This window comes from Notothenia rossii, assembly GCF_949606895.1.
Source record: "Notothenia rossii genome assembly, chromosome: 2".
Taxonomy (NCBI): domain Eukaryota; kingdom Metazoa; phylum Chordata; class Actinopteri; order Perciformes; family Nototheniidae; genus Notothenia; species Notothenia rossii.
Window position 1 is genome coordinate 20852873 of NC_136904.1, and position 142621 is coordinate 20995493.

Genomic DNA, 142621 nt, shown 5'->3' on the forward strand with positions numbered 1-142621 from the left:
TTGGTCTAACTTTTCACCCCACAGTCAAACATGTTTTGTTGTTTGCTGTCTCAGTTTTTATATGTTAAAAAGGATTTAGATTAGATTTAAATGGCAACCGAAGCCTAAGAATTGGTTGCCAATTTCTCAAAATGCCAATGGCAACCTGGCTTCTTTTAATGTCCAGCCCGCAGTGACTAACTTGTATGACAAACTAAGGAAGCCTGTGTCAACAACCATGTGCTGCTTCAGTCCCCATCACTGGTGGCAGATAAGATTCCCACAAAGTGAATATCAGAAATCATAATTTGCCACATACCATCAGTATGCATCCCGTTGTTGTTTTAATAGCTTGCAGATTACATTACTTGTGTAATCTGCAAGCTATTAAAATAACCACACTTTTGGTATTTTGCTACTGTGGTAAGTCTTTTCATTAATGTTTTGTTACATTAAGGTATGTCTGACTTTTTGAAGGCACTGTAGAAAGGAAATAGGGCCAATAATGAAGTCACCAAATAAATCTGAACAATCACACTCCCAAATGTAGAAAGACTTCAATATTACTGTTTCTTATTTCCTCGTAGAGTTCAGCAGAAAGCTGGGAAGGAGTGACAATCATGAAATGTGAAGTTCTCTGTCGACGTGTGTTACATACATGTATATGTGCTGCGTTGAAGGTCAGTGCTTCATAGATACTTCTTCTTTGCAATATTTGGCTGATCATAAAGGGGCTACCATTTGCAGAGTTGCCGTGCATGCAAAATTCCAGGTCACTACCACTGGGATCCAATAATGCCTTTGGCTAAGCAACAAGATGCAAATACATCTATTCAAATTTGCACCACTCCATATACATCCACGCTTACACAAACACTTGCACACAATCTCATCTCAGTGCACTATGCTGCAGGGTTAAAGTGCAGGGGCGATACTTGGTCCGTCAAAGGATTTGATTACATATGTTGTTGTTTATTTTGTTGTCCAATAAATGCAAATTATCATTGACATTCTCACCAATTGAAATACAAAAATGTGTGTTTACCTTCCCTGTTGCGTAGTTTGGCAGTCCAGTGTCAGGCCCAGATTACTGTCTCACCCAGGCCTTCATAAAGCTAATGGCCGACAGGCAGCATCTTCCTCTGCAAGCTGTCGAGCAGACACAGGTTAGTCAGAGTTAAGAGATCAATGCATTATATGTCCCGCCCAGAACTCCAGATTTCTCCCCTAAGGCACTAAAGACAGAGTTTACATAGTCACCTGGTGTTTAACTGGTAAAATATAGTCGAGATAAGAAGGATGGTACTGTGCGCAGTAAAGACAGATAAACCCTCAATATCACACCAGCACATCCTGTCCAATTTCAGCCTGCCAAGCCACTGGGGCATCCCAAATATCATTCATCCCGTCACTGTCCATCACACTATACATAGAAACGGGGAAATTAGCACAAATGCAGCACTCCCCATCAGTGTGAAGTATGGTGGCAGTAGGGGGATTATTTACGGGCAGCATTACTTTCTGAAGACCTGAGCTCTGAGTCACCAACCGAGCCTGATAATTAATTCCTCACTCCACAGAAATATTATGAAGCTCCATGACAGAATGACAGATGCACATTGTCAACAGGGTGACTGGATTAAGCTATTATGACTGGTTAATTATGTGACAATTATGTTTTTATGTAAATGAATGAAGACTTTAGGTAGCAGTTTATTTGTTTTTGTACCCTACAATGTGTTTGACTATGAAAGGGTGAACACAGGAGATATGAGGTACAATAGTTTGATGTACTGGTGTGTAATCAGTATTTTTTGTTTTTGTCTGCTCTTTGTTTGTCCCAGAGCTCAACTTCCTGTAGATACAAGAGGTGGGGGGGAGATACACTGGGATCTGACAGTAAGAGATAACCTGCCATCAGCGGCCTTCTATTTTTAACTGCAGGTACTAGTAACGCATGACGTGGGGCTCTTGTTATCAATATTTATGGAACAAAGATTAAGACAGAGTAATGATACACATAGCCACGGACTGGATCCATCCTCGCCTAATAGTTGTCATTACGGCGATGGGGAAGGAAAGTGCTGATAGACTAAAAAATGTCAGGCTGGCACTTTACAATTTAGTAATGATTCTAGAGACCAGACACGGCCCAAATGTAATTAGCAGATGTAAACAGGAAAGTATGATGACTGCTGTGTTGAAATGGCTTTAACAATGTTTTTTTGTAGTTGTTTTTTTGTTTTTTTGTTGGTGATTCATTTTGAACAGTTGTCATTTAAGCAGGTGGAGCTGGGATTCATTTGCAGGCTTTCATTGACAGATTGTTGTATTCAATCACTTGAGATCACACCTTAAAGGCGGATTGCTGCTTTGGAAGTAAATTCGTTTTCACAATACACAGAGCAATAACAACTGTTGGTAATGAGCCAACCACTAAAGAGCAAATATTCCTGCCATTATTCGTCCATCATACATCTTCCCTCGCTCTGCTTACAGTACCTAATGAATATCAATATCTATACCAATCTCAGTTTTTCTTTACGGACCACGGAGATCCATAATGCTGTATATTCATTTCCAAATTTATCCCACGGTGAAGCCCTTTGGCAACACATTTTAATAACACTCCATGTGCCAAAATATATTACACTCCAACACTTTAAAGTTCCAAGAGTAAGCTCAAAAGAGGTGAAGTATCTTGGCAGAGCATAGAGCAAAATGCCACGCAGTCATATGCAACCCAGGGGATGAAGTGATTGATCTGTGACCTCGGACTCCGCCATAAGATATTGTGGTGAAGAGTGCGGGGGAGGGCATGGATAGTGAAAAAGGGACAAGCATGAGTCAGTAACAGAGTCTGCGAAAAGCTGTGGGAGCAGAGTAAGTGTTAACAACATCGCAAGTAGGAGCAAGTCAAGTTACCACGTCAGGAGGCACAAAGAACTGGGAGTAGGATGATGGTAGGAGCCCAAAAGGTGATGGGACACATACATCCTGATCGTTTAATCATGTGAAGAGAATGAAGGGAATTGTTCATCCACAGCAGGCTGTCCACGGCAAGCTGATATGTGTTACCTCTCTCTTTACGTCACTCCCTTTTATTAGTAGCCTGTAATGAGTAGCCACCGTGTGAAGGAGTGAGTTCAAGGATAATAAGCGATGTGTGAATCTCAAGTCCAGCACTTGTTGCCTGTATATGGTACATTAAAATGTACATTGGCAAATAATATATTAATCTAATTTTGTCTGATTATGCCATCTTGTGTCTTTGAGACAGAAATGTATTGACACAAACTGCAAAGAAAATAACTTTTTTTTCTTGTGGCCACTGCCTCTACAAGCAAGATGACAGAGTACATGCGTAGTCAGACCAAATTAGAATCAACCCTGTTTGCCAAGAAAAGTATTTTCAATGTGTCAGAACTTTTGTGGTACAATATTGATAAGTGACACTGAAAACAGTAAAAAAATTGCATTTTTCTTTTCCTCTATAGTCATTAAGCCGCATATAAAACGATCAATCAGTGCATTTTTCAGCACATACAGTATATGAGGAAAACAGGATAGTGTCCCCCTCTTTAACCACCTGTGTGCCAGAGCAGTAGGTCTGAAAGGCTTCAAGTTACCTTAATCACTTTGTTGAACACCTTCTTTGTTTTGTCTTGTGAGAGAAGTCCAAGGATGTGTCAGTTTTGTGCTATTATCTGCTTTCAGACGCACGCCTACAGGTTCCAATAACACGCATCCCATGCGGCGTGATTTCCATAAACTATGACAAAAAAGTAATTTTTACCGCAATAATGACACGTTTCTTACAAACACTCTAGAGAAAGTTTGTGATGCTGGAAGAGAGTCAAGCAAATATCACCTATTACTCATGTTACTTAGTACATTTGGGGCTTCACTTGCAAGCACAGCGCTTCGTCACTGCATAACAATCAGATGGCTGAGTGATGGCAGTGCAACTGATGGAATTTTACTGAAAACAGATTTCGTCTTTGAACTTCCAGTTATTCCTGATCGAAAAGTATCATCCCTGGCTTTTAACGCTCTGGTCGCTTCTCTCAGCTTAATCACGCTTCCGGAGGACGTGGATTAACTTTTTTTCTCTTACATCTACCCGGGAAAAGAAGAAAAAAACGCAGTACTTTAACTGAATTTGACAATGTAAGTATTATGTGAGTGTTTGGTCCGGCAACAACAACAAAAAAAGCGCAGGGGGTGCAGCAGCAACAAGTTCCTCAACAACTTGACAGCAGGCACAGTGCCGCTAAAAATGTGATATTGTTTTGTTAAACTGAACTGGCTGTACATCCTCCGTGTTAGAAACATCTAAATGACCAGTTGTGCGTGCGTAACAGGCCTATATGGCCCTTCGCCAAATAGGGAGTTAACAGTCTATAACACAAACACGTGAATATGGATATGTGTCAGAAGTTTGTATGTGTCTATCGTTGTTTCTCGATGCGGATTTAAAGATATGAGGCAGTGAACGAGCGATCAGTCGGGAACTGGTATCCCCATAAACTTGGATTGCCGTCGCTTATTTCAATCACGTAAGACCCCTAATGGCGTTGTCCGGGCGAGGGTGTTACGTATATCTTTACAAGCTTTTCTGACAACCCAGGCTTGTTGATATTTGTCTTAACTGTAGAGCCACCAAGGTGTTGCCTAAGAGAGTTTAAGCACGCCGACATTGCAAAGGGTTATTAGATTCATAAGTCAGCGAAGTGGTGGGCGATCTACTGAGCACAGCAGAAGTTCTCATATGATGACTTCAAACAAGACACATTATCTACCAGCATCTGTTGGAGTGAGTGGATATTAAGACACTTCTATCTCCAGGACAGCGTAGGGGAAAATGGTAAGTAGCAATGGAAACACACAGCATATAAAGGATTATTACCAGTAAATAGTCGCGCTTGCTATTTAGTCTGGCAACGCATTGCTGGAAGGGTTGGACTCAGAGGCTACTTGAGAAACTCAGTATCGAGACCCATGTCTGATGAGGCTGATGTTGACAAAGCTTGTGTGAGAAAATTATTGTGTGGCATTTATTCGGCTCGGGATATGCCGGTACACTGAGAGAGGTAAGGAAATATTACATTGTGTCTGCGCGCAATGTGTGGATGTGATGTAGGCTGGAGATTAGTCTTGGAGGGTTGTGTGTTGGCAGTGCACTCTTAATATTTTATGCATGTAGTATGTTATTTTCTTGCGGTGCCCATGCTTAAAAGAAAGCAACATGTGCCACTTACCTGTGACACCTGCCATAAACATGACATTAAGAACAATCGGGCTCAGTATCAGCGTGGCCATTTGGCGTGAGAGTGGAGCCTTTTTTTTAAGGCATCTGTTCACTCAATTGAACCGGCGTTTGTGATATAGGTGCTGTTATCTGTAAGGAAATGTCCGACCAACATGTGATCAAATATTAACAGGACTGGTTTGGCAAGGGGGGGGGGATACACGTGACAAGACGCGGGGAAGCAGCAGAGTAAAAAAGCAGTTTAAAGTGGGCACTCAAACAAAAGTATATATATTTTTTCGTGGCCCCTCATAGTTACCCTGGCTGTGTTATGCTTTCAGCACGTTGGACAGAGGCACCGGAGTCGTGCATGGACTAAACCGCCGAGTGGACGCCAACTCTCTTTCTCTCTTTCCCCAGCCCCCCTTTGCCAAACCTGGGATTGTTTTTTCAACTTTTGGTAAGCTTATTCTGTGGGAGCCTGTGGTCTGTAAACGGAAAATAAACGGGATTCTAAAAGGAGGAAAAAAAGGATATTTATATATAATTTTAAAAAACAGGAAACAGAAAAAAAGCTTTTGCCACTAAAAGATCCTGTGCTATAGGATATGATTTTTGTAGAGCATTGTGAAAGTTGAAATGTTAGGTCGTCTGGTCTTTTGCACACCACATTCTCGGTACCTATAAGCCCCCCCACACTGCGTTAAACTTTGGGACATGCAAGTCTTGGTCGCGGAGATCTAACCACGCACATAGTGGTTGTCAGCCCTTGTAAAGGTAAGAGCAATCCATTGTTTTCATGTCACTCTTTTGTTCCTTTCGTCTTATCGGGCTTCTTCTGGCTTTTCTCAAATCAACTTCGGCTCTAAAACTACAGCATGCAGTCTTCGTCTTGGCAGTGTGTGAAATGTTGGCATCAGTGACCGAAATAACTCCGAATAGAAATGCGATCCAGGTGACCAATATCTCGTAGAACATTTTCCTTTATACAAGTACAATTTATAGAGGATTGTTGCGTGCACATTCATATGGACTTTGATTCATGTGTAGCGTTTAAATTGGGACTCGGTTTCGTGCTTCAAACAATGCTTTTTCAAGCGTTTTTCTTTTCTCTTTTTTCTTTTTTTGGAGTTTCCGAACACTGGCTGCTGCAACACAATTTGCGTAATCGTTGCGTTGTGCCTAATCATGCTCCCAATATGGGACTTAAGACGCTGCAGTGATCCTCGCCTGCACGAGTACAGATGCTGGTGCATATCATACAAATGTCAAGAAAAACCTCCACCACTTTATCTATCCATCCATCTAGCTATCTGTCTGTCTGTCTATCTATCTCTCCTTCTATCTATTTGTGTGCTTATTCTTTCTTGTTTGGTCTGCTGCATTCATGTTTTGTCTTGATGTCAAACCCTCTGGATTTTGTTATCGACCAAAAATAGCCCTACTCTTTACCCCTCCACCCCCCTCCCTCCATCGCCCCCCCCCCCTCCCGTCATCGCCATCAAATCACTTGTGTTTTTACTACGACCGCTCCACGGTTTCATTCATAAGGTGCTTTTCACTTCACCTGCTACCCTACCCCCCTCTTTTGTCCATACACGGCTCTGTGTCGACCTGTCAAACACTGGCTGCGAATGAATAAAAAAGATGAATCAATTCTTAATAGCTATGACTCGTGTAATTCGCCGGGTTCTGCCAAAGCGAGTCTCCTTTACAGTATACAAATTGTTCCATTATTTCCTGTGTAAAATTACAATAAATATGGGCGTGGTCAGAGTGCATCCACTGACAGATGTTATGGCTGAATGTGATGGAGAGAGATAAGATGGCTTGCAATTGCTCGGGAGGCATCGATTTGTATTTATCTTTCTTTTTTTATTCCAAATTAAGGCACGCGTAAAACCACATCACGTGAGGCTGTTAGATTTAGATGATCATCACACTAAACCGCTCTGGGATTTTATTTATCTGCTCTCCTGGATAATTTGTATCCTAAAAAATCGTCTCGCACCGATGCAGAAGCGGTGGATATTGTCTATTTCCTCCCTCTCCCTCTCCCTATCTCGTCTTCTTTTTTTTCCTCTGGTCAAAGATTTAAGATTTCTGATCCAAGACGAAGCAATTGCATGGCAAAACAACTGCAAGAGAAGAGAAAAGCCCCTACGCCCACTGGCAGTCCTGTTTTAATCACGGCTCTTCTTGCAGTCTGCATTTTAAATAAATAGCCTACTCCAAAACGAATGTAGCATATTCAGTAAATTCCTAATTGTATTCGAATTACGAGACTTCTCCGCTGCGTTTTCGGTAATTGTCACCCACGAATGTAATGCGCGCAGATCGGTTACTGCAAATTATAGCCTATTACTCCTCATTTTATATGACGGTGAAACCAAAATAGATCATATTACTTATTAGGCTGCCCGACATTCATAAAAACACTCCTTTTTAATAAAGGCTGTGTCGCAAAAAAAACAGCAACGTTTCCGGATCATCAATACCACAAACGTTTTTATTGCACAAATAATGATCAATCATGAATTAATCCAACGAAACGATACACATTTTAGTTTATATAACATCAGGGAAATGGTGATGCTTTAAATACATACTTGGCCTTTTATACACAAAAGCCACGAGAGAGTTGGATTATTGTTATTGCAGCAATATTTTTCGGGTGTATTTTGTTTATAAATATAATCTATTTTCTCGCAGAATTACTATTTTCTGGCCATGTAGCAGTATTTTTAATATTGTTATTTTTTTCTACTGAGACGTGGGATTATAGTGTGGGCGTGGGCGTGTTGGGTGGAGGAGGAGGGATGAGCGGAGGCGGGTTAGGAGGGGTCTGTGGGGTGGCACGACACACTTTGTATGTATGAAGGTTTTTTTATAGCACTTTTCTGCAATGTACGTCAGCGGATCAGTCCATAAATGGGGCTGCGTGTGTTTGTGTGCGGGCGTGCGCCTGCGTGCGCTCGCCACTGTGTGCGTGCGTCTCCGCGTGTGTTATCTTTACCGAGAATCTCCCCTCTCTCGCTCCCTCTCTCCGTCTCTCTGTCTCTCTCTCTGCACTCTCAGTTCTGCAGAGTTGGGGTGGGCGTCAATAACAAACCTGATGGTAGGTTTCATTGCAAAAATCAGATGGCATTCTTTCGGTAGGCCTATTTATTTAACGACGAATAAATAAATGCATTTAGCAGAAACAAGGATTAAAAGTAACGTTATACTAGATTGTCTCATAATGTGTTCTTTGCTTTTTCCTAATGTTAATGTTGGCCTTTGTGTGTCGTTTTTTGCGTGGCGATCAATTCGTGCCCTTTGGAAGTTAAAGGGATTTGGTTAAATCTGGTATTCAATATGTTTCAGTGTTCTTTTAATATTATTAATAGCAGTGTCCCTTTAATAAAACTCGTTTTTTTTATTGTGCTTGCCAGACCTTGCCACTACGTTTTCATTCATGAATTGTAACAACTTGTCCATTTATCTGAGCCGATGTCTGATATTAATTATAAATAGGCTATTGATTAATTCTGGCTATAGATGGCGGAAATCTCGACCCACGGCTAGGCGGGCGTCACGATATATTTAGAGCGAAAAAATTAATCATCTTAATCATTATGTAAATGTGGGCTACATCGCCCGCCGCCGCCGTCGCTGCTGCAATGCTTTAGTCACCACCATCATCTTCATCACTAACACTTTCATCCAATTAACAGGCGTGTTTAAACAAGTTATAGCACGAGCCTTTTATTCCGAACCTTTAATTATCAGTTATTCGTCACAGTGGTGTGATTGTTATTTTACAGCGATGGAGCCCACGACAAGTTATTAATACACAGTGGATGGTAGTTTCTCTAACTGTAAAATTCATTTTATATGCCGGACCACTGCGGGACTGCAAGGGTTCATGATGATGATGCGTGTGTGTGTGTGTGTGTGTGTGTGTGTGTGTGTGTGTGTGTGTGTGTGTGTGTGTGTGTGTGTGTGTGTGTGTGTGTGTGTGTGTGTGTGTGTGTGTGTGTGTGTGTGTGTGTGTATGTGTGTGTGTGTGTGTGTGTGTGTGAATGTTCGATCATGCCGGCAAACCATCCAAGTGTGTCTCTCAGCATGTGAACATGCAGCACATCACTGAATCCGAGCAACTTCTTGAAATAATAAAACAAAGGCTTTATATATTTGCATTTTCTGTATGTCAAATGGACTCAAATGAGGTTTGAAATAACTTAAAGGTGGATTATTAGCATGTTAATAAGGGACACATTTATGTTATGTCCATTAAGTACAAATAAGTATCTATTGTTGCATATGGTTAAAGCAATCAGAATGCATATTCAAGCCATTGCTTTAGTTATCTAACAGTCTCATTTGTGTAGCAAAATGCTTTATGAGTTCTTGGAGAGAATACTTTAGCATTTCCAAGTAATTTTGTCTCCTGATAAGTGTGTTTTCATTCAGCAGTGAACCATGCAAAGGTTATTGATGCTGTGGTGGTATTGGATTTGGGAGGTGGAGGGGAGGAAGAGCAGGGAGGGAGGAGGGAGGCATAAGCCAAGAAAAGAGACAGACAGAGACAGAGAGGAGCTTAATAGACTATGGAGTGATCTGCAGTCTGTGCCACTATAGAAATAATGTCTCAGCTGTATGAGGATGTGAGGAGAGGATGTGGAGCTTGGTCCTCTGTGTCTGCCTGATGATTACAATAAAGGTTATTGTCAACACAGGAGGGATGAGAATTAACTCCTCACGGCTGCATGTGATTATTAAAGGGCTGTATGGCTTTACCTGTTTACCAGTCTAGATTTTTCTCCACTGTTCTCCAGCTCACCCTCGCCTCGTTTGACGTCATCCAACCTCATACAAAATGTTTTTCTCAGTTGACGTGTTCACTCCAAAGGGGAATGCAATTTCACTTTGATCAAATACCCTCACCGTCTTCCTTTATCCCCGGTGAAAATGACATTTTACAAAATGTCATTTTGTCCGTGTTACACAGTTCCTCTCTTGCACAAGGAGGAATAATTCTACTTGTTAAGTGAAGCTTTCGGCAGTGCGGACCTGTCAGCATCATGCTGCATTTGGCAAGAGAAGCCTTGAAAGGTTATACAAGTGTGTCGTGTTGTCAGCTCCTGTGGTTGTTTCTTCTTTCTGCTGCACAAACAGGCGAAAGGTTCTGAGTGGGGAAGATGTGAGGGGAGACTGTTTCTGTGAATGTTGGGCCATGAATGGCGTAATTAAAACATAGAAATGTGTATTTTCCCAATGTGACAGATAGTTTCAATGATGTTCCTGCAGAGAAAACTTAAATCGTAAGAGAGCTTCTGCCTCAGCTCCAATGAAATAGTGGTTTAGCAGTTTTCAGAAGACTTCTTGTGGCCTTATACAGACCTTCTGCTGTCAATCTGCAGTTGGACCCTTAATCAGATGAGGCAAAAACATCCCTAACACTGCTCACAATGTATGTTTGCTCCCAACTATTAGACATGTTTTTCACTTCATTCAGAAATGCAGTCCTCTCATGTAAGCCAAAGCACTTCTCTTGATACGCCGGCTTCAGTTGTGTTGTATTAGCAGAAATGAGAGAGACCATGTTGTTGTTTTTGCTCTTCTAATGAGATGCCAAGTGATTTATTTATGAATTACTTGTTTGGAACAGCCCCCTTGTGCAGTGTACACTTTTTTTTATCCTCTTTGGAGTCATGTCGCTCAGTGATTGCTGATGCAACTCTTTGTCATCCAGAGTTTGCCCTCACCTCCTGTGAGCCTTCGGGGAGGGCTATATCTATCTTGGCATGTCCCCGGGTGTGTTGGAGGTGGGAGTGACTCATTAAGCAGGTGTGAGCATCCACTCCCATACTGCTACATGCCAAACAAGAGCTCTCCAGCTCATAAGCTCGTGCAGGGAAGAATCATGATGGCAATATAGCAAACGCATCACAATAAATCTTTACACTGGACCAGGGCCAAGTCACAAGGATAATGAGCTGCTATTTCCCCATTATGCTCACTCTTGTATTCATCAGAGGTGGAGTTTCCAAGCGTTCATCACCCATTGAAAGGTTGTGGCTCCACTGACATTTTTATTTGAGTTCTGCATTACAAAGGGAATTACTTGTTCCCATTTGTTCCAGATGAGTGGAAATAGTGTATCAAGCATTGAAGTTTAATTCTCTGAGCGAGCTCTATGTATACAATTTTAACGTGTTTGTTTAGCCCACATTTGGTAATAATAACCTGTGAAAGCTGGTTACTACACTGCAGAGCACTTGCAGGGGAGTCGTCCATCTGTTATGGAGATGGCTCAGAAAGCAAGGAGAAGCAGAATTGTTTTCAGTAAGTTCACATCTTTGTTAGCCTCCATTGCCATCCACATGTTTTAACACCTCTTACGTTTTACAGCATCACATTTATAAGCCTCCTCTAAGCTGATATTCAGGGATTTATATATAACAGAAATGAATCAGACTTTAGGCATATATTGAGCTTCTTTGGCTATAAACGGATGTAGGCTGCTTAAAATGGATTGGTGGACGTTCACAAGTAGGTTCCTTCTTTTTTAAGCATATATTCTACAGTATATTGCCTCCTCACGGTTCAGGAAATGTTTATTTTTAAATTCTCTGAATATCTAATTTTACACAAATAGGCCATCTGTAAATGGCACACAATGCATCACGACTTTGAGACGCGTTGTTACGCAAAACCTTCAAAAGCACGCCATCTCTCTGGCCTCAGTGAGCGAAATACGGAAGAGGAGAGTCTTCCCGCGTGTTTAATATATTGCCAGAGATTATATTGTGGATGCGAGCTGCATGGTATGCGGACAAACAAAAGCACATAATGCACGCTGAAAGCGCATTAATAGTTCCGCCTCGGGGCTGTTTAAGCAGGAGTTTGGCGGCGACCAGTCAGCCAGCGGCAGGTCACATGTTGCAGCGTCATTGTGTAGTAAAGTTACTGTAGTTGCAAAGAGGCTCCTCATTTCAGCTCCAGAGGTCTCTCATCCCGTGGTGCTGCTGCTGCTGCGGCTTTTCAGCATGCGACAACTTAACTTTCCGACCATCTCCAAAGGAGCCGTGCAGCCATGGGAGTGCATTACCTCATCCATGCAATTTCCACCATCAATAATTTAATCTATTTGCTCCAAAGCTGAAGAGATATCCTGAAGCTTGTCGGGAGAGTACAGAGAGGGAAAAATATCGCTAAAGTAAATTAGCCTACTTAGGGAGTTGTCCAACACATCCCAGATGACACTACTGTCCTGTTGAATGGTCTGTTTTACGACTGGGCAGTAAAAGGTATGTGTTTGTTTTTCGATAAGTTGTTTTAAGCACTTTGGCTTTGTTTGATGCTGCTTGAGAAAAAGACAGAGGTGTGTGTGTGTGTATGTGTGTGTGTGTGTGTGTGTGTGTGTGTGTGTGTGTGTGTGTGTGTGTGTGTGTGTGTGCGTGCGTGCGTGCGTGCGTGCGTGCGTGCGTGTGTGTGTGTGTGTGTGTGTGTGTGTGTGTGTGTGTGTGTGTGTGTGTGTGTGTGTGTGTGTGTGTGTGTGTGTGTTGGGGAGGTGGAGGTAGGAGATAGGGAGGGGTGGGGGGGTCTAAAAGTAGCTCGATCAAGTCCGGTTATCCTGCACAGACAGCGCCGCAGCCCGAGAGGGGATAGGTGTAACCTTATCTTCTCGTTCATTAATAAAAAACGGAGTTATTATGTTGATTGGGTTTCCAGTGGAGAGCACGAGCTCAGCAGATGTAATCTCGAGACGAAGAAAAACAACTGTGGTTTCATTATTGGAGTAGCCTGAGTAAATGTGGCGTGTTATTAGTATATCTCGTAAGAAGCTAAGTGGAAAGAGTCCAGGAGCGCGCCTATGTATGAAATCGGCCACGTTTGAAAATTTGACGGCAACTTTCTGCTCATAAATAACTCAATAAACTCTTTGTTCAGGGTGTTAGTCTGTATTATATTATCAGACCCTGCGCTGTGAACACGCACATAAAAAAAAAACTCCAGACAGTTTTTGTATAGTTGTTTTGGAAGGGGGGGAAAACTTTGATGAACTCATTAAGACTTTATAGGAAACCCGAGACCTGAACGCCCAGCGACGTCGGCCAACATACACGCTTGGATCTATTTCTTGGTGTTGTGTGCTCGCTTTGAATAACTTCAAATTACAAGGCAGAATGATAAAGTTCCATTTATAGAGTGGTGGAAAGCTGGCTCCTTCTTGACAGCTCCGTGTGAACATATCTGGAACATAGCACAACACACTGGCTGGTTATATGATGGTTAAATGGTCAATTAATGGCGTGTTATATATATTATATATATATTATGACAAAATGTCAGAGATGTGACTACATAGCACATAAGAGAGAAGTTTGTTTACTATTATGCACAACATAAGTTGAATACACTGTGATCTATCTATCTATCTATCTCGCATTTCACATGAGGGAGGGAGATACAGATGGGAGGAAGGTGGAGAAATGGAGAAAAAAGAAGGAGCTGTTATTATTACACGGTCTCATACGCCACCCAGTGTACAGAGTGTTGAATTGCAGCGTTGTGAATTTGAGCTACAAGTCTGTTGGTTATTTCAGTGGTTAAGTTTTAAAGTTGGTAATTAAAGGTTTAAGGGAATTGTTCTCGTTATAATTGTCATCCTTAAGTCATCCATTATGTAACTTCAATTAGGATTTTTAACATATTGTGTTGCTGCTGTAGTCCATCTATTGCCCACTGTCACATGCATTGTGGGAGGGAAGCAAAGACTCATTTGGATAGCCCAGATCACTCAGCAGCTATTTGAATGCCGGCTGTCTGTGGCAATGGCCGGGGTTGGCCAGGAGGCCAGGTATAATCCCTTAGTGATGCTCATCTATTACTAAACATGCTCTGAAACTGTGTCAGATTGAAAACAGATCTCAAGGAAGCAAGCTTGCACATGTGTCAGCCATTACTGCAGGCTACTCTAATTGCCTTTTCTTTAAGTGCTGCCTTGTGGCACACAAGGGGTCCTCTCCGATAGAAGTGTTGATATCACGTGCAATGTTTTTCTTCCGAACAATTTGGCATTGTGCACCGTACATGTTGAACATGACAAAACATGTTGCTAGGTAAATAGCTCCAACCCGACACGGTTCTTGAGGAATTGAACAAAGATGAATGCCCACAGGGGAGCCGCGGTAGCGGTGGAGAACAAATGTTGCTATAGGTCATACCTTTCCATTGGAATTGAGTTGGCACATGTTCCCTCTATCGTCACTGCTGTTAGATTGTTGATATTCCTTTATAACAGTTCCTTATATATCATTAAGGCTGTTGATAAAGATGAAGCCATAAAGTGTGCTGACATTTGCAGGGAGACAACATTACTGAATGTGTAATAACACTAGCTATTCTAGTTCTTTCATGCTTTAGAGCAACTTTTCAGCATCTGTCAAAGCAGGCATTTATCACTTTAATCCCCACCTGGCACAAAGAATAAAAGTGAGGGTAAGTTACATATCCACACCATACAGCCGCGCTCTCAAAGCAGATAAACAGGTGGTCATCAAGAGACGTCAAAGCCAACAGTAGACAGAGTCCACACACTCACCTGCTCCTATTGTTCTGGGTGTTTCATGCTCTAGGCGTGTTGTCTTGAATAAAGGCGTGTTTGCAGGCTTTATCTTTCCTCATCTTTACTGATCTACTTTTTAGTTTAGAAGAACTGTCATACTTGGGAAGCTATGACTCTTAATGTATTATGATACACAGCTGAATTAGTTGTATCAATCTACATTTCATTTTGAAAGATACAAGATAAAAGATCTCTTTGTCAGATGCTTTTTAACAATCAAACCAGTCGCTTAGCTGGTCTAGAGGCTTCTCTAAAAAGTACATTTTATTCCAAACATTCCTCAGTATGCGGTTCCTCCCTCGCTTTATTATTCATGCTCATTGTGTTAACTCGCAAGCCGCTTTTTCATTAACTGTGAAATCTAGCAGTGCACATAAAATGTTCCTTCACTAGATGTATAAAACAAGAGCGAACCAATCAGTTGTCAGATTTAGCCTCTAGTAGATATAAGCCAGAGATTCTCCGCCAGTCCCACAGCAATTAAATGATTCATTGCCTTTATCACATTTTAACAGGATGTTGATTGAGAGCATAAGCCATATTGATTGTCCTGATGGAAACAGGAAATCACAGAGATAGAAATAAAATCATTTGTTGTTCCCGGTGTGAGGATACCCGGGGGAACAGCATGCAATTGCACACTGTTGAGTGGCATTACCCCCAGCAACCTCCTCCCCTCCATTCTCTCCCCTATGGAGACCTGGAAAGGACGTCATCTGTGGTTGTTATGCTGCGAAATGACGCTGGCACTCTCTCCACCCCCTGCTACTGCAATATTACCCCTGTGGTCTGTTACGGAAGATGCAGCACTCTTCGTCTGCACCATTTCCAGCATGAAGTTTGACGCCTAACAGTAATCAGCCCTCTGCTTTCATTTCCGTCATGTGGAAGTGGAGCCATTTGAGCGTGATGCTGAGAATAATATCAGCCTAAATGCATCCTACACATAAAGCTCGTGACTGGCCTTGATCCCGTAAACCTACATCATTTTCTTTGCTGGGAAGCCTCACAGACAATTCTTGTTATTTGAACCAAAGCCATAACAATACTGAAGGGTTAATAAGCTTGATATTTAGACTTTTGTTGGCGGTATTTAATGAAATATAGGTAATTATCCCCTTATTCCTGGCTTTGTCCTCATTGTTGTTTTAATTGGTGAGAGGAAAAATACCCCCATCTCCCTGCAAACACATACAAGCCAGCCCCTCCCCATGCCCTCCCGCTAACATACACTCACACACTCTGGAGCTGCACGTCACTGAGCTCAGGGAATGAGTGGCTCATTAAGAAGAAGGATGTGATATTCTGAATCGAGACTGTGAGACTCCCAGCACATCTATTTATAGACGAGATATCTCTATGGCAGTCACAGTGCTGTTGGTTAATTGCAGCCACGGCCCCTGATACCAATTAAGAGTGAAACAAATGCTTTTAAGGTGGGGTTTCTGCTCCTCCCTCACTGTTCACGTCCTCGTGTCCGTCCTGAGTGTGTTTGCGCGCCGTGTTTTCCAGTATCAAGTTGGGACATGCAGAGTGCAGTCAAAGCCTCGGTCAGGCTATTTTTAAATGAGCCCCTGTGGAAAGCAAGATCTAGATTTTCTTTTCATTATGGTTGCTTTTATATCTCGGGCTGTTGGATGTCCACCAATTCATTGATTTGCTGTGAGTATTTCAGCTTCTCAAAGGTAAGGGATTTATATGCTCGAGCAATGTGTGTTCAGTATTTTCGTTACACCTGGCTCCTTGTGGCTCCTTTCCCCCCTCTTAGCAGTGATTTGCTTATCTTGTGAGTTGTTCGAGATCGGTACTTTGCAGTGCAGGGAGGATGAAACATCTTTCTGTCATGCAGTTTCCTCATGACATCCTGTTAGTTCATCCTGCAGTGCTCTCACCGTCCACCTGCAGAAAACAAACAGTGACCCTCAACAAACTCCTGATTCCCTTACGTGACTGTGAGGTTAAGTAACATATCTGTCTTACAGCACACAATTTCTAAAAGGAAAAATAATACTTCAACAGTGGTGTTTGTCATAGCTCACACAAACACAGCTTGTCCCTCTCAATCAGTCAGTAAGTGCTGCCTATGTTGGAAGTTCCCCTGAAGGTTGATAATAATGATTTTGTTACCGGGGTAATGTCATAGTCAGATAATAGAAGATAATGCATGAGCTCTTCAAACAAACAAAACAAACAAACGCATATCCTTATGTAAACACATGCAGAGCCTTTCGGAAATTAGTCCCAGTTTACAATTGACCATCACATGGTAGAAGGCAATCATGCATCCATTATTGGTAAATGTGAGGTTTACTTTATTAAACATTGAAACACCTGCTCTAATAAACATACAGTTTAAGAATATGCTGTTACGATATGTCCTTTTATAAAGTGTAAAAAATGTGGGTCTGAGCTTTCAAAACTGACAGTACAACACATCATCCAGGCAGTGAGGGATGAATGACAGATATAAAACGAGTCCATTATAAAACTACACCTCCTCGCACACTCTAGAAACACACTGCACAGTTTAACACACCAGTTAAAAACAGCTCATAAATAATAACAAGCCTGCAAGAATGTAGTGACATCTATTTGTGTGATCTTATCTTTTGTGTTTAGTAATATATTTGAAGCTCAGCACAGATTGTGTGACTGCCAACAAATACAGATCCAAGCCAGACCTCACATAGGAACAGAGAGATGTTAGTTTGCGAACAATTGGAAAACAGTGACAACACAGCGCTAATATTGGTTTTAATTTTGATTATTCAAAAATACTACTGGTTCTCTTTTTGGCTTTCAAAGAAACGGTAGAGGGTATAAATAAACATGGTGCATTATGGATCAAGAATAAGCTAGCTTCATTGAAAATGCTCTTTGAATAACAGTCTTGTTCTCTCTTCCCCTTCCTCCCCTCTTGTTTCTCTTTCTCACCCCTCCAGTTCAACCAGGTTAGAAGAGTGATGACCATCCTGTTCCTTACTATGGTTATTTCATACTTCAGTTGCATGAGAGCTGCGCCCCTGAGAGACGTCCCGGGCATGCGGGGCCATCGGACGGAGGGCTACTTGGGCGCTGCTGCGACGGCCGTACGAGGCCATGGGACTCCTCAGAGTGATGGGGGGCCGGGCCAGCGTGGGGAACTGCCCTCACTCACAGACACGTTTGAGCAGGTGATAGAGGAGCTGCTGGAAGTGGAGGGAGAGGCGGCAAAGCTGGCACAGGGGCCTGATAAGAGCCAGGGAGGAGGGGGCCCGTCCTCCATGGTCACCACAGAGACCAAGGATGTCGACCTGTACGACTCGCGGGTGATGATCAGCAACCAAGTGCCTTTGGAGCCGCCGTTGCTCTTTCTTCTGGAGGAATACAAAAACTATCTGGATGCCGCTAATATGTCCATGAGGGTGCGGCGACACTCCGATCCCTCACGGCGCGGAGAGCTCAGTGTATGTGACAGTATTAGCCAGTGGGTGACAGCTGTGGATAAAAAGACGGCAATAGACATGTCTGGGCAGACAGTTACCGTCATGGAAAAGGTCCCTGTCCCCAATGGCCAACTGAAGCAATACTTTTATGAGACCAAATGCAACCCCATGGGGTACACAAAGGAGGGATGCAGAGGAATAGACAAGCGGCATTATAATTCCCAATGCAGGACAACCCAGTCCTACGTGCGAGCGCTTACCATGGATAGCAAAAAGAAGATTGGCTGGCGGTTTATAAGGATAGACACTTCATGTGTATGCACATTGACCATTAAAAGAGGGAGATAGTGTATAAAATGTATAGATTTTATTGAAGAGTTTAAAAAAGAGAATAAAGAGAAAATATCTATTTGTATATATACATAACAGGGTAAATTATTCCGTCAAATGAAAATTTTATGGACTGCATGTAAAAAAAGATGAAGTTTATACAGTAAAAGTGATACTACAGTCTATTTATTGAACATATTCATGACCTTGTAAACAATTAAAAAAAATCTGATCAGTCATTTGCGCCCAGTTTAAATTACTATATCACATCCCTCAAGACATTGTGATTTGTTTACGTTGCCAAGAATTAGAAAATGAAGGAAAAAAACAGGCAAGGAATGAGAGAGGACAGTTCCATCTTCAAAAGCTTGCATGCTGCTTCAATTGTGAATTGACACTTACAAAAAAGGATATGATGCTGACCAAAAAACATTTTGTTTACATATTCAGCAGAAAACAATTTTCCTCTCAAGTAATTTATCTGTTTACTGTTCTAAACTTCTCAAGGTAATGTTGGAAATACATACTATGTCAAGGTGCTGTTGTCAAAGCTTTGCTGTTTATTTTTTTATCCCCACCAGAGGAAAAGATATATAAAAAAACTATTATATATATATATTTATATATACATATAAATATATATGTATGTATATATATATAAAATCTATTCATTGACATGTTTCTGGGTTAATATTATTCATTTTGTATGTTGTGAAGTTGTTTGCAATATTAAACTGAAATATTTGAAGAAATAAAAATGACTATAGGCAACTGAAAAACAAAATCAATGTCGATAAAGTTTCAACAGTGTATTTCCAGGCAGGATCAACTTCACTATGACAGGCAGGCAGGCGGGGAGGAAGGCCGGCACACACATACATGTGCACACACACTAACACCAAATGATTACCATTAATGACCAGGATACTAAATACTTATCAGAGGCTGCAAGAAAAAAAGTTGAGGAGTCAATGCATTGGGTAATATGTAGTGTTTTGGGTGGAAACACTGTATATTTTACAGTGGAAAAATCCTCCTGAGCCACTTCCTGCTCCCAAACCTGCACATTACAAACTTACATTGTGTCATTTAATACCTTGGTATTCATAAAGAGGGTTTAAGAGATTGACTCATCACGATATGTAATATTTCACAATTATAAGAACTTAGCATAACAAGTGTAGACTAGTACAATTAGGCTGAGTTTGACACTGATGCATTAACCCACACGTACATTTGTTTACACTAAAATATACACCCACCCAACATTTTCTCAGCAGAGCATGGTAATCCCATTTTAAATCTTCTACAAAAGAACAACAATCACAGATTGTATGCAGCTGTTCATTTACTGTGAGCAGGAGGAAAATCCTGGTTTCGTATCTGGGTTAAAAGATTACTGAAGCTTCATAACAGCCTTCCCTGCAGCGGATTATAATTCTTCATAGTGAGCATTAAAAAGTGACAACTCCTTGCTTGTCTCTTAACATAGTTAAGGGTTGCACTTTTGCATCTTAATATCATGAACCAATGCCACAATTGCCCATAATATGACATACTTCCGAAAGAGAAGACACTATAAAAAAGCAGATAAAAAGCTTTACCGATTATATTCGTGTCACATTTGATGCTCATTTCATTCCTATGTTGTCAACCTAAAGGTAAGTGTGACCTCGGAAGAGATCCAGATCTGTCATTTTGAGATTTGGAAAACAAATGGCTGAAAAGAGAAAGACTTTTTCTAAACCGAGAAAAAAGATGTGCTACTTCCTTCTGTATATGTCTTGGATCCTCCAGAGGAGGCTGATGAAGATACTGTGAGTAACTTTTCTTATCCTCCAGCTTAGAACAAGTAGAGAGTCTCAACACTGAGAAAGATGATAAGTATATACTTGTGTCCATTTTCATGAATCTCCCAATAAAATACATTTAGGTGTGTGTCATGGCCTCACAAACCAAGTCAATATAAACTAAGGTATTCTATTTGTCTACAGGAAGACAAGCAGTAGGCAGTTGTTTTTGGAGGTAATACACTTTGGAATAGAATTGCAATAATGTAATACAATTCAAACAACGTGTCTGAGCACAAACACATTCTCAGCATACAGGACAATAAATCAAACCTTTTGTTATGCAGTTTAGATAAGGCATTGTGAACTGCTCTCTATCATGAGTAGGAGCCTCGGGTTTAGAAAACTGCCATCCAATGATCACACAGTCATTAAAGTAATAAAGTGACTCTGAAAATGCCATTTGTTTTTGAGTCAGAATAAAGCCCATATTGTCTTTTGTGATCATAAATCATCCTTGTGAATATATCTTACATGTAAGATGTATTCGACCCAGAGCTGTGGTGAAAGCTTAGATAAAACAATAATTAGAAGAAAAATAACATAACAATAGGCCTTTTACATTTTTAAGTACAATGCATACTGATGATCCACTAAATGGGGGTCACTTTCAAGTGTGTTGTTTCTTTGGCCACACCCCGATCAGTGATGTCACATTAGGTGTATTTTATAAGATGTGTGTCATCACCAACCAGGGTGTGGTCAGAGGTGAATCATGCTTGCAGTTGTTTTACATGCTTATGTGCTGTAGTCTCAAGATGTGCTCCAGTAAACCAGCAGAGGGCAGCAGAGAGGACATTCCTCCCAAGTGTCAGCAAAAATCCAAAGAATCTTCCGGATGGTCCCTTGTCACCACAACACAGCACATTATGTAACAATCCCTTGAGATGTGAGCATGTAGAGGTGCAGCATAGCTGCTAAATGAATGATGCACTAAAATAAGGATGTTTGCTTATTGTATTTTTGTTAAATAGGGATAGGCTATGGGATCACAGTACGCACCTTTACTCCCTTTTTTTCTGAATGCTGGGCAATGAGACCAACAGCGGCCTTATGTTATGCAAGACGCCAGAGGACAACAACCATGCATGTCCTGTATCAAGAGTACACACAATTACACAAACCAAATAATACTTTTAATTTAAAACTGTCCCTCTATCCAGAGTAGGATTTAACTCAAGGCACTAAAGGTGTAAGGATAGAAATAACTCCCATTGTACATTTCACAAAGCCATGGGTGATATTGTAATATAACAAAAAGTATGACATATTAAACAGTGAAATGGGTACACAGAGTATTACATCAATACTTAATTACGATTGATGAATCGTTTAGTGCCAGCGAGTATCCATTAACTATGGAATACAACCATGGATCTAAAGAACACAAAGTAATGATTTCCGTCTGTTTACCAACTTTACGAGCATTACCTGAACGCACCATGACACTGGCAGCTAGCCTAGCCGGCTAACTTGGCTAATCTGATTTAGCGTCTCGGCTAAACGCACGTAACGTTAGCCAGGATTACCATATTTAGTTTTCCATATCTATCGTTTAACACAATATCTACCTGACATCAAAAACCACTAATCTGAAGATGGCATCGCTTGGGGAGCCCGTTCGGTTGGAAAGAGGTAAAATAAATTGGCTAGCTAGCGTTAGCTCAGAAATATTTGTTGTGATCTATGGAGGCATTAACCTAGCTTCGCTAGCATTAGCCGCACTGAGTTGGTGTTTGTTATTGACAGCAAACTCTCGTGTTTAGTTGGCTGACTTTGCGTTAAAAATGTATTGCTGATAGCCAATGCTTGTGAATTTGCCTCATTGTGTACATCCGATGCACTGAGCTGAACTAACCATCGTTTTAAGGCTACACTGTAAAACATGCTAGCTAGCTGTTATTAATGGTAACAGTGATAAGTAGCTTGTTTGATAAAAGCTCTACGTTTTTTAGCATCATTGAGGATTCATAAGCTATTTTGCACCAGTTTAATCATCATAAGCAGGATGAGCAGGAATACATATTTATTTTACATACTTCTTTCAACCATAGTTCTCCTTTTTTCTTTACTACATTAATTGTCTTAGTGATTTCGTTCAGTACATATTAACCACTACACTCACAAACAGACATAAATACACACTGTGCTTTTTCTGCACACTATGTACGGGTAAACTATAATACAATTAGGCTGCACGCCATACAAAAGGGAATTGAGATACAAGGTATTTGGAATGTTTATCCACCCTTACAAAAGGTATACAATGTTTTTAAGAATATTATTTGGTTTAAACCCTTCATCTTTAATAAGTACAATATGAGATGAGTTGGTACATTGTATGACATATACATCCCTCCATAGAAGTTGTGGGGGGTGGGTAGCAAAACAAAGAAAAAGGAAGTCTGATGGAGGCCTATGATCCTGTTATATCTTCTCTTTGTACTTGATATGTCTATGGGCCCCTTAGTCTTCCATTCATCTAAATGCTAATACAATGTGGTTTTTATTTCCACAAGCCCTCACACATGTAATGTTGATAAAGGCTGAAGTGTATATGCAATATAATATGTTGGAGGAAGCTGAATGGAGTCAAAATCAATTGGCAGTAGTGGCAGGAGAAAAATGACTTTGATTTAATATATTTTGAAATTATTTAGTTTTTCACATTGGAGACCGTATTTTTTTAACTGTTTCAACTTGTTTATACTTCCAAAGAAATCACAATTAATAAATAATTGCAACAACACCCCAAACATTTCTTCATGGGAAATTGCAAATGTAGTACTTTTATTTTTTACATTATTAGTTTAAGGGTTTAAAAGGAGAAATAATGTATAACAATAACCAACAACCAGCTTAACTGAGGATAATAATAACTCTTCCTTACATTGGCTATTTAAATAGGACAAGATAAACTATATATATAAACATTAAAACAGAGTAACGGAGGAAAAACAGCTCACACTTGTTTTTGTTCATGATGATGTCATTTCAACTGGTTGGTAATTTATTTTGAAAGAGCAGCTGATAATGTTTGCCCCCATGTGTGAGGTGGCAGATAAATACTCATTTGTAAAACATGATGTTAAAGATGTTCTGGCATTAAAATAGTGAAGGTACAGCATATAATTCGGTCTCATAGTTTCATTGATGGTAAATGAACAGTGGTGTAAGTTATTACAAACTCAATATCAGACTAATTTAAAACGGGTTATTTGACGGAAATGATTAAAACATTTTAGACATTAATTGATTTGTAAGAGAAAGCAATTTCTAAACTATTCATTGTTTCTTTTCTTCCACGATTCAATTGAACAGATTGAGTTTTGACATTTGCAGAGGAGTTAATCATCGTCTCCATTTGCAGATATTCCTGAAACCTTGATGGATGTGTGTGTGTTCTTGTTGACAGATATTAACCGTGCTGTTGAACTGCTGGATAAGCTCCAGAGGACCGGGGAGGTGCCGCCCCAGAAGCTGCAGGCGCTGCAGAGGGTCTTACAAAGTGAATTCTGTAACGCTGTCAGAGAAGTGAGATACTTTGTTTTTCTTATTTCTTAAACACTTAACTGTGAGATGGCCTTTGTTTACGTTTCAACTTCTGGAGTTAAGCATAAGTGTTTAAAAAAGAGGGTTTGGTTGGATCTGTTTCTCTTCACCTTTTGGAAATGTGGGTAGCTGTTGCTGGGATGTGACGAAATACTGTCCAACAATGTCTTCAGGTTTACGAACATGTGTATGAAACGGTGGACATCAACAGCAGTCCTGAGGTCAGGGCCAACGCCACTGCTAAGGTAGGCCCAAGTCAAATCTAATACACATCTTTTTATGTTGAAGGAAATGTATAAAGGAAGCATATTTAGACCGTATGAAGTTGACTTTTGATTGTGTTCTGGTTTTATGTTTCAGTATTTGTAAGCAACTGTGACTGAAAGAATATTGCTTTTATTTGACTTTTTAATGGTTATTTCATTAATTTTTTTTTTTTTTTTTTTAAGATGTTCTTCTCCCTGCTCCTTTTCACCATGCGCTATATAAAAAAAAAAAACAGTATAAGTGTACATGTTTTGTAAAGTGTACATGTTTTGTTTTAAAATAACTGCCATGTGTGGAATAAACAAACAAATAATAAATACATCTTCTGCTTATCTTAAATGAAGACATTTTGCTTCTTAAAGGGTGCTCTAGTTGCTTACTCAAAGGTTAAACAAAACCACTGTTTTTGTTTCTAGGCTACTGTGGCAGCCTTCGCAGCAAGTGAGGGGCACTCTCATCCACGTGTTGTGGAACTGCCCAAGACTGAAGAAGGCCTAGGATTCAATATAATGGGAGGAAAGGAGCAAAACTCACCAATATACATCTCACGGATCATCCCAGGAGGCATCGCTGACCGACACGGAGGCCTGAAGAGAGGCGACCAGCTTCTCTCTGTCAACGGGGTGGTACGTTCAATTCCCTGCATCTACTCTAGGAGGTTACATTTGAAGGTTAAGCCTGACACACTCTTCTGCAGATGTTTTATCAAACTCAGCTTGTTGTAGGCGAGGCATACTCAGTCCTGCCAATTATTTCTTTTCTTTTTTGGCTCATCCACTGATCACAGCTGATTGTTCTCAGAATTGAAGCCGTTAAGTGTAGCCATGTGTCAACAAAGCTAAGAGGAAAGATTGCTTGCAACCAAATATGGATATAAACAAAGTAGGTTTTCAAAATTCTTCAAATTGGCTTTTAAATGTTTTATGTGGAAGGAAAATACATTTAACGCAATTATAAGGCTTCAAGAATACAGGGAAGGTGTTTTGTTGTGAAAAAGTGAATGTATGTAACCTTAACAGCTCTTCCACAATAACCGCAGCATTCAGCAATTTTACTTCATTGAAAATACCAGGATCAGCCAAATATAATCATACAAGTAATTTTGTTTATTGCTCAGTTGGTTCTCTCCATTAACATTTCCAAATTACAAACTTTTATATGAGAGGTGGAACTGTGCTGCAGAAACCTTATGTTGGAATTATATTCCCTCAAATAACTATAAAGTACTGATGTTATTGTTTCTCCCAAAGGTTGACACACCTTGTAAAAAGCGCCCACAGTTTTTAGATTATAACCCCATAAAGCTGTAGACTTTACTGCAGTTTGTATGCCTCTCTGTCATAATACTAACACAGGGTTTCTGTGTCTCTTCCAGAGTGTGGAAGGGGAGCACCATGAGAAAGCTGTGGAGCTCCTCAAAGCCGCTCAGGGCACAGTGAAGCTGGTGGTAAGGTACACCCCCAAAGTCCTCGAGGAAATGGAGTCACGCTTTGAGAAAATGAGGTCGGCAAAGCGCCGGCAACAGAACAACTACCCCCAGTAGAATGTCTCCGTGTTGATGCCCAGCTCCCATGTCTCTCCTCATCGAGCTGTCTGGCCCTATGTTCTGCTCTCTTTATTATCTCCATGCCCCAAAAAGCATAACCATCACATCCCCACTTTGTTTTAGTTCCTACGTACACACATGGTATATTGTGCTTCTACCTTTTTCTGTAGCATTTTTAATATTCTCCATAGTTCCACTTGACACTACGACTCTAGACGAACACTAAAATGATTGTCAGTGTAGGGGTTCACTCACACGTGTGCATTATCTTTGAATGTCAATTTGAATGCCACTTTGAGTGCTTATACCAACTACACAAATCCTTTTCTGGAGAGGTAGTGTTTTTAATTATTTTATCAAAGCCACTACCAAGTGCCTCAGGGCAAACACATCTATCTTATGTACTGTGTTCACCGTTATATTCTTCTTCTTAGTGGTTTAAAGTCAAGTACTGCTAATTAAATGCTTGTGGCAGGAATTACTACATGCTTCACATCTGTTATTATCAAAGCTCATTTCATTTCAACACATGATAGCCATGTTTAAAACACTTTTAACTTTAAAATAAGGTGCAGTTTTATTTGTGTTGCTGCTTTGCAGGCATGTACTAAACTAAAGAGAGGCTGATAACGGTTTGAATGCGTTAGAAAGTGATAGTTGGATATCAAGGGGAACCACTGCAAGGAGACTTCTGAACAAAAAGGATGGATTATCTCTGGGCTTAGCTTTTTTTGTTTTCTAATATCATACCACATTATAAAAAGCTCTGCAGGTACTGTAAGTGATGTAATGGGGTCTCTGCAACTTTTGAACTCAATTCCTTCCGCCACAGAGACTCACATTTTTTATTTTATTAAAGTAATAACCTTCATAAGCAAACATCTTGCCGTCAGCATGATATGAGATGATTCATTTGCCTTCACAGAAATCAGGAATGTACTGTAAGTCATGTTTTCTTATTTGCCGGGTAGCACAGGAAGTCAGTCACTTCACATTGTTCTTTGATCTTTGTCGGGAAAAATAGTTATCATTCTAAATGATGAAAAATAGGATGTTTTTAATAATCAAGCAATCTTTCTGTCATAATAATGCTTAATGTGAGCTTTCATCATTCTGTTGATGAATGAAATGGCAGATGTGGATATTATGTCTGATAAATAGCTACTTCATATTCAGACTTTACACAGTTGTTAGGCGATAAAGCTGTAAACCTGATGCATCGGTATGTTTTTCAGTTATTGTCTTAAACAATCTCTAGCATGTGTGTGTCAAAGGTGTGTCATTTACTTCTGTTGGACTGTTTTTTTTATCCTGGTAGCCATTGACAACTTTAAAGGCTTTTGGCTTTATAGAGAAATATGACACCAGTGCTACGATAGGATCTATAGAAACCTGTTAATATTTAAATTACTTTACTTTAATGATCATGCATTCGATTCAATGACTAGAGTAGTCCCAGACATTTAAATACAGTTTTATTTATGAATATTTTCATTATTTTATCGGTTATCATAACTAACAATCATGCTCCATTAAAGCCAACTTGTTAGGGCCTCCCATGTACTCTATTTGTGAAATACAAACCAAACAAAATGCTGAATGAAGTTTGATAATGACAACACTTTGCTACTGAATACTGCCACACTGTCTGGTTTGTTCTAATATGTGGTTTTGAGCAGGGTAATGTCATCAAACCAGAATATACTGATGGAGGAATGCTTAGGTTTACAACACTTTGTTGTTGAAGTTTTAAAGTGTTTTTTCGCAATGCATGGTTAACTGTACAGATGTTCCTTCTCAAGATGTGGAATATGAACCCTTGTCTACATGCAATATGTCAATCAAACAAGTCTTCAGGTCATACTTGTATTTAAAAGATTGTATTATTCAAATAATGATGGTAAAGTAAATATAAATATCTGTTCAATTATCCATAGCATCCGAAATATCCCAATAATACCTTTTTATTTTGGTGATGTATTCACAAAACGTTTTTCCATGGTAGCTGCAGTTACATTTATATTGCATTATGTGAACTAAGCTTTGGCTGAAAAGGCTATGCTTCTGCCGAGTCATCATTGAGGCAGGAAGGTATTAATAGTGAATAGCAGACATTTGGTATCTAACTGATGTCCAGTTAGGTTGGATGGTGGATAAATCAACAAACACATTTTCCCTTCAGTGCAGCTTTAGGGATGTTGTGAACGGTGTTGTAACTGTCCTCTGAAGTTGAACCATTCTTCAGGAATCAATTCCCTTTAAATGCAATGCAGTGTAAAAATGAAGATCTGTTTGCTTCATGATCAACACATCTTATTGCCCCGCAGTTTTTAGATGACCGGTTGTCTGTGTAGCTGCTTTTGGTTTAAGGTTGCTTTTTTCATTTTGTGTTTTTGTTATTTTATCCACCATTTTATCCACCATCTCTTAACAAACAAAAATGTAGCAGCTCCGGCATAAATGACTCAATCAAATGATGAACAACTCATCAAGAGTGCTGCAGTCCTGGGTTCTCTTTTATATAGAATAGTCATATTGTTTTGCTTGAAGAATATGGTTTAAGTAAATTTAGATCAAACAAAGTGTTCTTTAGCTTCTCACTTTGTCCCAGTTTCTACATAAATCCATTATAATCGTCCATTTCTAATCAAAGTCTGCTGTTCCTATACATGTCAGCTTTACCTGTGGGATCCTCTTCGCTTAATGACATGTTACTTAAATATAAGCAAAAGTGACAATACATGATGAGCTTGGGCCCGTCTGTGGCTATGATCCTTGTAATGCATTGCTCCTTATGAAAAACTATGAATTTTGGACAAAGTATAAAACAATACAAACACACAGTACTGCAAAAACTGAATGCAAAGTCAATTATCTATGCAAGGTCCTTTAAAAACTTTGTACGGTGCAAAAATAATTGTCATTTTACTGCAGAATGTTATTGGAAATTACTGCTTTAAGTCTGTGCGGACAAATGTCTGAGTTTGGACACGCTACACTTTGATACGTTGGTGTTACATAATCTAATGAGAAGTCAATAATGTTATTGTAACATGTTGATCACCACCAAGACATTGCAGTGAAGTTGTCCATGCGATATTAGCCTTGCTGTCTAAATATTGATTGTCAGGAGGATAAATGTAGAAGGATAGGCTTATGTGAACATTTGGTTAGCAATAGACCATTCCATAGGCTACAGAGAGCATATGTTTGTTTTGAGGCAGAACATTTAGCACAAGAGTTGGGGTGTACATAAAAGTTGAGATGTCTTAATATAATGTATAGATTGTTCCTTAATTGTGTTTTATCAAACTCTGCTTGCTAGATTCCCTGCTTGCACACATGAATAGTAAAATCAGGAAAAAATGTAATGAGACTTGGTATTGATTGCACACGCTCCACTGAATGTCACTGACCATCGGTTGCAACATTTTGTGAATTACCCTTCAACTTTCTACCTGTTTTCATTGTCTTTATATTGGAATGGTCAATAGAGTATTTTTTATAATAGTTTTCTTTTGATATTTTTCTCAATTTTATAAGGGATTTTCCTAAAAAACAAATACCGGGAATAATTGGTACTTCCATTTTGACTGTGTACCAGGGCCATATCAGTGAAGCGCTGATGCAGGTCTGAGATCTGCTCGTACTGTATGAACGTACAGACAGTCCTACATCAGCACGTCTCTCCGGAGATCTCAACTGATTTATATTTTCTTTCTAGTACCAAGACCAAACTTGCAAACATTTGTGAAAACTTTGATAATGTTTTGAAATATTTTAGCCAGTGCTTCTTTAGGATTATTACCTGTAGACTGTGTTGTGTTGTTTTGTGTTCTGGTTTATTACATAATTTACTGTTACATTGATGTGGAATGTAAAATGTTGTGATGTAGAACACATAATAGTTGGACTAGAGGCTTAATAAACAGTGCTACTGCTTACATAAATGTCTCTGAAGGTCTTTCTGCATTCATTTTAGTTTTAGGCACAATAAATCACAAACAACTAGGGATGTAACGATATATCGAATATCGCGGTAAATAAATGTCTCAGTACCGTCGTGAGACTGACAAAATCTACTGCAATTTTTTTTTTTTTTTTTATAATCTTATTTTTTTAAACCTTTATTTAACCAGATGGTCCCATTGAGTTCATCGAGCTCTTTTTCAAGGGAGACTTGTCCAACATGGCAGCAAGTAGGTTACAACATGAACATAAAACAACAGATAACACAAAAGGACATCATATTTACAGGGCTACATGTACATACCTAGAGACATTGACAAGTACCAACAGTATATTTATATCTCGCTCTGTCAATAAGCCTCACCTTCTTGGCAAAAACTGTATTGTTTTTGAAGTGGTGGAGAGACAATGCACAGTTTTACCCACTGCTGTCACCCATGGCCAAAGCATATCTCTCTGTCCCAGCAACATCAGTACCAAGCAAGAGAGTTTTTTCCACAGCAGGGGATATTGTAAACGCCCAAACATCCCAGCTTCTACCTGGAAATGTGGACATGCTCATATTCCTAAAAGATAACCTTGATGATGCTGAGTGAGTTCGTGAGTTAGAGTTGAGTTACTTGAAAAACTAAAGTGAAACTTGATTTATTCTATTGCAGGGTCTGATTATTATATTTTTGACATTTTAAAATACTACTATCCTACTAAAATGCTGTACAAATTAGATTTATTATTTAATAAAAAATAGAAGAAAAAAAAATCACTTTTTTTCTTTATTTTTCAATATCGCGATAAATATCGTACTGTGGACTTTTTATCGCGATATTATCGTACCGTGAGTTTTTGGTATCGTTACATCCCTAAAAACAACCACCAAAGGCAGTGAAAGAGGACATGTGATCCCATCCAGTGTCAGAAAAGGGGCTTGAGGGTCAAAGATTGCAATATGCAATAATAATAATAATTGTTTTGCTCCTTTTTGTTAACATACCACATTCTTTGACAGCAAATAAAACAATCGCCCCTAAAATATTCAAAACATGTCCTACAATGATCACATCCCCTCACAATGAAAACAATGAGTTAAGGGCAAGACTCTTATCTACTTCAGGTTTTGTTTGAAACATGTTAACCCCTGAATAAAGGCTACTAGAGTTTTCATTCTTCATAATGATTGTAATACCTGACTTATATTGCTGTTTGTGGTAGATGTTTTTTTCCGCACCAATAGCCTGCAAACGACACACAGTACAAGCTCCTTTTGAAGTGGAGGGAAATGTAACATTTTTGTTGGAGGAATTAACCCAGAGTGACCTTGAATTCTCACAGTGTGTTATTTTTCTGACACAACTTACACACTCTTGTTGATGCGCTCCGCAGCCGACTCACAAATGTTTTCCTTCTTTAATGCTCGTCTTTCAGGAGTCTTGAAAGGCAGAAGGAAAGAGAAACTTGGTGAGTGAATCATGGCAGCTCCAACATAATGGATGTGACAGCTGGGCTTCAAAGTGGATATTTTCCCATACACAGGGATGGACTGAGAGCTTTCTTACTTGTTCTGTTCTGAGTTGAAAATAAAAGAAGATTAATTTTACCCGAAGTCCCAGATATTATACAATCAAAAGAATACATGTTTTCTATTTGACCATGAGAGCACGATACTGTTGTATTCAATATATGTTTCTTATTCATATCCTGCTGACCTGAATTTAAGTAGCCTTTCCAGCATCAAAGTAGTCTGATTAGTTTATTGCGGTGGCATTTTTTCCTTAAACCTTTGAACGCAATTATTGTAATGAACTGCCAATTAATGTAATGTTGAATGTTGAGTTTCACTTTTCATTACTTGCTTCACAAAAAGAAATACAGCCCTGTAATAAATGCTAGTTTTGTGAATTTTCCAATCTTTTTTTAATGGATTATTTGAACCTGTAATCTGCTGCTCCTGGCAATGTCACCTTGGTTTTACCCAAATGCAGACATACACTGAAGATTTCTGAGAGGAGTTCAGGGGTCGATAATTGGCTGTTTGCCTGCAACCAAACTGTGCACGTGACACCGCAATTTATTCGAGCTGGTTGTTTACACTACAGCTTGAGACCAGAGCACAGTTGCTGGTTTCACATGGCATGGACCCAAACCTCTGCAGAGTCACGTGAGGACAGTTCACTTTGTCTTTCCTGCCAACAAAAGTCCATCACGCCCAAGAGTGAGCCCAGCAGCAGCAGGGGCTGAGGACGAGGCAGTGGGCCAAACTGGACCACGAGCCAAATCATCAGTAGGAGCAGACAAGCAAGATGAAATTGATGGTGGTATACTGTAAAGTAAAGCACACATAAACCCATACACTTTTTGAGGAAAAAGCTAGCAGTGCTGAAAGATGAATGAAAACAAATCTGCCTTTCACCATCACAAAAGTACGGAAGGCAGAAGCGGATTAGGGCCACATTAGAATATTTTTTGGGATGTGACCAAAAGTAAATTAAAGAAGTCAGAATTCTGAGATTAAAGTCAGAACTCACATTTTCAAATCTAACTTTTGGTCACATCCCAAACATGTTTTCTCATGTGGCCCTAATCCTCTTCCGTACAAAAGCCCCATTAATACCATAGGGAAAAAAATGTTTGGAATAGACATATAAGTTATAAAATATATTATCTGAAATAAAATAATTAACATTCTGCTGAGCTTTCTGTTGTCTGTTTTCATTGTGAAATATAAGGCCTAATCCTTGGCCCCCAGACTAAGTGGAGGATTGTCAAAACAAACAGTGTCAAAAAGTCCTCATTTTCTGATGCATTCATAAAATCAATGTTTTTCACTTCATTTTACAAAACCACTAATGTTGATACAAACGTGTTGGCAGGATAATTATACACTATAAAGCACAGCATTTCTTCCCATTTGTTGGAAAGCTGATTCGACTCCCCGGAACAACAGGTGGCGACAAATCTGTTCTGTCTTTTATTGAACGTGAAGAAGAAGCGAAGTTACTTCCGTCTTCATCAAGTGACGTAACTTCCTTTCTGCCCGTGCTAACCTCGAAGTGAACACGCGTTCGCCGTCTAGCTCAAGTGAGTGTCTTTTTTATACTTTAAAAAAGTATGATTCACCGGAAAAAACACGCATGATATCTCTATAAATGTATAAACGTACAGTCCTGATTGTTCAAAAACCTAAACGAGCTATATTTTAGCAATAATACAACATTTTCATCAACGCATCGTCCGTGGCGGCTAAATTAGCTTTTGACAACGGGTCTGAAGAACACGCCACCACATGGGTGTTAAAACAAGCTTTTTGTTTTCTCACATTTTAAATGCTAATCCTACTAAATTAAGCTCATTTCCACTACAAAGACATACAAAATGCATTGTTAAACGGATCTGTTGCCGTAAACTCAAAGACCTAGATGTGTTTCAGATGCAGTGTCCGGTCTTCTTCTGCTTATATCGCCAGATAATCAGCAATATGATATATATATATATATATATACAAATGTAAACTCTAATCTTAAAAAAGTTAAACTATTATAATCTTAGGAATTTAATGAGCAATAGCTTTCCCATATACATATGAATGGTAACACAGGCATGCTGTTTGACAGTATTGCCTTCTGTTAAAATTGCAATTAAGTTTCACAAATATGCAAATTACAACTCTGTATGCTTCTATATTTTTGACAGAAAAATATTAAATATCACCTTTTAGTTATTAAGAAATAAAGTATAGTCTTAGCTTATTTGCCATAATTAAATATTTAAATAAGTCGTTGGTTAAGATGCGAAACATGGGATGCCTGCAAGACGCTGTGACAAGATTTAGTTAGTGTAATCGATCTCTAAGTAAAAGATGAAAAATCGACGAGAAACGTCTGCAGCTGATGACAATCAAGGCTGAATAAATATAATCTACCTAAAAATGATGTGTATTGGACAGACCATTGCTATGTGTCTTGCTTTTCCAAGTATCTATTAATTTAGGTACAGTAAATATGCAGTAAAACTTGCATTGTTATGTTTTGTTTTTAATTATTTAGAAAAGATGTATATAATTTTTATGTAGAACAGTAGCCATATTCTTACACATCTTTTTGAATGACGTCTGAAAATATATTCTTTTTTTTTGCAGAATGCGTTACGTAGCTGCATACCTGCTCTCCTCCCTCGGTGGCAATGCCAACCCCGGTGCTGCTGACCTCAAGAAGATCCTTGAGAGTGTTGGTATTGAGGCCGACAGCACACGCCTGGACAAGGTAAAACAAATGGTCTGAATTATGTGTCTGATGGTATGGCAGCAGGTATACCTGTGGCAAGAAATAACCCTGGTGATATTCACACATGTGTTTTCCAACAGGTCGTGTCTGAGCTCAAAGGCAAGAATGTGGAGGAGGTGATCGCCACAGGTCAGTGTTTGTCTTTGTTTGTGCCTTGTATTAAAAAATTGTGATTTTAAACCCTAATCAGAAAGCTTAATGAGCTTACTATACATTTTGTAGGGTGTGATGATGATATTCTGTAGCTTAAACTATATCACAGATTCATAATGTTCCAATTTTGTTGTGGGGCAAGACTATTAATGCTGTCAGTATAACGAATAATACATTTGCCAGATTACTTCTAATGACAACATGCTATGTCTCACTATCTTGTTTCTTGCTGCTGGGTGTCAATGTTATCTCATGCTTCATGTCTGCCAACTCGTGTCTCCTCAGGTTACGGTAAACTGGCCAGCGTGCCATCAGGCGGTGCTGTAGCCGTTGCCAGCTCTGCTGTGGCTACTAGCTCAGCTGGAGCTGCTGCCCCTGCAGGTGAGTGTTGCAGTTTAGCACCTTGTTTGTCAACAGCAGTGACACTCACCTTGTATGTTAATCTGATAACATGCTGCCGAAGGAGTCAGTAATCATGATTTTCCCAGAATTCGATTTCACATCTCTTGATATATATTTGTTATAGATATTCTTAGTTTGTGACAAATGATGGGGATTTTAGCAGGCTTATTTTAGAGTAATGTGTTGTGATTTGCACGTTTATTTAAAAAAAAAAAAACGGACTTTACGTTAATTCAACAATGTCTAGTAAACCCGGTATTTGACATAAAGGTCTGATTGCAAGAACTAACATGGCGATCTAATGAGCTTAGCTGTGTGTTAAATATACATGGTTGATTTAAATAGGAAATAATACGTTTTGTGTTTTGCAGCTGAGGAGAAGGAAGAGAAGAAAGACGAGTCTGAGGCGTCCGATGACGACATGGGATTCGGCCTGTTCGACTAAACCTTTTGCAAATATGAATAAACATTTGTAAAAAACACCAAACTATTTCAATGTCTTTTCATTGCATCATGTCTTTACTTTATTAATTGTTACTGATGCAATGGAGCCTAGTAAGCAGCAGGTGGCATTGTTGTATGTTGAACCATCCACCGGAGTAAGTGATATCTGTGTTAAAAACCTTTTCAGTTATACATGGTCAGAGACATTAATCCCTACTACAGACTGGCACTGCAAATGCCTGCATTATTTACTGCTGTTGTTCAAAACACAGTTACAGGTGACCTGAACCAAGTCATTCCTACTTTGCATTGAATTCATAAAGTGGCAAGTCATGACAAGTGTCATAATGATATAAACTCTACAAATGGATTTATTACACCCTGCAACATGTATTGATATGAATAGGTGCAAATATGAAGACTCGATACAAAATGGCATCAAATCAATAAACCAATACCTGAAATGAAAGGTTAATTTTTTAGCAATTGATGAAAAGCAAGGACAAACCTCCCCTATTTACTCAGCTCGAACCCTGTCCCTAAATGCTACCAGTTTCAAGGATCAAATATATTAAGTGTTAAAGGTCCCATGTCATGGCCATTTCTACTGATAATTCCATTGTTGAGGTATACTTAAATAGATCTATACTGTGGAATTTTCCAAACTCACATTGGTTTCTCATACAGCATCTCTGTAAAGTATGTGTATTCACCGGTGTTCACTCTGACCTAAACGGCTTGTTGGAGCTCCTGGCCCCCCTCCCTGTGAGCCCAGTGTGCTCTGATTGGTCGGGATGTTGCGAGGCTCGCTGCTCAGTTAGCTGGCTTACTGGTGTGGTTTCCGGGTTGGCGAGACAGCGCGAAACTCATCCTGAGCACACAAACACTCACAGCCGAAGTAAAAACAATAAGTGTGGCTTGATATTGAGTAAGAAAAAGGTTTATAAACGCTGTGAGAATGGGTCTGCGGAGAGCATTTCTCCGCGATCCCAACTCGTCACCAACCAGGGATGCAAGTCATGCAAGTCAATGGGACTTCCTGTTAGTTGAAAATGTATGCTAAAGGTCCCCCGACTGCGTTTGATAATGACGCCAAGAGATCCTGTTGTGTGAGGAGCTCCGGGGATTGGTCCATTTTTGTTCCGGGAAACGCATGACATCATGCGGTTCCAGGAAGAAACAAATGGAAAAAGAGAAATCTCCAATGAGGTGTGCTGGGGCAGCATAGACAGGTATTTTCTGTGTTCGAGTTTTACTCGCTACAGGGTGCACTTTGAGGGTTTTTGACTCTACAGACCGTTTACATGAGTAGTTATATTCATCCCGCTTTCGTCTTGTTAGTATGCATACAAAAGTGACAGGTCACACCTCCCCCATTATGCAAATGAGCTAAGTCCCGCCTCCCGATCGAGGTGTGAGATCTCAAGTAGGTGTGATATCCCAAGTGGGTGTGAGATCCGTCGATAGGAGGGGGTGATGTGTATTCACAGGTGTGAAAAGCCCCCACTGTTGCGCCTTATGGTGTATAATAAAAAATAATAATAATACATTTTTTTTAAAATGCTGTTTCAATCACATGCATAAAAACTGAAAGGTGGGCCTGCCCCCAAGTGTGTGTGTGTGTGTGTGTGTGTGTGTGTGTGTGTGTGTGTGTGTGTGTGTGTGTGTGTGTGTGTGTGTGTGTGTGTGTGTGTGTGTGTGTGTGTGTGTGTGTGTGACGGTCTCCCCTAACCCCTGCTGTGTACCGGGGCTACTTCAAATCTTATTTTAGCCCCTAAAGAAAAGCCCACCATAAACATAATAATTAAAAATAGTATTGATGTATGTTACCACTTTCCTTCTTCATCAGAGAGTGGGGTGACTGTGTGAGCCTGGCCCTGCCCCCTCCTCCCCCCTTCCTGCCATCTTATCACTAGACAGAGGGGGGATGTAATTTAAAAACACTTACCTTACACTTGTATTTGTTCTCTCTAAAACACACAGTGTCTGTAAAGGTGGGGGAGACTGTCTCCCCCTTCCTGCCATCTCTCTCTGTTTCTGCTGATGTGTAAAATATACAAAATAACGTTTTATATACTTAAAGGTGATGACGTTTGCAGCGTAAGCCAGCCATCAGTGTTCTAGTTTTAAGGTTTTGCATACCTCAAAGGGTGTCTAAAAGTATCTTGGCAAGAATAAAAGAGTACAAAGTAGCAACACAATTGAAACACTAAAGTAAAGTACCTCTAAATGTAATGTACTTGGTTACCTTACACCACTGGAGAATATATTCACTAAACTACAACTGGTTGTGGCTCGAGTGTACTTTGTACATCTACTTTGCCCCATTTACGTTCTACTGCATATAATTATCCACTGAATGATATTGCATTTACAACATATAGTACCCCTTAATGTGTTACAACAAATGTTTAACCTAATCATTTTAATGTTGCACAACAATGTATTTGCATGTTTTCTAATTGTTGAAACTGTATTGCTGCATTGTCTGTTGCTGTGCTTGAATTAATTAATTACTTAAAAAGCTGTTGTTTCAAATAATAAAGCAACACAGTAAAGCTTAGAATTCGTATACTTTATGATTGAGAATAGATAAAAGATAACTTTAAAAAATCAAAATATAGTATATATCAAAGCAGATGACTAACAAACACCCTCTATCATCATACTTTAAATGAACATAGAGCCACCTGACTCAGCTTTGAACACATGACTTGACTGAGCACTTTTGAAACCTTAAAAAGTATGTGATTAAGTAACAGACGTTTAGTCACCAGGATATGACTAATTGTCTTATTGGGCCAAACAGTGTCAGTTAACAAATCTCATGGTGAAACATGGTCAACAGTTTAAGATTATAAACATGAATAAATGTACGTCTTCCCCTGGTTCACAGGTCTTCTGTGGCAGTTGTTTTTTTTGAGCTGATGAATTGTTACTATCTTTGGCAAACACCTATAAACTAAAACATTTGGTTTCAGTGATGCGCAGACAAAGTAGCGAGCTAAATAATAATAAATAAATAAAATATATAGTAAACTGGAGCAAAATATTTAAAGGTTCCCTATTATACTGTTTTTCATCAATATATTATAGGTCTCAGATATATACAAAACATGTCTCTGAAGTGTTTGGCTCAAAATACCAAACAGATCATGCATTGTAGCATCCCATAATCCTCTCTGTTTCAGCCCTGTTTCAAAAGTGCTGATTCTCTGTCTGTTACTTTAGATGAAAATAAGGAGCCACTCCGGACGCCCTTTTCGAGATATTTGGTTAAAAATAACACAATGTTGCTCTAGGACAGGGGTGTCAAACTCAAGGCCAAACCCGGCCTGTGACTTCATTTACTTCAAGAGCTTGCAAAGAATATGATATGTTTATTATACGGTTACATGATGATTTACAGAAGCACGTTGCCCATAAACTACATGTCCCACAATGCATCTCAAATTAGACTTTTTTTCTCAGAATTGATTTTTTTTTCAAAATGTTACTTTCTTTTTAAATGTCACTTCCTTTTTTTAAATGTCACTTCTTTTTTTTTATTTGGACCTTTTTTCCAGAATTTGGCTTTTCTTTTTAAATCATTTTGTGACATTCTCACTGAAGAGACTTGCAATTATTTGCCCCAGACTTCTGCTTTCAGACGTAGTTAATTATTAAGTTATTACCCTATCTGATAGTAATCCAATGCAGAGGCAATAATGTAATATAATACATTATTTTATATATGTATTTATATATTTTTATATAGTTTTAAAATTACAACTGGCCAAATCTGATCAGCAAATGTTCAGAAAGTGAGCAAATATTTTTTCCTGAAACTTTCAGAATCTCTTTACACAGAGGGGACACACTAAAAGACATTGAACAGTGGATTTTGCATAATATGGTGACCTTTAAGTATGAAAAGGTCTCATGTCATGCTTTTCTGGTTATTACCCGTCGTCCCCTTGTGTATTATGAAGGTCAGGGTTCATACACTTTTTCACCAATGATTTTCAATTACTTTTCTATGACTTCTCCATGACCTTTACCTAATTTTCCATGACCAAAAACATGACTCTTTCTCAGTGATAGGTGGTACCACTGAAAATTGTTTATTTGAACATGGAACAGGAAAATAAGGTCTGCATATGAAACATGTTGTGCCTATCTAAAACAAATCCAATAGTTGGCTCACTAGCTTCTACAGGCTTAAGTAACTGAAATATCTCACCAGCAAAATACTTCAACAGTTAAATGCCATTTTACGTTTCATTACTATACGATACAGTATTTATTATCATTATAGTATAACTATTTCGGCGATTAGATAAAATATAAATGGGATTTTATGCAACTTCAGTTACATTTCCATGACTTTTCCAAAACTTTGGGAAAAATATTGTTTTCCATAACTTTTCCAGGGTCTGGAATTAGCATTTTGAATTTCCATGACTTTCCAGGTTTTTAATGACCGAAAGAACCCTGGAAGTTTTTTATGCATGTAAGTAGTTATATTCATCCCGCGTTCGTCTCATTAGTATGCATAAAAAAGTGACAGTTCACACCTCCCCCCATTATGCAAATGAGCTAAGTCCCGCCTCCCCTTTGATCGAGGTGTGAGATCTCAAGTAGGTGTGATATCCCAAGTAGGTGTGAGATCCGTCGATAGGAGGGGGGTGATGTGTATTCACAGGTGGGAAAAGCCCCCACTGTTGCGCCTTATGGTGTATAATAAAAAAAGAAAATAAATGCTGTTTCAATCACATTAGTATGCATAAAAACTGACAGGTGGGCCCGCCCCCAAGTGTGTGTGTGTGTGTGTGTGTGTGTGTGTGTGTGTGTGTGTGTGTGTGTGTGTGTGTGTGTGTGTGTGTGTGTGTGTGTGTGTGTGTGTGTGTGTGTGTGTGTGTGTGTGTGTGTGTGTGTGTGTGTGTGTGTGTGTGTGTGTGTGTGTGTGTGTGTGTGTGTGTGTGTGTGTGTGTGTGTGTGTGTGACGGTCTCCCCTAACCCCTGCTGTGGACCGGGGCTACATCAAATCTTATTTTAGCCCCTAAAGAAAAGCCCACCATAAACATAATAATTAAAAATAGTATTGATGTATGTTACCACTTTCCTTCTTCATCAGACAGCGGGGTGACTGTGTGAGCCTGGCCCTGCCCCCTCCTCCCCCCTTCCTGCCATCTTATCACTAGACAGAGGGGGGATGTAATTTAAAAACACTTACCTTACACTTGTATTTGTTCTCTCTAAAACACACAGTGTCTGTAAAGGTGGGGGAGACTGTCTCCCCCTTCCTGCCATCTCTCTCTGTTTCTGCTGATGTGTAAAATATACAAAATAACGTTTTATATACTTAAAGGTGATGAAGTTTGCAGCGTAAGCCAGCCATCAGTGTTCTAGTTTTAAGGTTTTGCATACCTCAAAGGGTGTCTAAAAGTATCTTGGCAAGATAAAAAAAAGCCAAAATTCGCCTAGGCCATTCAAAAGAAACCGAATTGCTGCTAAGAAATAAGTTCAGAAAGCTATGACTCCAGTGGAACACTGGTAGAGTCAAAAGTAACTCTCAATGTATTCAGACAGGGTATGCAGATTGGGGCTGATCAGAACAAAGAAAGCACCTTTTGCCTTCCTAGTCAAAAGTGTTGATTAAGTTAGTCTGCACACACTCCCTTACTGTCACCCTTACCTCTTCCTATGGCTGTCAGGCCTTTTGGTTTGTGTGTGTGTGTGTGTGTGTGTGTGTGTGTGTGTGTGTGTGTTTGTGTGTGTGTGTGCGTGCGTGCGTGCGTGCGTGCGTGTGTGCGTGCGTGCGTGTGTGTGTGTGAGCCTACCCCCTCCTCCCCCCTCCTCCCCCCTTCCTGCCATCTTATCACTAGACAGAGGGGGGATGGATTTTAAAAACACTTACCTTACACTTGTATTTGTTCTCTCTAAAACACAGTGTCTGTAAAGGTGGGGGAGACTGTCTCCCCCCTTCCTGCCATCTGTTTCTGCTTATGTGTAAAATATACAAAATAACGTTTTATATACTTACTCTCTTGTTAAAAGGTGATGAAGTTTGCAGCGTAAGCCAGCCATCAGTGTTCTAGTTTTAAGGTTTTGCATACCTCAAAGTGTGTCTAAAAGTATCTTGGCAAGAGAAAAAAGACAAAATCCGCCTAGGCCATAAAAAAGAAACCGAATTCTACGTTTTACAAATGAACAGACACAAATGCAGACTTGACTACTTGGCAGTTGATTAAAGCAGATTTGTCCTTTTTCATCTCTCAAAGGTTTGGGTCCTGTTCAACACTGGGTACAGAAATATATTCAATATACAGTCATTTGTACGTTAAGATTTTTTAAGTTGTAAGCACTTAGAAATATACATTTGATTGCATTTAAAGTGGCTGTAGACAACTTATCATAATGAAGTAGTTGATTGCACAAATTGGAAATGGATGTACAATAAAGACGACATTAGCATTTAAATTGGCTCCCTATAAGACTCGCTTTCTCTAGGAAATTATGTCTGGCTCTGAGTAGTGTTCTCTCTTTCACAATAAAAGCCCAAACACAATACTTTCTGAATCACTGCAGGAAGTAATGTGCTAAAATGCAAATACAAATAGCTTACAGTAGCTCCCAATTAGTTGAACAATTGGAAAACCGCAAGGACTGTGGAAACACCTACTGGCAAAGGATTGTGGATGCAAATGATGTAAAGAGGAAGAAAAAACATTCTATCTAAAGCTATATAACACAATCTGCATATTGACAGTATGAGTACAACAAAAACAGTATGCATGTTGATGCAAACGACGATGTTCAGTAAACGATCAATCAAAATCGAAGGATCCAATGTATTTTTAAATGGAGCAGAAATAGAACTAGTCTCCCAGTTCAAGTATCTTGAACAGGGAGTGTCATATTGGCCTCGCACTTGACTTTTAAGAAACATATCCAGAAAGTATCCAATACCATTCAATTCAACTTGCAACATTTTAAACAAATTAGACCTTTTCTTAACTGTCAATGCTGCAAAGTCATACCTCCACTGTATGATTCTATCCCACATTGAATACTTTTTTACAAACTGGTCGTTTGCTTGTGCCACACACCTGAAACCCATAGAACAGCTGTTCAAGAGAGCTATCCAGGCGTTTGACAGAAAGCCACAGTCATACCACCACTGTACCATCCTTGAAAATCACAATTTCTTGAGGTTTTGACAATTTTAAGTCTTTTAAAAGTATGTGTTTTTTTTAAATAATATTTACAGGGCTGGCCCCCCTCCCCTTGGGGGAATTCATCCACAGAAAACACACTGGACGCAGCACTAGGTCAGAAACCAGAGGAGACTGTGAAGTCCACCACAGACGGACCACGTTTGGACAAAATGTCCTCTCCATTAAAGGCAGCTCATTGTGGAATAGCCCCCCAACTGAGATACGGGATTGTCCCACTCTCAATAGTTTTAAAGGTCAACTTAAAGAATGGTTGAGCAACAAACAGACGTGTAATCACCGCAAAATAAATGCACTTTAACACAGGGGTATCTCCTCTTGCACTTTTATGTAGCGCTTTTTATCTTATCTTGCACTTTATATATCATAGCTGCTGCATTGTACTGCCATGTGGTAAATGCTTGTATGCTGCTCATGCTCGTTCTGCATATCATGTATTTATTTTTGCTGTATATATAAATGTCATGTTCTTATATGCTGTATGTGACGGGACTACAGATGGAAATTAGCTCAAAGCTAAAATCCGGCTCATTTACACTTGTAAGCATTATTTTTGTTTTAAAGTGTTCATCAATGTGCACTACGGTGGCCCTGAAGAAAATTAAACATTAAAATATGTTATGAATGTCCCATTCCCAGTTTATTGGGGAATAATTGCGATGTTTACTATGTTTTGGTAGCTCTTAACAAAACAGAATTTTTATGTATGACAACTTTACAACTGGTAGAAAGTTAAGTACTTTTTCTGAACAGATTTTCTTTAAGACTGTGACTCTTAACACACCATCCCCCCGAGAGCCAGACATACTCATCCCCTTTTCAACGCCCCCCCCTGCAGCAGGTCAGGTGTGAAACCCCCATACAGAATGTCAGTCACTGTGTAAAACTTTTATTTTCTTAAAAGACTGTGACTCTAAAAGGCAAGTTTGTGATTTTAACACTGTTTCGATGAAACAATGCAGTCTTGATAACTTGACTTGACTAACATTCCTTTTCTAAATATATGTTTTTAGATGCTTTACTTTGATTTCTTTCATGTTATTTTAACACAACATTACTTTTTTCATATTTTTCAACATACTGTGATATTCTGTTTTCGTCTTTCTCTCCTTTTTCCATTATATTTTTGAAAAACTACATAGTGGTTTTTAGCAAAATACAACATGCAACTAATACATTATGCAATATTACGACTTTTTGCGATATTTTCAACACAATATACTTGTACCTTTTTTGTGGTTGTAGGGCTTCAAGATATTTTGCCTGTCATGCATAAACACGGTGTCATCTTTTCCTTGAAACTGACGTGCTGTCCGTTTTACAAAACAAGTTATTTTTCTGCTTCTTCATCCTCTGAATTTTCTTCCCCCGTCCCTCTTCCTTCAGCCAGCACAACAAGAGTCAAGGTGGATCTGTGAAATGAAACACCTCTTCCCAAAGCGTGACTTCCCTATTGAGAGCATGCGTCTAGGGCAGTAGGGTCTAAACCAATTGGCCAGATATACTAACATGCAGAACCTACGGTATGTTTGAAGACTAACCATTTATCCAGTTCAAGCTGTCTTTAAGATGTAACATTGCGCTCTGACTATTTCTCGTAAAATGGTGACAAACTATTACTTATTCTTAAATTTGACCTCTTGCTGCTTGGTTGAAAATGATAGATGAAAAATAACTTTAAAAAAAAAGTTGCAACCAGGAACAAACTCCTGGACTACCATCATCACCACCATTCTGGACACCCGAAACTTGCAGTACTACTGCTGCTTATTTTGCTCCTGGGGCCAAGACGTCTCTGTTTATGAACACAGTGAAATCAGTGTTGGTTGATATTGTGTTTCTGTGTTTCTTTGGGGGTATAATACGCACGTTTCAATACACTTGTATCATACATCTTCCCTGTTACCCTCCCCTTGTTATAATGAAGACAACAGTGCATGTGAAGGACTGTAATACACATGTATCAGACACGCTCCCCTTGCACTGTGTCCATAAACAGAGACGTCTTGGCCCCAGGAGCAAAATAAGCAGCAGTAGTACTGCAAGTTTCGGGTGTCCAGAATGGTGGTGATGATGGTAGTCCAGGAGTTTGTTCCTGGCTGCAACTTTTTTTTTAAAGTTATTTTTCATCTATCATTTTCAACCAAGCAGCAAGAGGTCAAATTTAAGAATAAGTAATAGTTTGTCACTATTTTACGGGAAATAGTCAGAGCGCAATGTCACATCTTAAAGACAGCTTGAACTGGATAAATGGTTAGTCTTCAAACATACCGTAGGTTCTGCATGTTAGTATATCTGGCCAATTGGTTTAGACCCTACTGCCCTAGACGCATGCTCTCAATAGGGAAGTCACGCTTTGGGAAGAGGTGTTTCATTTCACAGATCCACCTTGACTCTTCTTGTGCTGGCTGAAGGAAGAGGGACGGGGGAAGAAAATTCAGAGGATGAAGAAGCAGAAAAATAACTTGTTCTGTAAAACGGACAGCACGTCAGTTTCAAGGAAAAGATGACACCGTGTTTATGCATGACATGCAAAATATCTTGAAGCCCTACAACCACAAAAAAGGTACAAGTATATTGTGTTGAAAATATCGCAAAAAGTCGTAATATTGCATAATGTATTAGTTGCATGTTGTATTTTGCTAAAAACCACTATGTAGTTTTTCAAAAATATAATGGAAAAAGGAGAGAAAGACAAAAACAGAATATCACAGTATGTTGAAAAATATGAAAAAAGTAATGTTGTGTTAAAATAACATGAAAGAAATCAAAGTAAAGCATCTAAAAACATATATTTAGAAAAGGAATGTTAGTCAAGTCAAGTTATCAAGACCGCATTGTTTCATCGAAACAGTGTTAAAATCACAAACTTGCCTTTTAGAGTCACAGTCTTTTAAGAAAATAAAAGTTTTACACAGTGACTGACATTCTGTATGGGGGTTTCACACCTGACCTGCTGCAGGGGGGGGCGTTGAAAAGGGGATGAGTATGTCTGGCTCTCGGGGGGATGGTGTGTTAAGAGTCACAGTCTTAAAGAAAATCTGTTCAGAAAAAGTACTTAACTTTCTACCAGTTGTAAAGTTGTCATACATAAAAATTCTGTTTTGTTAAGAGCTACCAAAACATAGTAAACATCGCAATTATTCCCCAATAAACTGGGAATGGGACATTCATAACATATTTTAATGTTTAATTTTCTTCAGGGCCACCGTAGTGCACATTGATGAACACTTTAAAACAAAAATAATGCTTACAAGTGTAAATGAGCCGGATTTTAGCTTTGAGCTAATTTCCATCAGTAGTCCCGTCACATACAGCATATAAGAACATGACATTTATATATACAGCAAAAATAAATACATGATATGCAGAAAGAGCTTGAGCAGCATACAAGCATTTACCACATGGCAGTACAATGCAGCAGCTATGATATATAAAGTGCAAGATAAGATAAAAAGCGCTACATAAAAGTGCAAGAGGAGATACCCCTGTGTTAAAGTGCAAGAGGAGATACCCCTGTGTTAAAGTGCATTTATTTAGCGGTGAGTACACGTCTGTTTGTTGCTCAACCATTCTTTAAGTTGACCTTTAAAACTATTGAGAGTGGGACAATCCCGTATCTCAGTTGGGGGGCTATTCCACAATGAGCTGCCTTTAATGGAGAGGACATTTTGTCCAAACGTGGTCCGTCTGTGGTGGACTTCACAGTCTCCTCTGGTTTCTGACCTAGTGCTGCGTCCAGTGTGTTTTCTGTGGATGAATTCCCCCAAGGGGAGGGGGGCCAGCCCATGTAAATATTATTTTAAAAAACCACATACTTTTAAAAGACTTAAAATTGTCAAAAACTCAAGAAGTTGTGATTTTCAAGGATGGTAAAATGGTGGTATGACTGTGGCTTTCTGTCGAAAGGCTGGATAGCTCTCTTGAACAGCTGTTCTATGGGTTTCAGGTGTGTGGCACAAGCAAACGACCAGTTTGTAAAACAGTATTCAATGTGGGATAGAATCATACAGTGGAGGTATGACTTTTCAGCATTGACAGTTAAGAAAAAGGTCTAATTTGTTTAAAATGTTGCAAGTTGAATTTAATGGTATTGGATACTTTCTGGATATGTTTCTTAAAAGTCAAGTGCGAGGCCAATATGACACTCCCTGTTGAAGATACTTGTGATTTATACTTTGCATAATTTGCATCCACAATTCTTTGCCAGTAGGTGTTTCCACAGTCCTTGCAGTTTTCCAATTGTTCAACTAATTGGGAGCTACTGTAAGCTATTTGTATTTGCATTTTAGCACATTACTTCCTGCAGTGATTCAGAAAGTATTGTGTTTGGGCTTTTATTGTGAAAGGGAGAACACTACTCAGAGCCAGACATAATTTCCTAGAGAAAGCGAGTCTTATAGGGAGCCAATTTAAATGCTAATGTCGTCTTTATTTTACATCCATTTCCAATTTGTGCAATCAACTACTTCATTATGATAAGTTGTCTACAGCCACTTTAAATGCAATCAAATGTATATTTCTAAGTGCTTACAACTTAAAAAATCTTAACGTACAAATGACTGTATATTGAATATATTTCTTTACCCAGTGTTGAACAGGACCCAAACCTTTGAGAGATGAAAAAGGACAAATCTGCTTTAATCAACTGCCAAGTAGTCAATTCTGCATTTGTGTCTGTTCATTTGTAAAACGTAGAATTCGGTTTCTTTTTAATGGCCTAGGCGGATTTTGGCTTTTTTCTCTTGCCAAGATACTTTTAGACACACTTTGAGGTATACAAAACCTTAAAACTAGAATACTTATGGCTGGCTTACGCTGCAAACTTCATCACCTTTTAACAAGAGAGTAAGTATATAAAACGTTATTTTGTATATTTTACACATCAGCAGAAACAGAGAGAGATGGCAGGAAGGGGGAGACAGTCTCCCCCACCTTTACAGACACTGTGTGTTTTAGAGAGAACAAATACAAGTGTAAGGTAAGTGTTTTTAAATTACATCCCCCTTCTGTCTAGTGATAAGATGGCAGGAAGGGGGGAGGAGGAGGCAGGGCCAGGCTCACACAGTCACCCCGCTGTCTGATGAAGAAGGAAAGTGGTAACATACATCAATACTATTTTTAATTATTATGTTTATGGTGGGCTTTTCTTTAGGGGCTAAAATAAGATCTGATGTAGCCCCGGTCCACAGCAGGGGTTAGGGGAGACCGTCACACACACACACACACACACACACACACACACACACACACACACACACACACACACACACACACACACACACACACACACACACACACACACACACACACACACACACACACACACACACACACACACACACACACACACACACACACACACACACACACACACACACACACACACACTTGGGGGTGGGCCCACCTGTCAGTTTTTATGCATACTAATGTGATTGAAACAGGATTTCTTTTCTTTTTTTATTATACACCATAAGGCGCAACAGTGGGGGCTTTTCAAACCTGTGAATACGCATCACCCCCCTCCTATCGACGGATCTCACACCTACTTGGGATATCACACCTACTTGAGATCTCACACCTCGATGAAAGGGGAGGCGGGACTTAGGTCATTTGCATAATGGGGGGAGGTGTGAACTGTCACTTTTTTATGCATACTAATGAGAGGAACGCGGGATGAATATAACTACTTACATGCATAAAAACCTTCCAGGGTTCTTACGGTCATTAAAAACCTGGAAAGTCATGGAAATTCAAAATGCTAGTTCCAGACCCTGGAAAAGTTATGGAAAACAATATTTTTCCCAAAGTTTTGGAAAAGTCATGGAAATGTAACTAAAGTTGCATAAAATCACATTTATATTTTATCTAATCGCCGAAATAGTAATACTATAATGATAATAAATACTGTATCGTATAGTAATGAAACGTAAAATGGCATTTAATTGTTTAAGTATTTTGCTGGTGAGATATTTCAGTTACTTAAGCCTGTAGAAGCTAGTGAGCCAACTATTGGATTTGTTTTAGATAGGCACAACATGTTTCATATGCAGACCTTATTTTCCTGTTCCATGTTCAAATAAACCATTTTCAGTGGTACCACCTACCACTGAGAAAGAGTCATGTTTTTGGTAATGGAAAATTAGGTAAAGGTCATGGAGAAGTCATAGAAAAGTAATTGAAAATCATTGGTGAAAAAGTGTATGAACCCTGACCTTCATAATACACAAGGGGACGACGGGTAATAACCAGAAAAGCATGACATGAGACCTTTTCATACTTAAAGGTCACCATATTATGCAAAATCCACTGTTCAATGTCTTTTAGTGTGTCCCCTCTGTGTAAAGAGATTCTGAAAGTTTCAGGAAAAAAGATTTGCTCACTTTCTGAACATTTGCTGATCAGATTTGGCCAGTTGTAATTTTAAAACTATATAAAAATATATAAATATATATATAAAATAATGTATTATATTACATTATTGCCTCTGCATTGGATTACTATCAGATAGGGTAATAACTTAATAATTAACTACGTCTGAAAGCAGAAGTCTGGGGCAAATAATTGCAAGTCTCTTCAGTGAGAATGTCACAAAATGATTTAAAAAGAAAAGCCAAATTCTGGAAAAAAGGTCCAAATAAAAAAAAAGAAGTGACATTTAAAAAAAGGAAGTGACATTTAAAAAGAAAGTAACATTTTGAAAAAAATGTCAATTCTGAGAAAAAAAGTCTAATTTGAGATGCATTGTGGGACATGTAGTTTATGGGCAACGTGCTTCTGTAAATCATCATGTAACCGTATAATAAACATATAATATTATTTGCAAGCTCTTGAAGTAAATGAAGTCACAGGCCGGGTTTGGCCTTGAGTTTGACACCCCTGTCCTAGAGCAACATTGTGTTATTTTTAACCAAATATCTCGAAAAGGGCGTCCGGAGTGGCTCCTTATTTTCATCTAAAGTAACAGACAGAGAATCAGCACTTTTGAAACAGGGCTGAAACAGAGGGGATTATGGGATGCTACAATGGATGATCTGTTTGGTATTTTGAGCCAAACACTTCAGAGACATGTTTTGTATATATCTGAGACCTATAATATATTGATGAAAAACAGTATAATAGGGAACCTTTAAATATTTTGCTCCAGTTTACTATATATTTTATTTATTTATTATTATTTAGCTCGCTACTTTGTCTGCGCATCACTGAAACCAAATGTTTTAGTTTATAGGTGTTTGCCAAAGATAGTAACAATTCATCAGCTCAAAAAAAACAACTGCCACAGAAGACCTGTGAACCAGGGGAAGACGTACATTTATTCATGTTTATAATCTTAAACTGTTGACCATGTTTCACCATGAGATTTGTTAACTGACACTGTTTGGCCCAATAAGACAATTAGTCATATCCTGGTGACTAAACGTCTGTTACTTAATCACATACTTTTTAAGGTTTCAAAAGTGCTCAGTCAAGTCATGTGTTCAAAGCTGAGTCAGGTGGCTCTATGTTCATTTAAAGTATGATGATAGAGGGTGTTTGTTAGTCATCTGCTTTGATATATACTATATTTTGATTTTTTAAAGTCATCTTTTATCTATTCTCAATCATAAGCTATACGAATTCAAAGCTTTACTGTGTTGCTTTATTATTTGAAACAACAGCTTTTTAAGTAATTAATTAATTCAAGCACAGCAACAGACAATGCAGCAATACAGTTTCAACAATTAGAAAACATGCAAACACATTGTTGTGCAACATTAAAATTATTAGGTTAAACATTTGTTGTAACACATTAAGGGGTACTATATGTTGTAAATGCAATATCATTCAGTGGATAATTATATGCAGTAGAACGTAAATGGGGCAAAGTAGATGTACAAAGTACACTCGAGCCACAACCAGTTGTAGTTTAGTGAATATATTCTCCAGTGGTGTAAGGTAACTAAGTACATTACATTTAGAGGTACTTTACTTTAGTGTTTCAATTGTGTTGCTACTTTGTACTATTTTATTCGTATACTTTTACAGCACTACATTTATTTAATACCTTTAGTTACATTGCAGATTTGGAGTTATGATGTGAAATATAATCAAGACTTAAATAAGACTTTAGTTACACCTGGAGTAAATTCACAAGCTACCCTGCAGTAAAGTAATTAAAATAAGCTGCATCTTTACCAGCTTTGATTACACTTTAATACATCAATATTTAGAATCAAAACATATCATATATATTATTCTATAAAGGGCCAATCTGCTTAACGAGTACTTGTACTTTTGGTACGTAAGTACAATTTGATGCTTATACTTCTGTACTGTTTCTTGAGTAACATTTTGATAGCAGGAATTTTTACTGGTAACAGAGTATTCCTACACTCTTGTAATTCTACTTTTACTTAAGGGTCACCTATTAGGTAAAATCCACTTGTTCATGTCTTTTATACATAAACGTGTGTCCCCTCTAAAGAGATTCTGAAAGTTTAGGAAAAAACATTCACTCTCTTTCTGTCTTGATCCATTTATATACAAACCTGTCTGAAAGTTAGCTGATGAGATTGTGGTCACTTTATGATGTCATAACGATTTTTTTGGCTTGTGTAAGGGGTTAAATTGGGCAGGAGCTGTCTGGGGATAAGCCCCGGCACATATGAAAATGCTCTGACGTCATCACCCTCCCATATTTTTAACAATGTATGCAGCATGCCTATATCATATGTTTACACAAAAAAGATATACATGTTAAAACTATTCTTTCTATATGTTTAAGGTTCTTAATCATTGGAAAAATCCATAAAACACTCTTTCTAGCAGTAGGGAACAGAAATAAGATGAAGTGACGATTTTTCGTGGGGTTCCCCTTTCTTTATTTTCTTCAAGTCTACTTTGCTGATCAGCGACCACACAGTCTCTTCCGTCAGTCACACAGACAGCCAGCAGAGTGACAGTTGAATCCGGGAAAAAGTGTGGAGAAAAATAGGTAATAAGCTGACATGTTTCTTAACATGAATTGCTCTGATATTCTGCTTTTACGTTTGATACCATTGAGTTAAAAAACGTTTTGTTTTGTTTGTGTTGCTCCCCTCCAAAAAAAAGGTTACAATATTACGATTTATTGGAACTAAATCAAATCAGAGACCCGGATGTACAGTGGAGATTAAACTGTTCATTACCTTATAAAAGCAAATACTGTTTATGTTTTTTAATTAAATTGTCACTTAAAGTTACTAAAACAAATACTCTAAATGAAAAAAACTTCTAAAACACAGGACTGTAACTTAAAATTACCAAAACAAATACTGTATTATATATTTATTTTACAAAATTACTTTATATACTGTCTTTGTCAATTCAACCCGCTTCTTTGTGCCCCTCTCATGAAATAACTGGCCCCATCCTGATGCTATGTATGTGTGTGCATAAAGCTGAGATATGCAGATATTTATTTCCTTTCTCTTTGAAAGTTTCAGAGTTTAAAGTGAGGCATAATGCAGAAATGAGTGAAGCAAAAAGGAGGAAACTTACAGACTTCTTCAAAAGGTATGCAATACATCACTGCTGCTTAGCTAGGCGTGTCAAAGCCATTTGTATCTTTTGTATTTATTCACCAGTAAGTTCCTTTGTTCATTATGCTACATTTAAATGCAGAGCTGAGCAGAACAAGGCAGGTGATGGGCGAGCAGGGTAGCTTGTAAAAGACAGAGGATCAGACCAGCGTAAAGAAGGGAAGGGAGTGGAGGAACTTGAGGAGAGGAGTAGAGCAGGCTGAGGAGAGGAGAGCAGAGCAGCCTGAGGAGGACAGAGGAGCAGGCAGTTTGAGGAGGACAGAGGAGCACGGCAGTTTGAGGAGGACAGAGGAGCAGGCAGTTTGAGGAGGACAGAGGAGCACGGCAGTTTGAGGAGGACAGAGGAGCAGGGCCGCCTGAGGAGAGGAGAGCAGCCTGAGGAGGAAAGAGGAGCAGGCAGTTTGAAGAGGACAGAGGAGCAGAGCAGGGAAGCAGTGTAGGAAAGGCTGACAACTTGCCTGACTGCTGGAATCAGAAGTCAATTTGAATATTTTACACAGAAATGTCCATTTCTAATAGTTGGAAATAAAAAAATAGGATGCAAATCATGCAGGGAAGCGGGATCCCTTGGGGGAATGAGAACAGGGAAACAGAGGTACTCATTCTCTACTGAATGGCAGAAGTGTAGGGTAGGCCCATATGGCAACAGCAATGAGAAGCAAATGAAATCTTTGTGAAAGAAAATAAATGAACATAGTATCTCACAGAGTCACAAATGAGCACAGGACATAGTAAAAAGACAAAATGAAGAAGCTTGAAAATCAAGCTTTCTAAAAACTCAAAAATACATTTAGGCTTCCACCCATAATGTCTTTAGAACAGCATACTACATTGCGAAAAATAACCGGCCATACTCTGATCATCCTTGACTAATAGAACTACAAATGAAAAATGGTGTAAATGTTGGCCGCGTACTGCACTCAAATGTTACATGTACAGACATTGTACATTTTATGTCAAAATAAATGAGGGAAGCCCTATTGGCAAGTATCAAAGTACCCCGACCAAAGCTAATTCTTGTGGATGAAAGCACATCATTAAGCAAGAAGTCTTGTCTTATTGTGTACCTAAGAACGTCAGTTGATAGCTCAGCCAGTGACCTTCTTCCTAGATCTTCTCGAGCTAGATAGTACAACCGCATATGGAATCATTAGTCAACTACTGAACTGTCTACAGCAATATGGTCTTGATGATGCTTTTCTGAAAGAATTTCTGGTGGGATTCTGCTCAGATGGAGCCTCTGTAATGGTAGGCAGAAAGAATGGCGTCTACACAAAACTGAGAAGTAAGTACCCAGGCCTCATAGGCTGGCATTGTCTAAACATAGGTTGGAGTTGTCTGTGTCAGATGCAGTCACGCACTGCACCGAAACCAACCACTGAACAAGCTTTTCTTGACAAGCTGTACTGTCTCTATCATCAGTCACCAAAGAACTTAAGAGCTTATGCTGCAGTCTCTGAAGTAGGTGTATGCTTGAGGAAGATTGGTTGCGTCCTCGGGATAAGGTGGGTGGCTTCATCTTTTAGGACAGTAAGTTACGCTGTTTGGACAATGTATGCTGCATTCTATCATCACCTCACATCGGCAAGTGTAGATGTGAACCGTTCCTCAAATGATAGATGGATATATGAGGGGCTAGCAGCAAAGCTGACGTCAGTTGCTTTTGTTAAAAACCTGGGACTGATGATGGATGCACTTGAGGAGCTGAAAGACCTGTCTGAGGCTCTACAGCCGAGACATTTGATGAAGTAGCTGGTCGTACATAATGTTGTTGAACTGCTTATATTGATGTGGACTTTCATTCCTCAATCAATGCAGATAGGGTAATGTCTCTGTACTCATATAGTTGTTTTTTAATGCTCTTTGAGTAAGTGTGCAGAGAAATGTTGACTTAAAATGACAATTTGAAGGTCTGTAATTTGTGAAAAATGTTTGTATATATATTAATAATTTCAAATGTAAATTCATTACAGTTAGTTAAAAAAAAGACGTTCTATTTGAAATACTTTCTATGTTAACTGTCATCAAATAATGCATCTGATACAGGAGCAGTTGCTTTAGGATTCGGGTTCATATATATAGAGAGAGGCGAAGTCTTTCTAGTTGCGTATTTTTCACAGTCTTATATTTCGACAGTTTTACGACAAACTGACTTTTTTGACATGGAAATGATTTTTTAAGATTGACAAACATCATATGTGTAATTCGTCGCAAAATTGAAACGCGATCGAAAGATAATCTTTCTCTCCCCATTGAATTCAATACATGATTGTCCCATGGGGCGGAAGTAGAAATGCGGGACTTAAACGGAAGGGAGGAGCAGTTGGTGGTGCAGCCCCTCCCTTTTCCAGGCAGTGACCTCACGCTCCCCACCGTCTAGTTATCAGTCGGTCCTCTCGTTAGCGGACAGTGAAGGTTACCTGCTTCAACAGTGCTTGAACGGCAACCTTTCAGCTGTCTTCGACACCCTACAATCCTTTTGATCACTCAGACCATCATCGACCACATCTAATTTAATTTAATTAACGCAAAACCTCAGCTATCAATCTTACTTTATCCCGAACACGTTTAGCTAGCTAACTGTTTGTTTTGCTAACGCGCTTCTCGACATCTTCCCACGAAGACCTGACACTGAGACTTGGTAAGAATTCATTTAAATGTTTTTTTATCAGTGTGTATTTGTTTGTCGTCGACGGCTTTCCCCTCATGTTTCTTAGCAGATTGGAGGAGTAAGGTTACTGCTGCGGTTGTTTATATCGGTGTGGCCCTGTTAGCTCTCCCTCCACCTGCGTCATCTCCTCCTGCATAACACTCAACAACATCCGCCCGATAAACACGGCTTTGTTGTATATTTAAACCGTAAAAACTAAAACATGTTCCTAGTTCGTGCTGTTATGCGTTGTTTGACGAAATTGTAATCTTGTGTTGAAGCCAGGGCTGGGTAAAATAAAACTAATTATTGTCGTGATCAAATGCCTAGATATGGAATGGCTGTCCATTGATGCTTTTGCAAACAATGTACACAATGAGAATTTTGAGAAATAATTAGCATCAGAATGTATGTGAATTTATTGACACATTTGACTACAGAACAATCTGGTAAATTCAGAAAAATGCATCGCTTAAGATTACTGTAACGCAGTCTTGACACGTAAAATGATATAATAACATCTGACACAATTACTTGTCACAATAAATCAATATATAATATTGCCAAGCCCTAGTTAGAGCTGGCCAATATAATCTTTAAAAATCTTGTAACGGTTATACGATTGACCTTTTTTGAGTGAGAAGATCTGCCTTGTATAAGAAAATAGAAAGCTGTGCCAAACCTCGTGATAGTGATGTAACATTTAGGTTATACCTCTGATGAAGGTAGGGCCCATCGATTGACAAACAACACTACCCCTCCCTTTGCGCGTTCGCGCGGAGGGTCCGCCACATTAAGTGCTGTTACAAACCAACGAGGGGGGAGTGGGTTATCAAGCCCTTAAACAGCGATTCTGCATCGGTGCAACGCTGTGTGTACGCCGTTTACCAGCAAACATCCACTGATAAATTGCGATGTTAACAACCTCATGATAACCTCATATTTGTTTTACTTAGGATCATACCTCTGTTTAGTAAAAACAGCGTGGTTTGGGATTGGGCCTCAGTGTCTATTTCTGCAGTGCGGAGTGTTATTTCACAGCAACCCACACTCAGACATTTATCATCAACCAATTCAATTAAACATGCAAATACAAAGCACTTCATTTCTTTGTCTGACTTATAACTACAACATCATTAAACAGAGTAATCCATCAAAGCCTCACATTTGAGAAGCTCCAACCACATGTTGTCAATAAGGAATACCATTTCTATATAATTGTATCCAACATGCAGTTTGACACCCACATATGAGTTGTGTAATTTGGAGTCATGTTTGTTCGTCTAGTAAGGATTTTGTTTTCTGTTTCAGTACCATGAGTTCCCAAGTGAGACAGAACTTCCACCAGGACTGCGAGGCGGCCATCAACAGGCAGATCAACCTGGAGCTGTATGCCTCCTATGTCTACATGTCCATGGTGAGAGTTCATTGGTGGTTACAGAAAGTGTTCAGGCATTAGAGAGCAGATGTGTGGACAAAGATAAGTGGAAACCCCAGGGTGACGGTTGCATAAGGGTAACTGCTTATACTAGTTATTTATTCTCAATAAGTGATTCTGATTCCTTTCAGTATGGTGGTTGTATAACCGCTGAGCTGGGTGTGCTTAAATGTTGTATGAAGATAGTCAGGCAGCCAACTGTTGTGATAAATAAAAACCACCCTCTAAGCAGCCATTTCCTGATCAAAATGATGTTTGGATCATGGCAGCGGGCTTTTGGATGTTAGTTTGAACTGCTTTGAATCAATGATTTGTGACTGAGTAATAAAACAAAGGTCAAAGTTCCTTTTTCAGATTATGTACAGAGACGGGGCACAGGGTGCAGCGCCTGACCTTAGAAAACATGCTTCTCTCTAAGCACAACATGTCCATCCCACTCATTTGATGTTTATAAAAAGGGCTTTTTATCCATTTTTTAATATATGTACAATTTTAAACATTGTCCACTAATTTATCCTGTGTATGTTGAATAATTATAAATGTGTTATGTAGTTGAGATGGTTCTGAACGCTTTGTATATTCTTTGCCATGTGTTTATGAGCGTGCATCGTTTCAGCAATAATCAATGACTTACTGATTTAAAACAAATGAGCAAGAGCATTAGCATTTGATCAAATAGCATATTAAACTCTGCCTGCACAGCAAGAGTTAGCCGTTTGCTCTTATCATGGCAGCTAGGGATTTGTGCTTTTGATTCTTGATTACCAACATTCTGGTATTTTCTCCTTACAGGGATACTTCTTCGACCGGGATGACCAGGCATTGAACAACTTTAGCAAGTTCTTCCGTCATCAGTCTGAGGAGGAGCGCGAGCATGCTGAGAAGCTGATGAAACTGCAGAACCAGAGGGGGGGGAGGATCTTCCTCCAGGATGTCAAGGTATGAGCTCATTATTGTTTTTATGTGTTTCTGTTGCAAGTAAATCCTTTTTTTTTGTGTGTTTTTTTTAACTGAAACTGGTTTTGATATTTCCCGCTCTGGGCGATCACAGCACATGTTGGGAGGGTAACGAAAGGTCAAAAAGATATAAAGGGTGTGAGTGTGCTCAGCCGCTTATCTTTCAGTGACACACAAACACCAATAGTTAAACGTTAAACCGACTGAAGCATTTAGAGGGCTCTCTGTCTGGGTCGCCTCTCCTTAATAAGTGTCTCTCTGTTTCCCTGACCTGCTGTGTTGCAGAAGCCAGACAGGGATGAGTGGGGCAGCGGATTGGAGGCCCTTGAATGTGCCCTGCAGCTCGAGAAGAACGTGAATCAATCTCTGCTGGACTTGCACAAGCTCTGCTCCGATCACAATGACCCACATGTGAGTATTCAATTGTGCCTTTATGTTTGCAAAGCACCTTGACTGGTAAATGGACTGCGATATATAGCGTGTTTTACCCAGGAGGGCTGAGGTGTTTAAAAGCAACTGTACCCTGGAGCAATACAACTGAAACTGTTGCAAAAACATCACTGATAGATTCAACTTCATAATAATATCCTTAGTAAAATAGTCAATTCAACTCCAGTGTAACCTTTGCTTACGTTGTACTTGAATACGAAACACATGGGTATATTCAAGTGCTTTTTTTTCACTCTAAATAATTACGTTTTTCAGCTCTAAATTGATATCCCTCTCTCTTTCAGCTGTGTGATTTCATCGAGACACACTACCTGGACGAGCAGGTGAAGTCCATCAAGGAGCTGGGAGACTGGGTGACCAACCTGCGCCGCATGGGGGCTCCTCAGAACGGCCTGGCAGAGTATCTGTTCGACAAACACACCCTGGGCAAAGAGAGCGCCTAAATCCCTCCAGATTACATTTGACAGCTTTCCTTATATATATATATTTGTATCTAGCTTTCAACTGTTTTTCCAAATATGAAGCCATCTGCATGCTACTGGCCAGTTGTTGAAACCTCTTATATTACTCATTTCATTTTTGCCATTCCCTCCATATTACAGTAACTTCACATATCACCTGTTCCCAGAGCTGTGAGCTGCTCCACCCAAAGCCCGCCTTTGTTTCTTGCGCTCTCTGCTGTCGGCTAAATCTGCATCTTCACTTTGTATTTTCTGTGTTTTTGCAAGCAGCTGTCAATCAAACCAAATAAAACGAACCCTCTGGATTCTGATTTGTCTCTTGTTTACATTTATTTTGAATGGTTGTCCCAATGAAACGGTACTCCACTGACAAAAAAGGGTAAAAATAATAAGTTTCACTTCCACTAAATAAGAAAACCGAACTAGCTCTTTAAGTAAAGTTTCACTTAGGGTGAAGTGATAGCTTCTCTATAAAGCCTTAATTTATAAGGTCTGTTATATCAAGAAAATAACATGTTTAAAATATCTGGCTATTGTATTTGTATGCTAAAAAACAGACAAAACATGTGGTTGTTGAAGTAGACACCAGAGACTGGTAATTGAGAAAAAATAATTACAATGTTTATCTGAATGTTAAGGATATAATTAGTTTTCCCCATGGCCTGCGGTTTCTAGAAAATATACACTAAATATCCAAAATAAGTAGCTTGACCTGAAGCTAATTATGATCATCTGCCATCTGTGTCTCAAGGTCTTAGCAAATTGTCACTTGTCTGTTTGGTTCCAAAGAATAGCGTTGTGTGACAGCATTTATGTTTAGTGTCGAAAGCTTAGAAAAAATGCATGTAACAAGGGGATTTCCAACCCAGAAAATTAAAAATGTATAACGGGAAGTGTAAATGAACAATGTGTGAACACCTGCATCACCACGAGTTCCTCTTTTATTACTTGTCTTTTTTTTGTCTTTTTTAAATTGAGACAAACTTTTGGTGCCTGCTGGTTGTTACAGGTTTCACTCCTAGGTCTAGACTCTAGAAGCATGGTTTTAGATCTCACATAATAAATAATCAACTTTAATTAAAAAAAAACAAGTCTTGATATGCACTGTTTAAACTGCGTGCCAATAAAATGTTACATTGTATAGCGCTGCCCTCCTAAATACACTGAGCTTAATATTTTAAATTACACCCAATAATCCACCTAAAAATACTTTGTTGTATTCAAAAAGTCATTCTGTTTGCAGTCACGTGTAATATAGTGAACTTAAGTCAAGTCAACACCCAGCTATCATTATGAAATGGGTATTTATTGAACATTCATCTAACCACACACCACAGCATGTTTATATTTCCCCCCCAACAAATTAGGAAAGCGGAAAACAGAGCTGAAGGAAAAACTTTGAGGCACATTGATGAAACCTCTGTGTTTTGTAAAGACTCCTATTACAAAATCAGGATTTGTTGTCAAACTGCCTGTGGAAAATATATTTGTGAATAAACAGCTCCCACGTCAGACTGAGGTGTTCACGCCTCTTCAAGCTCCACCAGCACACCGTCACAGTCTTTAGGGTGGAGGAACATCACTGGTTTCCCGTGAGCGCCGATCCGCGGCTCTGCTGACAGAGTTCTGATGTTCTTTGCTTTAAGGTCCACTATTGCAGCTTTGATGTCATCTACCTGCAATCAGGAAACAGTTATTTATTTCTCTATCACACTTATAATCGTTAATGCACTGTATTTGCTGTATTGCTGTCCAACGTTTTTAACAGAGAGGGCTTAGTAGTTGTGATGAGGTTTGAAATGTGCAACAAAAGTGTCATAAGTTTGTTTTTATATAGCTTAACTAAATGTTAAATAGTTTAAAAAGACTGACCACAATTTACATATTCAACAGATTATTTTTTCTAATTATTTGTATCTAGTGGATACCTAGAAGGTGTCAGGGCTCTCTAATGGACAAATGATGCAATTGTGTCTACTATTGGTTGACCACTGCATACATTTGTGTAATGCTTGGTCATATACATTGGTAACACATATATCTGGAATAAGCTTTTATTGATTTATTAATCGGTCAAATAAATACATTTATACATGATGAATACATTTTTGTTTATTTTGCCAACGAGGCTGTTTTTGCAAGGTTTTTCGGTCGGCAAGATTTAGTGTAAAATATAGGACCACGTTTCCCGAAACTTGTTTGAAGGTTGAAGCATGGGCCAAGGACAACCCATTAAGTTTTGTTATGGATTGACCCTGGTGGAGATGTGCTTTCTTCATGTGTTCTTCTAATGCTTAGTGATGAAGACACATATATAAAATTCATGAGGCAATATACCAAATACCAAATAATAGTGCTATCATACCCTTAAGGTATGATAGAAATCCAGTTTCTTCAGAATCCGGGCCAAAAGACTACATTTTGGCATGAAGTGGGACAAGATGTTTGTTGCATTAATGTGCTGCTATTATTTTTTGGATACAGGCCATTCAGCGTGTCAGTGCCATCTGGGCCCTGGTGTTGGCCTTGTTCCCGGAAGACATTTCAACATTTACTTACCATTTCAATTATTTTTGTTCAGGCAGAAGATCAGATCTTAGTGGCAGGTGTGTAGGATAACAACTCATGACTATTTCCACAAAATCACTTTAACTCACTTTATTAACACTGACTCAAACTTCAGACTTAAATCAGGCCAAACAGTAGAAACTGTGTTACTAATTAAACAATGGTGGTACAATTATATTAGTATATATTTAATATCTTTAGGTTTCAGTGGTTCTGGTATTGTGTCTGCAGACTCACTGTCAATATGTCATGACTTACTGATGACGAACAGAGCGACGCATAATGTAACACCTTTGCTTTCCTAAGAATATAGAGTCAAAATGTCTGCTGTCAAGAAAGGGTATTGTTCCTGTTATAAGTTTAGATTTAGCTTATTCAGATTACAGAATACAATACTTCGTCTACAAGACATGCTTTCAATGCTGTCTTACCTCGATACAAATGTGGTGCATCCCTCCAGACTTGTTTTTTTGTAGGAAGCCAGCGATCGGGCTCTTCTCCCCCAGAGGATGGAGAAGCTCCAGCTTTGTGTTTCCGAGCTCCACAAACACTGTGTAAACGCCATGCTCGGGCAGGGGCACCTTGTCACTCACTGTGGCCCCGAGCACGTCCCGGTACAGAGCCGTGGCCTTCTCCATGTCAGGGACAGCGATGGCAATGTGGTTCAGCCTCCCCAGCTTCCACAAGGATCCAGGTAGGCCCTGATGGAGAGGGGCTGTCGTTGAATGTGCCCTCATGAGTGTGAGAGCAGAACATCTGGAAAGACCTGCCACTGAATAATCAGATTAAAAATACTGTTGGATTAGATATGGCTTTTGTGTTGGAATATTAGTCCTTTAAGTTTTTACATGATACAATGTTCCTCCTTTTCCTTTAAATTTGATTTAAGGTTCACATGTGACAGTCTCAGTCTCACATATTACTCAGTGTATTCTGTACCAGGTGGTTCTAACTCTTCAAATATATGTTTGTTGTTTACAAAGCAAACCCATACACAAATCCATCAGATTTAGTAAATAATAGATGTAGTGTGCATTATTGTACACACATTCCCCTACAAATCAGACTGTCATTGGTATCGAGTCTCCAAAGGATTTTAAATAAAGGTTGTAGTGGCCGTTTGTCCTAAACTTAAACTCAAAATAAGTTAAAACCTTCAAACGGATCACTTCTGGCACCCTGGGCAGGTAATGTACGCAGTGTAGAAAGTCAACCAATTTCCAGGCATGGGTTCTGTCGTTGAGGCTGGTTTTATTGTTTTCTCGGTCACAAACAATCCTCTCTCGTGCTGGTAAAAAACCATGTGCCCATTACCCAGGTGCAAAAACAGGTGGTCTGCCACTTCCTGCCTATATACACAAGTTATTGAGCCGTTTCCGCTCTACATCCTGAACTCCTCCCTTCGATGCAATGCACTTCCGTTTTGGCGGACTGGGTTTGTTTTGCTAGCTAGCTCCGTTGTGCCGACAAAGCACTGACATCGCAGAGACAAAGAGGATATAACAATTACAACATGAAGAAAAGTGGTTCGGGAACTACGTGTGCGGTAGTTGGTTGCAATCACTCGAGAAAGCACCTGAACGAGTGGTTAGATAGAGAGTGCTACGACCACAAACCAGCACCCAGCACCCAGCCATGTTGTTCATTAAATACAGATAAACACAACAAATACTGCATGCATTGTATTTTTTAATATTATATATGAATATTTTCATAGTGATGTAATTGTGTGGGCTGCTTTTATATTTTAATTTGTAATACCTGTTAGGATTAAACATGTGATCTTTCTTGTTGAAGCCATTTCTTTAGTTTCCTCTCAACAATTAATTAATTCAGTGTTATTTATGTACAGTATGAGCTTAATATGAATGATGAACTGTGTTAAAAGAAATTGTAGCACTCTAAGGAACATATGAAATGCAATAATGCAATAACAGTGCAATAATGAAATTAAATTACATCAAACTTTATTTTCACTCAAACAGTACAGGCACATATGATATATTGCACAGCATAAAGAGATCATGTAAATTGTGCATTATGTAAACAACAGACAACTGTTGGCTCTTGTGGGCATGACCTAAATAAGGCAGTTTATTTTGGTTTTAAAATGCTGAGATATTTACTGCAGAACTGTAACCTTCCCTCAACAAAATCGTCAACAATTTTCGGGAGCATGTGGGCAAAGTAGAATGTGCGCAGCCTTATGATATGCCTTCAGACTGTCCATTGCTTTTCCATCTATTGCCATGGATTGAACGAAGTAGGAGCAAATTTTGCTGTACGTTATGCTGGGCCACGTCGTCATGTTATCCTCCCAGTTTTGCACTGAATTCGGGTGGGGGAGAGTAACGCCATCTCCAGTCAAAGAAGTAGAATCGTGTTCCCAAGCTAGCATCACTGTTAGCATCGAAATCGCTGTGTTTACACCAGTGCCCGTCTGACTGTTTACACCGGTTTACACCGACAGACGCTGTGCAAAAGACTTCCGGCGGAAATGAAGTGCATTTGTGTAGGGTTATGGCGCTACCCGTGTTTTGGCGCGTAAACTTGTCTATACACCCTTACCTGTGCTCACCACTACCCCCAGGTGTCTAAACCAAAAATCACACTAAATAAATTAACCCAAATAAAGACTAACATATAAAGCAAAGAAATTAACTAAACAAATTATTATTAACTTAACAGAATATTACCACAAATATATACTTCTAATGTGAGCAAAATCATAATAAACAAATTAAATGACAAACTACAATTACTATATGCAAAAGACTGTGTAGCTCTAACACTCCGGCCCCTAATTGGGCATTTATCACAATTACTAGACTTAAAAAACATGGAGCTACACACTAAACATGCATTCTCAGGCACTGATGTCTTCTCTGGCAAACCTATGAAGGAAAGGTGTTATTGATGGAAAGAGACAGAGAGAGAGGCAAAGAGAAAGATAGAGAGTCCATGCGGTCACAGTGTTGCCTCCAGCAGCAGGCACAGCTTCGTCACAGGCCTCTCCAGGATACTGGTCTTTGTTTGGAGACGCACAGAGCGCACATGGCCATTCACATCTGCTCTGACTTCTAAAACTCTCCCCATCATCCAAGATCCTCTTGGGGCTGTAGCGTCTGCCACAAGAACAACATCTCCAGGTATGAGGTTTCTTCTTAGTGCTGTCAATTTTTGTCTCTGTTGCATCAATGGCAGGTACTCAGAAACCCACCTCTTCCAGAAGAGTTGCGCCATGTACTGTATCTGCTTCCATCTTCTCCTAACATACAAATCATTTCTGTCAAACAGTCCTGGTGGCATAACTGGTTTGTTTTTCAACAACAGAACATGATTCGGAGTAAGGGCTTCCAAGTCATTCGCATCATCTGAGGCCTTTGTGATAGGTCTATCATTCAATTGCCTCAACTTCACAAAACATTGTTTGGAGTCCTTCATCGTCCAAGGTTTGCTGTTTAAGGACTGAGTTAAGCACATTCTTCACTGAGCGAATCAGGCGCTCCCAAACACCACCTTGATGTGAAGCTGATGGGGTGTTGAATCTCCATTCTATGCCGTCCTGAAGAAGGGCTCCTTGGATTTTGTCATGATTCAGAGCAATCATATTCTCCTTGAGCTCACGGCTAGCTCCAATAAAGTTGGTTCCATTGTCAGACCTGAGAGTGGAGACTGGGCCTCGTCTGCAGATGAATCTTCTCACTGAATTTATACAGGAGTCCGTATCCAGCGTGTGTGCTACTTCCAAGTGTACAGCGCGGCTGGTCATACATGTGAAGAGCACTCCATATCTTTTGAGAAGACCCCTGCCTCTTTTAACTTCAATGGGCCCAAAATAATCAACGCCAACATGAGTGAAGGGAGCTTCATCAGGCAACACTCTCTCGACAGGTAAGTCAGACATTTTTTGTTCAAGGAGTCTTCCTCTTTGGCGTCGGCAAACTACACAATCTGATATGACTTTTCTGGCAGCAGAGTTTGCATTTATAATCCAATACTTCCGCATTAATCTGGACAATATGTAGTTTCTTCCAGCATGACCTAGCTGCTGATGAATGTGGCGCAGAATCAATGTGGATACATGCAGGTCTTTGGACAGAATAGCAGGACGTTTAGATTCAACTGGCAGCGAGGACTTGCTAAGCCGACCGCCAACTCTGAGGATCTCACCTTCCATCACTGGGTCCAATCTGTACAGGGGACTGTCTTTGGATATGGTTTTCACACCACTCTGCAGCGAGGTGATTTCCTCCTTGAACCGTTGATGTTGCACATACTGGATGATTGTCAGCTCTGCTCTGGTCACATCTTGAGGTATCAGACTCTATCCTTTAAGTGTAGACTTAAAGCTCTTCATTTGGCTTTTAACCTGTTGTTGACTGAGTTCAGCAGAAGCACAAAGCTCCTTTCTCTTATGTCCCAATAACACAAGAGTCTCCTTGAACTTAAGAAGCCAAGCAACAGCTACTTGCAGTCTCTTCCAAGATGAAAAGTGATGAATCAGGTGGCTCATAGCATTGTCTGTGTCTTTAACAACAGCATTCACAGTCAAGTCCCTTTTCATCTCAGGGTCAGCACCAGGGATCATCTGAACATCTACGTCCAATTTAGGCCATTCATCCTCGGACTTGTAGAGGAAATCAGGTCCCATCATCCATCTCCTTCCATTCAGGAGGTCCTCTGCCCTCATTCCTCTTGACGCCTCATCTGCAGGGTTCTCCTTAGTCCCTACATACCTCCACTGGTCAACATCAGTTGCCTCTCTGATGACTGCAATTCGATTGGCCACAAAAGTATGGAATCGCCGGCTTTCATTGCATATGTATTTCAGGACTGTTGTGCTGTCGGTCCAAAAAACAGATTTCTCCAGCTTAATCTGCAATTCCTTTCGTAGCATGCGGTCTACTCTAACAGCGAGCACTGCAGCTGTGAGCTCCAAACGAGGAATTGTCATTTGCTTCAGTGGAGCAACTCTGGCCTTCCCCAGAGTAAAAGCAACATGCACTTTATTGTCCTTTTCCAGTCTTAAATACGATACAGTTCCATACCCGACCTCACTGGCATCAGAGAAGTGATGAAGCCGAACAGTGACAGGGTTGCTAAAGTCTTTAGGCTTGACACAGCGATCAATCTTGAACTCCGCCACCTTGTGGAGATCTTCCAACCAGCCAGCCCATTGCTTGGAGAGAACATGGGGAATAGCTTCATCCCATCCAAGATTTTTTCTGCACAATTCTTGCAGTAACATCTTAGCCATCATGCTGAATGGAGCAAGGAAGCCTAATGGGTCGTAGAGGGAGCTGACCACTGAAAGAATTCCTCTTCTCGTCTGCGGTCGCTCTTGTAGAGAGGCCTTAAATCCAAATTGGTCCGTTTCAACGTGCCACTGTAGTCCTAATGTACGCTCAACAGGAAGTTGATCTGTATCCAAATCCAGGTCCATCATGTCCTTTGCTCTTTGGTCTTCGCTGACAGAGCGTAGCACTGCACGACTGTTACTGGCCCACTTTGACAGAGTGAATCCTCCTTTGTGCAAGAGTGCAGTTAAATCATGAATCATTTTCCTAGCTTCCTCTTCTGAGGCCACTGAACGGAGGCAGTCATCGACATAAAAGTTGGTTTTCACTGTACTCACAACCTCTGGAGGGAAGTGTTCTGCGTTGTCCTCTGCAGTCCTCCTCAAGGCATAGTTGGCACAGCCTGGCGATGATGCAGCTCCAAATAAATGCACCTTCATGCGGTATTCCTGTGGTGCCTGTGCGGTGTCACCATTTGGCCACCAAAGGAAGCGGAGAAAGTTGGTGTGCTTATCTGAGACATGAACCTGATGAAACATGGATTGGATGTCGGCCACAATTGCAATAGGCTCCTGCCTAAATCGGACAAGAACTCCAATGAGGCTGTTAGTAAGATCAGGGCCTTGCAAAAGCTGGCTGTTGAGTGATGTTCCTTTGTATGAGGCTGCACAGTCAAACACAACTCTGAGCTTGCCTTTCTGAGGATGATACACCCCATGGTGAGGGATGTACCAAACGTTCCCATTGTTCTGTGTCAGCTGGTCAAGAGGCACTGGTTCAGCATGTTGCTGTGTTATCATTTCACTTAGGAACGTAGTATATTCTTCCTTAAACAGACTGTTCCTATCAAACTTTCTTTTCAGGCTACCCAAGCGCTGTTCTGTAACATAACGATTATCTGGCAGAGTTACATTTTCTTTTCTGAATGGCAGGTCAATGCAATAATGGCCTCCAATTAGTTTTGCTGTGCTACTAACAATATCCATGAACTTAATGTCTTCTCTGGACATTTCCAACTGCTCTTCTGACGACCTCTCATTGAAGTCATGGTTATATTGTTGTACAAGCATTTCTTGCAGGTGTTCAACAGAGATATGGTTTGCTGATACGGAAGAATAGCCACTCTTACTTCTGCAGCCTCCACCATGAAGAGGACCATTAAGGACCCAGCCAACTCTGGTTCTGACAGCATAAGGCCCTTCATTCTGGCTGTTTATCACCTCCCACGGCTCCAAGACCTTCGGGGCGTCAGTTCCAATAAGCAGGTCAACACTTGCATGAATGTCATAGAGTTTTACATCCTTCAAATACAGCCATGGATCAAGATCTGCTTGTCGTGGAATGTTAAGAGTAGACACAGGCATAGTTCTTTGAGTTAAAACATCAGGAAGCTCTATAAAATCTTCAGCACCCATACCAGACACTTCAAGACCCGACAAAACGTGAGTATCCACAACTTTTCGTTGTCCCATTGTTTTTAACAGGATGCTTGTCTTCTTACCCCGCAAACCCAGTCTTTTTGCCATGGCTTCAGTACAAAATGTGCCGGAACTGCCCGGATCCAAGAAAGCATATGTATGCATGGTCTTGTTTGTCAGTTTACTTCTGACCTTTACTGCAACAATTGAAAAGGTGGAATCATCTTCCACACCGGCCCCAATGTGGCCACACGTCTGAGAGGTTACATTTGGCTCATTTGGAGGACTCAGAGAAGGTTTGGCTTGTTTTTCGGATGTGCCTTTATCCGGTCTTTCAATGTGGAGGACTCCAGGGTGTTTCTGGTGACATACATAACAATCCAATCGACTCCTGCAGTCTTTGCTTGTATGGCCTACCTTCAGGCAACCGAAACAAATGCCCTTGTCCTTGATGAAGCTGATCTTTTCCCGCTGTACTTTGGCCTTAAACTGCCAGCACTGATCCAGTGTGTGGCTCCTCTGCAGGCAGAACAGACAGCAATGAGTGGAGGTGATTTTATTAGTATATCCTGCAGGCCGTGCCATAGCGTCTTCCCTCATAGGAGTGACATTTGTAGCGTAGCTGCTTCCCTTCCTTCTGTCTCCTGGCTGGCTGCTTTTGATGACTTTGGGGATATTATGTTGAGAGTCTTGGATGTTTCCAAAAACTGGATCTGAGGCAACTTTCACTTGTTTCTCAATACAATTTACGAGATCGATGAATGTAGCCCTCTCCCCCCTTCTTTCCTTCAGATCACATGCAACATTCCTCCATTTTTCTCTCAGTTTGTAAGGAAGTTTTAAAATGATGCTTCTCATGTTAGATGGTAAGTCCAGTTCCCTCATATACCTCACTTGTTCTGTTAGATTTGTACATCCTCGGAGAAACAGAGCGAATGATTGTAATCCTTTGACATCTTCACTTTTAATAGGGGTCCAGTTAAATATTTTCTCCATATAAGCATATGCAACTTTATGTTCATCTCCAAAGTGCTGTGCGAGAAGACTTTTGGCTCTTTGATAGCCTTGATCTGGAGGTAGATGCTGACAACTATGCACAAGGTCTTTAGGCTGCCCCCTAGTGTACTGCTCCAGGAAGTGCAAACAGTCGCTCTGATTGTTGGTTTTCTTCTCTACTGCATTTTCGAAAGCTCTAATGAAGGAGTCATATTGAATAGGGTCTCCATCAAAAACAGGGAGATTTCTTGTAGGGAGAGCAGAGTACATATTTTGCTGAACCAACAATGCAGTGATTTCGTTTTGTTTGTGCATAATGCTCATCATGTCATTCTGATTGTTACCAGCAGTCTGTCTTTCTAGATATGGAGCTTCTGGCTTAGCAGGCCTTTCATCCATTTGTGCAGCATATGCAGATCTTTCTTTTTGCCTTACAACTGGTGCAGGATCAAGGGGGGCTCGGACATGATTTTCATGTGGGACAAAAGTGTTGGCTTGGGGATTTAAACTGATGGACCTTTGAGCTTTGCTTCTCTCCAAATAGGAGTTCATTCCATCAGATCGAGCCGACCCACACCGTGAAGAGTTCCTTTCTAAAACTTGAATCTTTGCATTAGTTGCCGCTAAATCAGTTTCAAGCGCCAATTGCTCCTTTTCCCTACGGAGCCTTTTCTCTTCCCTGCGGAGACTTTCCTCTTCCCTGCGGAGACTTTCCTCTTGTGCTTCAATGTGATGCATCTTTTTTAAACCTTCAGAGCGTTTGAGAAGAACTGCTTTTTCGGCCTCCGCCTTAATGCGCGCTGTGGATGTTGCAGACGTCTTTGATACACCAGTTGCACGTGATTTTACAGAACTTCCTCTTACACTTGAGATGTTAGAAATACTATCCTCAGGTCTTATTTCATCAACACATTCTACGTCGGAAGGTTGAGGTTCAATTGGCTTCGAATATGGACGACCGATTTTAGACAGCCACTGCTTTACCTCTTCAATAAATTCACGACATGATTTCATCTTTTTCTCAAAGTTCGTAGTTTTTGCCTGAAGTGTTTGATCATCTTCTGGTAGAGGCATTTCCATAAACACTTCGTGCAAACTGCATGCATCTTCGTAACACTTAATGAACAAAGCGAGCTGAGCGTTTACTGCATCGGCATTGTCGTTTAATTCTAGTAGAGGACGTATTTTATCCATTAGCTTTTTAGCCTGCTTAGTTTTTGCAGTGCGTTTCTCTTGACAATTTTGTATGTAAAAGCATACTCCTTTTGCGGTCAGTTTAATTGACCGTCTTGATGCTGGCCTTTCCTCATCGGATGCCGCTGACTCGTCACTCATCTTATACACTTGCGGATAACACTGCGGTCCCGCAATCAGGCAATAAGTCGAGCAAAAGGTGGCAACACTATCGAAAACAACTTGGTTTAAAACGAACAGTTATTTTTCATCCACATAAGTCACAAGCTGGGCCTACACAAGGCTTTATCTTCTCATGAATGAAGGCCGTCTCTTGCGTCAATAATCCAACAAAGCGCACAGCGAATTAAAGCAGTCCAAGTTTATAACTGAGTCTTTTCATAAAATACTGATTTTCACCATCTTCCTATATGGCGTTTTAAAACAGTGTACATACCATGTGGAGATTTCTTAGATCTGGACCAGGTCTTTGTCTCTCAACAGCAGATGCTCCATGAAAAATGATTAAAACAATCCAAGTTCCTTTCCCATCGGAAAGCCCACTCCAATAGCAGGTCCGCAGGATCGTATTCCAAGGAAAGTTCTTCTTTCTTTAATCCATGAGCGGGTTTTTTACTTGATGTAGTGGCCGTTTGTCCTAAACTTAAACTCAAAATAAGTTAAAACCTTCAAACGGATCACTTCTGGCACCCTGGGCAGGTAATGTACGCAGTGTAGAAAGTCAACCAATTTCCAGGCATGGGTTCTGTCATTGAAGGCATGTTTTGGGCACTGGGTGATTGGAGCACCTGGTGTAATTGTATATATTGGAGACAGGTGGAAGTGGAAGCCAGAGCACTAGTAGGCAAACGGTTTTTTACCAGGGTGTTTCGAGCCACAGGGTTTTCCAACTACAGGAAAGGAAAGCCATAGGAAAGGCTTAAGGAACAAACCATAGGAAACCTGTTCATTGTCAATGATATTGGATCAAAGTAAATGTACAACGGAGAATCTTGTCTGGACCTGGATCCTTGCCCTGCGTAAGATCTGCTGACTAGTGCCTCAGCGGCTGTATTATTTTAAGTTAATTATCTGTTTTATTTCTATATGATTTTGGCCGCTACAAAGGTATTGGTGGTTTTGAACGAGGGTTTGCTGTAAATCATGACTTTAATGACTGACACACATACAGTAGGATAAAACTATGATCAAGAAATCCATCAGGGGCCAGGACATAGAAGTAGAGTACCATCCCAACGCTCCAACAAGACAAGCTTATGTAACATTCATATGGTTCAACTCGAGCAGTAACTTTGTGCAACACAGCCAAAGTTAAACACGGTCCTATTTGAGGTTCAATCTATATACAGTCTATGGCAGAGGTGCCCAGTACGTAGATCGCGAGTCATTCATAAATTAAAAAAAATCCAGCTCCGTTAAAATAGACAAAACAGGTTTTGATCCCTCCTCCCTTGGCCTCCCTGCCACTTAATTCAGGAGTTGACTTGATTGACAGAAAAAGCGACCTATTGCTTTCCAGTCTGTTAACCCAGAATGCAAAGCGATACAAAATCAGTCAAGTGCCGGGAGAGACAAACAACAAAATGAGTGCGGGAACGAGCAAAAAGCTAAAGACATACCACTTCCACACAGAATGGGAGGGAGAATCTTTTTTTGTGATGTCACATTCAAAGGTTATTTGCCTTATTTGTAAAGCAAGCGTCGCTCTGCCAAAGAAAGGTAACGTGGAGAGGCATTATCGGAGTGTACAAGGCATATGACAGCGACTTCCCTCCGAGTAGCGAGTTGAGAAAGGTCATGTATTATTGCTACACAAACATTATCTCTTAGTCTTAGTGTCGCCAACTCGTTTCTAACATGCAAAAAGACAAACAAATGCGTCTATGGTCGGTGTATTTTCTATCTTTCCAATCCAGAAGAGATCTCTCTCTCCCCCGTCTGTTTGCAAGGGGGCGGGGCAGTTTACACACACGCATCTGCTACATGCAGCAACACACGGAGGAGATGGTGGAGAGAAGCGCTCCAAGGTGTGGTTACATGTTACCCGTCTTGAGGTGGACAATGCTCGTCACCAAAAGTGTTTAGCATGTAAGGGCGGTAACACGAGCAATTTGTCTAAACATTTAGCAAAAGTGCACCACATTCAGACGGAGGAATGCACCGGGTTCGACTGTCTTTCTAGTAGCTCTGTAGCCCCATCCACGAGTAACGTTTCCACGTCAGGTGTTATGTATGCTAGCAGCAACACACGGAGTTAACTACATTATACAAACATGGGTTAATGATTAGAGGTAACTGAGTTATTTATTTTGTTAAAGTTTCAGCTATTCTGTTTCCAGTTCTGTCATCAGATTATTTAATAAGATTTGTTAAAACATTGTTGTTTCTTTTGATGTGAAATATTATTTATTTAATTCAAATAAAAAGCAATGTTAATTTTGTTCACAATTTGTTAAGTTAATTTAATAATATATGTATTTTTGAATCAAGTATTCATCTTTATTGTCTTCATTGTTAGTTTCCACATGCCTAAAACAACCTCAAACTAAATCTAAAAGTTGACGGCTAAATAAGAGCGTTTGAGAAATTGTGCAAGGCACACAGTGGTAGTCCGAATATTCGATTAATCGTTTCATTATTCTATAGATTAATCGATAATCAAATTAGTCGTTTGTTGCAGCCCTATTGTAGTTATCCCATGTAAAAATAAAACGTGTTATTCAGCAACCCTTGCAATTTGGGATTTTATTTTTGGTTGGTAGACCTCGGTTAGCTGGTCATTTCAAAAGTAGCTCACCAGCCAAAAAAGTGTGGGCACCCCTGGTCTATGGGTTCAATACGTCAGAAAACGACTATACTGCTAAAAGTATGCACTTCTTCTTCTTCTTCTCTCGGTTTTTGGCGGACTGCAAACAACGTTAAGGTGCATACCGCCACCTACTGTACAAGAGTGTGTATCACCATATCATCCTATCACCACTTGTGGAATTATACCACTGTGAGTGTGTTTACGTTGTTTTAAATTCTTCCAATCAATCCTGTTTCACTCAAATACGGCATGGTCGTGGCCTTCCTGGTAGCTCTTACCCCCTCACCTTCTGTTCCCAGTAGGGCTATCCCCATCAGGCTCCACTCCCTTCCTGCCTCTCTGACCCTGTCTCTTAGTTTTTCCCTCTCTGTTTTGTACATGTTGCAGTGTAATATGATGTGTTCCACATTTTCTTTCACTCCACACCGCCTGCATTCTTCAGCTTCACTTTTTCCCATTATTAAACATTGTGCCGTTTAATCCTGTATGATCCAATCTGAGTCTAGTGATGATGATCTCCTCCCCTCTGTTCCTTTCTGCATAGACCTTATTTATGACTGATTTCTGTAACTTGTGGTATCTCCTCCCTTTCTGATCTTCCTCCCACCTTTTCTGTCATATTTGCATACCCTTCTTCTTCATTATTGCTTTTCCTTCTCCTTTTCCAATTGAAACTGGTATTGCTATTTCCTTTTGTAAAACATATTTTGCTAACATATCAGCATGCTCATTCCCTTTAACCCCCTCTGTGCAGGCACCCAGCATAACTGCACATCTATTCCCCTCCTCTGAAGTCTCAGTAAGCAATGGTTAAGTTCAATGATTAAATCTTCTCTAACAGTTAGTGTCGAATGTATGATTTCCAAAGCAGATAGTGAGTCTGTGCATATCTCAGGTCTGACCTCTTCAACCAATTGCAGCCCAATAATTGCTGCGAGTATTTCTGCTGTATAAACCAATACGTTATTTGACACTCGTTTTGAGATTAAAGTATGCACTTAAGACTTGATTACATATATAAACACAAACCAACCTGCAACCTTCAGCACGGCGGACGCCATGTTTGTATGTAGGAACCAAAGACACCAGCGGAACTGTTTCCTGGTGAGCCTGTTTACCTGCAACACAGACGGGCACGCATGTGGGTTTAACGATGGCTAGTGTAGATGTATTGAGCGTGCTGGAGGAGTGCGTAAAGAAAATAAATGCCAACACAGCCCACCCAGAGAGCTTTCTGAGGTAAGTGATTGCTGTCTGTGGGTTTTCGATTTTGAAAAAGCTGTTAAATGTTGTTAAGGCTTCTTTAAAGAGACGCGTTTCAACTAGCTAACCGTTAGCTAATGCTAATTGCATGTACTTCTAGCGTTAGCGGCGTGTATCTATCTGTCACCCTGTTGGATACTTCAAGGAGTACAACACTATCAACACTAAAAATCTATCCCTTGCACTTTTTCACCAATGAGGACCACAACAAAACCACCACAGAAAACTAAACTGTATCTACACTAACTTCCTGTTCCTTTCCAGCTTACAGCTGACCTTACTGCATTAACAGTAGTGCTGTGATTGTTATACCTGTTATGTTGCAGGACAACCAGCTGCTGTAATAGTGTTACCAAAGGGAAAAAACATATGAAAATCCTTTCATATTTATCCTGAATCTTACATGACTAAGACCTGAGATATCTAATGGAATTCAGAATCACATAGATAAGTCAGATTTAATAATAATGTATTGTAGAGAGACACTCTTGAATATGCACTGCAAAATGTATGTGTAGGTACCTCACCTGTAAGAGATTAAATAAAAAGCTGCCAGAAAAAAGATAGTTTTGGAAGATTGATTTGTGTGAAATAGCATCCTGTAGTATCTTACAAAACATTTTATATAAAATACGTTTTACTTAATATACCATTACTCCATTTTATGGGACCAATGGGGGTTTATATTTCAGGTGTGTCAGTCAACTGAGCAATCAAAAATAATTTTAACTCAATGTTTTCATTCTATTACATAATACCTACTTAATTTTAATATTCAAGAATATCTTTTATTTCAAGTGTATCCCAGATGGATGTATTTCAATATATTGTATTGAGTACTTGTAACCTAGCACTGAACACTGAAACGTCTTGCTTTTAATAATATACTAGACCTATCATACTGATGTGTGATGTTTGTTTCCAACTTTTCAGCCTTCAGGATGAAGTGGCAGCAGACTTCACATCTCTCACTAAGACCCTGTATGACCTCCACAAAGCCCAGGAGCCTGCAGATTATAAAGGCAGCCCTTTGGATCAGCTGGTGGTGGAACACTTTGACGAAGAGCAGATTTGGCAGGAGCTGGAGCTACAGAACAACGCTGTACTGAAACACTTTAAAGATGTAGCTGAGGAGGCCTTGTCAGATGAGACATTACATTTGCTGGTAGAGGAAGAGGACAGTGCTGAGGAAGAAGTAGAAACTCATGATGAAAATGCAGAGGATGAGGAGGAGCCACCTAGACAGTCTAAGAAAAAGGCTGTGGAGCCTGAGGACGGGGCCGAGGGTAACACAGATGAGGACTCGGATTTAGATTTTGATGTGGATGCTCTGGAGAAGCGAGAGAAACAGAAAAAGCTGATTGGTATGAAAGCCTCCAAAACAAAGGTGGTTCCCTCTGAGGTCGATGATACATTCTTCAAACTGTCAGAGATGGAGTCTTTTCTTGATGTTATGGACAAGCAAGAAGGAAAAGATGATAAGAACGAAGATGAGCTAGATTATTTTCAGGACCTGCCATCGGGTGATGACGACGAAGATCTCGGCATAGATCAACTACTTTCTGCCAAAAAACGAAAGACTGTAAGTATTTTTATCGCACATTCTTTGTGTCCTGATCTTACAGAATACAGAATAAATATTGATCATTGTTTATATTGACAGGTAAAGAGCTCCAGGAATCTCAAGTACAAGGACTTCTTTGATGCTGTTGACGGTGAACCAGCTAAAGCAGGTGAGCAGTCAGATGGCGAGGATGACAGCATTGAAGAAGAAGGTGAAGAAGATGACGAGGCAGATGATTCCGACGGCGAAGAGGAGGGTGATGATGAGTAAGTGTTATTAGATTATACAAAACAGATAATCATGTGTGGGAGAAGCACGTATGGTTGATTTTAGCATGTTTGTGTCTACCGTTTGCCAGCGATGAAGAGGGAAATCAGTCGAAAGCACCCCGTAAGAAAGTGAGCTTTAAACTCCTTGGAGACGAGGACAGCGAGGGAGAGGACTTGGTCAACATTTTGGGAGGAAAATCTGCAAGCTCAATAAAGACTGAATCAAAGTCATCATTTGAGAAACGGCAAGAAAAGGTAAGAAGCTTTAGAACATTTATTTGGCTGTCTGTGTTGCTCGAATGGGGAGTCCGAATAGAGTTTTAACCTGTTTAACACACTTAGCACAGAACTCTAAGGGTATAAATACCCTTATTACATATCGGATCTGCACAAACAAGATATTGATTAGCAAGCTGAGATTCCACAGATTCTAGGGGTATAAGTATCACCACTGAGCAATCAGAACTCGCGACAGGGGAAGCAAACACAGACATCACAACACGGAGCTTTACGGAGCAAAAAGGGGGCATTGTCTTACCTATGCTGTTGTTCTGATCAAAAGTTGTGTTCAATGGCATTAAAACGATAAAAACGCTGTTGAAGGTTCATCCATAGGTTAATCCAATGTGTCTGAAATGACACATTGGATGACATATTTATGTCAATAACAGAGTTTTCATATATAGTTGCTATGAGAGCTACCAGAGTGTATGACAGCTTCCGATTTTGGGCATTCTGCCTACGCATCACTCATTCACCAATAGGTAATGTTTAGATGGATTTTAGGTACTTCCCCTCGATTCCATTGGCTCTAACGGTTAAAACGAGGTGTCAATCATCAAAATCGACCGAGGGGTGCCAGAGATATGAAAGATGCACCCAAATAACCCCAGAAGGTTTTTTTTTTTTCTAAACCTCTCTAAAAAGGTAAATGTCACTTGTTTTGCATCAACCTTGATACAGGGTACTTATTATATGTTATAGTGTGGATTCCTAAAGCTTTTAGTCTACTGTTACTGTTCTGAACAAAACAGGCTTAGGGCTTAACAGGTTAAGAACTTTGCTAATTGTTCAAATAAGTTTGAATGAGAAAACATTTTATCAATGAAAAAAAAAAGAAGGCTAATGGCGCATTTCCACTGCAGGGCCTCGTTTGACTTAGTACGGTATAGTTAGGCCTTGGTAGGCCAGGCTCACTTTATGCTGCGTACCATTACCGTTTAGTAGCTGGGGCAGTAACTATAGTAACGCAGTGTAGGCGGAGCCGTGGCGTCATCTCAATGCGAACCACAAAACCAACATCAGCCGTTAGTTGTTAGCACTCAGAGCTCACAGCTCCTCATATCTGTTCAGAAACTAGACAAAAGTCAAACAAGTACAAACCACAGACTGTCTGTGTCATGGAGAATACAGTCGCTGGTTTATTTATGTCTGTATAGGCTGTTGTGAGTGTGGACGGTCGGAGCATATACTGCGTTAGCTTAGCCGATCTCCATTCAGTAAACACGCATTTTAAAAGGTATTTCGCCTGCCGACTTGTCAAAGCATTAATTCATGGTTTTTACTAACCGGTATCAGTATGTTGTTCCTTCGGTATCATTTTGAAACGAGTATTACAATGAAATCACGGTAAAATATGTTCATTGTGTTGTAGTTATAGCCACTCATGTCACTAGTTTAGCATATTCAGCCCGGTTGTTGGCCCGGAAAGAACCACGATTTTGGAGGGCCAGAAAAACTGTGAAAAGTACCCGTTAGCCGGAACTACCCTAGTGGAAACGCAACAAGAACGTTGTTGTTGGTGCCTGATTAACACCATATTCATGGTTTCCTTCATGCAGCCAGCATGAGTGAAACTTAAAAAAAGCTAAGGAGAGTGCTTGACGGAATAGACGGTAAATTACAGTGCTCTTAAACGGCAGCACAATAAACATCAGATTAAAGTAAAGGGGTGCATATCTTCCAGCTCTGTTCCTCCACCACCTGGACTTCCTGGATTGTGTTTTTAATTCACTCTGGAGGTCACACGCACCCATCAACGGGACCCCTTGTATTGTTTTAGAGAAGGGCTGATTGCCTTCTGAAAGCCCATTAATAACATTTATTATATAATATTGTTGTCGTAACCTGCAGATGTCAGAGAAGATCGATGAGTTGGAGAAAACAGCTCTAGCAACGAAGCCGTGGCAGCTGGCCGGAGAGGTGACGGCGCAGACGCGTCCGGAGAACAGCATGCTGGAGGAACATGTGGAGTTTGAGCAGACATCCAGGATGGGTGAGTAACTCTCTTCTTTTGGGCCATGCAGGTTATTTGGTATTTATACAATTATTCACCATTGTTATATTTGTATTGTTTCATTAAGAATATTAAAATGGCAAGAACAAATGTTTGTGTGTTATTTCAGAACAGATAACAACAATGTATCTCTGTTCTTTTAGCACCTGGTATCACAGAGGAAACCACACTACAGCTTGAAGACATCATCAAACAGAGAATAAAAGACCAGGTTAGTCACAAGTGTTTCTTTTGGTTTTTGGAATAAAACTAAGGAGTTGTTTTTTGTACTGGTCATAAACCTGTCCCTTTTGGCTTGTGTCTCTGTAAGGCGTTTGATGACGTGGTCCGAAAGGAGAAACCCAAAGAGGAAGTGTTTGAGTACAAGAAGAGACTTACGTTGGACCATGAGAAGAGCAAACAAAGTCTAGCAGAAATCTATGAGCAGGAATACCTCAAGCAGAATCAGGTTTGACATTTATCTTGTTTTCACTGCTCCTCTCTAACACATAAGAACCGTATACATTATTTTTGTATTTTCTTCTGATTTCAGAAAAAGACCGAGGAGGAGAACCCATCCCATGTTGAAATTCAAAAGCTTATGGACACGCTCTTTCTTAAGCTGGATGCTCTCTCCAACTTCCACTTCACACCTAAACCAGTAAGATTTGCCTCTTGTGCCTCAAGTATTGAGATTTGGTATATGTTGTTAAGAGTGAAAGCGTCTGCAAATTATAGAAGTTAGTCTCAACCCTTAACAGAATTCAGAGGTTTCTTGAGCAAAAACAGGTTGGATTTGTACCCTAGATCTAACTGGTAAATGACATCTACAATTTGGTTTGTGACTCTTAATGCATTATAAAGTTGCGAGGCACAATAGATACCTAAACTGATCATATGAACATATCTTAATAAAAAAAACATTTCCTGTATTGAAACCTGCGTTGGTGTTTCTGTTTGTCCACAGCATGTTCCCGAGGTCAAAGTGGTGTCTAACCTGCCGTCCATCACAATGGAGGAGGTGGCTCCAGTCAGCGCCAGTGATGCTACAATGCTGGCACCAGAAGAAGTCAAGGTTTGTCACAGATTAATTTTTCAAACATTTATCTTGATCTTGGTATATTCTGTTACACTAACAATACTCTCCTCTGACCATAGGAGAAGAACAAAGCAGGAGACCTTATGGGTGATACTGAGAAGAGTTCGACAGACAAGAAGCGGGAGAGACGCCACAAGAAGATGGTGAAGCGTGTAAAGATCCATGAGAAAGAAAAGAGACAAAAACTTAAAGAGGCCAGTAGAACCGATGAGAACAGAAAGCTGTCCAAGGCTGAAGTTGCAGAGAACCTGAAGAAACTCACAAAAGGAGGCAAAGCCACAATACTCAAGGTGAGTGTCTGTTTACATGTTCTCACATTGCTCAGATCAGTAAGGATTCAGCTCCAGTATTGCTCCACACCTCAGAGTACAGAATCAGTATTGGCCTGTTCTAAACTCTCAGGTTTTTTACATACTTGTACTTTAAGTATGCCAATTAGTACTTCTACATTTGACAGTTTTAGTTGAAAACGTTTGCACACAAAACTCATGAACACTTAAATATGTCATTATATAAAATTTTGCGACTTACAATACAAAGCGCAATCACCATTTGGAGAAAAGTTCCAAATATGATTATAGTATTTGTAGAGATCATACCACTCTAAAGTAAATTAAAAAACCTTACAATTAGCTGACTCCTGAGACCCCTACAGCATTAAAATTATGTTTTACATGTTCAGAGGTAATAGCAATATATCACAGACTATTTTATTGCAAAAATAAATATATGAACTTTTCACAAGTGAAATTTAAAGTACATCTGTACTTTTATTCGATAAACGTTTTAAAAGCAAGCAGTTTTTTTCTGGTGTTGTTACTTTGGTTTTAGTTGCATGTTCCTGCTTTTACTTCAAACACACTTTTTAATGCCATATTCTTAGTTCAGGGTGTCCGCGGGGTCTTAAAAAGTATTAAAAGTTTATAAATCAATTTTGCGAAAATTAAGGCTATTATAAAGTATTAAACGGCATTTTCCAAGGTATTAAGGAAGGTCCACAGCAACGACAACATGAAACACCCTTTAATTTACTGAAACGACATGTCGGGAAACCCCCTCAAGGCGGCCCCATGCAGAGCGCCGTAAAATGCTGCTTCTTATTTTAAGTTTCGTTGCCTTTGTTCCGCTCTGTGGGGGGGGGCACTAAACGACTACCGGCATACGCAACGCTCTGGGGGTCCAACAGCTCCGTGTGTAAGCCCTATATGATCATTTTCTGATAATGATGAAATAGCCCCGCCTCCCTCTCCCCACGTCTCCTGCTGCTGCTGGGCTGTCAGAAGAGGGGGAGGAAAAGAGAGGCAGGCACTGTTTATTAAATATTATTATATTATTATACAGAGACTCGTTATCAATTTGTTTTAAAGCTCAATAAATAACAAAGAAGACCTCTGACCGGCACTTTTCTAATTTTGTACGGAAGATTTAACGGACATGTTGACCGGCGGAACATTTTTTTAACGGAAACTCTGCCGTACGGTTCCCTCGTCCCTTGGAAGAGGCGGATAGGTGGGTGTTTTTCATCTGCTGGTGGACTACCTGAGAGATATACAGCAGGAGAACACGCTGTCCACCGCGGAGAATAAACAGAAGGGCAACCATGGCAACCACGCTCCGGGGTCTTTTTTTGCTGCTTTTGGTGTATTTTGTGGCGGCAGCAGCGCCACTTACAGGCCTCGTTTCCAGCATTTCCAGCAGTCTAGTGTGAACGGACACGTTAATGAATCGAATGCGTGTGAACGGAATACTTTTTTGCGTTTGCGTTTGCGTATGCGTTTTAACGTATGCGTTCTCGTGGGGCCGGGGTCTAAGCCAAACTATATCCGGTCACAGAGATCTGCTATTTTAAAGTAAATTCAACACATATAGACCCTAAATATAGTCTATATTAAGAACGAGAAAAGTCTTGACATCGTTTTTTGCGAACATATGACAAATGTGTGAGGGCTTAGCCCCGGACAGCCCCAGCCCAATTTAATCCCTGGGTATTTGTGAGGGAGGTCCTATATGGCATTACCCCGCTGAAGCTCACCAAAGTTTAATATATTTCACATTTCAAAGTTTTGTCAAGTGTTTTGTTTATTGGTCAAATACTGGTTTCTAATGGTTTCTGAGGAGTTTTACTGGAATGAAAGAGCACAGAGTCTACAGAAGCAACAAAGCAGCATACTGCATTAAACCTGACCTTCACAGAGAGGTTGAAGTTCATGTGGAGAGGAGGCTTCAGTAGTCTGTCTGCACTCTGTTTAGTTGTGCTATCTTACAATCAATATAGTAAATGTGAGGTAAAGTGTGTCGCCAATGTAACCGGTTAGAAATCGAAGTTGCAATGAGGTCTTAACATGTATGGAAAGGGTCTTGAAAAAGGTCTTAAAAGGTGACTTCAGGATTCCTGCATATACCCTGTAGTTAATAAATACAATTGTGTATTTTCCTAAGGCTACTTAACTAATCTTGATGTTCCCTTGTTTCAGGACGAGGGGAAGGACAAGGCTCTGCGGTCCTCTCAAGCTTTCTTCTCTGAGCTGCAGGACCAGGTTAAAAGTCAGATCAAAAGTGCAAAGGACCAGTCTTCAAAGAAGAAGAAAAACAAAGAGGTTTCTGTCAGCAAACTCAAGTTGTAACAACTGGGACATTTTGTTGAAGACCAATGTTTTATTGTATAGATTCTTTTTTTTAATGAGAAAGTGGCAATATATTCAATCTGAAAGTCCTTGTTTAATGTCTCCATTTTCAATAAAATCAAGTGAGTGCCCAGATGTGTTTTTGATTTCGTAATTATTAGAGCATTTTAAACTGATATAATAAATGTTAAAGGTGACCTATCATGCAAAATGCACTTTTGTACGTCTTGTATACATGAATATGTGTCCCCGGTGTTCCAGGGAACTCACCAAGTGTCAGAAAACACAACCCTCTCTATTTTCCTCCATACCCAAATCTCTTAAAAAGGGGCTGCAACGGATCTGATACAGACTGATCCAGATTTGAACACTTCTGTGACGTCACAGAAGTGGCGCTACGGCTATTGGGCCAACTCCACCAATCAGGAGGAGACAGCCACGTACATTGCCGTTCCAAAGCGCTGGAGACGCTGTAGTACATATGCCAGGCCTGTAGATGGTGCTGTTCTCACAGAATCAGCCCATGCAAAGACATTGTTAAAGTGAGCGAAATGAGGAGTGGCTAAAATGCATGATCGGTATTTTGAAAAATAAAAAGTATAAATATGCCTTATATAGGTATGGTCCTACACTATATTATTCAAATATAGCATGATAGGTCCACTTTAATTCACAGGAAAATACCACCTAATATACAGTTCTTGTCTAATAGTCCAGCAGGAAGGGCCCTCAGATTGTGAGATACCCCTACCCGAGGTAGAACAAATGACAACACAATTTTTTTTATCTTTAGGGTCTCCCATTAATGAAATTGATTGTTGTCAAATTTTATTTTGGGGGAAAAAATGTTTTTTTGGTTGTTTTTTAGAACTACCCCAATCCCTGAAAAAGAGCCCAATTAGACCAGGCCGAATATGGGAAAGGTGACAAAAAAGCCCATAACTTGAGATTGATCACTCTTTTCCTCTTCAGTTTGCTGAGGTATGAACCAGGTGTCTGTCCTACATCACCAAATAGTCAGACAATTATTTAACTAAGAAAATACTGAATTATATTCCGGTAAACTTAGCTTTAGTTTAGACGGAAATTGTACTTTTTGGTGATAGGAACATAGGACTCAATCACTTTTCTCTCATTTATCAAAAAAACAGAAATCCCTAAAAAATATACCATTACTGAATTTTCTAGGGTGCTATTGAACACTAACCAGTAGTTGTATGGAAATATCTGGTACAGTTCTATTGCAAATGAGATTTCTTTAGACATAGGCCTACTCTTTTCTGATACAGTCACATTCCGAATGGGGGATAAGTGTCACAATAGCTTATAAGTTAAGAATGCTCACTCTGATGGTCATTGTATTTGGAGAGGGAAATTCTAGGTGGCTGAACTACATCACCACATAGTCAGAATAAGAGTAACCCAATACAATCAAGTGTACTAGTTCTAAATTGCAAGCCTCTAAAACATAGGTATAAATAGTACAGGTTTTATTGAAACTGGAACCTTAATTCAAAGTACAGTATACAAATCATCAAATAATTCTGTGAGAGGTCAAGTATATAGATACTAGAATATGATGTTAAATGTCAGGTTCCTCAGAAACGTTAGGGGACACATGTTGACATTCAGCAGGTGCAGAACTCCGTACAGGGAAGGCCAACAGAGAGGCACTGGCACTTTCCACTCTCTCCACACTTTGCATCTTTGCAATACAAGTGAGTAATATCTCTCACTTCTGTAGGTGCTGGGGGTTTTGTAAATAGCACTGGTTGAATGGCCCCATCTCTGACAATCCACCCCTTGCCAACAGGACTCCATAACAAGGGTTTGGGTTCGGGCTGTGACACCATATCACTGTCTGACACATTGCTCTTTACATGTTGTTGAAAAGCATTCTCTATTGGCAGCAGATTTTCCGAGGCTGCATCTGTTGTTGATGCAATTATGAACCTCAGTTCATCCAAGTGTGTGCACATCAGTCCAATTTCCTTTTTTCCATACAGTATAGCAGAAGCGCAAATTCTCTTGCAACTGGCAAAGACTCTTCCAAGCTGGCAGAGAGTCCAAAATGGGCCAGATCTTTGAGCTCGCTGAGATGGGTCCTTCAGTTTGGTGAATGCTGTTGTCTTTCCTATTCTGTACAAACTACTTGTTGTGCCACAGCCAGTGACTGCATGACATGCTGGTAGACAGTTAGACATGTGGTTTCCGCCCAGCTTCAGGACCATCTCCAACTAAACGGCCTCTTTGAGAAATTCAAGTCCGGTTTCCGTTCCGCCCACAGCACTAAAACAGCTCTGTTCAGGGTCACAAACAACCTGCTGATGGTGGCTGACACTGTTTCCCCATCTCTCCTCATCCTCCTGGATCTGACTGCAGCATTCGACACTGTCGGCCATAACATCCTCCTTCAGCGCCTCTAATACACCATTGGACTCTTTGACTCCGCCCTGAGCTAGTTCCAGTCCTACCTGTCTGGAAGAACAGAGTTCGTCTCCTTGGGAGGTGCGAGGTCCCAGACACACCCTGTCACCTGTGATGTCCCTCAAGGGTCGGTCCTCGGGCCCACTCTGTTCACCCTGTACACTCGTGTCATCAGCCAGCATGGAATATCATTCCATTGCTACGCTGATGACACGCAGCTATATATAAAGACAGACCCTATCCCACATGCATCCTCAATGTCACCATCATCATCACCGTTCCCATCAACATCCTTTAACACCTGCATTGAGGAGATAAAGGCTTGGATGCAACAAAACTTCCTTCAGCTAAATAGCTCCAAAACAGAAGCTATTTTAGTTGGCACACCAAACCAGGTCCAGTCATCCCCCATAACCCACATCACCTTTTCTGGCCAAAACATACCCCTCTCCACAGCAGTTACCAACCTGGATGTAAGATTTGACCGACATCTGACCTTTGACACCCACATCAAACACCTGTGCAAAACCTCCTACTACCACCTCAGGAACATTGCAAAAGTCCTGTCAGATGCTGAACAACAGGTCCATGTCTTTGTTTCTTCAAGGCTTGACTATTGTAACTCTCTCCTCATCGGGACTCCTAGCGGGAGTTTTCAGAAGCTCCAATACGTACAGAACAGTGCCGCTAGGATCCTGATGAGGGTGAGAAAGTACAACCACATCACCCCTGTTCTTCATTCCTTCCACTGGCTTCCTGTCTCATTCAGGATTGAATACAAGATCAGTGCATCCACGGGAATGCTCCTTCATACCTGAAATAACTACTCACATCACAAACCTCCACACGCAACCTCCGTTCCACAACAAACCATCTGCTTCGCCCCCCAGGACCAAACTCCGCACAATGGGGGATCGGGCTTTCTGTGCAGCTGCTCCTCACCTGTGGAATTCCCTCCCAGACCACCTGAGGACTCCACAGACCACTGAAGCCCTTAAGAAAGGCCTAAAAACCTTTCTTTAAAAAAAGCCTTTGATTAGACTTTTGTTTATTTTTGTTTGTTTCTTACGCCTCTTGTGGCACTTTGGGATTGCTTTTGGCAATGAAAGGTGCTTTACAAATGCAATTTATTATTATTATTATTATGTATTTTCCAATTTTGTTGATTGGGACATATATCTCTCTCATTCCATGGCCTGCATGCATGTACAATGGAGATGAACCAAACCTGTTTTTGCTTGCATAATATATGAGCAGTACTTCTACACCTGTGTCATCAGACCTCACGATGATGCGGGAATATTACTCTGCAAGATGTATGGCATGGAGCACCATCCTTGTGTCTGCCTCCTCCTGATCACTGTACAGTGATGTCAAACTGCTTACTCCTGCTGTGCAGATGCTCTTCATCTCCTCCCCTTTGTCAAACCCTGAGTGTAGTCTCTGTGGGGCAGGAGTGGCAATGTAGTTGCTCACAAACATGCAGAGTGCAGTCTTGTTTGGGACATTTGTTTTTTGAAAAAAGAAATGCAATGTTTAGTCGTGGTATTTGACAGGTATGACAGCCCACAGTCAATCAAAGACCTGGAGAGGCTGGCAAAACAAATGTCCCAAACTACAGGAAGTACTTGAGGAGTAGAGGAAACAAGACTGCACTGTGCATGTTTGTGAGCAACTACATTGTCACTGCTGCCCCACAGAGACTACACTCAGGGTTTGACAAAGGGGAGGAGGTGAAGAGCATCTGCACAGCAGGAGTCAGCAGTTTGCGTCACTGTACAGTGATCAGGAGGAGGCAGACACAAGAATGGTGCTCCATGCCATACATCTTGCAGAGTCATATTCCCACATCATTGTGAGGTCTGATGACACAGGTGTGGAAGTACTGCTCATATATTATGCAAGCAAATACATGTGTGGTTCATCTCTAGTGTACATGCATGCAGGCCATGGAATGAGAGAGAGATATGTCCCCATCAACACCATATGTGAGAAAATTGGAAAAGACATTTCTAACTGTCTACCAGCATGTCGTGCACTCACTGGCTGTGGCACAACAAGTAGTAGAGAATAGGAAAGACAATCAGCATCAGCAGGTCGTTTGTGACCCTGACCAGAGCTGTTTCAGTGTTGTGGGCGGAACGGAAACCGGACTGGAATTTCTCAAAGAGGCCGTTTAGTTGGAGATGGTCCTGAATCTGGCCGGAAACCACATGTCTAACTGTCTACCAGCATGTCATGCACTCACTGGCTGTGGCACAACAAGTAGTTTGTACAGAATAGGAAAGACAACAGCATTCACCAAACTCAAGACCCATCTCAGCGAGCTCAAAGATCTGGCCCATTTTGGACTCTCTGCCAGCTTGGAAGAGTCTTTGCCAGTCGCAAGAGAATTTGCGCTTCTGCTATATATGGAAAAAAGAAAAAGGAAATTGGACTGATGTGCACACACTTGGATGAACTGAGGTTCATAATTGCATCAACAACAGATGCAGCCTTGGAGAATCTGCCGCCAACAGAGGATGCATTTCAACAACATGTAAAGAGCAATGTTTCAGACAGCGATATGGTGTCACAGCCCGAACCCAAGCCCTTGTTATGGAGTCCTGTTTGCAGGGGGTTGATTGTCAGAGATGGGGCCATTCAACCAGTGCTATTTACAAAACCCCCAGCACCTACAGAAGAGAGAGCCATTACTCACTTGTATTGCAAAGATGCAAAGTGTGGAGAGAGTGGAAAGGGCCAGTGCCTCTCTGTTGGCCTTCCCTGTACGGGGTTCTGCACCTGCTGTGCAGAATGTCAACATGTGTCCCCTAACGTTTCTGAGGAACCTGACATTTAACATTATATTCTAGTATCTATATACTTGACCTCTCACCGAATTATTTGATGATTTATATACTGTACTTTGAATTGAGGTTCCAGTTTCAATACAACCTGTACTATTTACACCTATGTTTTAGAGGCTTGCAATTTAGAACTAATACACTTGATTGTATTGGGTTACTGTTATTCTGACTATTTGGTGATGTAGTTCAGCCACCTAGAATTTCCCTCTCCAAATATGATGATCATCAGAGTGAGCATTCTTAATTTATAGGCTATTATCCCCATTCTGAGTTTGACTGTATCAGAAAAGAGTAGGCCTATGTCTAAAGAAATCTCATTTGCAATAGAACTGTACCAGATATTTCCATACAACTACTGGTTAGTGTTCAATAGCACCCTAGACAATTCAGTAATGGTATATTTTTTAGGGATTTCTGTTTTTCTGATAAATGAGAGAAAAGTGATTGAGTCCTATGTTCCTATCACCAAAAAGTACAATTTCCGTCTAAACTAAAGCTAAGTTTACAGGACTATAATTCAGTATTTCTTTAGTTAAATAATTGTCTGACTATTTGGTGATGTAGGACAGCCACCTGGTTCATACCTCAGCAAATCTGAAGAGGAAAATAGTTGTCATTCTCAAGTTATGGGCTTTTTTGTCACCTTTCCCACATTCGGCCTGGTCTAATTTGGCTCTTTTTCAGGGATTGGGGTACTTCTAAAGAACAACCAAAAAAACATTTTTTCCCCCAAAATAAAATTTGACAACAATCAATCTCATTAATGGGAGACCCTAAAGATAAGAAAAATCATTGTTGTCATTTGTTCTACCTCGGGTAGGGGTATCTCGAAAACTAAAGCCTTTTTTGAGGACTTGCTGCTGGACTATAAAGACCCACAGGTTTTCAAGATATGTAGAAATATACACATAACTGGCAAACAATAAGGTATGTGTACATAAGGTTAACATTTGCACAAATTCAAAATCTATAGCCTTCACATTTTTAATAAGTATGAGTACTGCTAGTTTATTGAATGTAACAATTCACTTAAGTTCAGTAGTTTGTGTAGTGTTTGATAACCAGTACATGACAAATATGTGCCTTGTGCAATATAAAAGTCAGACAGTCAGAGATTAAACGCAGTGAGTTTTTCACTTGTATGGTATTCCTCTCATGACAAGCAAGAAAATAAAATACCCTGGCCAGTTTCATGATGATTCAAATGATGAAACGTAAACTATATTTTATGGCTAATATGTTACTTAGAAAGGTTAGCATGCGTTTTATCAATGTAAATTGTTATTTACAGCTTTAGCCACACCTTACAGCTACAGAAAAAAATATTATGTAAGGCTCATAGCTGCTAACAATGATTCAATGAGGTAGTTTCTTCAGGTTCCCAAACAGTTGAGTTACTTCAACGGTCAGTTTGTGATGTTTCACTTATTGTGTTCTGTTGTACACTTTTATGTCGCATGGATTAGTTTGACAAAAGCATCAATATAGAGCCCTAATCCTGCCCTAAATTAATTGTTTTATTTGTTACTACATTATGAATAGTTGTGGGTTTATCATGTCCACTTTTCCTTTTTTATGGCTATGGACCTTTTGTAAAGTTTGAATTGAAAGTTTAATATTTCCCTCTAACGTACGACGTATAATAAAAGATAAACCTGAAGTACTATGATGTAGGACTAAGTAGTAATAGTCATTTTTTAGCCTCCAGGCCTACTCACAGTACGTGATAGTGTTTCGGTCACCTGTCGTTGACGCCCGAAGACCCGCCCTTCCAGAAAAAAATACCCATGACGTCACCACAGATCATCACGGAAGTGAACTAGACGACGAAACCAAACAGACAGAAACCCACATAAGTTGTTGTGGTGTACGCTTCACTAGCATTTACAGGTGAGTTACTGTCTCTTTATGATCCGTTTAACGTTTTAAACTATCCAAGTGTTTTAACTACTTTGTGTGTCTGATACATTTGTTTTGTTTTTGCTAGCATTGTAGTGAGAGCTAGGTAGCTAACTGAGCACAAACGATAACAGAATAGACTGCTAACAAAGCAATTTCTATTTAACAGTAAATGTAGGCCACACGGATACAGGGTTTCTAAACGTATAAGCAATAGTATGGATTATTCAGTTGATGACAAAAACTAAGAAATTAAATAGATAACATGTTAAAGATTAAAATAGCGTGACATAGGTAACGTGAGCTTCCCTAGCTGTTCGTCGGGCTAAAGCTAACTGACACGAGCTGTCAAACATGTAGGTAGTTTCTGTTTGTTAACCTCCTGTTTTCGTTTGTGTGTTGGGATTGTTTAGAGTAAATCTGCGCAGTCATAATGTTTCGATGATTTAGTCATGCTCACATGATTAAGTGACTCACAGGATCAGAGTTAGGGGGCGAGGTCAGATGGATTCTTTAGGTTGACAATGGATGTATGGTTCCGTGTTTATTTTTTTGCTATTCTCATTGTCTCTCTCCCGCAGATAGTCTATAATCATGCTGGGAGGAGGTTTCAAAGCAGAGAGGCTAAGAGTCAACCTGCGTCTGGTCATTAACCGACTCAAACTCCTGGAGAAGAAGAAAAGTAAGTATTGTGCTGATTCACCTTGATTCTATTATTCCACAGTTGATGTGGAATTAGTGGTATTATTTGTCTATTCATCCATTTATTGACCGTGTACTTTCTCCAATTCACACATTTATAATGAAGCTGAGCTCGCTCAAAAGGCAAGGAAGGAGATAGCAGATTACCTGTCTTCTGGAAAAGATGAGCGGGCACGGATCCGTGTGGAGCACATTATCAGAGAAGACTATCTGGTGGAAGCCATGGAGATCCTGGAGCTTTACTGCGACCTGCTTCTGACTCGCTTTGGCCTCATACAGTCCATGAAGTGAGTTTCTAACCAAAGAAGTGCACTATACTACTTTTATTTAACATACTGACCGCACATTGTCCAGGAAGTGACCTCAATACGATAAAGACAAGCAATGAATCTACAGAAAAATAGTTGCCAACTATTTTGATAATCGAAGTAATTATTTGAATGCAATATAGGCATAGGCTTTTTCAACCTCTCAAAGACGGTGCTCATTGTACTTTTCTCAGTTTGAACTGAATATTTCTGGGTTTTGGAATGACAAAAGAAGGAATTTAAATGGAATCCCTTCGACTTTGGGAAACTGGGATGGACATTTTCACAGTTTATCTGACATTTTTTGAACAAACAATAATTTTGTAAACTGGAGCCCTCAACTATGGAGAGTGTGAGGGTTACACTTAATAAAAAAAATGTTCAGGCTTCGTGTTCTTTTTAACCCGTTATGTTCCTCCAATCAGGGAACTGGACCCAGGCCTACAGGAGGCAGTGTCCACCCTCATCTGGGCAGCGCCTCGTATCCAGGCAGAGGTGTCTGAACTTAGAACTGTAAGTACTGTCTATACAAAACATTGTACTGATGGCAACACTATTTAACAAGTTCTGTTGTATTTTTTTACTGTTATGTCAATTCATGACATTTTTTTATCTCTAAATGATTCTATCAGGTATCCGAGCAGCTCTGTGCAAAATACAGCAAGGAGTACGGAAAACTGTGCAGGACAAACCAGATTGGCACAGTCAACGATAGGGTAGGCACCTTTTCCACTAACTGGCCTGTAGGAGCCAATTAACTATGGGTATAAAGGTAGGAACCTATGTTTGTTGGTGAGAGGTTCCGCCCGAAGGCCCATACAGTTTTTGACCACACACAGAGAACACACTCAGACGACACAAGGAGAACACCTTGCCTGGTATCTTTTTATCATCTGATCAACTATTTGATGTGTTTATAGCTGATGCACAAACTGGGTGTGGAGGCCCCGCCCAAGATCTTGGTGGAGCGCTACCTGATAGAGATCGCCAAGAACTATAATGTGCCGTATGAACCTGACGCCATGGTTCGCGTGAGTGATAAATAATCTATTCTATAATTCACTATGAAAGATGAAGTCATGCATTTTGTTTATTTACCCACTCATCTCCCCCTGTGTCCTGACAGCCTGAGGTGTATCCCGGAGAGGAAGCAGACCTGATTGACGTGGACAATGACAGGAGGGGCGGTAGAGGAGGAGGAGGAGGAGGAGGAGGTGGTGGTGGAGGTGGTGGTGGTGGTGGAGGAGGAGGAGGAGGAGGTTTCACTGTTCCTATGGGTGCCATGCCTATGCCCATGCCCATGCATATGCCCATGCCATCAGCTTTCAACTATCCAACCCCCAAAGGAGGCGTAAGAGATTCATTTAAAAGACCCTGTTGTTTATTATTCTGTTTGTGAATTATACATTTGGGTGTGGAAAACCTGTAGGAGAACGATTGGCATCATGGATAAAATCCTCAATAATCGTCATATCCGCCAACGACGGGTTGCTATTAAATTCAAAAGTCTGAAATATACAATATTGCCTTGATAATTATTATAAATTCAAAATAAGTACTTAAAACAATATAATACAACCACTCATGACAAGATCAACTTTGGGTTCTCATAACTAGCTTTAGAAAGACATTTCACCCGTATCATGAAAACTTTGCCTACCAGCCCACAATACCTACGCTTAATGGAATTATTGGTGCTCAAAGCATTGAAGAAATACCTTTTAGAAACTCCTCTAAACTTGTTTAATTTCCAGGCTACTTAAAGTATTCAAACGATATTATTGAGGACAGGTTTTGGTATTTTCTTGAAAAAGTTTCCAGGCATTAATGATTATTGCAATGATGACGGTGACTGTGTAGCAATGTGATAAAGAAGTAGTTTAGCAGTCGTCACTGTTCATCATTATCCCTTCTATCAGACTTGAACCTCTTGTTTTCCTCCAGGAACCGTTTAATCCCATTGGAACCTACAACAACTTCCAGCACCCTATGGGAGGAGGGCCACCCCCTCAGCTGCCCACCTGCCCCCCCACATACGAGTCTGTAAGTGACAGAACCCCTCCCATCCCTTCCTGTACCCCCAGATGGACAGACGGGCAGGGCAGGGCATCACTCAGGGAAGAGCAGTTCATTCAGCTTACAGTTTTGCCTGTCCTCTACTTGACACTAACTATTTTCTTCTAAGCCCAGGTCCAGCTTCATCTCTAAAGATATAGTTAGCATGGCGTGCTTGTGCTTCCCTTATTACTAACTAACTAACTAACTGATCAGAGAGTGAGACTAAATTGAACAGATGAGTGTTAGGTGCGTTTTAAAGAAAGCTGACCCTAGCTACGTCCCTAAGCCTGTGAGACACAGTGAGGGGGATCATTTCTTAAAAACCCTTTTCCCTTTTTGTTTTACTTTCTTGCTGTTTCCCTTCTTCGTTGTTACACACAATTGATAATTCCTTCTCAACACTAACACCGTCAATATTTACTTTATTTATTACAATATGAAGAGATACTCCCCTTAAACATTTCCCCTGTGTTTCAGATTGATGACCTAAATGACAAACCTTTTCCTTCCCAGGCTGTAGGTGAGTTCTGCAAACAATAGTAGGATAAGACTGGAGATATTCTTTATGTTTGGTATTGTCAACAAATCAAAAATAATCATTCAATCCTAAATGTGTTCATTCCTTCTTTTTTTAAAACATGTTTAAAGATATATAGACTTAATCGCACTAAACTATTTAGCAAATGTTACTTAAATAAGAGTAGATTGTGTATTTGTTGGGAACAATATGCAGAAGCAGATTAACTGCCGTGATGAGTATTTCCTGCCGCAGGATTGTGTATGTATTTATGTACATGAATATAAAAAAAACCCCTAACTATAGATTAAATATTACTGATGTGTTTTTGGTCTCTGGCAGAAAGTCATAGAATTTCAGGCTGTGGCATCACAGGCAACACAAAGTAAATTGAACTCCATGTATTGCTCTCAGGTCCTGGCCCTTCATCTCAGATGTTTGACAACAACTCTCTCCCAGAACTCCCCTCGGTTCCTGACACACTCCCCAGTGCCTCTTTCGGCAAAAACACCACCAGCTCAGATGACATCGACTTTGATGACTTAACGCGGAGATTTGAGGAGCTGAAGAAGAAGACCTAAATGCTATATCACTGGTTTAATCTACACACTGAGCCTGTGCCGCCACCTAAACACATCCCAACATGTTAAAGGTTCATGGCTCCGATATTAAGATTTGGACATCCCCCCCTCCCATGGTAATATAACATAGATATTCAAAATACCTCTATTCTTACCTCATTTTTATAAACATGACCTTGACAGTTAGCAAAAATCGAACGACTCTTGGCAGTACCATTGAGTAGCTTATGTTTTGCTTTCTTTCTGTAGGGCACATATTATATATTAGTTCATGCAATCATATTAGTGTTGACCCCCGTTCACTCCATTTAGAGTCACACCAACTTTTATTGTTTTCAAATTTGCCTGTGTAACATTTTATATAACCAAACTTTTTAAATTGTTGCTTTTCCAAGGGGTCTTTTGGGGTCTGAAGAATATTTTGAAAACATGCCTTGATTCTTCTTTGCACATGCTCTGTTGCTGTGATCTTTGCCACTGTGTCGCACACTCCTGAATCAGACTAGTCAAACCAGCCCGACTTGCCGCCCCAGTTTCATGGGGAGGGGCCAACTACAAAAGCTAGAGCTTGTTTCCGAGGGAAGGCCCTTTGAGTGTTGTGCAGTCAGTCAGTGTAAGCTGTGTAGAAAGCATATTTTGAAACACTCCACTTCTTCCAGGTTTATTTATATCAGAATAAGGACCTATGAGTCTTCCAGTTAAAGCCCAATGTGACGCCTTTCAAATATGTTACAGGTGTGGTGGGGCACAGATGTAAAGTGATAAAACAGTGTATGATAATCCTATCTACACGAACGATTGAACTGTAAAGCAATAGTTTAATTGTAGGGAGTTGCATAATATTTGACATATCTGTAAATCTCCAAATAGTTGTTTTGCTCCTTTGAACGCCTGTCCTACCAAATATCTTCCCCTTTTCTTTTTATTGTTTAGTACTCAAGCCATTTTTGTTTGTGTCCCATACTAGTATGTGTTCCACTGCATTTGCCTTAGTTACCATTTTTCATCAGAGGCCTTGTCAGTCTGAAGGATTATGCATGTGTTATCCATCAGATACATCTTTCCTGTTAGGATCAGATCACACGTTGCTTTATTTGCTCTGCCCATGAACAACTCCCTAACAACTTCAGAATTTGATGAAAACTGCTGTTCTAGCAATAGAGATGTGCGTTGCAGGCTTTTGCTGTACAGAGTGTACACACCCAGCTCTTCTTGCATGGCAAATGAATGGTGGCTTCTAATAAATGATTCAGTGATCTCTGGAAGTGAAGAAGAGCTTTATAAATTAAAGCTTTCCAGCTGGGTGATGGACACAGTTCATGGATAGGTCTAACTTGTGTTGGCGGAGTATAAATATTAACACTAACAGAACTCTGATCTGCTCACTGTCTTTTCTATGTCTGACTGTTCTCTCATGCTAAACATTGAGAAACACAATGGTGTCTGATTGCAGAAATAATTATTTTCCACTGTATACTGAAGTAACAATTGAATAAAAGATGATTTAGAACTGGAAGCTGGTACAATTTGTTTTTACTCTTTATGTTTACAACGTCCTGTTTATATTACTGTGATGTCAAGTAACTACCAGTAGGGGTCCTCGGTGTAAAGGAAAACACTGACCTACAATAAACATTTACTTAATGTAAAGCTTTATGAGCTTTGGATTTTCTTAGTCAGATAATCTGTTTGTCTTCTTTCTGTATCATAATAGTCCCGTCTGGTCAATCCTGCATCATATTAAGACATGTTTACCTGCGTACTAATATATGAAGTTAAACTCAACTGAAATCTTTAAGGGGCACATGTAAGGGCAGCTTGGAAGATGGGAAATAGTGTCAACCATTAGCATTCTGGTCACTAAATTGAAATATTTTGACAATCAGAAATAGCTCCAAAGTTGAAATTGACTGTATCTTTGTTCCTGATGATTAGCGCTCATTGTGTAATACAACATGTGGCAGACAATTGGCTTTTTTAGGATATTATTATGTCTTTACTCAGCACTGAGGGTTTGGTAGTCCACCTCAGACTTTTGGTTTACATTCCAAGGTCTGTTTGTGAAGTGGTGTTGGTGTGAATGAGCTGGAAATGTTTTCACCGAGAAAGGTCAACCACTCTTCAGACTGCTTTGTTGAATATACAAATCAAGTTAGTTTACATGCCATGCACTTAAAATGCTCTCTTTCCCCTCAAATGTATTCAACCTACCAGAAACAAGAGCTAGATGTTATTAGAGGTGTTTAAAATAAATGATTTGAGTTGATCGCCTCACATTATTTTTAGCATACGTCACATCACAATGACACCTATCTGATTTGTGTCCCAGTGACAGACTGAGGTTTATGTTTAACCCAGCCAGGGGAAAGGGGCCAAGGCTTTTCTTTACCTTGTATACTTTTTGTTGTCACTCCAGGCTCCTGAAACACATCATAAACTGACAAACGTATCATAACTATCTCAGAATACAGCAGCATTGATGAGGTCCACTCCTCCTTCTGCTCGGTGATGTTTTGCAGCCAATTACTGTGGCATGAATGTGGTCGGGCTTCTCTGCTGAAACCTGTAAAGAAAAAAGATGGCTCCTGATACAGCAGCAATCCAATCCAATCCAACTTTATCTATAAAGCATTTTAAAACCTTCAGACCAAAGTGATGTACAGAGAAATACAAAAACACACAGTGCAGCTCACTAATAAACAGCAAGTATCTTTTTTCTTTCAAGGTTATTCCACTGAAAGGATGCATTTTGCAAAAGGGATAATCACAGGCTGGTTTTATTGGAGAATGATCTAATCAGTGTTGAGATCATCATTATATAGTTCTAATATGTTGTGTGTGTGCCTATCAGACTTCACAGACTTCCTGTCCAGTGCAGGGGATGGAAGCCCTCAGGCAATTGTCCAGATTGTTAGTGATGGTTATTGAATAGTGATTGTGATCAGACAGCAATCTTTTCTTTAGTTATTTTTTATGTTGGTGTTTTACATGAATTTTGATGCAATTCTAGAGTCTAGAGCAGGGGTGTCAAACTCAATTTCAACTCGGGCCACATTAGCATCATGTACTCAAAGGGCCAGTTTTATATATAAGACTATATAAGAATAAATATATAAATATTTAATATATATAAAATAATGTATTATATAACATTATTTCCTCTGCATTGGATTATTATCGGATAGGTCACTTAATTAACTACGTCTGAAAGCAGAAGTCTAGGGCAAACAATTGCAAGTCTCTTCAGTGCGCATGTCACAAAATGAAAAGCCAAATTCTGGAAAAAAAAAAAAAAAAAGTGAAATTCTGAAAAAAAAGTTACATTTTGAGTAAAAAAAGTCAAATTCTGGGAAAAAAGTCATATTTGAGATGCATTGTGGGACATGTAGTTTATGGGCAATGTGCTTCTGTAAAGCGGCATGTAACCGTATAATAAACATAATATATTCTTTGCTCTTCTGGGGCCACATGAAATGAAGTCGCGGGCCGGATTTGGCCCCCGGGCCTTGAGTTTGACACCCCTGGTCTAGAGCATTTGTTTCGGCTCTACAAGGACACAGATGACAGTGATAATAAGGAACATTTTCACTTTTACAATCACTTCATTTTAGATTTGATAAAAAATACTGGCACAAAGAAGTCTAATCAGCAACCAAAAGGTACTTTGCGTAACAGATTGCTTAACAGATGCTGAAGCTCAGTTTATCTGAAGTTTATCAGAGAGGCAAAAAAAGAATTTAAAGTGAATGTATAGGTGTGAGTCCGATGATAGGGCCCCTGTATTATTAACTAAATAACGAGATAAAAAAGATGATATGCATCAGTTTATTCAGTTTCACACATGTAATACGTACATAGTCACATCAATAAGTGTCATGTACATGGATGCAGTTAGTTTTGCTACGAAATCATTCGATTGAAGGACAGACTGAAACACATAGAAAGTAGCCATATGATGAGAATTCATGACATGCACATTCAGAACATATTACAGTGACACGAAGGTGGAACGAAAAAAGTGATCAATTAAAAATCTGTTTCCATACGTCCCGCATAATATATTATATATATATATAAAAGCACCTTTGCACTCTTATAAAAGCCCATCTTTGTATGCAGTCAGACGCCACACTGCGATGACTAACAGAATTTAGGAGTTGCTTAATTCTAAATATGTCCATATTTTTCAAGTTACTATAAAGTTAATGATGTATTCTAACAATAAATATCGGAAGGATTGTTATAAATTCATGATAAAACGAGAATGATTCAGTATTTCTCCCCATGGTAAGCCTATGAAGTATTGTTTACAGAAATAATTGACCAATCAACTGCTCTACTAAAGCCCAAACTTACACTTAGTAAACTTGGGTAAAATAACAAGAAGAACAAAATAAATACACATATTCTTTGTATTGTATAGAATATCTCTACATATATTCAACAACTCTAGCAGGGCTCCTATTATATTACGGATGAGTATGTTTACTTTATTGCTTGATTGAAGACAGTTTGTCCCTCTTTAAAATAACCCAACAAGCTCATGATGTCTAGATTTTCAAAAGAAACACTATAAAATGCAAGAACAACAGTTATTTATTTACCCATTTACCCTGACTCACCCTTTGGGAAAACGTTCTCATGCATTGGGAACTCTGTACACATACAAAACACCAGAATTAATATTTCATTTCGAAAGTAAGAACTTCCAAAAAGTGCAAAAGAGTGTTTAAGAAGTCAGGTTGTCGTGGATCACAGCAGTGCCCAGAAGAAAAACAGCTTCTCTCGCTTAATGCAGCCTCCTCACAGTGAGTGTCTGCCAGAGTAGCGACCACACTTGATTTGTTGCTCTGGGAAATGGAGAGGACAGTAGTTAGACTCTCAGCACTTTACTGCGCTTTATCTGAAGGAAGAAGACACTGATACACTCAAGAGAGAGAAGTCAGTTGGGAGGAGCAGAAACTAAAAGGGTTTATATTTTACAAAGCAAAGATTATTTTACCGTTTCCTATGCGTCATTACATAAGGGCGCTCTGCAGGTAACTACAATCTTTATGAACAATTCAGGATGAAAGCTGTGTCTGCTTTATAAATTATGAACAAGTAGTTTGGACTTAATCATTTATGTGAAAATGATTTTTAGAGGCTTTTCAAATGCTGCATCCAACATCTGCGTTGTCCGTTGATAATCCTCTGTGCAAAAATATTGATTAAACCAGCCTTTAGGATGATGGAAAAACACCAATGAAAAGCTACTATTCTGGTTACATTTCAGTACTAACCATTGCAGGCATAAGATGAGCACAGACAATATTAAAGACAAAGAAAAGAGCAGCACAATGCACAATATTTACAGCTAGAAATATGTGCACTGAACCTGTTCTGGTAACAGATGGTCTGCATAAGGTTTTTCTTACCTAACTTCAACTGCTCGATTTCCTCAGATTCCTCCACAGCTACAGGTTTCAGCAGCAGGGCAAAAAACACAGCAATTCCTAACACCTGTAAATAAAAACAAGCCACAAGAAAGCAGAATATCTTAAATACAGTCATGTTAGTGTGATGTGCTGGAAAAATATAGTTTCCTGTCTTTACCCACCTTGAGAGGCTGCAGTATGAAGATGCTCTGGAAGAGGGAGAGGCCCAGAGACATGACCCACTTGATGGATTTAGCTCTGCCATAATCCAAGCCGTACAATAGGGTGAAGAAAGTGGATATTCCACTGATGGACAGCAGCAGGAACCAGCCCAGGAACACACACCACCAGGGCAGCCAGCAGGTTGCCTTCTTCTTCCTCTTCTTTACGGGAGGGGGGCTGAGCCAATGAGGAACAAGGAATCAGACGAAAACACACAAGTAGCTTCGGTTAAACAAAACCAGTCATATTTCTACTTTTCGCTTAGATTTATTTTGTGTCGACCGGATTGCTGACCAGTAGGCCAAGTGGCTGCTGAAGACCATCTCGGCCTTGCGAACCAGAATGTTGGTGGTGTTGAGGGTCTGCAGGTAGTCCTGTGGACTCGGGAAGTTCCTTTCATCCAGTTTCTCCAGACACATCAGCAGGTGACAGAGACCAGCCAGGAGGAACTTGCTGCAGTAAACCCAGTGGGGGTCACTCTCACTCTCGCCTTTGACAGGATTACATTAAAACCAGCGTGTGTAGTTATGCATATTTGTGAACTGTATGTCAAGAATCACGTCTGCATTATGACTTAATGGGCTTAGGACGGAAGGCACCAGATAGGCTGAGTAAGTTGTTCAGAAAGCACTCTGTAGCTTTGGTATTTTCATGGGATATATATGGCCTTAGAGGGGTCCTATGCTAATCCTCAGGCTCATATTTGTGTTACATATACATATTACATGCTTTAATGTTCAAAAAGGTCTTTATTTTTCTCATACTGCCTGTGCTGCAGCACCTCTTTTCCCCCTCTGTCGGAAACCAGAGCCCAGTCTGCTCTGATTTTGTTGTGATTGGTCAACCGCTTAGAGATGTCTATTACGTACAAGGTGTTCGCAAGCTAACCAAAAGAAACAGGAATGTAATATAGTGATGTCACTATGTTACAGAAGTAAACAAACAAGTCAAATTGAGGTGTTTCTTTGCAGATCATTTACAACCTATATAACACACTACAGAAAGGGGAGACCCCCAAAAGCACAATAGGGCCTCATTAATATGACACTGTTGTAAGTGCAGGTCTGTTAAGCTCATAGAGAAGTTTGTTAAAAAATATGTTTTCAAAAGATTAAACGCAAAATTTAAATCTATAATTACAGCCAAATACAACATTATACAGAAACAACATTTCCTAAAGCTCAAAGGGGGAAATGTATTTTTAGCGCTCCTGGATAGTATGTTTCTGTATAATATTGTATTGGGCTGTACATGTTGATTTTTTCTTTTTTTTTCTTTGTAAAATCATTATTTTCTTTATCAGTCATACACAAAGTAGTCAAAGCAAAAAAAAAAAAATACCTTGCATAAGCCGGATGAAATCATGGACCGTGTCCAGGGCATAGCTGAGGTCAGAGGTCGACTCCAGCCTGTGTGTGTCTGACATTTTGTTCCTCGGACTAATGCTCATCATGGAAATCACCTCCTCTGTGTCCTAGGGATATTCAAGGGATGCGCAACACATAATGAATGCCACATTTTCACTGTCTGATCAAAGATATGGAAATGAAGACTACATACTTGGCAGTAAAAGGTCAGGGGATGAAAACATAACATTTCTTAAGCAGAATAAATGAAAACTGGCCCTTGAAAATGCACTTACAAGGTCAGTGATAAGGCGGTGCAATAACTACTCTTATAAGAAAGATCTGCTGAACACACTCACACCCAACATAATTTGATAATAATTAACACACCTTCAGAATAGATGGTATGGTGACAGGGGGGGGTCTCAAGCTCTCCTCAGAGTCTCCTTTATGAGATTTTGAAATCACGCGAGGTTTGATGCTTCGGAAGATGGTGATGATGAGGATGTTGATTGGAAACATGAGCAGACCACTCTGCACCCCCACCATTAGCTCCTGCCACGTGATTTGCATGGAACCTGTCGAGACACAAAAGAAAAGGACACAGGTCAGAGTCATCAAATGATTTAGGTTTATGTCTCTCTCCTAAGGTCTGTACGCTACCTTCCCGACACCAAACATCACACAGACAGAGTGAGCTGCTAGCTGGTGAATATTGAAGAGCCTTTTGCTCAAGGGTCTGATATTTCCTTCAGAAGTCAATGAAGAAAAAAGTAGCGAAAACATTTTTTTTTCAAGTGACCAGAATCAAGTTAGATATTACTCTCATTATTTAAAAAACCCGGTATAAAACCTTGAAAAGTTGTGGAAATCGGGCAAACATTATAATTAACTGTTTACAGTGCTTAAAGTTCAAGAGAGTTTTATGGTTTTCACTTCTGTGTCAACAGAAGCAGTTAAAAGAGGCAGTGAAGGTCATAAGGAAGTTTTCTGTTTCCCTCCTACATCAGGATGGAGACGAGCGTTTCCAAGCCAACCAGTGGGCCCAACAAGAAAAAGAAGCTTTTATAACATCATACTTTTTCATCTTTGGGCTAGGAGCAAGGTTAGTATTCTCAACAAAAGGCTGAGAAACAAAGGAAGTCATTGCTGTTTAATTAAAGTCAGGTTGCATATCTTTTAGTTTTTGTTAATTTGATTCTAAAATCATCCAATGTGTGACTCCAGTTCACGCTAAAATAGTTAAAGTCTTAGCAATTCACCAAATTCGAAGATAACTTGCGAATCCTCTTTTATAGGAATGTTCCAGAAGGCGATGTTGATGGCCATGGTGCAGAGGAGCAGGCTCATGCAGCAGGAGACCCTCTGGGCACGAGTGAACGGACTACGTGAGGGAGGGTCCACGATGGACACCCAGATGTGTTCATCCCTGAAGCCTGTCGAGGTTCTAGCCTGGAAAATATTCCTAGAAGAGAAACGCAGAAACCCATGAGGACACTTCCTCAAGAGCTGAGTTGTTTTATTTTCGCTGTATAACGTTAACTGACCTGAAGCTGGCAACCTCGTTGTTCTTTGCAGCATTGAAGGTTTTCTTGGTCATGTTGTCTCCCTGGTCAACACTCAGCCAGCAGTTACAAAAGAAGTGAAACACCTGCCGTGTTTGGAGGTCTTGTACGGTCACCTTGTTAATATACCTTTTTATAAAACAACAAAGATGACAAATTGACCATATGGCTCAATTTATGTGGGAAATGCAAATGCTAGATAATAATCATTAAGCTCCACTTTGCAAAATAAGAGCACCCAATGGCTGCAACAGAGATCATTTGATATCGTATTGTGTACTTTGTGTATTTTATTTTGATATTTCCATTTACAACTTACTGTATGCAGTGTATATTTCCTAAAGCAAGTTTTGTTAACGCTATTATAATATCTACTATAAACTATTGCTCATATTTATTCTCCACCAAAATGAGAGTGTGTACATGTGAACAGTGAGCTGGGAGTGGAATTATATGATTAGTTTTAACACGGTAGTGCTAAATGATGAGACTGGCCAGACATTTTAAGGGGTCACTGTGAAAAGTCAGAAAGGTGTCCAACAAGGAAGCAATAAACACTTCCTGTACTCAGATCTTTAAAAAAGATAATGTTAACAGCTTTACAATGACCCCTATCAATTATCCACATGTCTAGGTTAGAGCTGAATCGATACAAATATAAAAACAGCTATGTAAATATAATTACATTTATACTTATTTGAGCATTGACAATAGCCATTTATTGTACCATGCACTGATCTTAAGTAGAACTAAGTGTTTCAAATGCTTATCTTGTACCATGATGGACGGCCCCCAGAGTTGTCGTGCTGCAGTCGGAGGTTTCGCACTTCGCCCAGAGGGAAGGGTGTGGCCAACAGGAACATATCAACAGCTCCTCTCTCAAACACAGGCTTGTCAGGGTCTGTGAGGACGTGTGTGTCACTCTCGCCGTCTGAGCCAGTCAGCTTCACTGTCACCTACAGGACAACACAACACACGCATCACATCACAGGTTCTCACATCAGTCATCTGAACCAATACTGTGTAAAAGTGTTAAACACTTCACATAACTACCAACCATTTTGTAAAGCAAACCATAGAAATTGAAATGATCAGTTAATTTTTCTAGGCTTATTCATTTCAGTACCTTATAAAGACTCTAAATATGTTTCTACAACTACATCGTGGTAAACGTATAATAATGCAGTGGGAGTATGCATTGATTATTGAAAATGACTTTCACGAAATTGAACATGTTCATTAAATGCATTCAGATTCAGAATGCTCTGTACAGTGATGATCATAAGACGCTGGGTTCACCATTCTGATGCATTTAGGCGTTGTGGGAAGTTCTGGTGGGAAGAATTGTGAGTTGGCTAAAAGACAACATATTCGGTAGGATAGGTTCACAATTGTTCAAGTATGTCTCAAAAGATTATATTTATATTTTATCTTGGATTGATTCACTGGCTGTCTGAAAGGTATTAAAATAAATGAATTCATCTCAAGTATACATAAATAATTGTAAGCAGATGCTGCCAAGTCAAGTCATTTGATTATTATATGAGCTATTCAACTTTCTGTCTCATATATATATATATATATATATATATATATCCAGAGCGCTCTGGAGCAGGTTTTCATCAAGGATCTCTCTGTACATTGCTGCATTCATCTTTCCCTTGATCCTGACTAGTCTCCCAGTTCCTGCCGCTGAAAAACATCCCCACAGCATGATGCTGCCACCGTGCCTCACTGTAGGGATGGTGTTGGCCAGGTGGTAAGCGGTGCCTAGTTTCCTCCAGACATGATGCTTGGCATTCAGGCCAAAGAGATCCATTTTGGTTTCATCAAACCAGACAATTTGGTTTCTCATGGTCTGAGAGTACTCTAGGTGCTCCATGGGGGCTTTCATGTGCCTTTGGCTTCCTTCTGGACAATCTACCATAAAGGCCTGATTGGTGGAGTGCTGCAGAGATCTCATCTCCACAGAGGAACACTGGAGCTCTATCAGAGTGACCATCGGGTTCTTGGTCACCTCTCTGACTAAGGCCCTTCTCCCCCGATGCTCAGTTTGGTCTAGAGCCCTTTTGGTTTCAAAAATCTTCCATTTGCAAATAATGGAGACTACTGTGCTCGTTGGGATCTTCAATGCTGCAAACATTTTTCTGTACCCTTCCCCAGATCTGTGCCTTGATACAATCCTGTCTCTGAGGTCTACAGTCAATTCCTTGGACCTCATGACTCAGTTTGTGCTCTGATATGCACTGTCAACTGTGGGACCTCGTATAGACAGGTGTGTTCTTTTCTAAGTCATGTCCAATCAATTTAATTTACCTCAGGTGAACTCCAATCAAGTTATAGAAACATTTCAAGGATGATCAGTGGAAACGGGATGCACTCGAGCTCAATTTTCAGTGTCAAAGCAAAGGGTGTGAATACTTATGCACATGTGATATTTCATTAAATGATTTTCAACACGTTTGCAAACAAATCTTTTAAAACGTTTTTGCTTTGTCATTATGGGGTATTGTGTGTGGGATATTGAGAACAAAAATGAATTTAATCCATTTAGAAATAAGGCTGTAACATAACAAAATGTGAAAAAAGTTAAGGGGTATGAATACTTTCCGGATTAACTGTATAAACACAATTCTGTCAATCAAAAAAGACTCTTACATTGGCAGTAGTCCCAGCATTCTTACGATGGCCAGTTTGGACACCGATCAGATAATTGTACTGAGCGCCGGGGTGGTTGTCTTCCAGCAGAGTCATCTTCCTCTGATGTTTCAACAGAAAACATTTTGGTGAATAAATGTGAATATGTTCGCAGGTGGAATGAATAACATTGCACTCTGGGTTGAAACCAGTGGTGGAAGTACACTTACTCAAGTACTGTACTTCAGTAAAACATGTATTCTACTACATTTGGATGCCAATAATTTTCACTACACTGCATTTATTTTATTTTATACTTTGTAGGGTTGAGTATTCATACTATATGTAAATCAAATAATAACCTTAGAGCGTGCCCTGCGGTCAGAGTAGCAGGCCCACAGCAGAGTGACCAGGTAGAGACCGAAGAAGGTGCACAGCAGAGCCAGCACCACAAAGTTCTCAGACAAGGTGGAAAACAACTCTGCGGTGCGAGATAAGTCCACGTAGTTTGGCATCACAAAGAAGGAGCTCCCAAAGAGAGTGAGGTGGTTACACAGACACTGTGTTCGCTCTGGAGTGGTTTTGTCCCCCACCTGAGATGAAGAGAGCACATCACTGTGCAACTACTGGTGCTATACGAGAACATTAACATGCATAACCAAAAGCAATACAAACCAGTACATCACTCTTTATAATGTTTGAAATGTACCTGGCAGCCATACATGCTCCATGTCTCGTTCTTTACGTCCCAGTACATACACTTGGCCGTAAAAGAGTTTATCCTTAGTGTCAGACCTGGTTCCCAGGAGGAATTCAAGAGTCCGGATTCAATATACCAGACTCCACGAGTATGCTGCAACATCTCTGGGGTTATCATCCAGCGATAGCCTTCTGTTCCAAAAACCAACCAACATTACATCATGACAAGAACCAATTGGTAGAAAACAATGAAATACTGATACATAAAAGTGGAAGCACATGCACGTCAGGCAAACAATGGTAAAAGGGAGTCTGTTGATGTTTGGTGTTGGTATTATACTCGACCGGACCAGAGTGGTGCTATTGCTACAGATCTTAAAACTTGATGTGTTAAAATGATTGAAAAACCGGGCATGCAGGGGTGACAGTTACCTGTGAGGCTCAAGATGGTTGTGTTACTGAAGTATGTGTCATTTGGAGGTGACCCTTCAGACAACCTAAGAACTAAGGTAACATTGGCATTGGGCTCCACAGTTAAGCAGATGGTCACATCAGGGTCTGAGACGTTGATTGTGGTAAGTGCTTTTGTGTTTTTTTCCAAAACAATTGTATTGTTCGTTGGCATTGAAGCATTTGGATAAGGTAAAAAGATCTGAGGAAACCATAAAAAACAAGTTACTTCTTAATTAGTCTTCCTATTTAGAATCAAAACAATATGTAGGAAGAAAATACATTGTGAGACCACTGTGGAAAAGTGAGTGTCATTTTCTTCTAGACTGTATGTTATGTGAATTGGTGTTCTTAAGTCTTTGACCATGTATTGTGTATTTTAAAAGATAAAAAAAACATTTTCTTCTTAAGAGTAGTATATTCATCACTCTTTCTCCCCATGTTCATGTGACCTTTGCTTGCAACCTAAATCCAAAAACATTAGCACTGTGGTACAAATGACAAAACCCACTTTTCATGTTGGCTTTACCTCTATCATCTCTGACAGGTTTGACAGATTTATTTCTTTTCTTTTACTACTAAGTAAAAGGCTGCAAACAGTTCCTGAGATTTGGACATCAGTTGGATGTGGATTCTTTGTGAATGTAGACATCTAACAAAAAGAAGAGCTCTGATAAAAAGGCTGTATATTACAAGGAAAATAAAGACACACATAATACATGATGATAACACACACAGACCTGATAAGTGATACTGTCGTATCCTCCAAGCTGACTCTTAAGCGCTGCAAATGAGGGTAGTTTGATGAACACACCATCTTGCTCTGAACCCAACACAGCATTGCTTAGTCCGGCAGGTGTGTGACTAAAAGTAAGGAAATAAAATGTAGAATATGTCTTTAAATGTGACTTTTACTATATTTATTTGTTGTCCTTTTTTACTACCTCTGTAAAGCGACTTTGAGCACCTGTAAAAGCGCTTACAAAATAAATCTATTATTATTATTATTATTATTTAGAATATACAGTAAATGAGTTTGTACTTGCTGCAATATTGATATAGTTGTAAATTAGTGAAAAGTTGCATATGTGTTTGTCATAATTAAGCGATACTTAAGAGATACTTGAAGAGACCTACGTGCTTTGATAGATGATGCCTGTTGGGTGCCTGATGATAAATTGCTCGGGGTATTTTGAAACCACCAGTTCTGAGATTATGCGAAAGATCTCAAAGACTTGCTCAAACAAAGACTGGAGAGAAAAAATGCACTGTAAGAGACACAATAACGACAAAATGTCCATGATTGCCTAATGCAGTACTTACAGTAGGGTTTGGGTTGTTCTTGATGTCACATTTGTTCATGGAGAGAAGGAGGATGCTGGTGCTGCATTTGACTATTTTAGTAACAGTGTCATTGTCTGGCAAAGTAGAGTCGTCAAGCAGCTTCACAGTGCCAAGCAACAAATACTTAATGAAATTGTCCTGTGAAAGTAAAAAAAGACTATCAATTAAGGTGCAATGATAGCATAAAACGAAAGGTGAAAATTGCCTCAATAATAATGCAATATTTTCGACAGGCTTTCCAAAGTGAAGGTGCCCACCCTGTTTTCGTTTGTGGGCTCATCTGCTGTTATTTCCATTCGCAGTAGCTCTTCTTCTGCTGCCTGTCTCGGAAAAACAGCACTTGTGAACTTTGAGGTACAATTAAATAACTATTAGTATTCAACGTTTTCATGATTCAAGGGTAAAACAGACTATGTGAAATAAGGACGCATCTCTCACCAGGAGAAGGCTATCAATATTTTCAACAGACGCCAGCATGTCAGATAAAAGAGTCCTTTTGGGCCCTAAAAAAGAGTGTTGGAGCAGTAGAGAAAACAAGTTTTTATGACTGTTCCATACTTTCATAGTTAATTGAAATGATGAGATACATCATGTTTCAAACTTACGAGATCTGGTTGCATGACTTGACACCATTGTGTTCTGAAAAGAGAACATGAACAAAACTCACATTTGAGAATAGACTCTTGATTTTAATTTGGCTTCTTATTGACTGTGAACTGTTTCTCTTACCTTTGTGTTTGAGGCAGACCACTCATCTTAAAAACAAGAATGACACTTATAAAAGACAGCCTATTGCACACTATTGAGTATAAAGTGAAATAAAAGAAATAAAACTGTAATAAAACTTCACTCAGTTGATATCTAGGAAAAGAAAGGCAAGGAAAGACAAGAAAAGAAAAAGGTAATGAAGGACGGAGTAAGGCTATAGGGATAAGGAGGCTGTTGTTGCATACTGTGTGTGCAGAGAGATCCTCGTCTCTGGTTGCAGTCGGATGTTAAGATGAGCTGAAAAGGATCCAACTTTATGTAGGTACATTTTTCCTTTGAAACTTCAGCGTTTTCTGTTTTGGAAAACAAATGTGGGAACATAAACACGCACAGAGACAAACTCTTAGCAAAGCTTAATTATTGGGACATTTCTATGAGAAACAATTGTGTGACCTTTAACAGAGTGAAGAAAATCAGATTGGTCTGAACTTATTCACTAATCTGTAATTTATCAAAGAGTCTGTTAGATGTTAAACAAAAGTGAAATATCTCTTACACCCAGAGCGCAGCGTTAAGTCTTTAAATTGCTTGTCTTTTCTAAACAACAATCAAAAACACTTTTAATGAGATTCATGCCTGATCAATAATTCAACAAATGAATGTAAAATAAATGTAATTTTAATTCACTTTAAAAATGTTGGTCTGATTTTTATCCCAAGAAATATTTGTACATGATAATGAATGAGAGCTAATAAGAATGTGGGGGTTACTATTACTTGTGCAGACGGCTTTAAAGGATATGAAAAAAACATAATTTAAAAAAGAGCGTGCTGCCAATATCCTGCAATATCTTTTAAAGGTTTGTGCCTTCATTTTAATATATATATCCAAATGAAACCGAGCCTTACATTAAGGGATCATTTATTTTGTGAATACATTTTGCTTATAGTGAGTTACATTTTAGCCACATGGCCTCTAATCATTAATAACATGTTTAAATATCAAACACTTTGCATGTAAAGCCTGGGACAGGAGATCTCAAACATACACGAGTCTCAAGCGAAAAAAACAATTAACTATTAAAGAAAAATGCACCGACAAAAGAAATGCAGTGTGGGTGTACTTTACTCACTTGTGGTGGGTTCCTGGTGCTGCCCTTGGACCCCCTCCCCCAGCCACCAGGTGAAGTTGCTGATGTTTCCCTCTCTGGAGATGTTCTTCAGGAACATTTGTATCGGGGTGTTCACCACCTTTAAGAGATCCCCTCCTCGGTTTGCACAGCTGCTCCTGGCTTGGGACCAGGTTTCAGATCCCCTAACAAACTCAAAACAGACATTTCTGAATACAGATTGACACTGCACAGGGAGGTCGTTGCCTGAAAAGGCGGCAGAGTTTTCTGGTAAAAACAAAAATCCAACTGAAAGACAAAAAAAGACAGATATTTGCAGTAAGGTGCCCATAGTTATTATAATGTACAGAGCTAAATCACATAGTGCTGAAGGAGCTGTGGATGATCTGAGCAAGATCACTTCCGTCTTTCACATGGAAATGAGAGAGCTTCCTCCAGAAAAACTCTGCATATGTTCTCAATATATTAGGAAAATCAGTAAAGACACTCAAACAAGATGCAAAGTGAAGTTGGCATCACGAAAGGTCACACAATCTGAACTTCCCATACTGACATAGAGCTCATTTCAACTTTTGTTTTGCTCCTCACATGAACAAAATTATATATGTTATATGTACTATGATCATCATTTCTTGAAAACGTAAGTCTTATTCTCACATGAAATCACCCTTACAACTAATTACCTTTATAATACAGCTTGACAAGCACCTCCACTTTAATGCATGACCAACATCTCTGCCTCGCTTCTCACACAATCCTCTCATTGGTGGAAATACTACTGGCGGAAATATCGCGAGAGTATGTGAAGGAAGCTGATACCGCGTGTGTTTGTGTAACATGTTAAGAAAGGCATGTCCTTTAATGCAATGACAGAAGCGCGTCCATGGCGGGACATATGAAGGTAATTCCAGAGATGATCTAACATCGTATGTTATGAAGGACAATCAGATAATTGGAAAATCCTCCACTAAACTTCATGTGACCGTTTCTTGTTTTCTAGCTCGGTTGCTCCGCCTAAACGTAATGTTAAACCACGAAACACCTCAAGTTAGCTTTGCTTTCTTTGCATACTGAAACACATGCTGTGGGGTGTTTTGCCCTTTGAAAATAAAGGTCTCTAAGTCAGTGTAAGAAAACTGCATAACGACAGAGGTTTAGGGTTATGATTTTACGAGTATGCAGCTCTTACTGAGACTGAAGTATTAGCCCCCTACACATTGTAGCCAACATCTAGATCTAATTACTAACAACATAGGTGAACTTTATCGATGTACATTCACTTTAGTAGCCTAATGTACTTATTATACTTAGTATAATTTTGATACACGTTTAGCCCACCTTAATATTTGGTTGTATGCTACTTTATAAGCTACAGAGGTCTTCAACAGGGGGTCCGCGACCCCCAGGGGGTCCGCGGAGGTACTGCAGGGGGGTCGCGAAATCTTTGGTTGATTAGAGAAAAAAAAAAATGTTTTCCAAACATTTTTTTCCCACAAATTGAAATGTCTTTAAATGCACATTAACATGAATCCAACATATTGTAGCGAATGGAGAAATCAAGGCAGAAGACGTTATCTTCTGCTCCACAACCTTTCTCCGCCAGATCGTCAAGTATCAGCCGTATCTCGCGTCTCCCCTCCGGTACACAGCACCGTAGTGTGGAGTTGCATTAGGTAACGCGAGATACGGCTGATACTTGCGCATTAGTTTCTGTTATGGATCAGTATCAACAGTCCTGCCAGTAACGTTACTATATTATCAATACTACTTTAGTTATAGCCTGATATATGATTGCTAACTTTACAATGTTGTGATGTGACTGACGTTAGCTAACATTCTGTAGCTAACAGCGGTCACTCACCAAGACAGCTGCCCTGTTCTCCACTGGTTCTCCTCACACCAAAGCTCCTTTTCTCGCTGATGGCCGTTATTTTTTCTAATCCTTGGCTGCTCCTGGTCTCTTGGACGCCTAGCAGGCTCATAATTATAATCATATGCATTTGATATATATTTTCAACCTCTTCTGTGTCAAAACTGGCATTGTGATCTATGTTTATTCATACGTTAGACCGGCCGCTCTCCCTCATGTTACGTCACACGAGGGACCACGTGCGGAGGCTTTTTTATGCGGAAGTGAAAATGTCATACCAAAACGACGCCAGATGTGACTGTAGTGTATATTTCTGTATATCTTTTTGAAAATCTAGTGTATTCATCATTTTCCTACACATGTATTCACTGGTGTCTCTAACCTGCAAGTTGCTCTTTAAAGTTAAAACTTGAATCTGTGAATTATTTTAATAGCTCTGTGTTGTGTTCAAGATGTATGTTTATAAACGGCAGTGGCACGGCCACCCTGTACCTTGCACATGTTTAAAATAAAAACATGAATATATTAACCTGTGTATTATTTGAATAGCTTAGTATTGAATGTACAATAACAGAGTAGCTATGTTTATACACGGCACTAGGCCCCGTTTAATATAAAACACAATTGTATGCCATACATATAGTAGGGGGGTCCTTGCTCCAGCTCTCCATCAGTTTGGGGGTCCCTGGCCTGAAAAACGTTGAAGACCCCTATAGACCATAGACGAAATTAGCTCTGAGAGGGACAATTTAACACAAAGTATTTTCATTTCATGTTAATACCTTATACTTTAATTTAAGTAATATTTTGAACGCAGCAATTTTAACTTGTAATTCATTTGTTTTAAGTATTTGTTTACTGTGGTAACCATGGTAAGGAGGGACTTATGACATGGAAGATTTGTAAAGAAATTCAATTAGAATGTTCAAATAAAAACACAGATTTTCTTCTTTAAAATATTAATATAAAATGAAACAGATGTGTCCTGCTTGTCAAGTGTAATAATACAATTCAGCATTAATTTGTAAACATTAAGTCAGAGGACATGGAACTTAGACTTTTAGAGAAACTGCTAAATTTTTGTTACAATTTCCATATATAATTTAAAATCCCAAAGTTTCATAAAGGTCTTTAAAGTACATTATTTTAGTAGCTTGTGTAAGTATAGCCTAGTTGACACAGCTTAATTGGAAACGATGCCAGAAGAAGCATACTGATGGTGAGTCATTGGTGTAGTCGCCAAGTAACATAACCAGTGTCAGACATTTTCTACAGTATTCGTCAGAGACCAAAAACAAAGCTAATACTATGGGAATATTGCATAAACATTTGCTATGTGGACAGAAACACAACCCCAAATGCATTATAATGTAACTGTTGGATGTATTGATGAGCAAAACGTTTGCTATATCAAATGAATGAATAATGATATGTCAACAACTTCAATAGACCTTTTAACAAAACATAGTTTACAACAAAGGGTATTGTGGAAGCTGTGTCACTGCAAACATGTTTTCATTAAACTATTAGCAGCCTTTTCACAGTAATTAACGTCTGAGATGAGTCCTTTGAAGGCACAGTCTTATGTTTTCATTTTTGTTGCTCTTGTCAACAGAAGCAGTTCAAGGACGCATTGAAGATCATCAGCTCGGGTAGCCTTCTGTTTGCCTCCTACCTCACTGCATTGGGAGATGAACGTTTCTATGCCAATCAGCTGATGCCCCTGCTGCAAAGGTTTGTGGGGGCAGAGACGGCGCATGTGTTGGCAGTTAAGATGATCGGTCTGGGGCTGGTTCCTCTGAACCGCTACCAGGACCCCGCATCATTGGTAAGCATATAACATCACTGTTTAGTCACATCACTGTCCATTGATCCTAGACATCGTGAGACTTATTTCTGTTTGTTTTATGCATCCACAGGAAGTGAAAGTCCTGGGTTTAAAGTTCAAAAACCCAATTGGGATTGCGGCGGGCTTCGATAAGCACGGAGAGGCCGTCGATGGGTTGTACAAGGTCGGATTCGGCTTTGTTGAAGTGGGCACAATCACTCCCAAACCTCAGGAGGGGAACCCCAAACCACGTGTGTTTCGACTCACTACAGACCAGGCCATAATTAACAGGTAAGTTTCCGATATGCTAAGGGGAAAGGGGTCGCCATTCTGAGGGTGTGTTCATCTGAATAATTAAAAAAACAATTACATGTAGGGCTTGGCAATATGGTTGAAAAGAATGTGGCACATTGACACAATCAATTGATTCGGTGCTTTTCACATAGGATTTGCATTACGCCATTGGTGGATCATGTAGATGCTAATTTTTTGTTGCCATCATTATTGTAGAAATTCATTCATTTAAAAAAAATTGTATTCATCCACAATGTTTAGTTGATTGACACCCTACTTTGTGTAGATTCTTATAAATAATTCAATTTATTTATATAACTTTAAGGAGCCTAATTAATCTTTGTCTGTTTTAAAATCCTTAAAACTGAAAACAGGAGCAGGGTAAGGTAATGTTACTGACACTGACTTTAATGAGCTCAATGAAGCAAATCTTTATGCAACAGCTCTTTCCTGCATTTGTTTTTTTCCCTGTGAATTATACATGGTAACATGTGTAATTTATGGTCATTTGTATTCATGAGGTATTACATCAGACAATTCAATGAATTAAAGATTTGCTAGTGGAGCTTGACTAATCTAAATTACTCCATATTGGAAACATATTTGGTATGTTATGTACTTGTAGTATTAAGTTCACTTGATTGAATTCCTTCGAAAAGGATGACCTAGTTACATATCATTTGTAAAGCTGTACAATATTGACACTATTATCTTTGGACAGTGCCTTCACTCGTGGATATACAGTATATAGCACATGCAATGTGTATAATGCAAAGATAAATATAATATTCTCTCCGACATATTACAATATATTATTCATATAGTATCATGCAGATATACTGACGAATAAGAGCAGACCAGCCTGGAAGCTGCAAAAGGAGTTTGTATTTTATAACAAAACACAAAGACAATTAATTTAACTAACTTTATAGCTCATAAGCATATTCCTTAAAAGGACCAAACACATTTCTATCCCTAAGACGGAAATTAAATAATTGTAATAAGATGTTGTGAGGGAGGCGTGTGGTGCAGTGGGTTGTGCCTTGGTGTTGGGATCAGGGGGTCACAGGTTCAAACCCCACTGCAGTCAGCATGTGGTTGTGTCCCTGGGCAAGACACTTCACCCCAAATTGCTCCTGTGGGTATTGCCCACCGTATTGAGTACTGTATGTAAGTCGCTTTGGATAAAAGCGTCTAACAAGTGACATGTAATGTAATGTTCACATCATTATTCGTTTAACACACACTTTAGCTATTATTATTATAAGTAATGAAAAATATCTCATTATTTATATTTGTAAGTTGATATTTAAATAGTTGTTATTGTATATGTGTGTGTGTTTCACACCAGGTATGGATTCAACAGCTGTGGTTTGGCCGAAGCTCAACAGAGGCTGAAGGCCAGGGGCGACACACAGCAACAGCAAAGTAAAGGTTAGCAGTTATTACTAAAACCTGATATAAGTCTATCTTTTATATTTTGGTGTTCATTTAGAATATTTAACAAAGGAAGCCATATACTAAATTGAGTATTTAATTAAATACACTGTTCTTTTCTCTTTGAATGATATAAGCCTGTCCTTGTCTCACATTTATTCTGTCTGATCCATACCTACTTAAAGTTCATTTAGCACATCAGCAGCCTCTGCCACAGTTGGGTCATTTGTCTGGCGATGCAGCCTTTGTTTGTGTTTGTCTCAACCTTCCTGTGTGTGTTTGCATATGTGTGTGTGTGTCTGTGTTTATAGCTGGCTGTCCCCTGGGCATCAACCTTGGGAAGAACAAGCTGTCCCGTGACGCAGGAGCAGATTACTTGGAGGGGGTGCGGGTGCTCGGCCCGCTGGCTGACTACCTGGTGGTCAACGTCAGCAGTCCCAACACGCCGGGTCTCAGGGATCTACAGGGGAAGGAAGAGCTGCACCAACTCCTAAAAACGGTGGGACTGTCCAAACATTGAATTACTTTCTGGTTTTGAACCTTGCACTGACAAAAAATCTAATACAATGTCATTTTATCATCTGGCCCTTTTGTTTAGCCTTCCCCCTTGAAAATTATAGTTGAATTCAATTTACATGTATAAGAAAGTTATCATATCAAATGGCCAGTCTTAGCCTTACTAATAAACAATTATCAACAACTAATTTATTTTATACAGTATACACAACATTAACAATATAATCTTTAAGCAACAAAACTAGTTTGCAAAAAATCATGGAGTTAAACTAGTCGAGCTAGCCTTTGCCCCTCATAAAATAAGACATATCTCAACAAAAAAACAAAACGGGGAATAAATAAAGAAAATTGGATTAGCCCAGCTGGCAGTCAAACTCAAGCATTACTGTTTTTGTTTTTTCTTTTATCTGATCAGCTTATACCATGTATGATGGAACAGCATAGTAACTTAACACTTAATTATGATATTTCTTAATTCCCTGATGGGCAAGCTACAGCGTTGGGATTCAAATGTGTTAAATGGATTCAGAACAGGATTCATATTCATTCATCCAACCCTATCGTGTCAGGGTTTGAAAGCAATGTTTAGAATTTGTAAATGGGATGTGTTTAAGCTTACATGATGTTCAATTGTTCATAAGAAAGCTATTTTGTTTTTAAGGCTTACAGCACAGTTCACAGTGTTTCTTGTTTTCTATAGTTGCTCTCTGCCCTGTTAGCTGATATACTCACATGCTCATCGATCTGCTCAGGTGTTGAAGCAGCGCGACGCCCTGCAGGGAGAACATAAACCCCCGGTCCTGGTGAAGATCGCGCCTGACCTCACTGCCCAGGACAAACAAGACATCGCTGATGTTGTCACTGAGGTTGGATGCTTTTGAATGATTGATTGAATGTATTTGACGATTTTAAGAAAGCATATGACATACTTTAAGGGTGCATTCACACCTAATAGTCCGCTCTCTGGTGCGCACCAGACAACAGTTTGTTACATTGTTTCATTTTTCCGAAGGTTCGGTTTGCGTTCACACAGGCAAAACTCAAACGGACTATAAACTTTAAACACAAGTCATGTGCTCGGAAATGCTGTTCAACCAGTGGTCAGACATTAAGGGGGTAAAAATGCAAATCCCTGCAATGTCTACCGGAGCCTCCGCCATGGAGCATCGGCACTTTCGGCAATTTATTCTCATGCTGCTGTTAATCTGAAGATCAACAGACTCTAGCGGCCCGTGCATATGATTATATAATCAGACAACGTCCGTTAAAAAACATTATAACACATAATGAGAGACGTTCTGCAGTCAGGAGGGGCGTTTCACCGACGACAGGTGTTCTTACTTTTATGTAGCTGACGGAGAATTTTTACTTTACACGACACTGTTCAACACTTCATTCTGCTTCACTCTTTAACTAAACAACCGCGGATGTCTTGAAAGACTCTTTCGCTAAAAATTTTGAAGATATCCGCGTTGTTGTGACTCCTAAATACTACGCCTCCTATGTTTTGGTGCGGACTGCGTTCACACCAGCAATGAACCGCTCCAGAGTTCGCAAGCAAGCGCTCCGAGACCACCTATTTTAGAGGACCAGAATCCGGTTGTTTAGTTCACTTAAGAGGTCTCGGACTGTGTTCACACCAACCCAAATGAACAGCACCAAGCGGCTAAACGCACCAGGGTTCCATTCAACCGGACTATACAAGGCAGGTGTGCTAAAACGCACGCTATGAGTTATAGATAAAAACACATTGGAGCCTTAGGCTTAATCCCACAAATTAAGATTGAATTCAGATTGGATTGTTTATAGTTTTACCTTGGAAAGATACATTTTTATTTTGTATTCCCGAATGTTCATTTGGTTGACAACAAATATACCAGAATCAATACTTTTCAACTTTGCATGTGCTTGGATAAAATAACATCCTGAATAGGTGGTTTAATAAAAATATATCTTTCTAAAATGACGGGACTGACAGTGTGAGTTACCTACAGTAAATCACATGCTCTTATGCAAACCACACACACCCTACGCCAGGGTGCAGTCACCTTCTGTTTTAAATGGAAGATGGTTTGCTGGGAAGATAAAAGTTAAATTATTCAAATATACCCATTAGTTGTAGAAAAATGACAATACACTTGATTTGAACTGCCTCTTTCAAAAGCAAATAAATATGAAATAGTTCAGTCCTAGAATTTAAATAAAAATATAAGCAAATAAGGTGCAGAAAATTAATTTGAATCAATTCAGTGAAATAATTATATATTTTAAAGGCTTTCAAAGCCTTTTTAAAATAATAATAATAATAATGTTTTACAAGTCCTTCAAAAGGTGTTACACATTCTGCTAACCTCAGATCCTCAGGCAAAGCTTTTTAGTGGAACAATTTAGCAACTGCTCAGCTGAAGACGCTCTAACTTGCGTTTGACTGCTACCAGGGACATTAAACTAATATCATTTCATTTTGCCCAACAATCTTATGATAAATCATATAATCATACACTTGCTTTATTCAGCATCACTAGAACACATGTTTGCATTTACAAGCATTTGGCTACTTTCTGCCTCTTTATTTTCTTTAAAATTCTGAGTGGGGTGTTTTTGTGCTCATTGGAGCAAGGAGGAGAAAGGCCTGATGGAACGGATGTCCTGGTGGGAACAGAAAGCTACCTTTGAACTGCTCTCTGTTGTGTTCACAGTTCATTTCACATTAATGGTCTTACTCATTATTGCCTGCATACACACATATTGTATGTTACTCACTTGCCTTTTTTGTTTTTTTCTCTTGATTATGCAGCTGGCAGTGGATGGTTTAATGGTGTCTAACACTACGGTGTCCAGACCGGAGACGCTCCAGGACTCTCAGAGGTCTGAGGCCGGCGGGCTGAGTGGACAGCCTCTCAGAGACCTCTCTACCACCACAGTGAGAGAGATGTACCACCTCACCAAAGGTGCTTCCTTACACGCCTACATTTTCTGTATATATGTATTTTTACATTTTCTTAATCAACTCAGTATGAGGAAAGTACACATAAAATACACTTATTTTACTCTTTTTAAATGTGTTTAGGTAAAGTACTAATCATTGGAATTGGTGGTGTGGCCAGTGGGCAGGATGCTATGGATAAGATCCGTGCCGGTGCGTCGTTGGTTCAGCTTTACACAGCTCTGACCTACCAGGGTCCGCCTGTAGTGACCAAGATAAAAAGGGAGTTGGCGCAACTTCTTAAGTGAGTAAATGGTATTTCTTTCATGAAGTCAGGGGAAATCTTTTAATAGTAGTTTAAGGTTTTTAGAGTGGTTCCTTTCAAAAATGAAATGGTTATTCTGGGGTATTAAAGCATTGGTCTTATTATTAGAACATAGTATTAACATTTACAATCCCCACATGAGCTGCTGAAATCTGAGACTGCAGCTCTTTGAAGTGGACAGGGCCACACATACAAGTAATCACACAATCTGAACCTCTAGAATATCCAAACTTATGTTATACAATGAAAAGGAATGGTCATGTTAGTACCAAAACATTCCTCTTAGAAAAAGTCAATACACTTCAAAAACGATTTCCTGGTTCAACTTTGAGCTACCGTAGATGTAGTTGTTGTATTTGCTCAACATTTCTGATTATTAAGGATACTTCAAATTAATCACTTTTGGATTTGCCTCCATTACAAATGGTTAGAGAGTCTAGCTACAAACTCTGTAACCATATTGCCCAATTTGACTTTATTTAGCCACACGTCTCAAGAACTCAGTAATTACTTTGGGTTTTCAAAACTGATGGGAAATTTGAGCCCAAGCTATGTAGGAAGACGACGATAGACCAATGTTGTTGAAAAATCCCCAACGTTTCCTGAGTGGTACTTGAAATTAATTGCTTTTCTTTGCTATTATATTTCAATTTGCCATCTTTCAATTGTGGAAACATATCCATTTAATTCTCAAACCAATATATTCTCTCTTTTTTTTTTTTTTCAAGGGAACAGGGGTTCAGCAGTGTATCAGAGGCGGTTGGAGCAGATCACAGGGGAGCAGATGGGTCAGCTAATTAGCAGAGCGTGCGGAAAGAGATGGTAAATGCTAACACATTAAATGCTACATAGCACCTGTAGCTGCCATCTCGTCCAATCAGGATCATGATCAACAACATGATCCTCAACTTTTCCTGAACTTTGCTGAATGCTGAGGATTGTCTGTCTGTCCGAGTGATTTCAAGGATGAGATTATGGTCTGAACTGGGAGCTGTTGACAACATATTTTAGGTACTTGTGGCAAGAAAATTCTGAATGCACCAAATCTCACCTTTACTTGAACATATAAAAAACGTTGTAATTAAAATCTTTTTTGTTTTATAAAGAAGCTGAGATCTGTTTGTGTTAGTAACACGTTCTTCATTTGTTAGAGTGTAACCCATTGTCCATCTATAAGAGCCTTGCTAAACGGATGAATCACAACATTTTCCAGTTGTTTGATTCAGGTGGTTTGAACCATCTTTTCATACGGCAGTGACGCTGCTGTTATGACGATTTCATTGTGGGAAGAACTGCAGAAATCTTTTATTGAGAGAAATGTTATTTGCCTGATAAGAGTTTCATCAACTGACCCTTCCTCCTTATCTGCAGCAGAAGCAAACAGTCCATTGACAATGATTCAAAATATGTTTAGCCTTGGAATACAAAGAAGAATTTGCCACGTTCCTGACAGCAGTATAGAAATACCTTCAAGTCTTTTTAAGGCTGATTTCTCTCTCCCCTCTGCTGTTATTTGATGTGGAGTGGACAATGTGGAGTCACTGCCTCTCAGAAGTAGCGGATGCTGCTTCTTTTATTGGTATTTTTGGGTTTTCCTCCCTTATCGCCAAAGATAGCCTCCCCAGCACCACCAGATAATCCCAGAAGAAACGTTAGATATAGCCAGTGATGCCGGCAGTACTCTGAGGGTCAGCTGTGAGCTGCCAGGCACATCCCTCTTCCCCCGCTGAGACCAAATCCAGACAGTCTCATCTCCAGTATGTGGACCTATTCATATATATATATATATATATATATATGTATATATATATATATATATATATATATATATATATATATACATATATAAATAAAACATGAGTACCAAAGCATTTATTTTTAAAGAAGGGAGGAAGCAACCCCTGAAAAAGTCACATAACAGCCTGGGATTTCTTCAGACATTGCATAGAGCGAAATACAAAACTGTTGTGGAGTTTAGTCAAAGCCGGTCTGGCACCGTTTCCTCTGTGAATCGTGTCGATGAAAGCATTTTCCTATGGAGGCCGCTCGTAGAGTCGACACAGTGAATTAAGAAGATGTAGGAAAATTCTCGAGAGGAAGCCTGCATTAGACTGCCAAGTGCTTTAGATGGATAAACTCCTTTAAACCACGACCATGACAGCAAACAGGTTGATCTCAACATTGGAATAACTTCAGAGCAAGAGCACGAAAGCATGAAAATAGCCATTCACAGATGAGCCCTAGTTTGTCTTAGCCAAAACAAATCTGTGAAGAAGGCAGAAAAACTGCCTAATCTATAAGTGCCCAAGGGATAAAGATGTATCAGCTTATATTCTAAAGAAGATTTCCTTTCAAAGGCCCTTTATGTGGTTTACGTGTTAGGATTTAGAATGCTGACATCTGTTACTTTGTATTCAATCTAAACCTGGATATGGGAATGTGAGGGAATTGTGGCACTTTTTAGTGGTTCAGAGAAATAAATCTAGTGAGAAGCAATTCTTAAATATCCTAAAGTAACCACATCATCTTATTTGTTATACAAATAGCTATGACATGAATGAAATGTCATAATAAAAAAAACTTGCCACCATTAAGAAATGTAAACATCCGGAGTTCAGTTTGCTGAAGATTGTGACTGTACTGTACATCGTCTGAAAGCATCATTATCTGCTTTAGGCGCAAGGTGTCCACATGCAACAGCTGATAGCATATCTGCACTGCGTCATCATCGCAGAGCAAAGGATGAACATGAAGCTCTATTATCCTGCTCCTCATCATTTGTGGCACACCATTTTCCACAGCACATACTATAGAAATGTATTATGAAATGGCTTAAGGCAAATAGTCCAGGTGAACTATTATTAAACTGTAATGGTTTTGAATCCAAGAAGATCCTCTACAAATTGCGGAAAATAGCAGGTGAAAAACAGCAAGGACGGTAGGTGGATTGTGATTATGTAACTCTGAGAGCTGCAGGTGTGTTTCAAGGTATTTGTTTTCCAAAATGGAGGAGGCAGCTGTGAGGTCAGAGCAAACAAATAGGCCTTACTGTTCCATTCCACTTCCAACCTGCAAGTGATTTACCTTGAAGTGATTTAGATGATTGTATTTAAGACGTGCTTCAGGAAAAGCATAGCAAACAAAAAGGATAACATTGGTTTGAGAATTAGATAATAATTGTTTTAATATAAATTTTCAATCACATGTTAACTTTAGTTTATTAAATTACATGACTTTTTTAGTCATGCCCCCCAGGGTTAAGGTCACTGTGCAAGCCTGGTTTAATTTCATATCTACATAAATGTGGTGGAGGCACTAAAATATTTAGAGGAGACCATTTGACGGCTTACTGCTATGTGGTTAGACAATCCTGTCCAAACCAACCCACATCAGTACCTCCACAGTCTAAACCAGCGTTACCGCACCCTCTTTGTCTTGCATCCCTTCACATAATGCAAATAGTGGCACCTAGAGGACTAGTTTCCACTTTGACCACAGTGCAGCCATGTTGCAAGCAATGGACACAGTCTTTCTTTTTCTTTTCTTTACTAGAGTAAGATTCAGTCTGAAGGTCTTGGGGGTGCACAATGTACAGAACAGTACCTTTGTGTCTGTACAGTGTATACTAGAAGATAAAAGCTTAGAAGAAAATAAGACCAATTTTGTGTCGTTATATCTGAACTTTTGGTATACGGAAACATAAAACACCATTATGACCATTGACCATTATGATTTTGAGAACATGCCTGCGGTGCAGTGTGACTTCTACAGATGGCTGTTTCCCAAAGCTGGAGAAGCCTCTAGCTACAGGAAGTCACAGGTGTGATGTAGGGAGACAGAGACACAAATGACACACTGCTGCCCAAGTGGATTACCTCTGACAAGAGTGTGTACTTACATACAAAACACACAGAAGGAACACAGAAAGGGAAGGTAGAAGTAAATAAAGGAAGGATGTAAGTAAAAGAGGAAGGACAAAGGAAAGGGTGGAAAGAAGACGTATAGAGGGGGTTAAAGAAAGCAAGAAGAAAGAAAGGATCAAATAAAGTGCAGGGGAAGAAGGAAACAAAAGTAGAACGGTCCCACTTCAGATGTTTCCCAAACATTATTTTTTAACCTCTTCTATATTTGGCACTGTCGTCGGGTTTTACGTAACTCCCACTTCCGACAAAGCCAACACCCACTCGCTGTCAGCCGTGCAGTACAGCCATATGGGACTTCAGCTCTCGTTAGACCAAGGAAGCGTGAAACAAGTCGGCTGAAAGGCATCAGAGACAACCATCGTGCAACCCTGGCAGTGGTTGCTCTAGTACCCTTTTAATGTTAACCATGCACTTGAGACACAGTCTTAGGAGCTCTATGACAAAAATATAACGAACTCCGTCAATATATACCGAGGCTTTACACAGAATCTGATTTAAAGATATACAGAAAAAACGGCTTATTAAAAAAGGCAAAAGGAGATGTTTTTCAAATGTATATAATATTGTACGGTGTTTAAAAGTAATGTGTGCACTATCTATTTGGATGTGACAGACTGATGATACCTTTTTAAAGCCAAAAACGACTTTCGCTGGAGAGTTGATTATTTAAAGAACAAAGGCGGTTGTGCTATTATACAACCTTCCACAAACACAGTGAAAACCTGTGGCCCATTTTAAAGAGAAACCTCCCTCACTGAGGGCAGGCTGCAGCGACTGGGCCTCTCAGGTTAGGTGCAGCTGTGATTTTATTTAGGAAGACTCTGTCGATGTAGAGGTGGGAGGATTTATAGAGGGCAGCGTCGCCATGGACTCCAAGTTCACTCAACACGAGCGCAGTAGCTTCGTCTGACGCTTGTACTGCTAGACCACGCTATGAATAATCTAGCTGACATACCCTTGAGGTGTGGGACGAAGCAAGACAGACAGCCAGCCAGTGATGAAGCTGGCGTTTAAGAGAAGCTTCTGCTCGTGTTTTTAAGATAAAAACGTTCTTGTATGATAATGAGAGGAAGTCTGCGTCGGCAAACAATCACAAACTTCATCCAAATCATGCATTCTCAATTTTCTCTGCACAGCACTTAAGCAGTACAACTGATTGACATATATATTATTCATAAGGAAGAAATATTGGGAATGCCGGCAAACAGAGAAGCAGTTAATTGTTTGTGCATTTTGTACAAACTGTGAAGTCCACTGAGACAAATGTAACATTTGTGATATTGGGCTATATAAATAAACATTGATTGATTGATTGATTGATTGATTGATTGATTAATTTGCTAAGTTAGAAAGTAAAGGACAGTTTAGAGGCAGCAGGCAACCAGTCCATATCTTCTTGTGTTGCAGAGATAACTTCACTAAAGCAAATCACACGATACCTGGGCAAAGATTTAAACTATCATCTTTTTGCAATGGACATATATTGGTCAGGGACAGTGATATAGTGGTCATTCATGTGTTTTGCCATAGTTAAATATTGGTGGCTTTATACCCTCGACTGTATACATACAGTTCGATACAGATTATCCATTTACTCCGTGTTAGTGCACAGAACCATTAGATCATATTCAACAGGGGTGGGCTTCTGTGAATGTACAGATCGTTCGTTTGTATCTCTTTGTTTGAAAATATCTCCTGCTGTTTGATTGATTTCCTTACTGCACTTTTATTTAATTCCCTAAATTGAACTTCAGAAATGCTAAACTGAAATATCTCTGCACTTGAACTAGAAAGTATATTATACACTGTTGCCCATAAAGTTGGAATAATTTATTTTTCAGATACATTCCTCTTTTTATTCCGATCTACACACACATTCATTTCATGAGAAGAGGTACAAAATATTTGATTCAAACTTTATGGGCAACAGCGTATTTCGTTAAACTGCTAGAAGCAACCTTAGAAGCCTACGTTCCACCTAATAAAGGACTTTCTTTCTTCGTCTCTAAGGCTTTTCTCCAAGATGTTTGAGGAATAAACGTATTTACTTTTTAGACATGACTTTTGATTAAAAAAAATCGATTGATTAATAAGAACATTAATAACATCCTCCACAGACATCAAAGGAGTGTATTTAAGAATGTTGAACTATTGCTGTAAATGTTTCAACATTGCAGTCTTCATTAAGCATTAATGTTTAAACATTTTAGTTTTCAGTCAAAAAAAAAAGAAAAAAAAATGAAACTTATTTTAAATGTCAGTGATATTTCCTGGTCCATTTCCAACATTCAGTTGTTAAACAACCGATCTCTTCTTCCAGCTAATAAAATAAATTATATTCCACATTGTTTCCTTACATGAAACTGGTGAGATTTTTGAAGTACTTTTGGTTTAGTTAATGTGCAAGGTGCACACTTTCTTTTAGTGTTTCTCCTAACAAACTATTGTCACATCTTTCCACTATTAAAAAAATACCTTAGCATTCCCAAAGTTGTAAAACAAAGAGCATGTGACTGTTGATCAAGCCAAACATCCCTGTAGTAATCCATCAAACTTTGCTTTAATTGTCAATTTGTTCTTGCAGTGGAGCAGGGAATGATGAGGATAAAGAGATGAAAGTATTTCATGTTTGCTCTGTATCATGTCACGGTTTATTTTGACTCCTGTAAACCGGGCCAGCTGTGATTTATTGTTGCCACTTTGGTGGAAAAAACAGCATCCCTCCAATCTCACCCCTCTCAGCCATCTCTGCCTTTGCCCTTTCCTCTGTCGGGCCAAACACAGACAGCAGCCACAGGTGGTGTCTGTGCTTTATCAGTTCTGACACACATATCTTGCCTTAAGAGCTAAAGAGACAATTAAAAATTCATTAGCAGAATGAAACGGGAGAGGATAAAAAAGAAATAGGAAAGACCACAATACATGACCTTGCTTTGGCTACAAAGTGCTCTGACCTGATATGCCTTCTGCTGGTGGCACTATGGTGTGCGTGTGCGTGTGTTTTGTTGTTTTGGTGTAACTATAGAGATACTCTGTCCAAAATAGATAAGAAGGCTTCCCTGCTGTTGCTCTACAACTCACACACAAGAGGACAGAGGACATTCATTTATTTGGTTGTAGGCTTAACATTCATGCCTTTAACCCTTTTTAGTTTACTATTTATTTTCCTCAAGGCATCTGGTCTAAGATTGAGCTCAAGCACACTATCCCCAGACATTTGACCACATTTAAATGATTCTGACTAGCAAATAACCCTCATCCTGTCATTTGTTTATTTGCAAATGAGTCTTTAGTGTCTATGTTTAGCTCACTTATAAGGGACTGAATTTGTATTTTCCTTGTTGAATTGTTCCTACACTTCAAAACACCTTTTGATCAAATTCCCGCTGGGGTTTTCAGTCACGAGCTGTGACACATGACATTACAATAACTGCCATTTACGCACATTGTTACGACACAGTCTTCCCTACACAACAGTGCTAAGTGAGGCAGACGTTATTGTTCCCTAAGTACATTCAATATGAAGTTGCTTCCTAGTGTCTTTGAGGGTTCGGGTGAGTGGTTAACTGCATTGTTTTGCGCTCTACCAATGAAGTCACAAACAGCATTGTCATAATCTGAAAAGTTATTCTTACATTTTAACCTCAAACAGACTTGTCGTAGGCTTCTTATATTTAAAACTAAATTACTATTCTTTAAATGTCTCAATCTTTGGCTCGAAAACTTTCATTCACTGACATCTTGAAAATAACTATTCAGATTAATGATTATTGTGGCATATTTGTCTTTGAGTGGATTTTATTGTGACTTTTTCAGGTCATAATTGTCTGTTACTGTATCCTGGTTTACACAAGCTATTGAGAGCTGCTTTTTAAAGGTGTCAGCAGTCAACAGGTCATGAGTTCAGTTTAACAGAACCAGATTAATAGAAATAAAATGGATATGTTTTTAACTTGTTTGACATATTTGTTTTGCAAAAACATATACACATTATAAAAACTAGTAAATGAAGTCCCAGTTTAGTTTGTAACACATACCACTACACACTGATGAGTACATTTGTTTCATGCTATTCCCCTGAAATACATTTGGGTGTAATTTGGAACATGGATGTTAAAGTTGGTGTTCAGATAAAACCTATGATATAGATTGTCAGGAAATGCTTATACACATTCACATTTTGCAGCTTGATGTCCTTATGAAACCTTTCTTCGTAATGTTTTTTGAAAACCTAATTTCCCCACCATTACGTATCTGTAAATATGTTTTAGCCATTGCAAATTAGTTCCTTATTAACATAATTCCTAGGATATATGATCAACGTATGAGTATTCAAAGTCTCTAAAATGTGCATTCAACTTTGATTTGGGCCCCGAGGGAGGTATATCAAACAAGGCTCATTGATAAGACATTATACTGACCTGTTGGTGTTATCTACCCAGAGACATGTAACACATGACCGTTCAGACCTCAGGGAGTCATGAGAAAGGCCACTGAAGTGAATCCTGAATCGCCACCTCCCGGCAGTAAATCTTCCACGTTATGTGAGTAAGTCAGCAGCAGTCATGCATGAACGCCTTTGGACAGTGAGTAATGTTGTCAGCAAATAGCCTCCAAAGATTTAACACCAGGAAAAAAGAGCATGATTCATAGAGCTGTGATGTATGGATATAATGTAGTGATTCGTGACTGAGTCTGCACTGTCAATGTAGATCAGGCTGTTCAGATGAATATGCAATAGCTAATTATATGGTGTTAGTGAGTCATTCAAAGGCTTCTTGGTTGCAAAGGTCCACGATTTATTCTCATTCATTGTTTCTGTTCTTTTCCTCTGCCGTCTTTTCAATGTTGTCCTCCTCACTCTTATTCTGGCTCACATCCGTAGATAAGGGCCGGATCACCAATCTCATTTTGGTAGACGAGGTGAAGTATGCTTTTATCACATCACTGCAGACATTAGCACTCTGCCTCTCGCCTCTTCCATCTCGCTCTCTAATGTCTTCTCAGACTGCAAATAATTATCTAACATTATAATTGTAAGAACACATTTCTTCCTCTCTTCAAATTACCTTTAAATAGAAAGGTATGGCATTCGGTTTGTCTTCTACGTCTTTAGGCTTAAGATGTGCCATTTCACGTAACCTTTTAAAATTACTTTTTATTTAGCTAATGCTTTTATCCAAAGCAACTTACAAGAAGTTCAATCCACCATGAGGATACAAATTCAGAACAGCAAGGATCTTGAAATTGCCTTGGCTTGAAAACAGCAAAAACCTTTTAAGATAAGATAAGATCTTTCATTTGTCATTGTACAAGTACAACGAAATTACAATATGAACTCAAGGTGCCAACTAACTTAAGTGCTACATACAGATCTGAGGACGAGTGTTTTTTTGTTGTTTAGGCCAAGGTGCAGGCAAAACAAGTTGGTTTTCAGTCTGGCACACAACATGTGTAGATTACCTGCTGTCCTGATATCAATGGGGATCTCTTTTCACCATTTTGCAGCCAGGAAAGCAAACAGGCGTTTTTGTTGAGGGATATGGGTCCCACAGACAGTGAGTATGAGCCAATTTGCACATGCTTGAGTGCATGGTTTAACCATGTTGTTCTGGATGTAGGACAGACCAGATCCATTCACAGCATGGTAGGCCAGTACGAGTGACTTGAAGATTCAAGCAACTAACGGTGACCAGTGAAGGGAGCAGATTCATATTCGAGTGCCGATAGAGACTCTAGACCTCACTCTGCTTTGTTTTCCCCTGCTCCTGTGGGGCTGCTGTTTCTGCTTCTCCAAATAACATAACAAATCTGGTCCCAGTGGGATTGAGCCAAGTGTAACCCGGAGTATACAAAGACATGCTGAGTCCGTTTTCCAGCAGCTTGTGTAACCGCTGAGTTTGTGAATATAACAGCAGTGAGCTGAGTGCATTACTGTCACACAGAACCTCATTAAAACTCACAAATGAAATGTTTGCAAACACATTTATTATAATGCAATTTGATGCAAGCACCAATGATGAATGACGCACTACTGATACAACTCTGTACAGTGATTTAACATCAGCACAATAATAATCACTTGTTTTCTTACACGGAACCATCACTGTCAGGATGTTGAAGAACTTAAACGTTTCCCTGATTGTGACATCAAAGCCTGATGTGCTTTTGAGGGTCACCTTGCGGTACACCACAGCACCATTTTTATTTAAAAAAACAAACAATTTGATCAACATGCATGATTGAATAGGTTTCATTTTGGGAAATTGCTTATTGACATTTCTGCTGGTAATATATCAAAGGTATTTTTATTATGACAGATTTTCATGCAAAATTGCAATAATTGTCAATGAATGAAAATATATTTATATATATAACCTGAAAGATAGGCACATTATGAAGGTCTGCTATAATCACAAGGCTCTTTATCCTTAGTCTCGCTGTTAGTCCTATTTATTTAGTCTATAGTATACTGACTTAACATATGTACAGATCATTCTTTTATTCACATATTCTTAGACAGCAATATTTGTTCAAACCTTAAAAATAAAGCTTGAACAGAATTCAAATTCTCTGACATTTACAGTAGCACAATGCAAATGGCTACCATTGTAACTGGTAGTAATTGTAAAGTGCATTTCAATCGTTTTAAAGTAAGGTGCTGAAAAATTATGTGTGTTACACAACAGAATACAATTTAAGATTTAAACTTCTTGCTGAAAAACTTGTATTCCACAATAATTCAAAGAGGAAAGAGTGGCAGGATTAATAACGATTAATGTATATTCCCACTACTGACAAAAAAGTAAAAACATAAACCAATGTTGGCGCTTCTCCTGGTAATACACTCTGCTTCCTCGAGTTATTGAAAAGCTTTTTGAAACTGATGTTAAGTCAGAAAGAGGTTTAACAATAGAAGGAAGGGACATATTTTCTGAAGACAAATGGGAAAGGCTTTCAAAATGGTTACAATTTAAAATGTTCACCCTCCCTGCATCATTTCCTGTTTGAATGACCTTTGTTTGTTAATATGCTGTTACATTTGAATTCATGAAAAAGTTCAGAACGTGTATTAACTTAGATTATCTAAAAATATAACCACTCTCTTCTTGGATTAACGGGAAAAATGTACCTCAAACTAGGAAATGATTTGCTTAACTTTGCCAGCATCTTTAAAACTTTAAAACACCTTATTTATTACATCTGTACAAAAACTGTTAAAACAAAGAATAGCAGAAAATAAATATAATATATAACCCCCTGCCTCTAAGTACATATTTCCAATACAGGTGTTCTCTGCAAGAAATTAAATATGCATATTTCCCAAAATGTATTCCATTTAAAACAAAAGGAATGGAAAGCAGCTACAAAACATGCTCTTGTTGCTTTTAAATCCACAATTCCCTCAGGACTTCTCAGCATGTGGGGGGGAGTGGTCTCGCTGAAAGAGCAGTTTCAAACCCTTCCTGAAGCGGTGGTCCCTGACGCTGTAGATGATGACGTTACAGCAACTGTTTCCTGCCAGGATCCAGAATGCAAAAAAGGAAAAGTTACACCAGGTGTATCCCACCACGTTCCCGAGCACAAACACCGCGATGGGAGAGAAGGATGCTGTGAAGGCGAATGTGAGTATGCTTATTGTCTTTGCGGCTTTAATGTCTGAAAAGGAGGGCCTGTGAGAGCACCCTCCCCCACCTCCTCCTCCTCCCGCTCCGTCACTCAGACTCCCCTCTGAGAGCAGTTTGCGTTTTTGGGAGTACCGTCTGATGCTCGTAAAAGACACAATGTTAACAGCTAATGTGCCGCCAAGCAGTGTGAAGTCAAATGCTGGGAATAACAGCAAAATGTAGGCATCGGGTGGCAGCTGGTTCCCGAACATCAGAGGGGTATAGTTGCACATACGACTGCACTCATTGTACTCCAAAATGAAGTTCCTGCTGAAGATGAGGGGTGCAAGAGCCAACAGGAAGCTGGCTGCCCAGGAGAGCAGGATGAGCAGTAGAGTTCTTCTCCGGGTCACCAGGACATCCTTGTGGAGAGGTCGTAGGATGGCCACACTTCGCTCCAGCGTCATGAGGAAGATAGTGCTGATGGAGACGAAGGTGCATCCAGCAAATACGGGGCCAATCAGCAGGCAGGGCTGCCAAGTGCTCACTAGTCCCCCGAGAGAAGAAGAGTTGTCCAGGAAAGTAGAACTACCCTGGTACCAAGAGGGAGGTGAGCTGGTCAACATGAGAGAGATCTCCGTGTAGACGCAGAAAGGGACCACCAGGACACCGACCATCATGTCTGCTATGGCCAGAGACACTGTCAGAGAGAGACAAAGAGGAAGAGGGCTAATAGGACATATTCAGATTACACATTTCCAGCTCTTTAAGTTAAAATGTCACTTTGTAATGGAAATCATCCAATGTTGGTATTCAAAAAGGTACTGCAATGAATTAGCTAGACCCTCTAAGGATTTAAACCTTACAAGGTCCTTGGTATTGGCACGATGATACATTCTTATTATTTACCAATATTGATATGAATAGTTATTTGAAATTCCATTATGCCATTTATACATTTTGAGAATGAATATTGAATTTCTACCAGAGGAAGGTATTGTGGAATGTATAAGCGTATCCACATTGCGTTGGTTTGTTCTAATTATTTTTGAAAAAAACACAATAAAAACATCTACCTTTCAGGTATCCCTGAGGTGTTCGGGACTGCCTCGTTTGCACAAAGACAGTTAGGGTGACCACATTTCCAACCACAATGGCAAAGGCCAGGGTAACCATGAACACCACTGCCAAGGTACGATTAACATATCCACAGCAGCAGAGGGTGCAGAGTGGAGCCAGTGACTCTCCTGAGCCGAGAGTATCCTGCCCCGCTGCACTCAGGTTGAAGGGAGAGTCTGAGGCCTGCAGCTGAGCGGCTGTATTCCCGGGAACACTGACGTTGTAAAGCAGCGCAGTCATGGCCCGGGTTAGACTGGTCTTACCCCTGTGATGTGTAGCTGGTAGGGCCACTCAGGAGACCATGTCCTTGACTGGGAAACTATACTGGGGAAAAGAAAGACAAATATCTGGAGGCAGTTAAATTGTCTGCCCAAATGACGATCCAGTATTGTTCTAGGCATCGCTTGTCATTAATTAGCATGTGAAACAAGTGAACCATACTTTTATGGCAAACGTTCACTTGCTTATTGACATTCAACACACCATCAAACATGCAGGTTACATCAGGCTTTACTGTTGAAACTGTTGAACACAGTTGTGTGCACACCCACTTTAAAAAAAAAGTTGGCCTATTTAAAATCACCCTGCGTAAAACAACACCTTCAAAGAGCCTTCCCTCACACAGTCATTCATTCTAAAGTCATATCTAAAATTAATAAACTGGACATTGCAAGTTAGCAAAAATCCACCTGAGCACATTTAGAGTACAAAAGCCTACAAGTTATCACCAGGCCAATGTTTTTGGCTCTGATCCAGCTGTCCAGTATTGATTGCTGAAAGATACAAAGCATTCGTACAGTACATCATCAATAAACAATAACATATCGATCCTGAATACTGTTCTGTACAGAAAATTACAAAAAAAGATATACATTTCACACGATCCAACCCTAAGTGCAGACATTTCCTGACATGTGTTTCAGGGTGGAACATGTCAGCACATTTAGCTTTTAAAAGTATTAAATTACAGTTAACACTTTGATCTGCCCTCTACAATGGGTTTCAGCGACACAAATCTGCATATACAGTAGAGGATTTCATATTCAATCCTTTTAAATGCATGGATAGTTTTTAGCATTGGCTTTTAGAAAAACATATCCCTTGAAGCTCGTCATTCATTTGAATAAACTACTTGTACAGATCCTTGCTTATGATTTTTGAATCTGTATAATCTACACATCAATGATACAAAAAGATTACATTTAGAGGCTCTTGGCTTTAGAATTTTTGAAAGCCAAACGTTATCAGGATACACAGAGGAATATGTGAGTTTCTTTTCATTTATTAATCTAACATGGCTGTTTTTCAATATAATGCTAAATAAATGATAAAATATTTCATATATTCATCAATCATGTTTTAAGGCAAGGTGTTTATAGTGCAGTTCATCTTACAAATGATTTAGATAAACAACAACATGTCCTCAGATTAAACCGTCACTGTGCAAAAAAAACCACACATAAATGTTGATATTATATTCAAGATTTCCAAACAGCGTACTGACAGTGCTTGTTCTACTTGTGTGTTGTGTTAACATGCTGTTCTTGTGCCCTACTATAGTTAGAAGCACCTCAATGCTAATCCAAGAAGAGACTTTTAGTTCAGAAACCAAACGTCTTTCTCAGATGACAACTAAATACACACATCCTTCAATCATTTAAGTGATTCACTGAGCAGGAGAGCAGCAAGGCACAGACATCCAAGAAGAAAAAGGTAACAGGGGTTGACATATTCAGAGCAAAACTATTTCAGGTTCTCACCCTGGCTTTTGGCGCAGGAACATTCAAAGAAATATCACAGCTGTGAGACTCTAAATCCTACAAGACGTGTGAGTTAGCCTCAGTTTAATGAGGTTGTCAATAAGCAGAAAAGACACTTGTGGGAATATGGCCTGTGCCCAGCATAATGTTCAGGATTCAATCAAGACTCAGAACTTGACATGGCCCACAACTCATTAACATATGATTGATTTCTTTGAATTTGAATATCAGTCTTTCCTCTTCAAATGACCTTCATAGAGACTGGTGGAAAAAGACACTTGGGAATTATTGCTACAGACTACCAATTCATATGATGTACTAATAGTTTTATGTATAGAGAGTAATACATTCGACAAACCTTTCCTGTTTTTCTTTAATATTATATTCATATGCAGTAATATGAGAGCATATTAAATGAAATGGATACATATGTACTATTTTTCAACCAATATTATTATTAGTCGCGATTTCCAAACATGTCTCCTAGAAATGATATGTATGTACTAAATTATTTTCACGAGTATGTTGTTCAGAGGCAGGTTAATATTCTCAAGTTACAGTTCGATCATAGTCAATATCTTATGGTCTTCCAAATAAGCAAATCTCATGGATCTGCGTAAAATAAGGAGCTGTGTTTGTGCTTCAGGTGAGAACACAGCTTGGGCACTGTGTCGTAGGACTACCCGATAACTGTATTGATAACACTGTCAGTAGCGTCTCAACTGTTGTATCTAGGCTTGTATTCACCTGGTCATTCAGAGAGGACACATGAAAGGATGTGTCTTTCCGCAACACAGTTTGTTGTTGCCCAATAGGCAGTGACATCTGTATCCGTGTCCTTTACCAAGCAATCTGATCAAGCATGCTTAACTAAAGGCACAGCAGGGGCTCCTTGTGAATTAACCCTTGATTGATGTTGAGAATGGCCTCACGTCCTCACTACATACTGCCCTGCTGTATGTGAAGGAATAATAGAAATTGCAAAATGAATAACTTTTCAGAACTTACAAAACACCAAAGGAAAGTATTGAAATTATAATCCTAGGCCTTGAACTCCGGAGGCACATTAATTAAGGTGATGTTAATTAAGTTTGGGGTCAATCCAACGCCACAGATGTCTCGCTCCTCTTCTCTTCTAATCCTAATGTAGGACTATTTTAGGGTCTGGGATAAATAGTGCTGTTACCACCAATCACAGATGTAGACAGAACCATGTTTTTGAACATGTCTCGGAGATCACAAACAGAAATATGTATGAGAATGCATTCCTGAAACATGTTATCAGTATAAGCACATTGCATAAAAATTAGGAGAAGTCATAAAGTAACCACTTAATGAACAATGTTAGGTATGTTCTTCACTTAAAGAGGTTGAAAAAATAAATGTGCTGATTTGATTGGCTTTGTGTCTCAAACCAACACTTCATCTTTACTTCTTAAATTATTCCAAAGTTCTTTCAAGAGGCTGTGGATTGCAGCACTTTAAGCATATGCTTCAAGGGCCATACTGTGCAGAGAACAAATTGTTCATTTTAATATTCAGATTTTGTTGCCTGATTCTGGGTTTAGAAAAAGTATCCTCTATGATTTCATTTAGTGAAGTTTGTTGCTGTTTGGTCAGATTGGAAGCAAACCTGTCATCCTTATTTTCCACTCACTGAACATTAGTGTATACTTAGCAAGTAGCTGAATTTACAATGATAACATTTCAAATCTCCATTCCAAGATTTACAAGGGAGCATTTCCATTGTTATATAAAATAAGTTTCAAATATTAAAGAACTGAAGTATAAAATCCAATTCCCTTTGAAATAGTGAGAGGAGTGGGAGAGAACGATGAAATATGTTCAGGTGAATGACAGCAGATCGATTTAGCTTTGTGGAGTGGATTGCATCTGACTTGTTCAGATTCATACAAAAGTCAAGATGCTGTGTGAATAGGAATGTTATGAAGTAAATAATTAAATGGTGATCTACTTATTTCAGAATTTCTGGCTTGATTGTATTTTAATTATTTTTGGAGCAAAGCATTTCAGTAATTCCTTTCATCTTAATTTCACCGGTGAAAAAACAACAAAAGTTAATGCACTTTCGGATGAAGAGGGGATGAACTTTATTATTGTGCGGTTTTCCTTTACTTTGAGTGAAGACGACAGGCAGAGATCTTCCCTGTGGCAACACTTCAGGCGTAGTTAGAAAGACATCTGAGAGCTAAGATACAAAGACACACACACACACACACACACACACACACACACACACACACACACACACACACACACACACACACACACACACACACACACACACACAGACAATCAGTATGCTTCACATTGAGAGATCTACCTTTGTGTTGTGTGAGGTGACAAAGAAATACCACACATTGCCTATCATTTGTGTATTTTTGTAATAAAAACATTTCAAAATTATACATCTAGAATACTTGCTGATTTTAATGTACATGCATGAATCTTCATCAGAACTTGTAATCACTGATACTAAAAAAGTACTAACATCACTTTAACAATCAATGGTTCAGCAGCAAGAAATAAGTTATTGATTTATAAAGCTTCCCATAACTTTTGGCACATAATTCCCATAATGCTTTGGGAGTTGTAAACAGGAAGTACAACATTTTTCATGTGGTCGGTTAATTAGCAGAGCCCCGTCCCCGTCCCCGTCCTGTATTTGTTTTTAAATTGGCAAACTGGTTCCTTTTAAATAGTTGCGGTTCGAAATGTATCGATGTTTGTTCAGAAATACTATCACTGCATTACTTTAATACTAAAAAGGGATATGTTTCAAGGTCTGGATTTATAAAAAAGCGTATTTTCCCTAATGACCTCTAAAATGATTTATGGACTATTCTGCTCCAAAGACGTGATATGATATCCTCGGAAAATGTGAGTCACACTAAATGTAAAGTATTTGTATCGTGTCTATGTGTTAACGGTTATATTATAACAGGCACTAAAGGTGCAGCCTATTAGTTCATCGTTTTCAAGGTGTTTCATAAACATTATTATATACAGTAGGTGTGCAATCATGAGACCCACTTAGATGTTGTATTTTTTTTTGGTTTTCAAAACAAATGTGATGGAGTGTAACAGGGGTTGGTTTCTTTTAATTCAGGAGCACACTTAGGACTAAACTAAATTGAGGAATTATGTATTGATTGGAATAATTGACCTTTACACAACATCGAAGGACAACATGTGACCAGAAATCTAACAGTGAGTGGGATTTGTTTTCTCTTCTTGCAGGGACTTGGGAAGGGGGGGTGCTTAGGGGGCTGCAGCACCCCCATCTGTTGGCGGAGAGTTGTAACTGCAACGCCAAAAAGTTCACTAAACAAATCAATACAAAAGTTTTATTTTGAGTTACTATTTTTGAGTTAGCATTTTGGTGTAAGCAGTCTATAAAAAGCTTCACTATATAAAAGAAAGTGATAATGCGGTGTGCTTTCTCTGTTGCTCTGCTATAGAAAAGAAGCTCGTCAGTGCAGACAAGATCAGGGATGGGAGTTTTGTGAAAGAGGGGGTTTAACCACTGGCGAAAGGCAGGGGAAACATCTCTCACAAGCTGTTGCTAAAGACCAAATGACTGAATTTAAAATGACGTTATTATACAGGGCCGCCCCTCCCTATACGCAGATCACGCAGACCCCTCGCGGGTGGGGCCTCATTTTGTGGAGGGAGCCTCCTCTGAAGCGCAAACGCGGCGCACCTATAGTGTAGCCCGCCACAATTTCGCCGCTGCAAGGCTCCACTAGCACCCGCTCCCCCCCCCCCCCCCCCCCCCCCCGCCCCACAGCACCCGCACCCCCAACTCTGACTGATTTCCCGTGTCCCTGTCTTCTTGTTGTTGTTTTCTCCCTCATGTTTACATTTCAGGATTAATATATACAGGACTGTCTCAGAAAATTAGAATATTGTGATAAAGTTCTTTATTTTCTGTAATGCAATTAAAAAAACAAAAATGTCATACATTCTGGATTCATTACAAATCAACTGAAATATTGCAAGCCTTTTATTATTTTAATATTGCTGATTATGGCATACAGCTTAAGAAAACTCAAATATCCTATCTCTAAATATTAGAATATCATGAAAAAGTATACTAGTAGGGTGTTCAACGAATCACTTGAATCGTCTAATTAACTCGAAACACCTGCAAGGGTTTCCTGAGCCTTGAAAAACACTCAGCTTGGTTCAGTAAACTAAATCACAAGTATGGGGAAGACTGCTGATCTGACTGCTGTCCAGAGGACGACCGTCATTGACACCCTCCATCAGGAGGGTAAGACACAAAAAGAAATTTCTCAAAGAGCAAGCTGTTCACAGAGTGCAGTTTCAAAGCACATCCACAAAAAGTCTGTTGGAAGGGGGAAATGTGGCAGGAAACGCTGCACAACCAAGAGAGAGAGATGACCGCAGCCTTAACAGCATTGTGAAGAAGAGTCGCTTCCAGAATTTGGGGGAGCTTCAAAGACAGTGGACTGAAGCTGGAGTCCAGGTATCAAAAGTCACTGTTCACAGACGTGTCCGGGAAATGGGCTACAATAGCCGTATTCCCATGGTCAAGCCACTTCTGAACTCAAGACAACGGAAGAGGCGTCTGACTTGGGCTAAGGAAAAGAAGCACTGGACAGTTGCACAGTGGTCCAAAGTCCTCTTTTCAGACGAAAGCAAGTTTTGTATTTCATTTGGAAGTCAAGGCGCCAGAGTCTGGAGAAAGGCTGGAGAGGAGCAAAATCCAAGTTGCTTGAAATCCAGTGTGAAGTTCCCACAGTCAGCGATGGTTTGGGGAGCCATGTCAGCTGCTGGTGTTGGTCCACTGTGTTTCATCAAGCCCAGAGTAAATGCAGCTGTGTACCAAGAGATTTTAGAGCACTACATGAAGTCTGCTGAAAAGCTCTATGGAGATGAGGAATTCATTTTCCAGCATGATCTAGCACCTGCCCACAGTGCCAAAACCACCAGTAACTGGTGTACTGACCATGGCATTACTGTCCTCGATTGGCCTGCAAATTCCCCTGACCTGAACCCCATAGAGAATATGTGGGGTATTGTGAAGAAGAAGCTGAAAGACACCAGACCCAACAATGCTAATGAGCTAAAGGCCGCTATTGAAGCATCCTGGGCATCCATAACACCTCAGCAATGCCACAGGCTGATTGCCTCCATGCCACGCCGCATTGATGCAGTAATCCGTGCAAAAGGATTCCCAACCAAGTACTGAGTGCATTAATGGACATTTTCAAATGTTTGATTGTGTTTTGCTGTTATAAATCTTTTGTTTTTACTTGGTCTGAGGAACTATTCTAATTTTTTGAGATAGGATTTTTGAGTTTTCTTAAGCTGTATGCCATAATCAGCAATATTAAAATAATAAAAGGCTTGCAATATTTCAGTTGATTTGTAATGAATCCAGAATGTATGACATTTTTGTTTTTTTAATTGCATTACAGAAAATAAAGAACTTTATCACAATATTCTAATTTTCTGAGACAGTCCTGTAAATGTGTTCCAAAGCCTGATAGAGCTTATTCCTCTGCCACAGAGCACCAATGTTGTCCAGAAATAAACAGTCAGTTTATTTATATTGCACATTTAAAAACATTTCAGTCTTTTGACTCAAATGTGTTTTCTAGTTGGACGGCCGTGCATCCCCATAATTACACTCACTACTGTGGTGCTGTTAATGCGCAGAGGGCACATAATGTGAATTATTCCACAGCTACAAATAGTACCCGGCAAATTCACTGTTTACTTCTGTTTTAGTAACACCCATTTACTGTAGGAAATGACCTCTGGAAAACTAAATGAAAATGTCTATTTGTGACCTAAACTTAAACATGCCCAATTTGAAGAGGAGAAGTATTAGCCTTGTCATTTGCAACAAAATACACCTTGTTCAATCTTGCATAATGCACCCTGTCGTTTTCTTAAGCTGAACATAGCACATTATTGGTTGCTCTCAAATAGTTTTTTGTGCTTACAAATCTCATATTAGAAGACAATGGAGAGGGAGGCAAAACAAAGTTCCAATTAAGGTTATAAGATAAAGCACTAAATACATTTTGAGTTGATGATGGGACTATCTTCTTCTGGTGACCATGAAAGGTAATCCATTACATAGGAATCAAGATATTTTATTAACATGAAAAGGTGTCAACCACATGGAACTCATCCATCGAGTACGTCCCTGATAAAGAGATATTTGTCTAATAAAGAGAATAATGGATCATAGAAATCCATTAGGTTATTGTCAAGAAATGTTACTCTATACCACAAATGTCAAAGTCAAGTTGGTGGTAGAGGAACAGTCAGGGGATCATAAATAACTTCACTGTATGTCAAGTCAAATCATGCAATAGTTATTGAGATATTTTTGTCTGAAGACTGAATTTAGACTGATTAAACTTAAGACCAGCCATGCAAGCACAACTGAGCAAAACCAGTTATCAGCTCTAACTCATATTGCTAAATACACATCCATTAACCACATTAGATCACATGAGTTTGAATAATATTGAACAGTGCTCCCTTAATGTCCAGTGTGTCGTTGTTCTCTTGAGACCATTGTGCTGCAATAGCTGCATGAGGGTGTAGGTTGTTCATGTATGCACTTAATTCCCTTTGACAGGGCTTTGTCCCTCAGTGAAGGGTCAGGCATAAGCAGGGAGGCCAGGGGGCTCGGTCGGGGGCTGTCAGGTCCCGTCGCCCCGTGCACACAAGGGTCATTTCTAGTAATGATGGACAGGATGGTTCAGTGACGCCTGAGGCTGTCTGCCACAGCACACGAGCAGAAAGACAACGTTCTGTTGAAATCTGTCATTCTGTCTGTGTTTGTTCCCTTGTGTTTGTCAGGGAATTGCCCAAGCAATGCATCATGACACACACAAACAAATATACGCACACATAACAAGTATTACTCTTTAGTTTTAATATGTTTCCTCTCAACTGGAGTTTAACTTTATCCCTCACTGAAGATAAAAAATAACATGAACAACTGTCCTACAAAGTATTTTATTGTTGAAGACACACCGCCTCACAGTCTAAGTCTAATATTTGATTCCCATTTAAAAAACTAAATGTATTATAATAAACTATTGTCACGTTTTGTTATTATATAATAATAATAGTAAAATGAATGATAATATAATTAATTTGAATGCAAGGACCATTGTTCCTGCCTGGTGTCTCAAACTGTCCATTGTACCCAGTGTTATTTTCATAGCTGCTCACTAATTTAAAAATACTTTCAGTTTTAGTGTGTTTCTAAGTCCCTTAAATCACACATTGTTAACCCTCATGGCCTAACCTTTCATCTTCTCCCTTTGTCCTTACATCTAAAGTATGAACCCATTAAGTATCTTATTAATAACCTGTGTGAAGAGCTTTAAGATAAAACAAATAACTTGCATATTGTGATCTACCAAATTGATCAGATTAATGTTAAATTGATTTCTGAAACCTTATCATACGTGTGTGTGTGTGTGTGTGTGTGTGTGTGTGTGTGTGTGTGTGTGTGTGTGTGTGTGTGTGTGTGTGTGTGTGTGTGTGTGTGTGTGTGTGTGTGTGTGTCATTTATATCCTGTTGTTGACTCCCAGTCTAAATTACACACTGCATGCAGCAGCTGCTGCATGCCTGAGCGATCAGACACAGAGCAGGAATCCGCGTGGCAGTTTCATCCTCAGTTATAATTACTTTTTAACAGATTTTCTAAGTTTAAAATAATAATTTTGAACGTCCTTCAGAAATCTTTCTTTGTGTAAGATATTTTTCTTTGTGTAAGATATTTTTGGGGTTAAACAAGAAACATGCTGCTCTTGTTTAAGAAAGCAGCCGAAATGTTTCTTGGTGTGTCATAATGTAAACAATGACTGCAACAATTCAAATGGACAGAAGTGTGTGTATCTTTGTGCTTAAGGGCATGCATGTATGAGCCAGTCAATGCATGCGTATATCAAGAGAGAACAAATGGCAAAAAACGTTTCCAATTATTTCATATTAACAGTTACTATGTGATTAACAAGCTCCTGGGATTTCTGGATTACTTTGCCATCTAAATGTGTCTATTATGGAAGCATTGATCAGTCACTTAAGGATATACCTACATGTATTTAATCGACTGGCAGTAGGCTGATTAAATGTATTAGTCTCATAGATCTTCGTTTGTTGTCTTTGGCGGCACCTATGGCCATAGGTGTTAATTGCAGATCTAATTTCCCAGACATTCAAATAGTGAAGTTGCTTTTTCCCCCGGGACTGTAACACACACAGTTCAGTAATGCTGCAAATGCCAGAACTTTCATCACTGGACTATTTCCTCAATCTCTATTGTATTACCTCATACTTTTATGAATAGTGACTTAAAATGTATTATTTAATTACAATTGTAGAGATTTACTGTACTTTGACAAGTGCTTTGGTCACCATAAAGCAATAATATAAAACCTTTTAATCCAAATATGTACATAACTTGTCGGTTTTTAAAATGAAACATTGCAAGTTGCAAATACCTTCCAAGAGCACAGTTAAGCATCCTAGGCAAAGTAATTATTCATATGCAAACACATAATGTGAGCTCAGCCTCACACATCTTCAATCAACGCTCAAAGCTTTCCAAAAAGAGGTTATCTCCCTTAGGGGATTCATTATACAAAACAGCAGTCCTATGATAACATACATGCACAAACAAATATGGGATAATCTTACCGGCATTTATGCTACTATGGATCACAGAGCAGTTGTGCAGACTGAGGTTGAGAACAGGAGAACAATCCACTATGAAAGTGCTGACTAGGAAGAAGTTAAATCCAGTTAAAAATCCTCCTGTGAAGAAGGAAGTGGAGCTGTAGTCCTCATCATTCATTCAAGCACACAGTCCGTCACACATTCCAGCTCTTTGTCCCTGCGATTCAGCCTCTCCTCCTCCGCCTCTCGTTCTGTGGAGCGCTAAACATCAAGTCCCCACTCCACTGCTCCCCCCCCCTCCTCGTCCGCTGAAAGGCTTACAGCAGTCCTTATCACATGCACACGCTCTTCCTTCTAGAGCTTCAAGGTAAATCCACAGCAGCTCCTTTCTCAATCTTTAATCCCACATTCGTCCTCTGACGTGCCTCCCCCCTCTTTATCTTGTTTCATTTTTCATATCTGACATGTTAGACTCTTATTGTATTCAATGAACTGTTCACTTTGTCCCCAAGCTCATTTTGGCATATATTTATTTCATTTGCTGTACACCTTTATTCTTTGTACGTTTCACATGGTCGACCTGATGACAATGCACTCTTGGATGTTGTTGCCTTGGATTCTCGGATAGCTTGTATACTAAAACTCTCCAATAATGAGAATTGAACTGTTTTGGACGGGGTAAAATACATCCATCCTCTCTTTGATATTCATCCAGCTTTGCCCCCGATGGCTTTGGTCCTTGTGAGCATCTTTAATCATGTCTGGCACACGGGTCACATCCCATACTCTTTCTTCCCCCGGGAGAGCAGACACTGCAGCATTAAGTAAGACCCCTGCCCTCAGGTATGGTTTGAAACACTGTATTTGATCCTCAAGGGATTTCAACTCGGCCAAATAAAACATATGTTGTATAGTAAGGGTCATGATGTACAGTATGTCTGATATTGCTTTACAGCAGGATATAACCAGGCTGCTGGTCAACTACATACAGGGTGCCTGTAGCCTGAGAGACTGGCTTAATGCTACAGCATGTAACAAAGGAACATCTTCATAGCCTGCTGTCAAAACTAATGGGTAAAGATCTGTTAAAAAATGCATGCTAAAAATGAAGCAACACGAGGCAGCATTTATCCTGATGAAGTCTCTCTGAGGTGACGGTCGCTGTTTCATATTTCATGTGGACAGGAACTTATTTTCCTCTTTGAAATACCTTCCTCAAGGATTCACTTTTTAGATTAAAGCCAACATCTTATTGGAATCTTATTTGAATGCAGTACCCTGGTTGGGGACTAAGATGCTCACCATGAATGATGAGTCTGGCTAATTTTAAATGAGACCTGGTGGTAATGCTAGAGGAGAATTCTGACGCAGACATCTAAGCAGCATCCTCCTGGGTCTGAAATGTGAATACAGTCAGGAAATGTTTTAAACATGTATTCTTTCAAAGGGCCAGCACTGGTTCAATAGAAGTTCTGAGAAAATGACCCTACTTCTGACTGATTTCTTCTCAGTAAACATTTTCTTCAATGCAACATGATATTTATTTAATAAATGATAGGCCCAATTACAGTAAAATTGAAAAATAAGCAGCGCATTCAACTTGTAGGTTCTTCCGTTTTGGCTTTTGTCCATGTTTTCATCTTAGGACTTTTTGCATTGTGTTTTCAGTTCATAAAAAGTTCATTTCTCTCTCCTAAAAACGTCCTTGCAGCCTTCAACTGCCATGTTGCTTCTGGTTACAAAAATTAAACTTGAGGCTTAAAAAGATAGTCCACAAACCAAAAACCGACAGAAACCTTGACTACATCCACTTGTTATGAGTCACAATAATTCATCCTCTCCAAGTAAAAGGCTGTCTAAGTTTTCATGACAATCCATCTTGTAGTTTTCCAACAAATTGACCAAGAAAAAGATGAATTAAACAAAAAATATATTAAAAGATGTATGCAAAACGTTCATACTATATCATACATATAATCTCAGTGGTCTCTATTTACAGAAAAACATTATTATTTTTGGCTCTGTATTCCAGCGCAGTGGATTTAAAATGAAACTGCGATTATGAGACCGAAGGGCTGTGTTTCAGAGGAGAGAAGCGCTTTCTAAACGAACTGCTCTCTGTCTGATCTAGTAAAGAGTGCACTTGCCTCAGGTTAGTGAATACTGATTTAGTAACACTGCTACCATGAAATGTCTTCATTTAAAATCAGATTTTCAAGATTTTCATATTCAATTATATGCTAAAACTGATTAAATTAAACTTACTTTCAATTCCAACACA

The 142621-nt window shown here is 39.5% G+C and overlaps 10 protein-coding genes across 25 annotated transcripts; 7 read left to right on the top strand and 3 right to left on the bottom strand.

The window, feature by feature from the left end:
• The first annotated feature begins 4046 nt into the window (after nucleotides 1–4046).
• bdnf (brain-derived neurotrophic factor) lies at nucleotides 4047–19271 on the top strand. 4 transcript variants are annotated; one of them, XM_079664091.1, is made up of 2 exons: nucleotides 4047–4149; nucleotides 17789–19271. In XM_079664091.1, the coding sequence occupies exon 2, from the start codon at nucleotides 17810–17812 to the stop codon at nucleotides 18617–18619; it is 810 nt and encodes a 269-aa protein (XP_079520217.1). In that variant the 5' UTR covers nucleotides 4047–4149; nucleotides 17789–17809; the 3' UTR covers nucleotides 18620–19271. The 4 variants fall into 4 exon arrangements, with proteins under 4 accessions (XP_079520217.1, XP_079520218.1, XP_079520219.1 ...); XM_079664092.1 differs by lacking the exon at nucleotides 4047–4149 and adding an exon at nucleotides 5575–5690; XM_079664093.1 differs by lacking the exon at nucleotides 4047–4149 and adding an exon at nucleotides 5905–6007.
• A 2605-nt stretch (nucleotides 19272–21876) lies between these two features.
• On the top strand, nucleotides 21877–29770 carry lin7c (lin-7 homolog C (C. elegans)). The gene is made up of 5 exons (XM_079664095.1): nucleotides 21877–22086; nucleotides 23867–23985; nucleotides 24177–24248; nucleotides 24687–24896; nucleotides 25646–29770. Exons 1-5 carry the CDS (start codon nucleotides 22050–22052, stop codon nucleotides 25811–25813), a joined length of 606 nt encoding a protein of 201 aa, XP_079520221.1. The 5' UTR covers nucleotides 21877–22049; the 3' UTR covers nucleotides 25814–29770.
• Nucleotides 29771–32711: 2941 nt separating this feature from the next.
• Nucleotides 32712–35104, top strand: LOC307028789 (large ribosomal subunit protein P2-like). The gene is made up of 5 exons (XM_079664100.1): nucleotides 32712–32860; nucleotides 33918–34041; nucleotides 34143–34191; nucleotides 34501–34596; nucleotides 34989–35104. Exons 2-5 carry the CDS (start codon nucleotides 33919–33921, stop codon nucleotides 35060–35062), a joined length of 342 nt encoding a protein of 113 aa, XP_079520226.1. The 5' UTR covers nucleotides 32712–32860; nucleotide 33918; the 3' UTR covers nucleotides 35063–35104.
• A 19106-nt stretch (nucleotides 35105–54210) lies between these two features.
• LOC307028787 (ferritin, heavy subunit) lies at nucleotides 54211–58108 on the top strand. Its single transcript, XM_079664096.1, has 5 exons — nucleotides 54211–54482; nucleotides 55803–55908; nucleotides 56722–56868; nucleotides 57172–57297; nucleotides 57621–58108. Exons 2-5 carry the CDS (start codon nucleotides 55807–55809, stop codon nucleotides 57777–57779), a joined length of 534 nt encoding a protein of 177 aa, XP_079520222.1. The 5' UTR covers nucleotides 54211–54482; nucleotides 55803–55806; the 3' UTR covers nucleotides 57780–58108.
• Nucleotides 57859–73245, bottom strand: mcee (methylmalonyl CoA epimerase). 3 transcript variants are annotated; one of them, XM_079664097.1, is made up of 3 exons: nucleotides 73116–73245; nucleotides 60797–61137; nucleotides 57859–59473 (listed from the first exon to the last, which is right to left on the bottom strand). In XM_079664097.1, exons 1-3 carry the CDS (start codon nucleotides 73141–73143, stop codon nucleotides 59321–59323), a joined length of 522 nt encoding a protein of 173 aa, XP_079520223.1. In that variant the 5' UTR covers nucleotides 73144–73245; the 3' UTR covers nucleotides 57859–59320. The 3 variants fall into 3 exon arrangements, with proteins under 3 accessions (XP_079520223.1, XP_079520225.1, XP_079520224.1); XM_079664099.1 differs by lacking the exon at nucleotides 73116–73245 and adding an exon at nucleotides 61520–61845 and having other exon boundaries at nucleotides 60797–61159; XM_079664098.1 differs by lacking the exon at nucleotides 73116–73245 and adding an exon at nucleotides 61520–61840.
• Nucleotides 73182–81309, top strand: mphosph10 (M-phase phosphoprotein 10 (U3 small nucleolar ribonucleoprotein)). The gene is made up of 11 exons (XM_079664063.1): nucleotides 73182–73321; nucleotides 74279–74927; nucleotides 75009–75175; nucleotides 75268–75433; nucleotides 77312–77453; nucleotides 77618–77685; nucleotides 77785–77922; nucleotides 78007–78114; nucleotides 78421–78528; nucleotides 78612–78842; nucleotides 81027–81309. The coding sequence occupies exons 1-11, from the start codon at nucleotides 73236–73238 to the stop codon at nucleotides 81174–81176; spliced, it is 2013 nt and encodes a 670-aa protein (XP_079520189.1). The 5' UTR covers nucleotides 73182–73235; the 3' UTR covers nucleotides 81177–81309.
• A 6878-nt stretch (nucleotides 81310–88187) lies between these two features.
• ist1 (IST1 factor associated with ESCRT-III) lies at nucleotides 88188–94033 on the top strand. Of its 2 annotated transcripts, none has more exons than XM_079664077.1 (10): nucleotides 88188–88342; nucleotides 88933–89033; nucleotides 89160–89340; nucleotides 89787–89874; nucleotides 89994–90077; nucleotides 90282–90392; nucleotides 90488–90712; nucleotides 91306–91404; nucleotides 91897–91939; nucleotides 92351–94033. In XM_079664077.1, the coding sequence occupies exons 2-10, from the start codon at nucleotides 88946–88948 to the stop codon at nucleotides 92515–92517; spliced, it is 1086 nt and encodes a 361-aa protein (XP_079520203.1). In that variant the 5' UTR covers nucleotides 88188–88342; nucleotides 88933–88945; the 3' UTR covers nucleotides 92518–94033. The 2 variants fall into 2 exon arrangements, with proteins under 2 accessions (XP_079520203.1, XP_079520204.1); XM_079664078.1 differs by having other exon boundaries at nucleotides 88224–88342; nucleotides 88937–89033.
• Nucleotides 94034–96397: 2364 nt separating this feature from the next.
• pkd1l3 (polycystic kidney disease 1-like 3) lies at nucleotides 96398–110522 on the bottom strand. Of its 7 annotated transcripts, XR_013805109.1 has the most exons (25): nucleotides 109896–110522; nucleotides 108038–108322; nucleotides 107151–107258; nucleotides 106927–106952; nucleotides 106803–106836; nucleotides 106636–106700; nucleotides 106455–106517; nucleotides 106177–106335; nucleotides 105991–106103; nucleotides 105594–105717; nucleotides 105383–105505; nucleotides 104836–105055; nucleotides 104414–104595; nucleotides 104067–104297; nucleotides 103726–103827; nucleotides 101845–102023; nucleotides 101050–101196; nucleotides 100765–100967; nucleotides 99893–100080; nucleotides 99498–99630; nucleotides 98451–98646; nucleotides 98117–98333; nucleotides 97935–98019; nucleotides 97140–97367; nucleotides 96398–96445 (listed from the first exon to the last, which is right to left on the bottom strand). XR_013805109.1 is itself a non-coding variant. In XM_079664058.1 (24 exons), exons 2-24 carry the CDS (start codon nucleotides 108132–108134, stop codon nucleotides 97321–97323), a joined length of 3042 nt encoding a protein of 1013 aa, XP_079520184.1. In that variant the 5' UTR covers nucleotides 108135–108219; nucleotides 109896–110522; the 3' UTR covers nucleotides 96398–97320. The 7 variants fall into 7 exon arrangements, 6 of the variants coding, with proteins under 6 accessions (XP_079520184.1, XP_079520183.1, XP_079520179.1 ...); XM_079664058.1 differs by having other exon boundaries at nucleotides 96398–97367; nucleotides 108038–108219; XM_079664057.1 differs by having other exon boundaries at nucleotides 96398–97367; nucleotides 108038–108227.
• On the top strand, nucleotides 108798–118349 carry dhodh (dihydroorotate dehydrogenase). Of its 3 annotated transcripts, none has more exons than XR_013805110.1 (9): nucleotides 108798–108935; nucleotides 111520–111732; nucleotides 111824–112023; nucleotides 113378–113460; nucleotides 113775–113962; nucleotides 114732–114845; nucleotides 116777–116930; nucleotides 117087–117209; nucleotides 117959–118349. XR_013805110.1 is itself a non-coding variant. In XM_079664069.1 (9 exons), exons 1-9 carry the CDS (start codon nucleotides 108918–108920, stop codon nucleotides 118029–118031), a joined length of 1203 nt encoding a protein of 400 aa, XP_079520195.1. In that variant the 5' UTR covers nucleotides 108798–108917; the 3' UTR covers nucleotides 118032–118349. The 3 variants fall into 3 exon arrangements, 2 of the variants coding, with proteins under 2 accessions (XP_079520195.1, XP_079520196.1); XM_079664069.1 differs by having other exon boundaries at nucleotides 117050–117209; XM_079664070.1 differs by having other exon boundaries at nucleotides 113378–113454; nucleotides 117050–117209.
• Nucleotides 118350–127071: 8722 nt separating this feature from the next.
• Nucleotides 127072–140914, bottom strand: LOC307028776 (beta-2 adrenergic receptor). Of its 2 annotated transcripts, XM_079664072.1 has the most exons (4): nucleotides 140362–140914; nucleotides 133776–133848; nucleotides 129837–130203; nucleotides 127072–129460 (listed from the first exon to the last, which is right to left on the bottom strand). In XM_079664072.1, the coding sequence occupies exons 3-4, from the start codon at nucleotides 130117–130119 to the stop codon at nucleotides 128559–128561; spliced, it is 1185 nt and encodes a 394-aa protein (XP_079520198.1). In that variant the 5' UTR covers nucleotides 130120–130203; nucleotides 133776–133848; nucleotides 140362–140914; the 3' UTR covers nucleotides 127072–128558. The 2 variants fall into 2 exon arrangements, with proteins under 2 accessions (XP_079520198.1, XP_079520197.1); XM_079664071.1 differs by lacking the exons at nucleotides 133776–133848; nucleotides 140362–140914 and having other exon boundaries at nucleotides 129837–131433.
• Nucleotides 140915–142621: the final 1707 nt, after the last annotated feature.

Coding starts and splice junctions, on each gene's coding strand:
- bdnf (XM_079664091.1), top strand. CDS start 17,810: ATGACCATCCTGTTCCTTACTATGGTTATTTCATACTTCAGTTGCATG.
- lin7c (XM_079664095.1), top strand. CDS start 22,050: ATGGCATCGCTTGGGGAGCCCGTTCGGTTGGAAAGAG. Junction 24,249..24,686: donor GGGCCAACGCCACTGCTAAG/GTAGGCCCAAGT, acceptor TTTTGTTTCTAG/GCTACTGTGGCAGCCTTCGC. Junction 24,897..25,645: donor TTCTCTCTGTCAACGGGGTG/GTACGTTCAATT, acceptor TGTCTCTTCCAG/AGTGTGGAAGGGGAGCACCA.
- LOC307028789 (XM_079664100.1), top strand. CDS start 33,919: ATGCGTTACGTAGCTGCATACCTGCTCTCCTCCCTCGGTGGCAATGCC. Junction 34,042..34,142: donor ACAGCACACGCCTGGACAAG/GTAAAACAAATG, acceptor GTTTTCCAACAG/GTCGTGTCTGAGCTCAAAGG. Junction 34,597..34,988: donor TGGAGCTGCTGCCCCTGCAG/GTGAGTGTTGCA, acceptor TGTGTTTTGCAG/CTGAGGAGAAGGAAGAGAAG.
- LOC307028787 (XM_079664096.1), top strand. CDS start 55,807: ATGAGTTCCCAAGTGAGACAGAACTTCCACCAGGACTGCGAGGCGGCC. Junction 56,869..57,171: donor TCTTCCTCCAGGATGTCAAG/GTATGAGCTCAT, acceptor GCTGTGTTGCAG/AAGCCAGACAGGGATGAGTG. Junction 57,298..57,620: donor CCGATCACAATGACCCACAT/GTGAGTATTCAA, acceptor TCTCTCTTTCAG/CTGTGTGATTTCATCGAGAC.
- mcee (XM_079664097.1), bottom strand. CDS start 73,143: ATGGCGTCCGCCGTGCTGAAGGTTGCAG. Junction 61,138..73,115: donor CGCCGTGCTGAAGGTTGCAG/GTTGGTTTGTGT, acceptor CTGATTATTCAG/TGGCAGGTCTTTCCAGATGT. Junction 59,474..60,796: donor TGCACCACATTTGTATCGAG/GTAAGACAGCAT, acceptor TCCTGATTGCAG/GTAGATGACATCAAAGCTGC.
- mphosph10 (XM_079664063.1), top strand. CDS start 73,236: ATGGCTAGTGTAGATGTATTGAGCGTGCTGGAGGAGTGCGTAAAGAAA. Junction 75,176..75,267: donor GAAGAGGAGGGTGATGATGA/GTAAGTGTTATT, acceptor ACCGTTTGCCAG/CGATGAAGAGGGAAATCAGT. Junction 77,454..77,617: donor TGAGCAGACATCCAGGATGG/GTGAGTAACTCT, acceptor CTGTTCTTTTAG/CACCTGGTATCACAGAGGAA.
- ist1 (XM_079664077.1), top strand. CDS start 88,946: ATGCTGGGAGGAGGTTTCAAAGCAGAGAGGCTAAGAGTCAACCTGCGT. Junction 89,341..89,786: donor GGCCTCATACAGTCCATGAA/GTGAGTTTCTAA, acceptor TCCTCCAATCAG/GGAACTGGACCCAGGCCTAC. Junction 90,393..90,487: donor AACCTGACGCCATGGTTCGC/GTGAGTGATAAA, acceptor GTGTCCTGACAG/CCTGAGGTGTATCCCGGAGA.
- dhodh (XM_079664069.1), top strand. Junction 113,461..113,774: donor ACAGCAACAGCAAAGTAAAG/GTTAGCAGTTAT, acceptor CTGTGTTTATAG/CTGGCTGTCCCCTGGGCATC. Junction 116,931..117,049: donor GATGTACCACCTCACCAAAG/GTGCTTCCTTAC, acceptor AAATGTGTTTAG/GTAAAGTACTAATCATTGGA.
- pkd1l3 (XM_079664053.1), bottom strand. CDS start 110,034: ATGCATATGATTATAATTATGAGCCTGCTAGGCGTCCAAGAGACCAGG. Junction 104,298..104,413: donor GGAGCATGTATGGCTGCCAG/GTACATTTCAAA, acceptor TCTTCATCTCAG/GTGGGGGACAAAACCACTCC. Junction 98,334..98,450: donor AGCAGCCACTTGGCCTACTG/GTCAGCAATCCG, acceptor TCATTGGCTCAG/CCCCCCTCCCGTAAAGAAGA.
- LOC307028776 (XM_079664072.1), bottom strand. CDS start 130,119: ATGACTGCGCTGCTTTACAACGTCAGTGTTCCCGGGAATACAGCCGCT. Junction 129,461..129,836: donor ACCTCAGGGATACCTGAAAG/GTAGATGTTTTT, acceptor TCTCTCTGACAG/TGTCTCTGGCCATAGCAGAC.